This window comes from Mustela putorius, unplaced genomic scaffold, assembly GCF_011764305.1.
Source record: "Mustela putorius furo isolate JIRA1106 unplaced genomic scaffold, ASM1176430v1.1 tig00003853_pilon_pilon_pilon, whole genome shotgun sequence".
NCBI classification, from domain to species: Eukaryota; Metazoa; Chordata; class Mammalia; order Carnivora; family Mustelidae; genus Mustela; species Mustela putorius.
The window spans coordinates 36390037-36505520 of record NW_025422005.1 but is presented as its reverse complement, the minus strand read 5'-3'; the positions used below and the strand labels follow the sequence as shown (position 1 = coordinate 36505520).

Sequence of the window (115484 nt, the reverse complement as noted above, 5' to 3'; positions counted from 1 at the left end):
AAATTTCAATCAGTCCAAAAGAAAGCAAGAGAAACAAATACAGAAAAGGTAGGAACACCATCTTTTATAGAACTAGAAAATGGAAAGCACAAAATAAAATGGAAAGAAGATGCTAGAACCCATGAGGGAGGGCAGGGGAAGGGGCAATGCTTCACCTGGCTCAGAGAGGGAGCCTGGGGAAATCTGCAGATGCATACTGAGAGCATTTTTCTGACTTTGACTCCCTGACTCTCCAGGAACCCAGGTGCCCTTCAGAAATACAAATAAAGGGGCACCTGGGTGGCTCAGTGGGTTAAGCCTCTGCCTTGGGCTCGGGTCATGATCTCAGGGTCCTGGGATCAAGTCCTGCATCGGGCTTTCTGCTTGGCAGGGAGCCTGCTTCCTCCTCTCTCTCTCTCTGCCTGCCTCTCTGCCTACTTGTGATCTATCAGATAAATAAATAAAATGTTTAAAAAAAAAAAAGAAATACAATTTAAGTAAAAGCAAACACTTGTTATGTAAATGCAGAAAACCAATGCTCTTGGTATTTCCTACTCCTCCCCCAAAACATACCACTCATTCCAACAGAGGGGGTTGGGGCAGATTAGATGCTAAGGTTTAATTTGCACATTCAAAGAAAGAAGGTGCTCTAGTCAATTTAGTGGGCCTTTCTGGGGTTTCTCCAAAGCCACAGGACAGGGCTGACCCAACTTTAGGGGCTCATAAAAAATATAAGAGGCGGGGCATCTGGGTGGTTCAGTTGGTTAAGCCTCTGCCTTCTGTTCAGGTCATGATCCCAGAGTCCTGTGATGGAGCCCCACATTGGGCTCTCTGCTCAGCAGGGAGCCTGCTTCCTCCCCTCTCTCTCTGCCTGCTTGTGAGCTCTCTCTCTGTGTCAAATAAATAAATAAAATATTAAAAAGAAATACATATATATATATATATAAAATATATATATATATATGAGGCTTGGGGCGCCTGGCTGGCTCAGGCGGTGGAGCATAAGACTCTTGATCTCAGGGTTGTGAGTTCGAGCCCAACATTGGGAGTAAAGATTACTTAAAATAAATTCTTGAAAAATATCTGTAAGAGGCTTGGTATCAGACTCAATGGGGGAAAGCCTTTGGACATTCAATGCAGCCTGGAGATAGGACAAGAGAACTAGAGCTCATAGTTAACTGAACTCTTACCATTCCAGGCCCATTATACAACCAGTCTGCTAGGCAGGTACCTTTGAGCTTTGAGGTGTAAGCTCCCCATCATTGGGAGTGAGCAAGTAGGGCAGGGGTCACAGAAACTCCTTGTTCTCATGCTGGGAGAACAGGGCTCCACTTGAGCAAAGCAGGCCTGTTGGCGGCCCATTCTCGGGCAGGGACAACGCCCCTGACAGGGGCAGGAGCAGGTCCAGGCAAGTAATCAAGTTACCTGGCTCAGTTTGCAGTTCTGCCATCCTGTGGGTCCTGTGCCTGCCCTGTGGCCACTCAGGTAGGTAGGCAGTACTTAGCATTAAGGCGGCTTTCAAAAACTCAGACAAGCTCACTAAGGACCTTTGTCCTACCCTGTGAATGACACCCTTTTCTGCGGTCAGCAAACACTGCCTGGCCCTCAGGTCTGCTGAGGGGACGCTAAGCAGGTTTAGAAAAAGGGCTGGGCTCCAAGAAAGGTCCTGTGGTTGAGTAGGAATGAGGGTCGGGGTGTGACTTGGTGACCTGGGCCAGAGCCACGTCTGAGGAACAACACTGCTGCCAGAATCAGAACACAGTGGATGGAGGAGTGAGTGCGGAGTGAAGAACGCGGACAGTGAGAGTCAAAGACCAACTGAGCAGGGCTGGGAAGAGGCAAAAGAGCACCTAAGCGTGCTTTCCTTTGAAGGTGGAGACACCTGAGCATTTTTTTAATGCTGAAGAGAGGATGCTGGGAGAGAGGGAGAGAACAAGGTTGAGGATGCAGCACAGGGGGCTAAGAGATGGACCCACAGCCCAAGCAGGCTGGAGGACATGGATACTACACTACAGAATTGGCCACACCAAATTGGAGAAGGTGGGGTGAAGGTGGGGTTCTCAGGGGACCAAAAAGGATGCTCCATCTTTTTCAGGGCAGAAGCCAGATTTCAGGCAGAGGAGAGACTAGCCTGAGTAGAAGTGAATAGGAAATGGTGGCCACCACAGAAGCTTGGGAACAGTCACAGAGAAAGGACACAGGGCAGAGCATTAGCTTGGGCCCAGCATCCTGAGGGCAGCTAAAGGAGAACAGAACCTGCTTGGAGTGGGGGGCGCAGAGTCTGTGGGGTCTACAGCTCCCCGCATAGAAAGCTGAGCCCTGCGGTGAGCACTGATGGGTTCTGAGGACCAGCCCACACTACCCACACTGGCTGGTCCTCGTAGGCTGCTTTTCATCTTTCAAGACTCTGCCTGGGAGGCCTTCCCCCAGATCTACCAGATCCACCATCACCCAGGCAGAGGGAACACCTCTCTCCTGAGCGCCCCCTGCAGGCCTCTCCCGAGATTGCAACCCCTGCAACAACCCCTGGAGCACCCAGTTCTTTAAGATATGTTGATTTTATTATTCATCTAACGAGGGTTTTCATTTAAGGAGGGTTCATTTAACGCACTGTCCATCCTCATTTTGCCAAAGGTAGAACTGAGGCTAAGAGATATGGAGACAAAAAATAGACTCAAAATGGATGAAAGCCCTAAATGTGAGACAGGAATCCATCAAAATCCTTGAGGAGAACCCACGCAGCAACCTCTTCCACCTCAGCTGCAGCAACTTTCTCCTAAACACACCACCAAAGGCAAGGGAAACAAGGACAAAAATGAATTACAGGGACTTCATCAAGACCAAAAGCGCTTTTTAAAAAAATATTTTATTTATTTATTTGACAGAGATCACAAGTAGGCAGAGAGGCAGAGAGATAGGAGGAAGAAGGCTCTCTGCGGAGCAGAGAGCCCGATGTGGGGCTCGATCCCAGGACCCTGGGATCACGACCCGAGCCGAAGGCAGAGGCTTTAACCCACTGAGCCACCTAGGTGCCCCAAGATCAAAAGCTTTTGCACAGCAAAGGAAACAGTCAACAAAACCAAAAGACAACAGACAGAATGGGAGAGGATACTTGCAAATATCTTATCAGATAAAGGGCTAGTAGCCAAATCTATAAAGAACTTATCAAACTCAACATCCAAAGAACAAATAATCCAATCAAGAAATGGTCAGAAGACAAGAACAGTCATTTCTGCAAAGAAGACATCCAGATGGCCAACAGACACATGAAAAAGTGCTCAACACCACTCGGCATCAGGGAAATACAAATCAAAACCACAGTGAGATAACACCTCATACCAGTTAGAATGGCTAAAATTAACAGGTCAGGAAACAACGGGTGTTGACAAAGATTTGGAGAAAGAGGAACCCTCCTACACTTTTGGTGGGGATGCAAGCTGGTGCAGCCACTCTGGAAAACAGTGTGGAGGTTCCTCAAAAAGTTAAAAATAGAGCTACCCTATGAACCAGCAATTGCGCTACTGGGTATTTACCCCAAAAATACAAATATAGTGATCCAAAGGGGCACATGCACCCAAATGTTTATAGTAGCAATGTCCACAATAGCCAAACTATGGAAAGAGCCCAGATGTCCATCAACAGATGAATGGAAAAAGAAGAGTGGTGTGTGTGTGTGTGTATTCATATATATATATATATATATATATATATATATATATATATGAATGAATATTATGCAGCCATCAAAAAGCAAAACACGAAATCTTGCCATTGCAACAACATTGATGGAACTAGAGGGTATTATGCTAAGCGAACTAAATCAATCAGAGGGGGACAATTATCATATGATCTCACTGAGATGAGGAATTGGAGAAACAAGACAGAGGATCATAGAGAAAGGGAGAAATGCAACAAATGAAACCAGAGAGGGAGACAAACCTTAAGACATTCCTGGCCTCAGGAAACAAACTGAGGGTTGCTGGATGGGAAGGGAGTCACAGGGATGGGGTGGCTGGGTTATGGACGTTGTGGAAGGTATGTGCTATGGTGAGCATTGTGAATTGTGTAAGACTGATGAATCACAAACCTGTACCCCTGAAAAAACAATACATTATATAATAACATTTTAAAAAGAGAGAGAGAGAGATGGAGACATTGCCCACAATGACTCAGCCAGGGCTCACCCAGGTCACTCTGACCACAAAGTCCATCCCTTCTACTTTGCCATGACTCTGATATCATGACCTGTGGGCTCCATGAGGGCAGGAATGGGGACAGAAGACCAAGCCCAGTGCTCAGGAATATTTCTTGAGAAAACTCCAGAAACAGATCACCCACTGTGACCCTTTCAGACTGATAAGGAAACTGAGGCTCAGGAGAGGGAGAGGGACTCACCTTGGTCACTTGGCAAGGCACCACTGGTGCTGGATCAGGACACAGATCTTCTGACCCTGAGGCCAATGCTAGGCCCACAGAACCCAAAATAAGATTTGGTTCCTTTCCCTGTGGCCACACCCTCACTTGTAGCTAATTATTTGCCCAGAAATCCTATTGTATACTAGCTCAGAAACAGACTCTGGAACTGGGAAGTCTGCCCACCACACCTACCTGCTCCTTCTACTAAGGGAAACCATTCCAGGAAGCCATGCAACCACCCTGTCCCGGAAATCTGAGCTGGGAGCTGAGCCCACAGGCCAAAGGTTAGGCTGGAGCCCCCTTGGGGACAATAGAGCAGTCAGAGATCAGAAACATCTGAAGGAAGGAGCCCAGCTATGATTTAGAGAAGTAGCTACAGGGCCAAGACCTGAAGGATGTTTAAGAGATAGCCAGATACCAAGGGGTGTGGGAAGGGCATTTCAGGTGGCAGGCACAGCAAGAATAAAGGCAGTAGAAAAGTGAGAATATCACAAGTTCAGGGTGGCTGAGTGGAGGTGTGGAGTCAGCATGGAGGAGATCGCATACAGGATTGAGGGAGGCCAGAAATCCTTCCCATGCAAGGAAGAGAATGGCGTTGGGCACTTGAGGTAGGGAGAGTGGAATGAGCAAGAGAAAACTGTTTCAATCACATCACTGCTCAGTCTAGAAGCTACCCATGAGATCATACCTCTCACTCTCTGAATGGAAGCCAAATCCTCTCTCCCCCAGGACTGGCACAAGCAGATTCCTGCAGGCCACCTTGGCGTCCCCTCCTTACATCCTCCGCCTCACGCCTAGGACGAACTCTGCAGCTCTGCTCATGCTGTTGCCTCTGCCTGGAATGCTCTCACCAGTGCAAATGTCACTTCCTCCAGGAAGCCTTCCATAGCCTACCCTTGCAACCTGACTCTCCTTGCTGTCTGCCACAAGGTCCCCAGTGCTGACCACCATAGCTCTATTTACACAGTTTTATAATTATATAACAGGAAGGGGGAAAGTGTTATCTTTAAAAGTCATCTGCAATCTGGGCCAACTGGCTAAGGAAAAATGTAGAGCTGTTCTCAGGGGGAAAATGTTCTGGTTGGAGAAAGGACCTGAAGAGATCACTTTTGATGAAATGTCCCAGCCATATGTTAGATGTGAGCTGAATGGACAGGGTTTAAGTTGCTTTGTGCGAAGTTTCCTTCCCAGTGCTCTGCTGTCTCTGTGGGCCACTCTCCCCTCCCTTTCCAGTCCCCACCCAGCCAGTGAGGCCTGGGATCTTTACAATCAGAGCTAAGTTCTTGATTTGGGGATTCAAACGCTGAGACTTGAATTGCAAAAACCTAGGTTTTGAACTTCCAAAGCCTAAGGCCTGGAAGATTTTGGAGCATCAGGTCTATAACGTAAATAGTAGATCTGGAGAAATATGTGATCAACCGCAGCCCCTGCCTTGCAGGTAAGACCACAAACGAAGGTGGGCAGCTGTGGGGTGAGGGGAGAAAATGCTGGGTGAAGAAGAAATGAGACTCTGATAAGTCCCCAAGGAAGTTCCTTGTGTTGTCGATGTGGGAAATCAGGAGAGTAAATAAAGGACACCCGCCCCACCTGGGACAAACCCAGGAAAGCAGCAACGCTGAGCATGGCTTTGGAAAAGTGGCATAGAAGGGGGTAGCAGGGGGCTTCTGGGCTCATGGCTCTTAGCCCCACTGCCTGGAAGCAAACTGAGTGGATTCTGTGCACCCAGGTGGGGCGCAGGGACGACTGGAAGAGGGGTGGACCTAGAGAAGCTTGCAGTAGGAAATGAGGGGAGACCTGGCAGCCACCCTCTAGAGCTGACAATGAAGATGAGACAGAAGCACGTACAGCTCAGGGTGTGCCCCCACGATCAGGCACCCCAAACCCCAAACGCCCCATTACTGTGGTGATTCCTAGAACTCGACACACACTGAAGCAGCTCAACACGCCTCTGCTGCCTAGAGGGAGGACGTCGGAAGAAGAAGAGGAGTTTAAATGCTGAGAAATAACATTTCATGTCTTGCAGCCCTACTGTGGCGTGTAGGGACTAAGAATAGCCATTGGGTGGCTCTGCATATGAAAACAAGAATTGCTGCAGCTAAAGAGGGACAGGAGGACTGAGGGTGGGGGGAGAAAGAGAGGCCAAGATGACAGCACAGAGCTTTGGCCCAAAGGTGGACAGGACCAGCAGAAATCCCCTTTGGTGCTAGGTGCCTGCGAACTTGCACTGGGGTCAGTCTAACTCTCAGTTAAGTTCCTGTTTGTTCTGGTCTTTTCCACAGCTCCCCTCTCCGAGCCCCTGCAGACAGTAGCCTTGCATTAAGGATGCTTTGTGAGGATGAAGGGGGAGGGACAACGGTGTGTGTGGAACCATGCACTGCACGGACATAGAGTGGGTGAGGCCAGCCTGGGGTTGGGGCTGGGGTCTTCTCAAAGGCTCCCTCCCTTGCATGCCACTCGCACGTCCCCTGGGATATCAGCTGAGGCTATTGGCCAGAACATACACGTGGCCTATCTGTGTGGCCTGGGCTCCCTCAGAACATGGCAGCTGATTTCCGAAAGCTAGTGGCTGAAGAGAGGACTTGTCAGAAGCTCTATGATCTGGACTCCAGGATGGGGCAGCATCACTTCCGCCTCATTCTGTTCTTTTAAAGCAGATCACTGAGGTCATCCCATCTTTTGAGGGGAGGGCATTAGACTCAAACTCAATAAGAAGAGAACCAAAGATTGGCCGCCATGCTGAAAACCACCACAGAGACCAAAAGGTCACCAAGAGAAACACAAGTCCCTAAGAATCCCTGAAATAGTAATTGTGAAGGTCAAGCTAGTTTCCCCACCATGGTGGAAATGGGTCTCAGCAGATTCTATTTGAGTAGCAAAGAGCAGGATGACCTGAGGGGCTAGAGGACTTTGAGGAACCCAGCTCAGGGACACCAGTTTGCCTGACTGACACCCTCAACAGACAGCACATTCCCTGCCCCCTCCCCTGAAAGTTGGACTACGTGGGTGAATGAGTAACCCAGGGCACCTGGAACTGGTCAGGGTTTCAGTTTCCATGGTGGGCACTGGCTTGCTTAAAATCTGATAAATATGTAAAATATATGATGTTTGAAGGAGCATTGCTACCAGCGAGGGTACAACACTTCTCAGACATGGGAATTAGCATCTGGAATTGACTTTGGGACTGACTGGGTCTCTTTGGGACACACCCGGGGTGGTTCCTCCAGTGATCCAAACTCCCCAGTTAAACCAAGCAGCTAAAATCAGTAGGGCTAGATGGAAAATTTGTTCCCTCCACAACATGATTAGTGTCTAATCATAAAACAATCAGACCATATGTATTGCAAACATGTCTGTGAGTGGGAGAGGACAGGACAACGACAGAAAATGTGAATCAGGTTCTGCCAAAAGAAAACAAAAAAAGAAATAAAAAGAAGAAGAAAACGAAAGCCTAGGACTTGCCTGCTTCTTTTGCCTCTGAGGACCCCCCCTTGGGGAGATGCTGAGGCTCCCACAGTAAATTGCTCATCTCCTTCCCTGCAGCAAGTGCGGAAGAGGAGGAATTACTTTCACTTCATCAGTGCATGCCCCTTCACCCAGAAGACGGAAGCCCTAGAACATGCACATATTACTCCACCTCTCCACCTTCGCCCTCTCCAGTCTCCAGCCTCATCTTCTCCCTTGCCTTCTCTCCTGATAAACGACAGGAAATGAGTAATGTGGAGGCCAGGATCTGCACAGAGATTTTATAAAGACTGTGGCAAACTTCTAGAGGGGATGTAGCTGGAGAGAAGGGAGAAGGGAATGTGCCTCAAAGCTTACACCAAGGCAGAACTCAAAGCTAGGTTCTCTCTCTGGTCATAGCAGGGTATGGTAGGGGGTGTGCCCTAATCATGGTAGGGGTGCCTGAAGGAATGGGGAGCCTTACCAGCAGGGACACTGGATTTAGCTCTTTCTTTATATCACTTGGTACAGTTTTCCCAAAACCTCAGAGGAGATTGGAGCAGTGGGAACCTAAAGCCATGGGCCTGAGCAGCGAAAACATCTGAGGTCAAGTTCATATAACAGACACCCGCCAAGGTACTACTGTGTGCCAGATGCAGGGCTGAAGGAAGGCTGGGGACAAAGCTATCGCAGACATGGTTCCTGGGATGAGTGGGGAGAGAAAGACACAGAACAAATTAAGCAGTCAAGTATTTTTGGTGCTGGAACCACAAAAGGGGAGGAGGAATCTGTTCTAGCTGGGGTGAAAGGAGAGGTCATGGAAGCCTTCCCAGGGAGTGGTCACTAGAACAGAGTCTGGAGAGATAAAAAAGCATGCCCTAGAAGAAGAAGTAATGTGGATGACCAAGACCACAGAGGTGGGGGACACCTGTCCAGTTGTTGGATAAAGCTGGGGCACTAGGTTGAGACTGGGGCAGACTGAAAGAAGAGCATAGAAGGGCAACTCAGGCCCACATCATGCCCAGCTTTGTAGAAGATGGAGGAATTGGAGCTTTACCCTAAAGGTCATGGGGAGCACTGGAAGGATTGAAGGGAATTGAGGCATTGCCAGCGAGGCCCACTCTGGCTATGATGTGAGGATCCATGTGAGGAGGTGGAAAGGTCTGGAGGGTGGGAGATCAGTGGAGAGGACTGACAAGAGATGGTGGACAGGGCTATTGAGGGGCACCTGAAAGCAGGACTAACTGCAGCAAGACCAGGACAACTGACAATGGCAGAGGCCAGATGCCAGGAGTCAAGATCCAGCCTTGTCCAGTGTCCCAGATTCTAGCCCCAAGTACCTGGTTCCGATCCCATCTTTGGATAGAAAGAAGATGTGATATTGTGATTTATAATAAGAAATATATATATGATTCTGCCCTTGGTTCCTGGCACAGAGCTCCTTAACACTTCTGTAAAATCTAAGTGATAGGAACATCTTTTGTTCTAATATTTGCTCTTTGACCCCAGTTTCTGACACAGGGCTCCTGGAACCCTTATAATTTCCTGGGTGATAGAAGTGTTTTTTGCTCTAACAAGATGACTGTGGGTGGATCCTGGGTGGCTCCTGGATGGGAGTTAATCACCAGAAAAACAAAGCCTAACTAGAAGCTCAGAATTTTCAGCCCTGCCTCCTATTCTCTTGAGAAGCATAAAGGGCTACATATGGAGTTAATGATCCATGATGTCTAGGAGATGACTCTTCCCTAAAATCCCAATAGTGCAGGGTTCAGAGTTGGGTGAACACAACCACAGCAGGAAGACAAAAACTCTTAAGCTCAGAACCCTCTCAGACCTCGCCCTATGGACCTCCTCACCTAGACGTTTGGCTGTATCCTTTACCATATTCTTTTATAATAAACCTATAAACATAATTCAGCTGTTTTCCTGAGTTTGGGAGCCACTCCAGCAAACTAATCGAACTCAAGGAGAGGATCACTAGAATTGTCAATCTACATACAGCCAATTGGTCAGGAGCACAGATGACAAGCTGGACTTGTGACTGGTGTCTGGAGACAAGGGGTACTTGTAAGACTGAGCCCTTAACCTGCGGGCTATTTCCAGGCAGATCGTGTTAGAATTGACTGATATTGTAGGGCACCCCACTGGTGTCCAGAGAATTGCTTGGGGGTGGAGAGAAACCTCCACACATTTGGTGACCAGAAGTGACATGCTCTGTGTGGGTAGTAAAGGAGACTCACGGGAAGGAAATGCACAGTAGGAAAGAACCCAGCTTTTCCGGCACAGATAAAAAGTTGAAGGTTTGTCCATTTTAGAAGGATTGGGGCCAGCTTCAGAAAGAAAAGAGAGAGGAAGGCATCATGGGAGACACTAGGCAGTGACAGAACCCAGAAGGGGAGTCAGGGAGCAGGATGACTTCTTCCTTGAGCTGGGGATATGCACTCAGCCCTGTGTGGTGTTGACTTGGAACAGTAGGATGGCAGGAAGCGGGGAGGATCCTTCCTTGACTTCATTCAGCAAGTTCCTTCAACAGATATTTGTCGTGAGCCTGCAAATGGAGATGCACCAATCCTTTGGAGACAGCAGACCTGATTCACATCCCAAATATGCCACTTACCAATTCCATGGCCTCAAGCAAGTGACTAAATCTCTGAGCCAGTTTCCCCATCTGGAAAATAGAACCGGTCATCCCTTCCACACATAGTTGTTATTAGCATTAGAAATAATATTAATATTACTAATATTATGGCACATAGTAGGTATTCCATAAGTAGCAGTCCTTACTATTTGCCTAGAACTCAGCAGAGATTCTGATTCCATAAAGGGAGTGTGAACACAGACCAGGCCTGCGTTTTAGAAAATTCCGTATTTCTGTGCTTCCCTCTACCGGCCAAAAGGGGCAGACTCCACTGCGGAGAAAATGGCAGGATGCTAAGACAATACAGAACTTCCTGTCCCCCATCCCGAGTAGGAATCCCCCTGCAAGGAGCATCCCCAGTGGGGGGACACTAGCCTGAGTGTGGGTCCCTCCAGAGGTAGCAGTTACATTGCGATGCATAGACGGTCAGCCACTTCCCAGGACTGGTAAGCTAGATGCATCTCTTCACCTCTCTTGAGTCCGTTTCCTTGGCTATAAAATGAAGTGATATTCCCTGCCACGTTTCACAGATTTTCTGTAAATCACAAACAAGATATCCGTGGAAGTTTTAGGAAACATGAGCTACGCCACAAACATTAATGGCCAACACTTTCTGATGCCCCTTGCCCACCATGCAGGGTGCTGGGTGTCCCAGGAAGATATAGGAAGCTCTGGGAGGAGCGCCAGTGTGCTGGGAGAGACAGCCAGGCTTCAGGCAGGTATTGATGGGGGTAGGCTGGAGGCTTTGAGTGTCTGGACAAGTCAGGGAAAGATCCGTTGTTAGGGCAGTTAGTTAGTTCAGCCCTGAAAAGTGCAGAGCTTAAAGCCAAATCCAAGATGACCTGAAGGTTTTTAATCGCTGCATCTCTTGGCATAATCCTTCTTCCAGATCCTCAAGCCCCTCTCCCCCAAAGTAGTGAAGAGGGAAATGTGGAAAGGGGTCACCAGAGTCACCTGGCAAAAGCCACAGCTGCCTCTGAGTATAAACCCAGCTCCTATTTGGGTAAGGTTCTCAAGACCTTACCCCCTCACTAGAATTGCTGGACCAACTCCCAAGGAAGATATCCTCACATCCAAAGCTTTGTTTTGACTCCACCTCAATGATCTTGTTAGATCACCAAGAGGTGGATTATCACCCAGGAAATGTATCCCAGACCCCAAACCTATAGACATTTTTGAGGGCATGGAAATTGACAAAGAATCACAGGGACCAAGCTTCAAACAAACAAAGACAACTTGGCAGGAAAACAGAGATATGCTTGGCCTTACCTTATTATTATTTTTTTTTTTTTTAGATTTTATGTATGTATATATGTATTTATTTATTTATTTATTTGAGAGAGAGTGTGCGTGTGAGAAGGGGGAGGACGGGGAGAGGAAAAGGAGGGGTAAAGACTCTCAGGCAGAGATCTCAGGCAGAGATCTTCAGCATGAAGCCCAGTGCGGGGCTTGATCTCATGACCCTGAGATCATGACCTGAGCTGAAACCAAGAGTCAGATCAGATGCTAACCAACTGAGGCACACAGGTGCCCACATTCCCTTTTTTTTTTTTTTTAAGTAGGCTCTACCTTAGAATTTAGCATCAAGAAAAATTTTTTTTGCCTGGCAAGGAAAACTGTATAAATGAGTATTTTTCTAAGTGAACAACTCAAAATGCTGATTCCTTATAAGATACTAATAAATTTTCCGTGAAAAGGGGACTCTGTAATCAATTACATTTGAGAAACTCCGAATAAAAGGGGTTCAGTTTTGCTGCAAGAAATCTCAGAGCCTTCAATGTTTAATGCCATCAAGAATTTTTAAGCAGGATGTGGGCTGTAGTATATGCAATATTTGGGGGGGTTATTTGACTAAGGATCTGTTTATTAAAGGCACACTTATTAACATGTGATGAGACATGTGGATTTTGTGAAATGAAATGCTGGTATCTACTGTGGTTCCCTTTATGCCTTGGCTTCCAAAGAACTCAATGCTAACCATAATGCTCATGGGTAATTGCAAGTAGCTTAGATTTGAGACAATTATCTCTCCCAATAATATTTCAGGACTCCTGGATAAGACAGATGTTTTTCATAGCAATATAGCACAGATGCTACTGAAGATAGGAAAATAAATCCTCTCATCCCTGGTTACCCTTAGGGTCTAGACCATGTTCACTAATGTAAGTCCCTGAATCCTAGGTCTAACTATTCCCAGTCCTACAAAAGCTGCATGGCAAGAGGCAGATTCAACTGGACTTTCCAGCACGAAGGCTAAAAGCCAAGAATGGGCCCTTAAGGGACTCCCTCCAGGAAATTCCTAGGCTGAAGGCTTACAGGCCATCTGCTGCCAAAGTTGTGGACAGCCAGGATAGATGGTGACCCATTATCCATGAGGAATCAGAGCTATCTGACCATCCTTTGGGCCAGTGGAAAAGCCTTAACCCATCTCTTGAATGGCCTGAATTGGTAAGGGTTTTCCCCGGATAGCAGCCCCTATAATGTCCCTGCTAGATCCTAAACCCCTGGCACATTTCTGCTCCCAAGGACAGCTGGAGGGACCCCAGAATGCAAGGTTGATTTCACTATGTTGGTGGAGAGACCACTAGGACTTCTTCCCAAGACGATCTACAATCGGTAGCCTTGGTCCTCAAACCTTTCCAAAGAAAGAGGGACCCCAAGAGATCTTCCTAAGTCCTGGGCATGGAAGGAGGCACCCCATCCTTCTTCCTACTCAATTGCTCATTAATTCATGGCAGAAGCTGTAAAAAATAGCGATTAAGAGAAAAGTATCAGGAGTTAGATCTGAGCTCATATCTAAGCTCACCTCTTTCTGGCTCTGTGGCCTTTGCTTTCCAAGTCTCAATTTCCTCATTTAAAAATGTAGATAATAATCTTACCCATCTTGTAAGGTTATTGGGAGTATTAAATAAAATTGTTTATGGGGCATCTGGGTGGCTCAGTCTGTTAAGCATCTATCTTCTGCTCAGGTCATGATCTCCGGGTCCTGGGATCAAGCCCCGAGTCAAACCCCATGGTGCCCTCTGTTGGCGTCCCTGCTCAGAGGGGAGCCTGCTTCTCTCTCTCTCCCTCTACTCCCCCTCCACTTGCGCACTCATGCTCTCTCTCTCTCTCTCTCTCAAAAGAATAAAATCTTTTAAAATAATTAAGTAAGTAAGTAGAATTGTTTATGTAAAATACATAGCACAGTGTTCAATAGATGGTTATTATTCTCAAACATTCACTCTAGGACAAGACTTGTGTGAGAACCATGGATTCAGAGACAAATCAATCTACGTGCTTAAAGAATTCTGAGGCTAGTAAAGGAGACAGATGCTTGATCAGGCAATAACAATACAACTCTACCAGTGCCAAAGAGTGAGGGAAGTACAGGGCTGAGAGCACAAAGGCGAAAGAAACTGTAACCCTGATAAGTAAAAAGACATTTAGGCATAAACAATTGAAAAGGGAGAAATAAAGCTGTCATTATGTACAGGTAATAAAGTATCTCCATAAAATGAAACAAAACAGAAAAATCTGGAAATTATTAGGAAAATAATGACAAGGCAACCAGATGTAACGTCAATACACAAAGATCATTGCATTTCTATACACCAGCAACAAACAATTGCCATAAAAACAGTATTTAAGAAAGAGCAACAAAATTATTAAAGACTTAAGCATAATTGTAACTAGAAGTTCTATAGGATCTATATACAAAAAAATCACAATACATTATTGAGAGATACTTCCGGCACTGAGTGATTAAATCTAGTGTTACCAATAATTAGACAAACGTGTGCCCTCGGAGATATGAAACTCAGTGGTACAGTATTTCTGCCAAAAATAGTTAACTTGAGTCTAAACATGAGGAAACAATCAAACAACAATTGGTAAAAGTGTACATCAGCACAATTGTTTTAATCTAAACTGAAGGACATTTTTGTAAAACAACTAGGCTATACTTTCAAATATCATGAAAGAAAAAATTCACATAAGTCAATGACAGGCTGAAAACTGTCATTTAAAAAAAACAGCCACAAAAGACAGTAAGAGAACAATTGGAGAATTTTTAAGGTGGACTGTATGTTAAAGAATAATAATATATTAGTGTTAAGTTACCTGTGATAATTATGTTGTACTCATACAGAATAATGTCCTTATACTTGAGAGTCATAAACAGAAATACTTGGGAGTAACAGTTCATAAACTGAATATAAGTTACTTTCAAATGGTTCAGAGTAAGAGAACATATTAATACTTATATAAATATAGAGAGCTAAGGCAAATGTTCCAAGGTTATGCAGCTACTGATTTACTACTCTTGTCGATATTCTATATAGCCCTGACATTGTTCTAGAATAAAAAGTTGAGGGGAGGGGCGCCTGGGTGGCTCAGTGGGTTAAGCCGCTGCCTTCGGCTCAGGTCATGATCTCAGAGTCCTGGGATCAAGCCCCACATCGGGCTCTCTGCTCAGCAGGGAGCCTGCTTCCTCCTCTCTCTTTGCCTGCCTCTCTGCCTGCTTGTGATCTCTGTCTGTCAAATAAATAAATAAAATCTTTAAAAAAAAAAAAGTTGAGGGGAAAAAAAACCTTATGAGAGCTATTTTAAAATAATTAGGTAAATGGAAACAGTATCTACCCATGCTTCTAAATAGAAATACTTCAATAAGGTTAATTTTAAATTCAATGGAACCCCAATCAAAAATGCCACAGAGCTCTTTAAAAATTAAACTTAACAAGCTGATTGTAAATTAATATGGAAAAGAAAAGGGCCAAGAATATCCTAGTTATTTCTGAAGAAGAAGAATAGGGGGGAAGGATATGACCTACCAATTATCAGAACGTATTATGTAACAAAGGTAATTAAGACAGTATGATGGTACATATTGGCCAATATAGATTATAATAGATAATCCCAAAACATACCTATAATATAATATGACAAAAATGAAAAATATGGAATTAGATCCCTATTTTCCCCCATACACACAAAAAGTCCACTCAAAATTGACGAAGAACCAAAATGGAAAATATTAAACTTTAAAACATATAATACAAAATGTAGGTTAAAATTTTTATAACTTTTATCTAGGGAATAATTTCTTAAGCAATTTACAAAAAGAGATAATCATAAAAGAAAAAAGAATAATAAACTAAATTATACTAAAATAATTACTTCTGGTCATTAAAAGACATTTTAAAGAAAGGAATGCAATAATTTACTAACTGGGGGAAAACAATTATAACAGATAACCAACTAAGGATTTATATCAAGAATGTGTAAATGCCTCAAATCATTCAGAGAAGGAAAAACAATAAATAATAACAAAAATAACAAAAGTCATGATTGCACATTTCACAGAAAGGAAACCAAATCTTCAATAAACATATGTTCATTTTCATTAGTAATTGAGTAAATGAAAAGAAAGACTACAACGATATCCCAATTATTCCCACTCAGTTTACAAAGATAAAGAAGTCTGACAGTAACAAATGTTAGAGAGAATGTGGGTCAACCATTCTACTGTACATTGACTATATAGTTGGGTGAGAGGGTCAATTGGTACAAACGTTTTGAAAAACAATATAGTATTATCTTTAAAAACTCAATTGTCATATACTCTACAACCCAGAAATTCATCTTCAAGACATGTGTGTGGAAATGTGAGCGTGTACAAGGAGACATACACCAAGAGACATGCATAATAATATTTTTTTAGCAGTATTGTTTGTAATAGCAAAATAATTGAAACAAGTCCAATGTCCATTGACAGAAAATGGAAAATAAATAAATAAATTGTGATATAGTATTTGCACAAAAGAATATATGTAGCAGCAAACTTGAATGAACTATTGTCCATATTAAAATTTGGGTGAATCTTGGTAACATTTGTATTGAAAGTAAAAAGCAAGTCTCAGTCGATTGCATACAGCATGATACTCTTTTTAAAAATTTCCAAAGAACTAAAATTATTTTAAAATACTGTACATGGGGCGCCTGGGTGGCTCAGTGGGTTAAGCCGCTGCCTTCGGCTCAGGTCATGATCTTAGGGTCCTGGGATCAGCAGGGAGCCTGCTTCCCTCTCTCTCTCTCTCTCTGCCTGCCTCTCCATCTACTTGTGATTTCTCTCTGTCAAATAAATAAGTAAAATCTTTAAAAAAATAATAAAATAAAATACTGTACATGTATGTGTGCATGTGTGCATACATGTAAAGAAAAAGAAAGATGAGAAGGAGAAAGAGAGAAAAGAAGGAAAGAGGGAGGGAGGAAAGGGGGGGTTTGTGCAAGGATGAATGATAGCAGTGCAATGAGTCAAGATTATAGATAAGTCAGTTTTGTGTAACTGATGTCAACTAAGAAAAAAGAAAAGAGGGGGCACCTGGGTGGTTCAGTCAGGTAAGCAACCGACTCAATTTCGGTTCAGGTCATGATCTCAGGATTGTGAGACTGAGCCCAGAGTTGGGGGTCCGTGCTTAGTGGGAAGTCTGCTTGAGATTCTCTCACTCTCCCTCTGCCTTCCCCCCACTTGTGCTCACTCTTTCTCTCTCACAAATAAATAAATAAATAAATCTTAAAAAGAAGAGGAGGAGGAAGCAACCTGGGAGGCTTTCCAGATTTGGGTATACCTAAGGTAAGCACTGAAGAGCACCTAAGATTTACCCAGGTGAAGGAGGGATAAAAGGACTTTTTAGGAAAAATTAACATACAAAGACAAGAGGCCAGAAAAGTTTGTGTCTACTGGTTGCTAAAAACACCTGCTGAGCAGAGTGGGAACAGGCCACTATAAGAAACAAGACTAAGGAACTATGAAGGTTTAAGTCACCTCCAACAACTTCAACCACAGGGGTGGAGTGGGGTTGAGGAAAGTGACTGGGTCAGGACCCTCCATTCCCTAGGTATGAAGTTTTTCTCGATCTGACCAGCAAGATTTCATCAAAGTGTAAGGGCCTACTTAGCCAGAGCAACTCCATCTTGGTTAAATAGCCATTTTGTTGTTTATGCAGTAAACTTATATTTACCCTGCCCCACAGAGGACCAGTAAAATATGGTCGGCCAGTTCCTAATAACAGAGCCCAGAATACAAGGACGAGTCAGGCCAGGTGGAGACATGCAATCAGTAGAAAGCACACATGCTATCTCCCTAACCACCAAAGAATGTAAACCCCAACTTTTGGGCACCAAACTTGGACGCCAATTCTGACCAGAGTGATAGGCTAGTTCAAGCAGCATCTATAGGGTAAATTGTAATTCAATTGGCCACCTGTGTGTGGACTAACATGACTATGCAACTTTCTGTATGTGTTACAATCTCATTGGCCACCTGTGTGTGGCCAGGCTTAACCACATGGCCTTTGCTCTATAAAAGTTAGTCTGTGAGACTGGGAGGGGTCACTCTCTTTAAAGGTAGTCCTGACAGGTCAGTCGATTCTTGATGCTTGGCATGAATAAAGTTTTGCTTGACCTTCGCTTTATAACGACCTCGTTCCTTTGATAATGGACCCCAACAAAAGCAACTATGACCTGAGGAATCTGAGCAGAGGTAAAGCCAGGCACACAATCCCAAACCATCTTTTATCAAAATCCAAGACCTCCGAGCCTCTGACCATATGTAGGATGATTCTGGTAATGTTGATTCTGTGCTAGTCCTCAAGAGCTGTGATGGAATGCCAGTGTGCCTTTAAGAAGAAGGGGAGGTAGAAAACTAACAAGTCAGTACCATGGACAGACACCTCACCAATGTGTTTCTGGTCAGGGTGCAAGCTGAAATCTTTGGCAGACAAATCCCTGGACACTTTAACACTTCAGGCTGGAGGAGCCCATGAACTGGAAAATTGAAAACCAAGAAACCTTACCTATTCTGATATAATGACCTCATGATTGCTCTTGCCTCCCCCCGGGTCTTCCTGCCTCCAGGCTCCTCTGTTTCATCCCCTCGGTGCTACCAGAACAATCTTTCTACATCTTGAATCTGATTAATGGCAAAGCTTTTCCTCCTATTTCTCCCCCTCTATCCTCCAAGCCCTACATGTTGGAAGATCTCCAGGACTCATCCTTGGAAGCTTTCTCCTTCTATTTCCACTCATTCCATTAGTCATCTCATCCAGTCCCTTGACTTTAAATATATCTAACCCAGACCTCTACCCTGGACTTCAGATTTGTATCTCCAACTAACTACTTGACAGCTCCACTTGGGTGTCCAACATACATCTCAAATTTACAACACCTCTACAAAAACACTTCACATCATTCTCAGAAAATGACTCCTACCACCATCTTTCTCATGGCAGTAATTAGCAACTTTGTCTTCTAATTGCTCAGGCCTTAACTTCTCCCTTTCTTTCATCCATTTCCCATATCCAATCCATCAACAAATTTAGTCAGCTCTACCTGCAAAAGTGTCCGTAAACCAAAAATTTCTCACCACCACCCCTTGACCTGAATCACCATCCCCTCTCTATTATCGTAGCAGCCTCTAAACGGATTCCCTGTTTCTTCCCCTATTTCCTTCCATTCTATTCTGATCATACCAACCAGAGTGATCTAGTTAAAACATTAAGTGGGAACATATAGTTTCTTTAATCAAAATCATCTAATGGCTCCCTAATTCACTTAAAGTAAAATCTATAATCTTTGCAATAGCCTACACAGCCCTAAGTTATCTGGCCTCCTGTTAGCTGTCTGACCTCATCTCCTGCTACTTTTGCATGGATAATTCTGCTGCAGCTGTAGCAGCATCTTTCGCTGTTCCTCAAATGTGCCAAACATGCATCCACCTTGGGGCTTTTGCATGTTCTCATCTCCCTCCTTGAAATACTTTATCCCTGGATTTTCATATGGCTTATTCTCTCGCTTCCCCCAGATTTCCATAACCGTTGCCTTCTACTGTCTTAGAATCAAATAGTGTAAATCTTCTAACATTGTTCTTCAAAAAGTTTTTGGCTATTCTAGGTTCTTTGCATTTCTACATATATTTTAGAACCAACTCATCAATTTCTCCACTCCTGCTGGCATTTTGCTGAAGTCTACTCTGAGTCTATAATCAATTTGAGAATAATTGACATAGTAATTATATTGTCTTCCAATCACTGAACATGGTATATGTCTTCCTTTATTTAGGTCTTATTTTGGTTTCAGCAATAATTTGTAGTTTCAGTGTACAGATTTTATACATAATTCGTTAAATTGATACATAAATATTCCATATTTTTGTTATTATAAATATTCTTGATTTTTTTAGTTTTATTTTCTAATTGTTCATTCCTAGTATATAAAAATACAATTATGGGGTCACCTGGGTGGCTTAGGCAGTGGAGCCTCTGCCTTTGGCTTAGGTCATGATATCAGGGTCCTGGGATCAAGCCCCACATTGGGCTCCCTGCCCAGTGGAAAGTCTGCTTGTCCCTCTCCCTCTGCAGCTCCCCCTGCTTGTGTTCTCTTGCTCACTCACTCTTTCTCTCCCTCTCTCTCTGAAATAAATAAAATCTTTTTTAAAAATACAATTGTGGCCTATTATCTTGTGACTTGGCTAAATTAATATGTTAGTTCTAATAGTTCTTTTGTAGATCCCCTATGATTTCTTATTTATAGGATATGATCATATCACCTGTAATTTTTAAAGTTTTACTTTTTTATATCTAACTATGTGCCTTTTTTTTTCATATAGCACTGACTAGGACCTTAGTATAATGTTGAGTAGAAGCAGTGAGAGCAGGCATGCTTGATTTGCCCCTAATCTAATAGTATAAGTATTTCATCTTTCATCATTAACTGTACTAGCTGTAGGTTTTTCATACTTGTCCCTTATCACATTAAGGAACTTCTCTTATACTCCTAATTTTGTCTTAGAGTTTTTCCTAAGAATAGATAGTGAATGTTGTTAATGGGTTTTTTGGTTTTTTTTTTTTTTGCATGTATTGTGATAACGGTATGGTTTTTCTCCCCTCACTCTATAATATGGTGAATTACACTAGTTTTCTAACATTAAACCAACTTTAATTTCTAAGATGAATCCCTATTTGGTCATGATATATCCTTTCATATGTAGCTGGCTACAATTTGCTAATACTTCTTAAAGATTTTTGCATCTATTTTCATAGAAAAAGTGAGTGATTTTCTTACTTTGTAATGTCTTTGTCTTTTTTTTAATATCAGGATAATATTGATCCCCAAAGATAAGTTGGAGGACGTTCCCTTCCTCCCTTATTTTTTTAATGAATTTGTGTGGATTAAAATTATTTCTTCCTTTAATGTTTAATAAAATTCACCAGTGAAGCTATTTAGGCCCAGATTTTCTTCTCCTTTATTATTTTTTGGAGAGAGAGGAAAGAGATTTTAATTATAAATTTAATTTATTTTATGGTAGAGGACTATTCAGGACATTCCTCCCCCTTTTTTTTTGTAAGCTGTGTAGCTTTTACCTTTCAAGAAATTTGTCCATTTCATCTAAATTTTCAAACTTATTGGCATGAATTCTTTCAAAATATCACCTTGTTATTACCTTATTATTCTTTTCACATCTAAAAGATATGTAGTGATATTCTCTCTTTTCTCTTGATCAGTCTAACTACAGATATATCTCATTTTATTGGTATTTTCAGAGAACCAGACTTTAGCCTAATTTTTTCAATTGTTTGTTTTCTATTAAGTGATTCCCACTCTTATCTTTATTATTTCTTTCCTTCTGTTTATTTTATTTTTTTTTAAAGATTTTTATTTATTTATCGGGGGCGGGGGGAGAGGGAGCACAGGCAGACAGAATGGCAGGCAGAGGCAGAGGGAGAAGCAGGCTCCCTGCCGAGCAAGGAGCCCGATGTGGGACTCGATCCCAGGACGCTGGGATCATGACCTGAGCCGAAGGCAGCTGCTGAACCAACTGAGCCACCCAGGCGTCCCCCTTCTGTTTATTTTAAATTTAATTTGCCCTTCTTCTCCTAGTGTATCAAGGTAAACTTTTATATAATTAATTTTTAACCTTTCTTCTTTTCTAACATAAGAATTTAAATTATGAATTTTCTTCAATGTAGTATTAGCCACAACCTTCAAATTTTTATATCCTTTGTTCCCTTTTCCTGCCTTCCTTTGGGTAGAGTTCTTGTTCATTATTATTTTATCTTATTTCCATCATTAGCCTATTAGTCATGCATCTCTTAATTTTAGTGGTTTCCCTACGCCTTACAATATTCATCTGTAACTTATCACAGTCATCTTCAAGCAGTATGATACTGCTCCATACATATTGAAACATAATAATATGCCTCTGTATTCTTCTTATCCTTTATTGTCATATATTTTACTTCTATGTGTGATAAACACCACAATACATAGTTGTTGTTTTTTTCATTAAAGTTAATTAAAAATTTTTTAACTAAGAAAAAATTCTATATTTAACACTCCTGGTGCTCCTCACTCCTTTGTATAGGTCCAAACTTTCAACTGGTATTAATTTACTTCCACTCAAATAATTTCCTTTAGCCTTTTTTATAGTGAAAAACTGTAAATTCTCTCAGCTATTGTTTGTCTGAAAATGTCTTTACTTGCCTTCATTTTTTTTTTTTAAGATTTTATGTATTTGTCAGAGAGATAAACAGAGAGTGAGCACAGGCAGGGGGAGCCGCATGCAGAGGGAGAATCAGTCTCGCTGCTGAGCAAGAAGCCCAATGGAGAACTTGATCCCAGGACCCCTGGGATCATGACCTGAGCCAAAGGCAGGCACTTAACCCACTGCACCACGTAGGTGTCCCATACTTTTTTCATTTTTGAAGAGTATTTTCACCAATGTAAAATGCTAAATTGACATCTTGCCCCCCCACCCCCGCGTGCCTTTCTACTTTTAAAAGAGATGGTTTTCCCCTGGTCTTTTAGCTTGCGTTGTTCCAAGTGAGGAATCAATGACAATTCTTAACTCTATTCCCTTGTAAATATAGCTTCTTTACCACCTGCTTCAAACATTTTCTCTTTAACTAGGTTTTTAATAAATTTGCTATGAGGTACCTTGGTATGGTTATTCTGCTAGAGTTTGTTGAGTTTCTTGGGTCTATTGTTAATAGCTTTCATGTTTTAAAAAACTTGGCTGCTGGGGCGCCTGGGTGGCTCAGTGGATTAAAGCCCCTGCCTTCAGCTGAGGTCATGATCCCAGGGTCCTGGGATTGAGCCCCGCATTGGGCTCTCTGCTCAGCAGGGAGCCTGCTTCCTCCTCTCTCTCTGCCTCCTTCTCTGTGATCTCTGTCAAATAAATAAATAAAATCTTTAAAAATAAATAAATAAATAAATATTTTTTTAATATAAGCTTGGTTATTATTTCTTCAAATACTTTTCTGCCACTACATTTTCTGAGACCCTGATTACACATATATAGTATTGTCCAATGTCTGAACAATTATTTCATAATATTTGCTCAGTCTTCTAGTTATTTATGCAGGAAAGAAAGTCCAGGACAACTTACTCAGTCATGTTAAGAAATGAAAATTCCTTTTCCTTAGGTCTTTATTCAGATGTTACTCCAACCAATCACTCCAATACTCCCTGTCCTCCTTTCCTGCTTCATTTTCCCCTTTAGTACTCATCATCCAACCCTATATATATTTACCTGTCTAATTTTTGCATTATTTCCCTTCATTAGAATAAATGTTCCATGCAAATATACAGGGATTTTTGTATATTTCATTACCCATTGTAGCTCAAGCACAAATATTAGTTTTTATAATACATTAAGTACTCAATAAATATATAATGGATGGATGGATGGATAGATAAAAAATCACCACTTTCCAAAAACTGTGCTTAATGCATCTCTACCCTTTCTGCTTCTTGTGTCATGGTGCTGATATAAATTTACTGTGTATGTGTCTGTTTCTCTCTCTCTTTCTCTCTCTCTTTTATTCTGTGTGTGTGTCTCTCTCACACACACACAAATGCATATACATCAGAAGTTCGTTTTTGTTTTTGGGTTTTTTTTTTTTTTTTTAAGATTTTATTTGCCGGAGAGAGTATAAGCAGGGGGAGCAGCAGGCAAAGGGAGAAGCAGACTCCCCGCTGAGCAGAGAGACCCATGCTGAACTCGATCCCAGGACCTGAGCCGAAGGCACACGCTTAACTGACTGAGCCACCCAGGCATTCCACATCAGGAGTTCTTGAATAGCAGGAATGTGATTTTTTCTATCTGTGAGTTTCCAGATCCCAGCACCAGGCACTGGGCTGGTCACAGGAAAATTACCATTTGTATGAACGGAAATTGTCGTCCCAAAAGTGCAGTTCTCACGACAACCAGCAGAGGACAGCACAAGGCCATGCATGTCTTTATTATCTCCCAGGGCATCTTTAAGTAGGGGTTGGTCTCATATAGAGCTGGACCTTCCGCCTTAGGTTTAGACGCGCGGAATTAGTGCTATCTCCCCCCCCCCCCCCATCACCACCACCACCCAAAAAAAAAGGACTCAGGAGAGCCCAGGAAGCCTGCCCTAAGTTGTCCTGTCACATGGCTTTGCTGACTTAGCATCTCCTGTTCATTTACTCCTTCATCCATAAACACCCAACCTTGATTGAGGAAGCTGAACACACACACACCCCAGAGTTCCACTTTATAGAAGAGCCCTCCTTTCATGCTCCCATCACCTTCTCTCCCAGCCTGTGCTATTTAAGTTTCATGGTTCAAGTGAGATTTCTCAGAGGTCTCTTTCCTGGCCTCCCCGTTCACTCAATGCACTCAGCAATTCCCTTGTAGCCTATTAATGCTCCCTATTTAAATGTAATACTTACCAGAGGCACTGTGAGGAGGTAAGTTTTGTTAGTTCCAATTCATAGATAAGGAAACAAGCTCAGAGAGGAGAAGGAACTTGCCTAAGGTCACACAACTGGTGGGTGGAAAGGGTGAGACCTGAACCCAGATGTGCTAGTCCAGGGCTCCCATGGCTATTTGTAGCCCTTCTCCACCTCAAGCCCCAGCGGAAGAAGGCAGGTGGGCTGGAGAACCCAGCCCTGGTTCTTCCTCTCAGGATTATTGTTCTCATCCTAAAATAAGCCCTGTCATTCCGGACTTGCTTTTTTTTTTTTTTTCTTCCATTATAAACCTCTCTTGTGGCATTTACCTCCTGGAGCCATGGCCTGCTTCCTGCGAAGGCCAGCAAGGCAGAGCATGGATGTTACTGGTGTGCTTCTGAGCTTCACGCAGCACATTGCAGGGGTCTCTCAGAGCAGGGTTGCTGGATGGATGGCAAGAGGGATAAGTAACCAAAAAGGACAATGCCCAGAAGCTCTTTAGGGTTTCATCTACTCCTCCAATAATGTAATTCAGCAAATAGTCCCTGAAGTCCTCCCAGCACTGGGTCCTGTTCTGGGGGCTAAAGGCACAGTCGGTAGTGGGGAAACTGAGGCTATTACACAGCCAAGACAGGAAAGCTTGCAGCAACTCAGGGGAAGCTGTGCCCAGAATAGAAGGAGAATCCCAGCGGGGGCCGCTTGCACCCCTGCCCACAATAATGCTGGGAACCAGTTGCTGTTTCCTGCTGCCTGGGACCCACCGGGAGAGAAACCATTGTTTAGCTTGGAGCTTGGCCCCTTTCCTACCATCCAATCCTTCCCCTTCCCATTGTCCTTAGGCCTCTCATCGGGGTACAGGATGCAGCTGCTGGCGAAGCAGCAAAAAGAATGGTGGAAAGGGTTGGGGGAAGCAGATGAGGCCATCCCAGGAGAGGAGAGACACTTGCTGGTGGTCCCTTTCCAGATGAGTGGTAGACAAAGGCTTTAGGCAGCAGGCTCCCTGGGCGCAGAACTCAGGCTTCGAGAGGCAAACAGGTCCAGATTCAGGCCTCAGCATCTGCCCCTGATGTGCTGTGTGTCTCTGGACAAGACTCTCATTCTGAACATCGATTTCCTTCTTAGTTAGAGCAAGGTAAGAGTCTTGCCTACTGAGGACTGGCTTCTTGTGGTGATGATTAACACAAAAATGCCTGATACCTAAGTATTTCTTTAATTTATTTGAGAGAGAGAGAGAGAGAGAGAGAGTGAGAGGAGGGGCAGAGGGAGAGAGAGAGAGAAAATCTCGAGCAGGCTCCACACCCCACACGGGGCTCGATCTCACAACCCTGAGATCATGACCTGAACCAAAATCAAGAATCAGAAACTTAACTGACTGAGCCACCCGGACACTCTATCCGCTGCCCGGCAAGTATTTTTAAATGTTCATGTATATCCCTTCCCCCCAACTTTAACCATAGCAAACCACCAAGAAATATGATGATGGCAGAGAGGCTGCTTATAGCAGATGGAAGCAGCCACTTTCCATTAAGTAAATGAAGATGTATTACCCACTGAGTCATCATCAAAATCAAATTTTAATAATATGTAATAAATTACATTTAATAATTAATAATGACCTTAATGGAACAGCTGACATTTATTGAGACATTTATCGACACTTACTAGGGAACAGGTAGGTCATGCATCCTTGGCCTTGCCTCACTCCCCTGGGTTCCTCAGCCCCTGATTTCCTAGTTGATGTTGTGACATCTATGAGGCTGGAGGGCCAATGGAAGGGCTGTTCTAGGCTATCCTGGGCTAGTCACCTCTCTTGTCTGGGGTTTCACTTGCCCCCAGAATGAGTTTAAGTGGTCCTTGAGGTCAGGACCCTTCCTGCCCACTCACAGACCTTCCAGGAGGCACTAGAATGGAGTGTCCAATAAAATGTTCTGTAGTGATGGAAAAGTTCTGTGCTGCCTGAGAGCCGCCAGCCACATATGTCCACGGGGCACAACAGCAGTGAGACTAAGGAACTAATTAAAACTTTTTTTTCAATTTTAATCAAGTTAAATGTCAGTTTAAATTGCCATGCGTGGTTTGTGGCTACCATATTGGGCATCGTGTTTCTAGAAACAAAAGAAGACAACAAAAAACAGAATAACTACACCTAATTGGAGCTCCCAAAGCACTTTCACAAACATCTTCTCATTGTCTCTCCTGTGAAGCAGATGTTAATCCCATTTTGCAGAGGGAAAACTAAAAGCCAGAGAATGTGAATAGCTTTCATGCTCACAGAGCTAGTACAGGAAGCATGATTTCATTCCACATCTCTTGACTCCAAATCTCTGACAGTACCTCTACTTAATGCTGTCCACTTATGTACGCATTGTATATTTATTGGGATACCCAGACGAAGATAGATTTTATTGTGTGGGTATAAAATGTAGATATACAAATTATTTCAATAAATGTAGGTATAAAAATTACTTCAACTGACTTTTTTCCAAATAGTTCAAAGCACTTTGCTTTTTATTTTTTTTTTAAGATTTTATTTACTTGACAGAGAGACACAGCAAGAGAGGGAACATAAGCAGGGGAGCGGGAGAGGGAGAAGCAGGCTTCCCGATGTGCGGGAAGACTGGTGAGGGGCTTAATCCCAGGACCCCGGGATCATGACCTGAGCTGAAGGTGAAGCAAAGATGCTTAATACTGAGCCACCCAGGTGCCCCATTTTGCTTTATATTTTAAAAAGATTTTTATTTACTTATTTGAGAGAGAGAGAGTGCGTGTACTAGTTTGGGGGGGGGGGGCAGAGGAAGAGGGGGAAGCAGGCTCCCCACTGAGCAGGGAGCCCAACGAGGGACTCAATCCCAGGTCCCTGACATCCCAACCTGAGCCGAACTCAGACAGACTCTTAAACTACTGAGCCACCCCAGCACCCCAGCACTTTGCTTTAAATCACCTAGATTTGATAGCACTCAGATTTATACTTCAGGCCCCAGCTTCTACCCAGAACTCCAAATGGACACAGGCATATCCCATTTTATTGTGCTTCATTTTATTGCATTTCACGGGTAGTGCATTTTTTACAAACTGGGGTTTTGTGGCAACCCCAAGTTAAACAAGTCTACCAGCCCCATTTTCCCAACAACATGTGTTCACTTTGTGTCTCTCTATCACATTTTGGTAAGTCTCATGGTATTTCAAACTTTGTCATTATTGTATTTTTTATGGTGATCGTGATCAGTGATCGCAAACACTGAAAGCTCAGATGATGGTTAACATTTTTTTAGCAATAAAGTATTTTTATTTAAAGTATGTAGACACGCTATTGCACACTTAGGAGATGACAGTATAGTGTCAACATAACTTTTATATGCACTGGGAAACCAAAAAATTCATTTGAGTCACTTTATTAGAAATTCGCTTTATTGTGGTGGTCGGAAACCGAGCCCACAATATCTCCAGGGTATGCCTGTATACCACAGCTCATTTGAATGTTGAATTGGCTTCTCAAGTTAACCCCAAACTGCCCTTCACCATCTCAGTAAACAGCAATTTCCTTCTTCCATTTGTTCCACGCTAAGCCTCTGGAGCATCTAGTATTCCTTTCTTTTTCATACCTTTTATGTAATCCCTCAGCAAATATTGCTAGTTCTGTCTTCAAAAAGCCAGAATGCTCTTTTTCAAAATCTAAGCCAGAGCATGACTCCTCTTAGTTTTTGGAATCAAAAACAACTAGAGACCAGCCTTGAAAATTCCCTGAGCAGAAAAAATCAGTTTAATCATACAAACAAAGCTTCATTTAGCTTTTAGTTAGCAAGGTTAACTTGACCTGAACTATTTCTTGCTTGTGCCTCTGGAAATCATAAGCAAAACTAAAACTAAAAGCCAATTCCCTATCATTTAAGGAAACTCTAATATTATAACCAGTCACAGTGAAGAACAATCACTGCTTTCTTACTATATAAGCTGCCTTATGATCACATAACCCTGAGCCTCATTCCAGGTTTTGGTCTGAGTGCTCCCAGTTTGCAAACTGTCTTCTTGGTGTGTGCACCGTACAGTTTTACTAATTACTACTTCAGTGATCCATTGGTTTTACTTCTGTTATTCCTGAACTTCTGACATTTCAGGTCATCTGAAGTGAGTCCCAAAGAAGACCTCCAACACTTTCAAAGCTGGTGAAGCAACAGGTACCCACAGAGCCCCCAGAGCTCAGTGCTTTCTCACCTACCCTGGAGCTTGTGGGGGAGTCTGTCTTGGATCCAAGATCCACTGTCTGTTTTGAGCTCTCCAACTTTATTGTACATGCTGGCGTTTTGTTGAAGCTTCTTGGTAAGTCACCCTATTGTGTTCAAAAGTTGGAGGGGGCGGAATATGTGATTCCTTGTGTTTTAGAAGAACTGTTGGGAAAAATGGCACCTTGGAGTTAGGATGTCTTAGAGAATCTAAAACAAAGATGATTTCCACCTGATCTATGGACCATGATCTTGTGCCGTTTCAAAAAAATGGGCGAACTTTTGGAATCGTTGTGAAAACTTTCACTTAGATAAGTCCACCTTTCGGGGGTACCCTTAAAAGAGATGATTCCAAACCTCTCGGTGACAGTAGAATGCATTCTTTGATTGATAATGTAGAAGCTTCTAAAAGGCAAAGACTCCAAAAACAGCTCTTAAAAGATTCTTATAGCATGCAAATAAAAAATCTTAAATAAAAATTTTTTGGTCATCTGAGCAGATAGTCTTAATTTAGTCTATCTGCCAGAAACACAGTTTGGATCCACTGTTCTTTTGAGTTTTGTACCTGAAACATGGCTAAAATATTTAAAACAAAAGTGTTAAGGTCTCTGTGTCTGTCTGGGTATTCATGTATGTCCACATATGTATGTGATATTAATTTGTATTAACTTATAAAATTTATTTTGTGAAAAAAATTTGTATTGCACAAAATGCATTTGTATTATACATAATAAATTTTGTAAAAAAAATTTGTATTAATCTGTAAAAATTAATTTGTAGAGAGCTCTATTTAATTGGCTTAAAGAAGATTAAGCATTTAGGGGTGCCTCTGTGGTTCAGTCAGTTAAGCGTCTGACCTTCAGCTCTGGTCATGATCCCAGGGTCCAGGGATTAAGCACCGCATTGGGCTCTCTGCTCCTCAGGGAGCCTGCTTCTCCCTTTCCCTCAGCAGGGAGTCTGTTCTCCCTCTCTCTCTGTAGCTCCCCCCGCTTGTGCTCTTTTGCTAGCTCTCTCTCTGTCAAATAAATAAATAAAACCTTTAAAAAGATAAAATAAAATGAAAGACTGAAGGACACATACTGAGCAAGATTTTTTAAAAAGAAAACTAAGCATTTAGACAAATCAAATATGCTCTCAGAAATTTAGAAACAAATCCAAATGTTTTTCAAGTTCATGTGATTTAAGATAATCTTCGATAAATAAAAGCTAGTTTAAATCTGTTGGTTTAATAAAAGCAGGCCTGTCCTCAAAATTTGTCAACAAGAAAAATAACAAGATCATCAGTTGTTAATGTCTAATCCAAGCATAATTGTTAAAAGCAAGTAATTCAACTAAATATAACTAAAAGGTTATACAAAATTAAGCTAAATAATGGATATTCAATTGAATTATAGATCATCTCCAAATAAACAATAAATGCTAAACATAAGTTTATCTACTTCTGACTTTTTAATTTTTCACAGAGACAAAAGATATTTATTAACCATGGTTTGTGCCATATTTAAAAATTTATCATGAGGAAAAATATACTTCTAGAAATTTATGAAATGTGCTTATAAATTCGCTAGTCCAACAATGATTGACTTTTTAGTTTTCACTAGGAATTAAGGATTCTAAGAGTTAAGAATTTTAACTAATATATGTAATGAAAACTGCTAGAAATATTAAGGGTTAAAAAAACACAACTGGCTATGAAAAGCAGGTAAGGGAAGTAGAAGGGTAGGGGAAGGAAAGAAGAACATGGGGAGTTTTTTTTTTGGTTTGGATTTTGGTTGTTTTCTTAAGAGAAAAAAAGTAATTTTGTCCTAAAGTAAAACCATTATCCCTGATTAAGAAAGGAAAAAGTAAGACAAAACCTGAATGGATACAGAAAGTTGTATAAGGTTTTGGAAAAGCAATCTTGAGAATTTCGGTCAAGCTGATTAAGATTGAAATAGATTTATTTATGTTCCCCAAAAAGGAGAGGTTTAATACCAAAAGTACACTAATACAAAATTAGAATTTAGTTTTCTCTCTGTTTAAAGGACAAAGTTTTGGGGATGCCTGTGTGGCTCAGCCAGGTAAGCATCTGTCTTTGGTTTGGGTCATGATTCCAAGGTCCTGGGATCAAGATCCACGTCTGGCTCCCTGCTAAGCAGAGAGCCTCCTTCTCCCTCTCCTTCTGACTACTGTTCTACTTGTGCTCTTTCTCTAGCTTTGTTATATAAATAAATAAAATCTTTCTAAAAATAAATAAAAGGACAAAGTTTTCTTAAATTATTAATCTGCTCTTAATAAAAAAATTATTAACAAAGGTTTTTCTTTACCTTTAATGTAATCTGCCTAGAAAAGATTCTGTGCTTTGTCTTTATCAACTCTTTGATTATTAAAAAACAAAAAACCAAAAACCTAAGTCTTCTTTATTAAAAGAGCTAAGGTTTTTATTTATTTATTTTTTACAACCGTGTAACTTTCTGTATTTGCTTTTTTAATCTTTTAACTGTCATGGATAACTAAGTATTGTCTCACAGGGATCTATGATTGTATTTTATCAAATGCTTTAAGTCTTTTGACATTTTTAACAAACTTCCCCAAATGAAATTCTTAAGAAGGTAATAAGAGAAAGGTTAATTTATTTAGTGTCATTTCAGGTGTTAAATTACATGGGAAGCATTGTCAAATAAGAAGTAATGTTAAACTTTCTTTAGCTTCTACTTATATATGTTAACACAAGTATTCCAGAGATGGTATAAAATCTAGAGTGTTCTGGTATAATGCTATCAGTCATGATTTTTAAAATGTGTGTAATAAAAATAACCAAATTTAGTTGTCAATTTCATCACTCTCTTTGTATGTGTATGTGAACTCTCACCAGTTCTTCTAAGGTCTTTTTTCACTTACAGATAGGTGGCTACTACTTTACTCCGATGATTTTGCAAAAGTATTCCTGCAAACATGCTTGATCTTCAAAGAGATTTATGGAAAAGACCTTGACAAGTATTCTAAAATCAGGTTTCTGACATCTTTAAGATCATAACACAACGTAAGGTAAGAATTTCTAAAGCTCCAGTAGAAAACTGGTTGGTTCATAAAGAATCAATCTGCCAACTCAAGATGAAGCAAAATCAAGATTATTTACACAATACTGAATGACCTGATGAGATGATTATAATTTTTATAATATCATTTAAAACATTGCTAGTTCTATAGTGTTTTATTTTCCAGATTAAAGGACCCCCTTTTCTCCTTCTTTTAATGCTATCTATCACTTACAGCAATTTGGTAAAATGTTTTTGTGAAAAAGGTTAAAACATTTTTCTTCCTACCTGATCCCTCCAGGATTCAGAAACTCTTATTATATATTCTTATTTTTATGAAAAATATATATTTGCATAAGTTCAACAAGATTCTATCCTCCTTGTAACAGGACACAACTGGACACTTCCTTGACTTGGCTTCCTAGCTTCCAGAGGCTTTAGAAAGTCCACTCTGATAGTCCTTGTGGCAATTTCTAGCAAAGCAAATTTATTTATTTTATCTTTTTTAAAGATTTTATTTATTTGTTTGACAGAAAGAGGGGGGAAACAAGCAGGGGGAAGGGGAGAGGGAGAAGCAGGCTTCCCACTGAGCAGGGAGCCCTAAGAGGGGCTAGATCCCAGGACCCTGGGATCATGACCTGAGCCAGGGGAAGCCGCTTAATGACTGGGCCACCCAGGTACCTCTAGCAAAACAGATTTAAAAGAGCCTATATGGTCAATCACTATTCTTGTTGAACTTGTTTTGTTTTGTTTTTTAAGATGTTATTTATTTATCTGAGAGAGAGAACAGGAGCTGAGGGGAGGGGCAGAAGGAGAGGGAGAGGAAGAAGCAGACTTCCCACTGAGTAGGGAGGTTGGATGCAGGGCTCCATCAATGGACCCTGAGCTGAAGGCAGACGCATAAGTTTGATTATGCGTCTAGATCCTGAATTCTTCCGCTTTCCTTCAATATTTGGCCAGAACTCTCCAAACTAACATTTTCAATCTTCTCCTACTCTTTTTGATTCTTTTTGAATCACTATGAAACAAAAGCTGTTCTTTTCCCAAAGCCCTGCCAACTAAAGCAGGACGACTTGATATAAACTTCAGGCAAATCACCCCAACAGCTCATGAGTGGACAGACTTTGTGCCTGTTTCTATGTAGCCACTCAGAAAAATCGCAGAGGCATTCATACTGCAAACCACGAAAATCTATCTGATCGCCATGCTTGTCCTCATTCCTCCTGAAGATGTTCCAAACCTGACATCTAGAAATTTTCTCAACTGGCTGCTCTCCAAACTCAGAAACAGTACTTATAATTTGCTTGAGCTATTAACCTTTGTTTTCCTTTTGTTTCCATAGAAATCTCTCTCATTAAATTACTCACCTGCAACATCACCTTCTGAAATACATCCTCAAGTTCAACTTCCTAACTAATCATGAGGGTATGTGTTTATTAATATGTTGCATGGTGCCTATGTAAATAAATAACTCAGAAAAAATCGAAACCCAATTGCACATTATTCAAAAAAATGTAGATTGGCTTAAGTAAAACATGGATCAGATTATAACCCATTTGAGTTATTTAATTGGTTAAATCTTCGGTCCTGGGAATTTCTGCTCTGGGAAATTTCTCAGTCCTTGGTTATTGTTTTCCTTACAGTCATCATATTAACCTCCCTAGTGTGTTGTAAACTCTAGAGGGTTTTAAATGCCTGTCATCAGCCATGCATATGCCAAATGGTAACCATCAGGATCAGACAAATGGATGAAATCAGCAATAAGCACATAAATGATGAAGATGGGAACTACATGGCCCTCTAGCCTGATGACTCAACTAGAGGAAACATAGAATGTGTGATTCTTCAGCCTGACTATATCAGAGGTGGTAATTGAGAATAATGCTGTACTGGTTGGTCATACTCTCAGGGTGCTGAGACAATGACCAAGGGAGACATATTATTCAAATTAAAAAAACAAATGGGGACGCCTGGGTGGCTCAGTTGGTTAAGCAGCTGCCTTCGGCTCAGGTCATGATCCCAGCGTCCTGGGATCGAGTCCCACATCGGACTCCTTGCTCTGCAGGGAGCCTGCTTCTCTGTCTGACTCTGCCTTCCACTCTGTCTGCCTGTGCTCGCTCTCGCTCGCTCTCTCTGACAAATAAATAAAATCTTTAAAAAAAAAACAAATGGAGACCAGCCTTGAAAATTTCCTGGGCAGATAAAACCAGCCTAATCATGCAAACAAAGCTTCATTTAGCTTAAGTTTGCAAGGCTAACTTGATCTTGATTATTTCTTGCTTGTGCCTCTGAAAATCATAAGCAAAACTAAAACTGTTTCCCAAGGTTGGTAGAGGTAACCACTGGCCAATTCCCTATCACTTAAGAAAATTCTAATATTTATAATTAACCACTGTGAAGAATAAACAGCCACTATTTTATCACTATATAAGCTTCTCTGTAGTGATACACTGCTGAGCCTAATTCTAAGTTGTGGTTTGAGTGCTTCTAGTTTGCAAACTGGCTTTTTGGTGTGTGCACAATACACTTTTACTGATTACTACTTCTATTATCCATTGGTTTTACTTCTGTTATTTCTGAAATTTTAGCATAGCTTTAAGCACCAATGGTTTCCCAAAGTCTTGGCCTATGATCTATGGTCCATAAAGTCCTACAAGATCTGGCCCTTGATGCTTTTCTCATTTCCTACCTCTCTCCTCTTTGTTCTTCGGGTCCGGCCACACCAGATCTTCCAGGTCCCTTCTTCCTCAAGGCCATCACACAACTGCCTCCTTTTTTTCCTCCTGGTATCTGACCAAATGTTGCCTTATCATGAGCCACTCCCTATCCCCTTATCATATTTCAATTTTCCTCATAGCATTCATCACCTCCTGACATTTAATGTATTTGCCTATTGTTGCTCTCCTCCCACTAAAGTATAAGCTGCAGAAATGGGGTTGACATAAAATATGGGACACCCAGTTAAATTTGAATTTTAGTTTTAAAAAAGAATTAGAGGGACACCTGGGTGGCTCAGCTGGTTAAGCAGCTGCCTTCGGCTCAGGTCATGGTCCCAGCGTCCTGGGATAGAGTCCCACATCGGGCTCCTTGCTCAGCGGGAAGCCTGCTTCTCCCTCTGCCTCTGCCTGCCATTCTGTCTGCCTGTGCTCGCTTGCTCTCCCTCTCTCTCTCTGACAAATAAATAAAATCTTAAAAAAAAAAAAAGAATTAGATTTTGGGGCGCCTGGGTGGCTCAGTTGTTAAGCATCTGCCTTCAGCTCAGGCCATTATCGCAGGGTCCTGGGATGGAGCCCCACACCAGGCTCCCAGCTCTTTGCAGGAAGCCTGCTTCTCCCTCTCCCAATCTCCCTTCTTGTGTTCCCCCTCTCACGGTGTCTCTCTGTCAAAGAAATTTAAACTTTTAGAAAAATTTAAAATATGAAAAAAGAATGAAGATGTCCCAGATGTTGCATAGAATATACTTATACTTTGAAAAAAAAAATCGTTGTTGATCTGAAATTCAAGTTTTCCTGGTGTCTGTGTGTGTGTGTGTGTGTGTGTGTGTGTGTTTTTAAACCTGGCAATCCTACACAGGAAGGCATGTGGTTATTTAGTTCATTGCTGTGTCCCCAGTGTCAGAGCTGCCCCTGACAAGTAGTAAGCTCTCAATAAATATTTATGGAATGAATGAGTGTGTTCAACTGGGTTATTAATCTGTAACACGCCTAAATTTTTCACAAACGGCAAGTGAGTCAGAAAGGCGGAGCCTCTGGACTGTGTCAGCCCAGATCACAACTGGGGGTCTGGCGGCTTCTGAACTTTCCAAGCAGGTCAAGCAGTATTTTGTCAGGAGCAGGAATACCTGCTCCTGGTGAAAGATTCCGCCCCCGGACAGGTGAGCGGCAGGGCCCAGGCAGCCTTCCTGGGGGCGGGGCCTCCTCAACCGGTAGGCGGGACCCAGCTCTCGCCGGAGCCACGGCCCCTTTAACGCCCCGCCTCCCACCAACTCTAGCGCCCCCTGGTGTGACGTCACCGGCGGAGGGCCAATGGAGGCACGGCTTACTGGCAGGCGGTGCCGGCGGCTGCTGCCAAAGGGGAAGTGAGCTAGGGCTGGAGCGATGGCCCGGGTTTGGAGCCCGCGGCCGCCGCCGCCACCACCACCACCAGCAAGTTTGGAGCAGCTGCGGCTGCAGCCGGAGTGGGGGCCGGAGTCGCGGCTGGAGTGGAGGCGGCGCGTGTGAGTTGCCCAGAGTCGCCAGAACACCTCAAACTCGGCGGGAGCGCTTCAGGTGGGCTGAGCCGCCGTCGCCCCTCCGCACCGCACTACCCTCCCGGCCCAGACAGCAGGGCTGGGGTCTCCCAGGTGCGGGACTGGCCGTTGGCAAGCTGAGCCCTCTGAGCCGTGTTCTAGGACTTCCTCAGTCTCGGGCCCCTTCAAACTCAAGGCGGAGGCCGGAGAACGGTGATCACCCCAAGACCCGGTCCTTTTCTTTGGCGCCCAAGCTGTGTCGGGTTGTAGCGGCTTCGAGCCCTCTTCTGCTGCCACCTCTCCAGCTAGGGAACGACTAGCGCGTTCTCACTGTTCAGCTCTACACCTCCCCTTCTTCTCCCATCAAGAACAAGTTTCTTTTCGCTCTCTGCTGGAAGTCCTGCCCCGGAAGGCCAAAACACCCATCTGCGTGTCCTTCCCCAGCTCCCGGAAAACACTTAGAAATATAACCTACCTATTGGGAGATAAAGATTGCTTCCCTTGCCACCCGCTTATCTGAGACTCCATGCCCAGAGCCTTACCCATTTTTATCACCAGCTCCTTGGCCATCTCTATGTGACCTCCCCCACCCATCTGAGTACCACTTTCCTCTGGACTCCAGGCTCTAGCCCCCAGCGGATCTGGTCAGTCCCACCCCTGGGTGGGAGTGACCCAGGGCTTTAGCCCAGATTCCTCACCCTGGAAGGCAGCTCCAAGGCAGCGAGAGAATTGGGCGTCGGGTACGACCCTGGCAGCTCAGGAGTGGGTGCACCACTCACCCCACACAAAAAGATGAAGAAGCGCAAAGAGCTCAATGCATTGATCGGCCTGGCTGGGGACAGTCGGAGAAAGAAGCCCAAGAAAGGCTCAGGCCACCGCCTCCTTCGCACTGAACCTCCTGACTCAGACTCTGAATCCAGCTCCGAAGAGGAAGAAGAATTCGGCTTAGTTGGAAATCGCTCTCGCTTTGTCAAGTGAGTGATGCAGTGGTGAGGGGTGGGTGGGGAAAAGGCATTTCCTTATACTACCAATGGGGAAAATTGAAAGGAAGAAGGGTGTTCTTAGAAAAGAAAAAGGTTGTAGACCTTGGGCGGCAAACAGGAAGATGTTAAGGTGATGAGCTCAGGTTCTGAATGAAGGATAAGTTAGAGATCTGTCTTTAAGTGTATGAAGAACTCTGAATCCAGGGTAGAAATATTGACTTGGGGAATGTGCCAAGAGCCCAGAGAGAGCAAGCTGGGAGTGGTAGGCAAGCTAAGAATAGGTACCCGGGAGCAAAGAAGCTTTGGGGACTAGAACTTTTTTAAAACGTGTAGTAGAGACAGGAACTTTAAGACTTCAGATTATTCTTTGCACTCTTGATGACTCCAGATCTTGAAAGTGAGGTGAAATGGTGAGGAACTTATAAAGTATGAGCCTCGAGAGTATGTGGAGAGTAGGAAACAAAAAGAAGAGGCAACTTCCTCCCAAACCACTTTTAGATGGTGCAGCCCCCTAGGCAAATCCAGTAGTGAGTTTGAGGACATTGAGAATTGGGTCCCAGGGTGGGAAAAGGCTGAAGGGAACCTTGAAGGTGTCCTTGGACCCTCTCAGGGAGCACACTGAAAGGAAAGAACATTAGCCTGAGGATGAGGAAGCAAGGGTTAGGCAGAAGGTTGGGGTGCTGAAACAGATTAAATCCTTTGAGGTTTTTTTGTTTAGAATGTCTTTGTCCTTTTATTTTGTTAAAGGAAGAGTTTGGTTTCTAATGAGCTTCATCAGATTAAGTAGTTAAGATTTGGGATATGAAGGTCTGATGAAATGGAACAGTTCCACTGGAATAGTTGCCTTGTTAAGTTTGTTTACTCTTTATTGTTTACAGCCCTGTTGAGTTAGAGTGCTGTTTGAAGTTTGGTGTGAAATGTAACACCTTTCCGTGTTTCCTGCCTTCTAGGCCAATAAGCTAGAGTACACCAGGTGTCCACTTAAACCTGCAGTGCTGATTTCTTTCATGCATTTGCAGTAAAACTTGCTCAAAAGTTTATGAAGTTTCAGTAATTTGAAACAGGCTCCCCTGGAGAGGATACGTGTTAGAAATCAAGAAATAGAAAAAAAAAAAAAAGAAATCAAGAAATAATAGGTAAATTACGGTGCTGTGATTTATTGCAGAGACGCTCTGATCTTGACACTTCCCTAACCTGAACTTGTTGGGAACATAACACTTCCCTAACCTGAAATTCTTCCTGAACTTGGGGGAAATTCGTGATGATGGTTGTGGGCTGCAGTGCCCACAGGATCTCTTTCTGTGTCGTGTGAAGTTTGAAACCTTTGTGTCCAAAAGATGAACACTTCATAGGTCATCTTATTTAGTCACTTTCAACCTGCTGTTCAGATTTAAGAAGGTGGTACCCAGTGTTCCCTGGGTACACTGGTAAATAGCCATATGCTGAAACATGTATGCTATTTCTAATACAGCTGTACTCATAATCACTCTTGTACTCTTGAATTTTTTTTATGATCAGGGGAGACTATTTACGATGCTGCAAGATCTGTTATCCCCTCTGTGCTTTTGTCATCCTTGCCGCCTGTGTTGTGGCCTGCGTGGGCTTGGTGTGGATGCAAGTTGCCCTGAAGGAGGATCTGGATGCCCTCAAGGAAAAGTTTAGAACAAGTAAGTGGTTGCCCTTTTCAGAATGTTATCTTGCTTCCAGGTTAACACAAAGTGAACCTTGCCGACTTAAGAGTTTTGCCCATTCTGATGAAACAATTATATATTCTTTCCAGCCTTCTGATACTCTTTCTTAGCGATCAGCTTGAATGTGGGAATAGTTGTTTGTTTGCTTCTTTTTAAACCCACAAACAAAAATGGTGCTTATGCACCATCAGGACAGATAGCATCTGCAATACTGGCATTGCAGTCAACACCTAAAGTGCAGAAAGGAAGTGCTAAGGTCCAGGAATCTAGAACCTTGGTCAGCCTCCACCTGTTGCCACTTTACACTTCCCCAAGTATACTTCCTCAAGTATGAAGTGGCAATACCAACATCAGGCTATTTCCTTCCTCCTCGTAGGGCCATGTGGGAGTATTTGTCAGACATTTTCCTTCTTAAGAAAAACTGTATGGAACGGACAATAATAATAGCTAGCATTTATGGAGTGCTTAGTGTGTACCAGATCACAAATAAATATTTTTCTCATGACTTTTAAAGCTTAAGAGACTTTATGTTGAAGAGTTTCATATATTCTAAATTAGAAAGTTGTTTTTTGCCACATATAAGGTCCTTTATCCGAAAGGTGTGTTTGCATAGTAGCTTCAACCACATTTGATCTATCTTCCTTTAGCAACACAGATCTTTGGTTTGAGGTTTCAGGGTTTTAGCTTTTCTAAGCTAAAGAGCCAGTTTCAAGTTAATCACAGATGCCTTAAGGTTAGCAGCATTAGCACATGGGGAAACTGACCACTAGGCTTTCTCAATGTCATAGCAAAATCTGGCCCCAGAACTGGAATCAGAGTTGTGTCCTCATTTCCCATCATAAGTCTTAGGAGATCACAACTTCCAGGCTATCCTTCACCCCAGCGTCGTCTTGCTGCCTGTAGTTATTTAAGTTCCGAAACTGACCTAGGGACAGCTCACCTTTAGTTACTGTGTTAATGATGTTCTTACTGATGTTGCTTGAAAAAAAATGTTGAAATACTAATTTTGGTTTTCTTATGATTCAAGAAAAGGAATTTGGTAAACCACAATTCTCTGCCAGAATCATCTTGGCCTATATATTTAATCAACTGGTGGAATCAGAGTACAGTATAAGAAAGAATGAGATTTTGTATCCTAGTTAATTTCCTTCTTTAATGATTGTCCACACCAGAATTGCAAAAATTTTTTAAAGTCAGTGTTTTCTTTGTAAGTGGTAATCGTAACTTGGAAGTGAGGTTCTCAGAAAGAGTGTTTAACTATGAATAATCGCTAAAGACCCCTGTCTGTGCCCTCATCTCTCTGTAATTAATTGAGCCTACTAGGTTTGTACTAGAGCTTGTTTTGATCACATATAGCAATCATTTTTTTATACATTTCAATACATTGCTCACTTCTACCCTCCAGGGACTCCTTTCCCTGACTGCTCTATGGCTGTGTTTATAGGACACCCATGTAACTTATACCTTAGCTGAGCTTTTCAGGGAATTTCTTTTTTTAGAAATGTATATTTAAAGTGCACACAGGTCATAGACCTGGCAGTCAGTCAACAAATATTTGTCGATCATTTGCTAATACCAATCCCTGGAAACACTATATTCAGGAGATGCCAGGATGTGTACCCTGAACTGTGAGACCTGCATTCTGCCACTGAGCCACAGTCCCCTGGGACCCTGACTACATTTTTAGCCAGCTGAATGAAGCAGATTTGGAATTATCAGTCCAGCTGCTTTGTTGTCTTTCGTTTGCTGCAGTAGAAGTGCCAGCCTTGTAATTTCTGGGGGTGGAGCCTGGGGCATAGTCAATCCATTGGCTGAACCATTGTGGACCACTTGCCCAAGAGTTTTTTGTGAAAACCATCATCTTGAGTAAATGAGGCCAGTCTGGTTAAGCTTAAATAGTCTTTCTTTGAATTATATTTCTACTTTAGATATATTTCAGTAAGTTTATTTTTATTTCTTGTTTTTCAAGAGGACAGTGGAAGTCACAGATTCAAAGAAGACCACCTACTGGTCTGGCTTTCATACCTTTTTGAGAAATTCAGAGCCCTTGTTCTTTATTTCAATAAATTTTCAAAGACATTTGTCAGGAAGGGAGGCAGGATTGCTGAAATGTCTGAAATAGAAAGCAAAGCAGATAGAGTTGGTATTTTTCCTTGTGGTCAAGGAGCAACTTGATCCTTAAGCTGAAGGTACTCATTGGTCTTGAAACTTAGTTCATTATTCTTTCCAGAACCAAGTACTTCAGAAAAAATCCACAATTATTCTAAGGAAGATTCTTTTCTCAACCATCTCTCCCTGTCACTCAACAATGGAACACTAGAGTGGAGGAAAAGAATTCAGAAGAGAAGGAAAGAATAAATCAGGCCATTTCCTTTTCAATCACACAGCCAGGGCAGTTTGGTCATGTAGTACAGAACTTAAAAATGGTCTTGTAGTAAGGAGGGCATTGGGGTGTAAGTGTCTGACAGCTGGAGTACACTAGAGAGAGTGCCAGACCTAAGAGCAGAAGGTTTGACTGTCGAATCCTGGGTTGCTCGTTACTAGCTATAAAGTATAAATAAGTCCCTTATTCTTTCTGAGCCTACTTTTTCCCATCCATAAAACCCAAAGACATTTATGCCACCAGAACACTTTGGGCATCTCTCTGTCATACCGTCCATCCCACTGTGTAATTATTCTGTAACGACTCCTTGCCTCACTCCCACCCCCCAGACTGAGAGCTTCAGGGTCTTTGACATGCACTAGTGCTGAGTGCAGGGCTGGGCACATGATAGGGACTCAGTAACAAGTTGAATGATTACATAAAAGTTTATTGCAAACTGAAGGCGTTTAAGTATAAAATATTGCTGTTAGCATTGTATGTCTTCTGTCTAAAGAGTGTGTGCAAAAATCTCTACTTCCTAATCTTAGAGATCAGGAAAAGAGGTGGTAAGTTCTTTTGAGTATTAATGTACTGGATTTTAAATGAGTTGCTTTCCATGGTGGAAGAACATAAATTATAATCATAAGTTGTTTGTTACACTTCCTCCCATTTATGTAGCCAAAGTGCCTTGACTCGGCTTCGGTCTCCTTAAAAGCCCCAAGTCATATAATGAAAATGATCCTCTCTTGGCTCATAGAATTCTAAGTTATCCAGAGAGTTTTCAGGTCTTGTCAGCTTCATATATTTGTTAGTTAATAACTGTAACCCTAAATGTTTTGTCTTATTTCTTTCCTCTAACACATCCACATTCTACTTCTATTTCTACTCCCACCCTCACCCCAGCTCTTGGGACATTTGACCCCCTGAAAATGGCAGACATGAATGGTTTTACTTGTGGCAGACAAAGTTTTACTTTACAACCTCACTGAAAATGTAGAAGAAAATCATTGAAATGCTGTATTAATTTGGACTAACAGAATGTTGTCACTCTGTAAGATGCATGTACTCCTACAAACTGATGTAAATCAAATGTTAAAGTAAAAGCACTGAGGGAAATCTTTTACTTATACAGAAATCCTTTCATGCATGTTTTTGAAAAATAAAAATATCTAATTTTCTTTTTAAATAATTCTGAATTTGGAGAGAGTGGGCTTGAGTGCTAGAGTGCTTCTGTGTACCTGGCACTGTGCTGGGCCCTGGAAATACATCACAAATAAGTCCTGGTCCCTGTCCTTTAGCAACTCTCTGTCTCTCTTAGTCTGGTAAAGCAGACACGCGAGTAGATAGTTACAGCACAGTGTGTTAAGTGCTTGATAGTTCACAGTGGTGAAGTGATGGTGGGCATCCAAGATGGGAACCCAGCTATTTGTGGTGAATCTTAAAAGGAAATAAATAGGCTAAGGTGACAGAAATGAAGGGGGAGAAGCCAAGGGCATCTAGGCAGAAAGAATAATGTGTACAGAGTCACTGAGACTTAAAGAGGTTGGTATGTCTGGAAAATCCACTTTACCAGAAAATAGATTGAAGAGGAAGGTAAAGCTATGCAAAAAGTGGTTGGGAGGTAAGCAAAGGCCAGATTTATGCAGTTAGTGATGCTTAACAAGTGCCTAAAATGTGCCAGGTGTATTCCAAATGCTGACCCTACAGAGAGGAACAAAAAAAAAAAAAAAAAAAAAAAAAAAAATCATGGCACTTAAATTTTAGTAAATTGTTTTATATCTTTCCTGTATGCCAGGTTTTTTTGGTTTTAAAGAAAGTATGTAACAACTAATTGGGCAATCTGTGGCTTTAAAAAAAAAGTGATGTGGGTTTTATTCTGGGGGATCAGCCATGATCAGTATTTTATTTTTCATGAAAAGGAAAAATATCTTTAAAGACAGAAGAGAAAGCACTCTTTCAGGCTTCTGCCTTTAGGCTGGCAAATCTCTAAACCAATCAGGAGATACTTTTTCCCAAAGGAAAAGCCAAATATCACCCTACACTTCACCTAACATGTTCATTTATCTTCTGTTTCACTTTGGGCTTTTGGGTTGATTTAAGATTTAAGAAAACACTATTGGCTGTTTATGAAAAAATTTAAAATCATAATCCTCATAACAGCACTTGAAAGGTGGTTAAGAACCCATCTTGCATTTGACCAGTTTGAGAGAGGGAAAAAAAAGTTAGATTTAAGCATTTAGAGATATAATTTTTGACATCACCTTAAGAATTAATGGAGTGAGGTTTATAAATCTCTACTTGACTAATCACAAAGCTCCTTAATTGTTCTGGTTAATACTTAGTATTTATTTATGACCTGTTGTATGCCTGCTCAGCCCTGTTTAGTACTTCACAACCATTCTTTCACTTAATTCTAAAAATCCTATAAAGTATATTTTATCTCTGTATTACAGATGAGGAAACTGAGCTCAAAGAATTTGAGTAATTTACTCAGGATCACAGTAAGTTACAGAGTCCAGCTGTTTCTGCTGATACTTTGTTATCATTTTTAGCCATCTGACTTTTAATTAAAAATTGTACCCCAGTAGTGAAATAGCCCCAGTTAAAATGGTGCTTTCATATTAAAAATATACATTTACATAAATTTAAAAAAACAGTGTAGCTGGTAGATAGGAATTCAGTCGTCCCACCAGGATTGACTTATTAATCTGTCTTCCTTCCCACTGTGAGATCATCTTTTCATCTTGGAGTCAAGAGAGTAAGTACTCTGTGGTTATTTATTATTATTCTTATTTTTGCTTTTAGTGGAATCTAATCAGAAAAGCTCATTCCAAGAAATTCCCAAACTTAATGAAGAACTACTCAGCGAACAAAAGCAACTCGAGAAGATTGAATCTGGGGAGCTGGGCTTGAACAAAGTCTGGATAAACATCACAGAAATGAATAAGCAGGTAGCAAATATGTGATTTTATTTCTGTGTAAGCTGTGAATGTTTAGTTTTGTTTAGTATGAATTTGTAGATAAAGAGCAGCACTCACTTCTGATTGTTTTACTTTTTGAGATGACGTTTTACATACTGTGATCCCAGCACATTAAGGTTAGGTAAAATGGATAATAGTATGCATTACCAAATATATAAAATGTTAACCCTTTCTGCAAAGGAATGGTTTTATCAAGTAGAGTAGTTTGGAGGGAGTTGGAAATTCTTGAGTCATTTTTTCCTAAGGAGCAGTGTAGGTATCAAATAGAATGTCATTCTGACCTCAAAGAAAAATGGGTAGTCTGTTTGTATTAGGTAATAAGAGCTTACTTGGTTTAATAGAGTTCACAAACTCACAGATGCAGCTTGGGCGTAGTGGTGTACACTGTAGTAAAACAAGCCTGGAAACCATCTGCACCTAATGATAGTTATTCAAGACTCACATAGGAGGAGGTAGCAGAGTTGGTTAAATACCTTGGCCGGGCAAGCAAGCCTAGAGCAAAAACGTTTCAGTCCCTAAATTGACCAGATCTCAGTAGGCATTGATTCCAAAAGAGGGATTCTGACAGAGGGAAGGGGCTAATGCAGAGGATATTAATTGAGCAGCTCCTGTGTATCAGGCGCTAGAGTTGTCGCTAGGTCTTGTAGCCTCTGTCCTCAGTTTTTACAGTTTAGTTAGAAAAGATGTACATTGGCAAGAAGAGTCAAGCACCAGAGGAATGTTACACCTGTGGAGTGCTTAGAAACAGATGCATTGCTGGGCTCAGTCAGTTAAGTGTCTGCCTTCAGCTCAGGTCGTGAGCCCAGGGTCCTGGGACTGAGCCCCACAAAAGCACTGGGCTCCCTGCTCAGCAGGGGGCCTTCTTCTCCTTCTTCTTCTGTTGTTTGTCCTCCTTGTGCTCTCTCGCTATCTCTCTCTGGCAAATCAATCAGTCAGTCTTTTAAAAAATAAATAAATATACCATCTTCATTGGGGCTAAGCAGAACTCCCTTCTGTTCTTCAGAAGGGAGTCCCAAAGTTCAGAATCAGCCACTGGCAGGGAGCGCCGTGCTGGAATTAAGCACTTACACAGATTTCCGAAGCTACAGCCAGCTCTCAGCAGCAGTGGGGGAGTGTGGCAAGTCAGCACTTAAGGCCAGGGGTCAGTGACCTGCAGCAGTGGCTTTCAGAATTCTCCTGGAACTCACAAAAAGAAATGTTTTATGTCATTATCCAATAAACACATACCTACATACATATATGTGTAACTAAAATAAAAGTTTCTGAAAACGATAATTTACCCTTAGTATGCCTTGCAATATTTTATTTCCTATTCAGTTCTGTTTCACTTTTTAAAATTACTGATGAAATAACTGATGGGTTGTAGCACCCACTATTTGCTTGTTATCATTTATCTTTGGTTTCTCAGTAATTAGGAAGAAGCCAGTATTCACTCCCTTTTGTAAAAAGAATAGGATAAATTGTGGCCTTACTTTTATTGACAGAGCAAATTAGCAGTTTGGTCAGAGATGATATCAAGGGAAAATAGACCACAGAGAAGCACTGAGAAGTAGTTCATTAGCATCTCTCACTGGGGCAAACCGTGGATTCCATTGAGAGAATCCATCACGGAGATCACTCTTCTGAGGCAGGGATGAAATCTTTCAATAGGAAAAGTCTGGGTCAACTCTTTCTCATCTCATTCATGTAAATCAGCATTGTGGGAAGAATTGAAAGGGGAAATTGGTACTCGGTGTGAGAGGACATACAGGTTATCAAACCTTTGCTACATATTTTGGGTTTTTTTTTTTTCCCTCCATATTTTGGCTTTGAATTCTCTTTAACCAGGGATCTAGCAACAAAAGAATCATTTCGTTCTTGGATTGGCTCTTAGTTTTAATGCAAGAAGTACCTGGGAAGGCAGCTATGCAGGAAAAGTTTATTCCAGTCCCAGGGCTTCATATATAAAACAGGGAGAGACTGAACTGAAACCCTTTCCATTTTAGACCTTCAGAGCTGAGGGTGGTGACTGCTGAGACCAGCCAGAGCTAGCATGGGTGCTGGAGGCTGGTGGTAGTACAGTGAGCTTCATGTTGGTCCAAGGGGAGCTCTTCACTCTCTGAGTGATTTTCTAAAATTACTGTTACACATATCTGATGGTCTGTTCAAGTAAAAGGCATTTGTCCTAAATCAGAATAGGTATTAAAATAAAATCTGTATTTAATTTCTATGTTTCTGTGTCTAAGGGTAACTGTCAGTTAAGATGCTTTTATTGGCAAATTATTTTTTAAAAAGCAATTCAAAATGGCTTAATAAGAAAATGGAGTACATCGGTTAAAAAGAACTGCCCTTAGCCCAGTGTGAGCTGAAGTTAATGCCAACTGGGGAAAAAAAAAAAAGCCTTAGTTTGAAATAAGTTAAAATCAAATTTTATATTGAAAACTTTTAAACTAATAGTTAAAAATCTTGCTTACTTTTCTGTTTTATTCATGAAACCTCTGATTTCATACCCATTGCCTTTCGTAGCCGGTACAGGGAGTGTCCTCCTCCTTCTTTGAAGACTGTTAATTCAGCCAGTGCTTAATGAGCTGCTTTTTATAGAGTTTTTATAGAGTTGGGTAGCCTTGGATTCAAAACCAAAAATGATGATTCCTGTCCCCAAGGCTCTTATAGCCAAATGGAGGAGACAGAAAAGTAAACAATTGTAAAACAGCCTTATGGGCAATGAGAAGTAGGTCCAGATGAGTGCTAGAGGGACACTTTAAAGGATGTGTCTATCCAGAATGGCTGGGGCCAGGCAGGGTTCTCTCACATCATGAGCTGAGTCCTGAAGGGCACATAAGAGTTGGCCAGGGGAATTCTGCAGAAAGAGAGAAGGGTGTCATAGAGTAGGGTGAGTAGAGTTGATCCTCATTTGCAGATTCCATATTTGTGAATTTGCCTACTTGCTAAAATTTGTAACCCCAAAATCTATACTTGTGCTACTTTTGTAGTCCTTCACTGACAGGTGTGAAAAATATTTGAGTCATCGAGCACAGACATCTTCAGTTGATGTCAAGCAAGGTGACACTCTGCTTTGTTTCAGCTGTCATACTGTAAACAGATTTCCTTTTCAAACTATATTTACTGCCATGTTTTCACACTTCATGGGGGTTTTTTTGGTGACTACACTGCTTGACATGTCCCCCTAGCATAGTGCTCAAGTACTGTCTAGTATTCCTAAGTGCAAGAAGCCTGTGATGTGTTTTTTTTTCCCCCTTTGGTCAGAGAGAGAGCACAGGAACATATAGGCAGCGGGAAGCAGGCTCTCTGCTGAGCAAGGAGCCTGACGCAGGGCTCCATCCCAGGACCCTGGGATGAAGGCAGAGGCTTAACCAACGAGCCACCCAGGCATCCCAAGGCTGTGATGTGTCTCACAGAGAAAATTCATGTGTTAGATGAGCTTCAGTCATGAGTTCAGCAATGTATATTTAATAAGATGTCTTTAAATAGAAACAGCTATAAAACAAGGTTATATATCATATTGACCAGCTGACAAAAATGTGACCAGACAGCTCTCAAGAACCTAACCCTATACTTCCCTTAGGAGCAGTGGTTCAGTATTCACTAATTCAGTGTTTGCTGCAACTTTCTAGAGCATAACTATTGTGAATAACGAGAATTTATTGCATGTCCAGAAGAAAAGACAAATGAAAAACAGCACATTCGGGAAATTTTAATAGTTCATCATAGCTAAGTTTGGTGCAAAGAGGCCAGAAGTAAGGATATGTCAGGAAGAGCCATATCAAGGACCTTGAGTGCCCTTCTGTATGGTCTCTTTCTCTTGGCACTCAGTCCTGATACCTTATATGATAGTTATTTGTGTATGCCTCTAATTATACTAGAACTTGTGAGTTTTAAGCATGATGATGGCAATGATGAGAACAATTAAGATGGTAACTGCCATTCGTTAAATGTTTTCCTTGTGCAGGCCACAGTTAGATGCACTACATGTGAGATCTCCTTTTTTGCTTCAATAGCCCTGTGAAGTAGGAGGTGGTGTCTCCATTTTACAGATAAGAAAACTAGGCTCAAAGAGGTTAAATGGTTGGCTCAAGGTTGCACAGCTTTGTAGCAATACTAATATTAAAATATTTAAGGCCTAGGAGCCTGTTTTCTTTCCAGTTTTTCATTCTGCCTTACATCTTTATATTAAGGATGCAGTAGGTGCTCGGTAGATCAAGTTGAAGGGCTGTGATATCAGGTCCCTATTAGGGCTCATAATCATTCATCATTGATGATTATCTGTTTTAGTAACTGTTTTACTTACTATATCAAGAATCCTTAATTTTAATCCCAAAGTTAAAAAAAAACAAAAAGCAGCGTTTCAGGCTCTATAGTATAAAATGGTCTAATAAGCAAATGGTCTACAGTAGTTATTTTTAATTCTGCTAATGAAAAGTCATGTAATATTCATAAAAGTCATGATTCACCTTTTGGCAGGAATGTGGGTTTTTTTCTTAATGGTTTCTACTTAATTCAACTTTTTAGACTCTTTGAACTGTATTTTGTGACTTTTAGAGATAGATTCTGTAGTGCTTGAATCTGATCTGACATTCTAGAATATCTATCAGAGACTAGAGCAGTAAAAGGAGAGTTCCCCTTGTCTCTCCATTCTAGTTAAACATGTAGCTTTGCTGTACTTTTCCACAGATACTGACTTTTCTTTGCTCTCAGAAGAGGAATGCTGAAAGATGGAATCCAGCTTTGCAGTTTGAGAATGTAGCTGAGTCTTAGTGACCAATGTGGGGTTCAGGTCTTGTAAATGAGTAAGAAGTCCTAAGTGATGTTTGGTATTTAGAGAGTTAATGGTCAGCTCTCCAGGGCATACTCTTTCAGGGAAGCAGCTGATAACCCTAGGCCTGAGGTGTTCAGGGGATGGGGAGAAGTGGAACAATACTTTACCTGTCCTACTTGCATTGACTTGCACCTGTTCCTCTGCTTTTGGGTGAAGTGGTAGCTGCCTCCAGCCACACTGGCCATTTGGGAGGCCATTACCATTCTTGAGATGCTTCTGATTAGCTTCAGGATCTATTCCTCAGAGAATAGTTTCTACCTAGATCACTCCACCCAAAACACAGCTTGTGTCTTTTAGGATCTGGCCAGTTTTCAGTGGAAGCAGTATGTTCCCTTAGGTCTCCAAAAGATAACCACACAATTGATAGGGCATTTGGAATTACTGTATTCTTGCCCATCAAGTTGGTATTGAGTCAATTGTTTACATACTTTGGGGCACTGAGTAAAATGTACCTGGGGAAGGCCTCCTTCCTCGCACTTTATGACTAAGCACATTAAGATAGTCTTGGAAGACCCAGTGAAGAGCATGGAAGAAAGGGCCAGCCTAGGAAATCTGCTAAATGCTTCCAGAGTCATGCTGTCTTTTTTCTATGTGTGTATTTCTCTTCCATCTTTTGTCTTTAAAATTTTATGAGTAATATATGCGTGTATTCTTACATAAGGCTTAAACAATAAAATACATAAGGAACTCCTTAAGAAAATTTCCCTTTAATGCACATCTCTGTGTGTTCCCCCATCACACACATTTCCAGGCCCCACAGGTGTCCACTGCCATTAGTCTGGGCTGCATTCTTGTAGCCTCCTTTCTGTGAAAATCTTTTTTTTTTTTTTTAAAGATTTTATTTATTTATTTGTCAGAGACAGAGGGAGAGAGAGCAAGTGAGCACAGGCAGACAGAGAGGCAGGCAGAGGCAGAGGGAGAAGCAGGCTCCCTGCCGAGCAAGGATCCTAATGCGGGACTTGATCCCAGGATCCTGGGATCATGACCTGAGCCGAAGGCAGCTGCTTAACCAACTGAGCCACCCAGGCGTCCCTCCTTTCTGTGAAAATCTTAATAGACTTTAATGAGAATTAGCTTATGCATTAGTGTGTGTGTATGTGTGTGTAAGAGACCAGATAGATGAATGTTGTTCCCTGGATGTTGTTCCACAACTTCCTTTGTTCGCTGAATATATCTCCTCATCCTTAGTAGACATTTGGGTGGTTTCTAGGGTTTACTATTACAAATAAGGAAGCAGTAGATTCTGTTGTGCATACATCTATGTGTACATGAGCAAGTAATTTGTAGATAGAGTTCTAGAAATGAAATTGCTTAATTAAAGGATATAAACACTCAAATTTTTATTTATTTCTTTTTATTTGCCAGAGAGAGAGAAAGAGAGCAAGTAAGCAGAAGTTGGGGGGTAGAGGGAGCAGCAGACTCTCTGCTGAGCAAGGAGCCCAGTGTGGGACTCGATCCCAGGACTCTGGGATCATGATCGGAGTCAAAGGCAGACACTTAATCGACTGAGCCACCCAGGCTCCCTAACCACTCAAATTTTGACATTTACTCCTCGGTAACCTTCTTATAGATCTTCTCCAGTTTACTTTCCCATTAACAATACATAAGAATGCCTATTTCCTTTAAGTCCTTTTCAAACCTCAGTATTATGCATATCTTTTTAAAGGTGTGGATGAAAACAATCTCTGTGATGTAATCACTACCCTTAAGAGGTTTATTGTTTGCTAAGAGTATCTCTCTGTGGGCTGAGGTTTCTCACCCATCTTGTTTTTAAATGGCTAGAGTTGGAATGTTGAAGATTAGTCTGAATATTTTAGCTCATTTATGGAGAATGATATGTTTTAAGTGCTTATTAAATTTCACTGTTAAAGAACTAATACTAATTTGGTATTTTGTTTGTACTATGTACTGTGCTAAGAGCTTTGTTATATATCTCATTTCATCCTCATGGCCTGTATTAGTCATCTGTCTCTGTGTTACCTTCGTCCCAAAACTTAATGACTTAACAGAAGAAGCATTTATTGCCTCACAGTTTCTGTGGGTCAGGAATTTGGGAGCTGCTTAGTTGAGTTCTGGCTAAGATTTCTCTAAGGTTGCTTTTAAGGTCTAGGCCAAGGCTGCATCATCTGAAGGCTTCCCTACACCTGGATGATCTTAACCCACATGGCTATTGGCCACAGTTCTTATTTCCTCTCAATGTGGGCTTCTCCACTGGGCTGCTTGTGTGTTCTCACAACACAGCAGCTGGCTTCCATGAGTGAATGATCCAAAAGGCAGCAAAGAGGAAGCCCTGGTGCTTTTAACAAACTAGTTTCCAAAGTTGCCCATTTTCTCTTACACTTTATTGGCTAAAAGTGAGTCAGTGGGGATGGGCCATGTTCAGGGGAAGGGGATTACATTCCACCTGTTGAAGAGAAGACTATCAAAGAATTTGTAGACATATTTTAAAACATTCATACATCCCTATGAGATGATTGTTAAACAGTTTTTATTGTTCCAGCCATTTTACTGGTGAGAAAATTGAGTCGACTTCTTATTTAGACTTATCTCCTCCTTCCTGGCCTCTATCCTCTACTCTGCTTAGACTAGTCTTCTCACTGTCCTCCTAGACAGAGTGTTCTTTCTCAGCCATACATTCATTCAGTGAATACTTACTGATGCTTGTTTGTATGCCGGGCATATTATGGAAAATGCTGAAATAGACATGGTCCGTACATCATGGAGCTTACAGTCTAGTGGAAGACAGAGTCCTTAATCAAGTCATCACACAAATAAGTCATTGTCACTTTGAGAAAGACCATGAAGAAAAGGTATTCTTGGGCCTATTCATGCTGTCATTCCCTTCCGATACCTAATGCCACACTCACCTATTTAACCTAGAAAGGAAATCTGCTTTATTTTTATATATAAAAGTCTTACTTCTCCATCAGAGTATAATTTGAATCCCACTTCAGTGAAGCCTGTCCCTTTTGGCCTACAAAAATATCTTTTTCTTTGAACTTTATTCGGTATCACATCTAGTACTTAATTATTTCTTTAATGTTACCTAACAGGGCACCTGGGTGGCTCAGTGGGTTAAAGCCTCTGCCTTGGGCTCAGGTCATGATCTCAGGGTCCTGGGATGGAGCCCTGAATCGGGCTCTCTGCTCAGCAGGGAGCCTGCTTCCTCCTCTCTCTCTCTCTCTCTCTCTCTCTCTCTGCCTACTTGTGACACCTCTCTCTGTGTCAAATAAATAAAATCTCTAAAATAAAAAATGTTACCTACCTACCTCTACTCTTCTACCTCCCCCTCTTTGTGTCTCCCTTCTCCTCTCCCTTTCTTACTCACATTATGTGTTCCTCCCACCAAGCCTCCTTTCTGTTCTTCAAATATGCCAAGCTCTTCCCTGCACTGGGGCATTTGCCCTAGCAGTTCCCTCTGCAGTGAAATGCACTCATTCAGTCTTTGACTAAGTCTTTTTTGTTATTAAAATCTCAATTCAAATTTCATCTCATCTGACAATCTAATCTAAAGTCACCTTATTTAAATTTTCTTCTAATGCACCCTACCATCCTGTGTTTTTCTTATATAAAATTGTCTTTCTCTTTGCACTAAAATGTAAATACTGCAAGATCACTGTATTTTCACCACTGGTATGGAATAGGGCTCATTTGTTGTAGTCATGAATAAATGAAAAATGGCCTGAAGCTCCTGAATGTATCCCTCTTAAAAAGCAAGAGGGAAAGAAGCCTGAGATCCTGGGCTTCTTACAGTGGACTTCCTGGTTCAGAACATGCTGCCGCTTGCTCCAGGAATCCTATTGAAATTCCTTGCTCATCTGATACCTTTTCCTCTTTATTTTTCTTTCACCTTCTACTAGGATGTAAGCTCCTTGAGAGTAAAACCTCACGGTCTTGTTGTCACTGTCTGCTGAGTGCCTGTGGCAGTGCCTAACACAGAGACACCCAGGACTGGTTGAAGGAAAGAAGAAGGGATCAGGTTCACTTTGTCTGCTGTCCATCTGCTACTGCCTACCACAGTGTTAGGTACATAACAGGTGCCCAGAAACTTCAGTGGTTACTCTGTGAGGCCATTCGGAATATAATTGCTATCAGTAGATCTGTGTCCTCATGCCAGACTTTGGGTCAGGAAAGCAGTTTGGAACTAAGACTCTTTGAAGAATGTTTTGAGCCACACTACAAAGGTGTTAGGATGTGATCTCTGCTGCCTGAAATTATGTATTATTCAGGTTCCCCCAGTCCTCCTTCAAGAGAGAAGTCTAGCCATTTAGAATTCTACCCCTACATAGCAGAAGGGAAGACACATTTTCTTTTTATTCAATTCCTATTTTAATACAAGTACTGCATCAGTCAGCATGTCAGTGGGTATTTATGGAGCGCCTTTAGGTACAGAGTAGTACTTTGGTTGAGCTATTGAGTTTGAAATATTAATCACATTGTTAAACCAAAACTGAATCTCCAAGTAGTTTAAAGTGTTGCACAAGTTCCTGTAGACTGTATTTTGTGATGATGGGCTTTTACTTTATAATATATGTTCCCACTTGGTCAGGAACAAAAGTTCAGTAAATAACCAAGGTGTTATTTTTTACCAAAATGAAATCTTTCAGGAGTTCTTGATCATTAGCTTTCTCCCTGTCCAATTGTTGAGGGATCGTGTTGTAATCACTGCAACTTTTCAGTAATAAGAGTTGGATCTTGTAGCTGCCAGGAGTAGGGTAAAGAATACTTGCCTTTCCCTCTTTGGCACTGGTGTTTAAATTGGGCAGGGAAAGTGTGCTTGGGTAACACATTGTTTAAGCGTCCAACTCTGGGTTTCCACTCAGGTTGTCATCTCAGGGTCCTGAGATTGAGCCCTGAGTTGGGCTCCACACTCAGCATGGAATCTGGTTGGGTTTTTCTCTCTCCCCATCTCTCTCTCTTCCTCTCTCTCGAATAAATAAATAAATATTTTTTTTTTAAAATGGGGGCAGGGAAGGAAGAGGTATTACTGCTGCCTTCCAGATCTCAGTTCTATCCAAGATATTACAGTTCCTCCACTCTTGTGAGGTGACAAGGTATAATGTCTGGATCACAGAAATGCTTAAAAGCCGAGGGCACCTTGAGTTTGTGCAGGAAATATTCATTCTCCAAATTCTCTTTTCATTGTTACTCTCTACCTTTCAGATTTCCCTGCTGACTTCTGCAGTAAACCACCTCAAAGCCAATGTTAAGTCAGCTGCAGACTTAATTAGTCTGCCGACCACTGTAGAGGGACTTCAGAAGGTAAGTGCTACATGTGGGCACTGAGATTAACTTATTGCTACAGCTTCTAACAAATCTTCTTTGAAAGCATGGCATTTGAAATCAGCTATTTCCAGAGGGCAGTAATCGAGTATATCACTGTGTTCTAAGTAGTTCAGAACTTCTCTGTTGTGGTTTGGTTAGTTGGGCATTTAATTTGCAACAGGTGACTTTAGTTGTTTTTTGTTTTGTTTTGTTTTTTAATGGATTTACACATTTTTATTTGGCTCTCTGAATCCCGAGATTGCTGTTCTGAGGCTCTTAGAGGTTGACATACATGGGTTTGCTTCTTATCACTTGCATTCTCAATTCATCATCCACAGTGTCTTCATGAAAGCAGACCAGCTATAGAAGAGAGTTGCTCTAGATGGCTATTTTTTTTTTTATGGTTGACAAAGAAGTTTTTTAAAAACATAAGAATGATAATTGGGGAAAATGCATAATTTCAAAGTTTAGGATATAGTAAGTGTTGGCAAGGTTATGGAGCAAAGTTAACTTTAGAACAGTCCTGCTGGGAGTATAAATTAGTACAAAGCAAACATTAGATATTATTTTATAAAGGTAGAAGTGCACACCCTCTAAGTAATTCACTCTGGTGTATCCTAAACTCTAGGGCCTAGGAAAAAATGATTTGGAATATCCATTTACTTGATCTCTAGGATTCAGGCACAGAGCAAGAGGCAGCAACCAACCAGACAAATAGTATACAGCAGTCAGGAGAGCTGGATGGGGAGAGTGGATAGGGGTAGGAAGGAAAGAAGGGTACCTAATTGGGTACCAACATCAACCCCTGCAGCAGGAAATGGAAGAAGGGATTCTGGAGTTAAGGGGACCTTAAAAAATGGGTGTCAGGGGTGCCTGGGTGGCTCAGAGGGTTAAGCCTCTGCCTTCAGCTCAGGTCATGATCTCAGGGTCCTGGGATTGGAGCCCCATATCGGGCTCTCTGCTCAGCAGGGAGCCTGCTTCCCCACCCCCTCTCTCTGTCTGCCTCTCTGCCTACTTGTGATCTCTGTCTGTCAAATAAATAAATAAAATCTTTTTTAAAAAGGGGGTGTCAAATCTAAGATCTTTGACTTTTCAAAGTTAGTGTATAGAAGTTTGATTTGACTATATGCCAGGCTCTATAACTTATCAATTGTTTCCACATGCAGAAACAGAACTTGCTACTTTGTAGTCATTCCACCTGAGTGGAATGTGTGTGCTCAGTCTTCATAATTTACTATTTATCCAAGATGGTCATCTGCTTACAAGTTAAAAGTGGGGTGGGGGGGTGGGAGGGGATGATGGTAGTAGGGGAAGGCAGGGAAAGAACTGTGATGAGGCAAGTTCTTGCCATTATTCCCCGGGGTCAAATGGAAAAAAGGTAGGCTTCTGTGGTCTTTAATACAGAAGCAACTACAGCAGTCTTGCATTAGAAAATGATACAGGTTTATTGCATTAATTAATTCAGTAAACATTTGTGGAGCTTCCTCCAGTTTGTGCCAGGCACTTTGCTGTTGGTGAGAATACTATTCCAGGGTTTTGCTCTAGAGTTCACATGGCTCTGTCAGCTGCTTCCTTAAAAAAAAAAGAAGAAAAGAAAATCTTAAACAAGAGCTTACTATCCTGCATCCTAATGGGCTCATACATCCAGCAAGGCGGGATTGTCTAACAGTAGATATCTTTGAATGCCCATAGCTTCTGTAACAACAGAGCGCTCATACATAACACCCCAGCTTAGAGACTTCTACCCAGTGTGTTTTCTCTTTGGGAATCTGTACACTTATAATGTCAGATACTACTTTTAATACAAGTGGCTCCATTTTGAAGTGGAAGATCTACTCAAACACCTGACTTCAATGTATCTCATGATTTTTTTTAATTTTGAAAATGTCATCTCTTGGTCTTTTGGGTTCTTGGCTGTCAGTATACTAAAAACAACCTTGGTTAAAAATACTAATGTATTTACCATAAAACTATAAAACTGGAACACCTGGGAGGCTCAGTCAGTTAAGCATCTGCTTTTGGCTCAGGTCATGATCCCAGGGTCCTGGATCAAGCCCTGCATCAGGCTCGCTCTTCTCCTTCTGCCCCTCCCTCTGCTTTTGTGTGCATGCTCTCTCTCTCTCAAATAAAAAAACAAAAACTTAAAAAAAAAAATAAAACTGTGAAACTGTCAGTGTATCTTAATAATAGGCCAACACCCACCAAATAGTAATTCTTGTAAATATTCTCTTAGGACAGGTCTTTTTAAAATGATGGTTTCTGAATCATATTTTCCAAGTACCAGTCCACTTGGGCTCCTTAAGCCTAATGAAGACCTGCATCTCATTCCACTCAGCAGTTGCTGTTGGGATTCCAAAGCAAAAGAGGAACAAATGCTGCCAAATGGAATTTTTCCTTCATCTCTGCAACACTGTGTTTCCCAAAGCTAAAAATGGTTCTACCCATTGTCATTCAAAAGTCATCATTTGCTTCTGACACAGTAGCAGTATATAGTTAGCTGTGGCCTTCTGCTACCTACCACACGGCTTGGTAAGGGCAGTTTGTGGGAGACCCTTATCAGTGGGTCCCAGATTTATGAACTAGTGTTTGTTTTTTAAGAAAAAGATAATGGTTTTTCTCTAGGAAAAGTCCTTTAAATTGGGAAAACTATTTGTTATATATATATATATAGATAGATAGATATAGATATGTATTTTACATATACATATGTATTACATATACATAGTGACCCTGGAACTATGCAGTCCACTTCTCTGGATTTTTTATTTTTTTTTTTGGTAGATAGAGTACAATATCATAAATGTATTTTCTCTTCTGATTTTCTTAACCTTTTCTTTAGCTTTATGGTTAGAATATAATGTATAATACATATAATATATACAATATGTGTTAGCAATTTATGCTATTGGTAGGCATCTGGTCAACAAGCTATTAGTAGTTAAGTTTTGGGGGAGTTAGAAGTTACATGTAAAAAAAAGTTACATGTAGATTCTCAATTGCAAAATTGAACAACTGCGTTGTTGAAGGGTCAACTGTATATAAATAAATGTGCAGTTTCCTGTTAATTGTGTCTGCATAAGCTACATGAAATTCAGTTTGAAGAGGCTTGAAATAATTAGAAACACTGAGCTTCTTTAGGTCAGTGTTTGATGTAAAATAAAATAACAGTGATAGACCACTGCATTCCTAAAAGAATGGCTTAAATGAAAAAAGACTGAGAGTACCAGTATTGATGCATATATGAAGAACTGGAATTCTCCTACACTGGGAGGCATGTAAAATGGTATAACCATTTTAGAGCACATCTTGGCAGTTTTTTAAAAAGTTAAGCATATATCTACCATATGATTGGCCATTCACCTTCTAGGCATTATGATGATGAAAAAGCATACAACAGAGAGAAATGAAAACACATACCCACATAAAGACTTGCACATGAATATTGATAGCAGCTTTATTTGTACTAGTCATATACTGAATGCAACCTAAATGTCCATCAACAGGTGAGTAGATAAACTCTGTTGTATCCATATGATGGAATGCTTCTCAGCAACAAGCTAAATGGCTACAACATGGATAAATCTTAAAATGTGAAGCTGAGTGAAAGAAAAAACAAAACCAAAACCCACATACTCACTCACTGGCCCTATTTATACAAAATTCTAGAACATGCAAACTGATATGTGGTGGATCAGTGGCTGCCTGGAGGTGGGGGAGGGAAAAATCACAAAGGGGTCTAAGGAAACTTGGGCGATGGATGTTCGTTATCTTGATCATGCTAATGGTTTCCTAGGTGTATATGTCAAAACTTGCCAACCTTTTTGAATATGTGCCGGTCATTGTGTACCAGTTAAATCTTAGTAACACTTAGAAATTTCAAAAAGAAAAAGACACTGGCCTTACAACATATTTCTGTTCAGAGTGTAGCTACCATTGGCAACACTTTAAACAGCGTCCATCTTGCTGTGGAGGCAATACAGAAGACTGTGGATGAACACAAGAAAACCATGGAGTCACTGCAGAGTGACATGGTAAGGAAATCTACAAATGCTACAGAAGTCAGCATTCTGCCTGCCCTCTTCTGTGTAACAGGAGTGATGCCATCTTCCCATTCATCTCAACAGACCTTACTATGTACCTTTTTAAAAGATATAATCTGTAAATTATGCAGTCAAGGAGGATAAAATTAAAAACTGAGTCTTCTGTGAACATAGTGGAGAAAGTAACAGCAGTAAGATACAGTTCGAGATGGAATGTATAGGAAGGAGAATGGAGTAGAAGGAAAGGGAAGTGTCACAAGTATTGATTGCTACATAACAAATCATCCTAAACTTAGTGGCTTAAAACAACACATTATCATTTCTCACTGTTTTGTAGGTCGGGAATTTGGACAGAACTCAGACTATGAAATGATGAGAGACCAAGTGAAAAGGACTCTATAAAAGAAAGGCTATTTGGAATGTTCTGGCACTAGCCAGACACTCAGTTGAATGCAGCCATGTGTGTGTGTGAGAGAGAGAGACTTGAGCCTGCACCATGTGAAACAGAAGAATACCCCCACCCCCTGAGCCCAGTCAACCCATGGATCATGGCAAATAATAAATTGTTTTAAGCCACAAAGTTTGGGGATGATTTGTTACGCAGCAGCAGATAAGTGAGACAGAAGCAAACCCCTGCAGTGCTCAGGAATTGTTTTCAAATGTCTCTTCATGTTGTGTGGGTCTAAGTGGTCTATAGTCATTCAGAGGCCTTATCAATCATGGGGCAGGGTACTCTGCCCCATGAAAGATTTACAAAGGGAGAAAAGGATGGCATAGCCTTCTCCTTGCTAGGGAGATGAGTTATATGTACATGAAACCAGGACTGTTGAAGGCACACAAAAGTTCCCCAGCTTTTCCACTAATTTCTAGGTCTAGCCCACATACTCTTTTCCAGCTTTGGAGTTTCGAATTTAAACTGGGCAATTTGTACCACGGAGATCTGGGCTATATTAGAGCTCCAGAAGGTCTAGAAGGTGTTTTTCATTTCTTCAAAACAGGTACTCCTCACTGATATTTAATGGGGCTGACCCAGAGGAACAGACACTGAGCTAGTGTTCAGACACTGGATTCCAGTTCCACCTCTGCTGCTGAGTAACAGTGGGATACATAATAATCTCAATAATTTCTTCATTACTCTTATGTTAATATCTTGAGCATTTTCTCAAAGCAATAAATATTTTCCGAAATACATGTTTCCTAAGTCAAAAATTTATGCTCCAGACCATTGGGTTTTTTCTCCCACCTCTCCTTTTTCTTTATTGTTGCCTTTTTTTGCTTATAAAAGCAGGGTTGATAAATGTCTAGGATTTCAAATTTCAGGGAAAACTGTTTATTTTCCCTAATTGCATTCTGGTATAATTAAATCTGCCTCTTTTAAACTTCCATGGTTGCCAATGGTAATCCTCGCCACTGGCACATTTTATACTGAGTAAGTCATAGATACGAGCTCTGAAAGATTAAGCCATCCAAAGTTTTTCCACTAGAGGGAAAAAGTGTATATCAATGTGTTATACTTCAGTCTCTGCCAAGAGAGACTTTAGCAGTGGGAAGGGGATGGGAAGGGAAGGGTAACACTCAGACATAAATCTCGGCATGTGCTGTAAAAGCTGAAAAATGAATAATGTGTATGATTGGTTGTTGTCCTTAGAGCCCAAGGCTAGTGGTTACATGGCTGGCTATTGCTTGAGTGCACAAACCTCTTTAGTCCTGGGGAAGTGATGACACTAGCCAGGTCCAGACTGAGTTGGCCCCTGGGAGGTTCTAGTGATTCTGTAGTTTCTCTGGGAGTATAGATAATAGAGGAAAAAAGGACTGGTTCTGGGGAGCTCATTCCCCATTCAGAGACAAGAAACAGACTGGGCAGATCTCAGTTCCCTGATGTGTCTGGGTGCTGCTGGTCCAGTCCATGCTTCAGGCTGGCATTCCCAAAAGAATCTGCTGCCCTTGCGGCCTCGCACAAGACTGGTCGCACTGTAGACTCCTGGGAAATAATTGTTGATTAATCTGTGAATGCTCTCTCTGAGAAACTAGAATGTCCTAGGACCATCCCAGATAGTTAAGTAGGCTTGGTAATTAGCTGTTGCCTATACTAACCTCCATTTCTGTTAACAGAATCGGCACTTCTTAAAAGAGACCAGTGGAAGCAACCAGCTCATTCCATCACCTTCAGCTTCATCAGAATTTGACAATAAAACCTACAGTGAGAATTTGAAACAGGTACTTTCTGTTTCTGGCTTAACTCCCTGTGCCCACAATGGACTCTGGGGGCTGCCTGAATAGTTGGGCTCAGTGTTGTCACACCTCATCCCACGCATATATTTGCCTGCCTGAGAGCTGAGCAGACAGCAATGTGTTTTGCTATCTTAGGAATCCAAGATGCCATCCTGGCTCTTCTTTGGCACTCTGCTTTTTTCCCCTGCATGTCAATCAGTGGAGTAAATTCCTTTTCACATCTTGGAAGACATAGGATAGCCAAATTCTCCTGAAACTGTTTATGAAAGTAACAATCTGGGCAAGTTAACATTTCTAAAATGTTGGAAAGCATATCCCTGGAAGTCAAGATTTTCTAAAGATAAGAGGAGGGAAAACGCTATTGAATTCAGAATCACATTAAAGAGAATAAAGGAAATCTTCACTAAGAAGAATTCCTGTCCTGAGTTTAATGCCCTCTAAAACCTATAGTCATCATTCCTTTTTAAGTGGCAATCAGTACTAGAGGATGTCAATAAAAATAATTGAATCTTGTACTAAATAATGCACTACTTGTTATGGTTTTGCTACATGAGCCAATTCCGTAATTGGTATTGTTCCTAAGGTAGTTTTGTTCTGACAAATTGGGTTAATAGGCATTTCAGTTAATAACCCAGCAAGCTTTCCTGCCAGCAGGTGAGGTAAACATTGGGAAATCAATTTCCAAGCTCTCAGCTTTCTGGGACCAGAGAGTGAATCATGTAGGTAGTCCCCTTTCCCCTCTTGTCTAGCTGAGGTCAAACAATTCCAGAGGGAGTGACTTAGAGCAATTTAGAGTGGAGGAACAGAGCCAAGACAGACAATCAATGGTCTAAACCAGGAAAAGGAGTTTACTTCAGTAACGTGACATAGTAATGGTTGTTTAGCGCTCCTGGCCTGCTTGTCGAGTGTATGTCTTTAGCTGGATTCCACAATTTGATTTATTTCCACTCCAGGACATCCTGTACCTTCACAACTCTTTAGAGGAGGTAAACAGTGCCCTAGTTGGGTACCAGAGGCAGAATGATCTTAAACTCGAGGGGATGAATGAGACAGTCAGTAACCTTACCCAGAGAATCAACTTGATAGAAACAGATCTTGTTGCTGTGAGCAAGGTAGAAAAGCAAGCGAACCTGTCCCTCAGCATGGTAAGCGTTTTTGGATCCTTTGCGGTATGTTCTGTGTTGCAGTGTGTTTTGTCTGTACGTGGATGACACTCCACAGACTTTTCAGATCCAGTCCCCTGGCATGTTTGAGAGGCTACATGTTCGTACCATGCTTCACACTAGCTTTGTGATAAAGAGTGACACGGGCAGAGTTAGCCCTGATCTGGAAGGGGAGGTGTGAAGGAGGAGTTGCATGGCTTGCCAGGGCCACACCACAAGTCATTGGCAGGAATGACAAGCCTCCTGTCATGTTACCAGTGACCAGTCTGGTGGGGAAGCTCTGGCACATACTTCCAAGGGAGGTCTTCTTGCTCTTTTTTAAGTTGGTAAGGGTGGGAGCATTGACAGTGACAATGACTAAAGAATCTTTTGCCGTTGCTTTAAGCCTGAACTTGACTTTCAGATTTATCCTGCTTGGTCTGCATGTTAGGGTGAAACTTTTGCATGTAACGCAGGAAAGTCATTTAAAACAGACCAGGCCAGACCAGCTCCTCCACTTAAGAGATCATTGAGTCCATCCTCTCATTTTACACAAGCATACTAAGTGACCTAAGCCACTGATACTGGCAGACCGTGTGTTTTACTGGTTTTCATGTTATTGTCAATAAAATGTGTGCTTTTTAATCCCCTTCATATGGACTTTGTGCTGGGATCCACGGGGATTATTTTTTAAATAGCTGCAAGCCCCACCCTTAAAGATGTCCTGCAGCAAAGACACAGGCATATGTAAAGAAATGCAAACCTAAAACAAGAAATTGTACCATAAATGGGAGGAAAGTAGCAGAGCTAGAAGCAAGCCCACGAGGAAAATTGAAGCCCAGCACCCAGACATCAGGTTGTGAGCTGGCTTAGCCACAGTGGAGCCATGGGAGCTTGCTGGACGTGGCTTGGAGGATGGAATCAGAAGACCTGTTCCCCCTCCTGCTTTACAAAGGCGTGTCATATCCTGCAAAGCTGAGAAGATTAAAGGAGCCTTATTTTATTTTATTTATTTTTTTTTTTTTTAAGATTTTCTTTATTTGACAGAGAGAGACCACAGGAGAGGGAACACAAGCAGGGGCAGAGGGAGGTGGAGAAGCAGGCTTCTTGCTGAGCAGGGAGCCTGACTCAGGACTCCATCCCAGGACCCTGGGATCATGACCTTAGCAGAAGGCAGGCGCTTAACGACTGAGCCATCCAGGCGCCCCAGGGGGCCTTATTTTAAAAAGCACTTTTGAACTCAGCTAAGTCCGGGCTAGGAATTTGGGGTGATTTTATGAGTTAGTAGGCCTTGAAGGTTTTCAGGGCTCACAGTAAGGATTTTCTGCCCCAAACTGCCCATCCTGTCCCTCTCCTCTCCACTTTTTTTTCCTCCAGAGAGGAAATTGTTGGTAGTATCATTTGTCCTGCTGTGTCTTCCAGCAGCATCCTACCTAGCATGCTTCTGGGTATAAGTCCTCTCGCTGTTTATGGTTCAGAAGTTTTAAGGTTTGTGAAGCACCAGTTTCAGCTTTGTATCTCAGCAACATTTCTCCCTCCCCTCTAGTTCGCCTACTGGTATTTCTGTTGAAAGTGCTCTGAGAACCTTTAAAGAAGCTTGACCAGTTTGTTTTAAAAGTGTTAGATGTTGTTTAAGTTTTAATGTTTGCCTTTAATCTTGTTGTTTTTACCCTTTAAGATGGATGAAAGAGCCACCACTCTGAAAAGAGAATCCTTGCATCAAGTGACCCACAAACCAGATACATTAAAAACCCAAAGCATCAAGGTATATAAGGGGGGCTTATTTTGAGGTAAAAATGATGTAGTAGTATCTCCATGCTTTTGAAGGGTGCCTGGCCGCCTCAGTTGGTAGAGCGGGCAGCTCTCAATCTCAGGATTAAGAGTCCAAGCCCCACATGGAGGATGCACTTAAAAACAAACCACACCAGCATCTTTGTGCTTTTGAGCTACTGTTTCTTTATCAAAATGAGCACTTTGACCTCCCATTGGCAGCAACTTCAAGACAAAGTGATAAGTAAATTAATAGATTAGTGAACAAGGGAGTATTTTATCAGGCATCTGCCCTGTGCCTGGCCATTGCAAGGAATTAGGGTGACCACAGTGAACAGGACAGACATGAGACCTTTATTTTGGTAGAACTTAAAGTCAGAAAATCAATTAATACCTAATTGAACAGATAATTAGTTAAGCAAGAATATGATATTGCTACAAAGGAAAAATACAGGGTATGGTGAAGATGTTAGTAGGGACCAGGAAAGCTTCCCTAAGGAAATGAATTTTTTTTTAAGATTTTTTTATTCTTTATTTGTCTGAGAGAGAGAGAGGGAGTGCACAAGCAGGAGAGGGGTAAGCTCCTCAGCAAGGAGCCCGATGTGGGACTCCATCCCAGGACCCTGGGATCATGACCTGAGCAGAAGGCAGACACTTAACCAACTGAGACACCCAGGCATCCCAGGAAATGACTTTTAATCTAAGAGAGTAAATTAACTGTACTCATGACAAAGAATAGAGGTGCAGATCATCAAAAACTGGTGTCTAATCAGCATTTATTTTTAGTTTGCCGACTCAGTACATACATAGTCCATTTAAGCCCCAGCCTGTTGCTTTCACCTTGTCCCTTCCCCTTTTTTTTTTTTTAAGTTCTTCCCTGATATATTGTCAAGGTAAGGCAATCTGTGATATGCTTTGATATCCCAGGAAAGAAAGTTTATTTGCAACATTCTCTGTGATTAGAGTGTTAATATTATAAGATATGGACTAGGATAAAGTGAAAGCCAGGAAGATTGTGGCTGAGTGACTAAAATACCAACTGAGATGCCCGTTGTATGTGAGGAGCTCAAGGATATGCACTTGGAAATGAACCATAGTACAGGCAGTTTTCAATGTAATACTTTCCATCTATATTTGTTCTTCCTTAACTATTTCATATAGTCTAGATATATTAAGTTTTTTTGTTTGTTTGTTTGTTTTAAGATTTCACCCATTCATTTGACAGACAGAGATCACAGGTAGGCAGAGAGGCAGGCAGAGAGAGAGGAGGAAGCAGGTTCCCCACTGAGCAGAGAGCCGGATGCGGGGCTCGATCCCAGGAACCTGAGATCATGACCTGAGCCAAAGGCAGAGGCTTTAATGCACCGAGCCACCCAGGCACCCCAAGATATATTAAGATTTTAATGCTTTGTGAGCTAGGCTTTTGTTGAATTTTCTAACTGCTTCTGCACAAAAATAAAAATAATCCACCTGGGGAATGACAAGAAAAACCAAAGATCATATGTAAATGTTGAGCACAAAAAGTAACAGGTGGTTATTGCTGGAGATTCATAATGATATCAGCAACAGTCCAGATTTTAATAGTAAACCTCAGAATCATATTATACATTTTTTACCTAAATTTCCTGGTTTTGTTTTCAGACCCTTTGTGTTTTAAACTGTCATCCCAGTGTGTTGGTCCCTTTGTCCTAAGCATCCCGCATCTAGGCATCCTAACTGGATGTAATTCCTCTCTAATTTCTTTGTAATTCAAGTATTTAGTACCTAGCTTTAGTCACCTGTGTCCATATATTAGCTCCTTAATAAACCAAGAATGGTATTCTATATAGTAATTATGAGAGTAGAAATAAAGATCAGAGAGAAATAATTAAATAAAAGAAACATGTAATAAGTCTAATTGAATATAATATCAGGATGTTTCACACTAGACTGAGCAGTTTAAAAAGCCTAAGCCTCATAAAACCAGACTTCTCTTTTTTTTTTTTTTTAAACAAATGTATTTTTTATATGCCACTTGGTTGATCATCCTGGGAATGTGAAAGGGCATAGAGAAGAAACTTTTTAAAAAGATATAAGTAAGTCAATGAATTAGAAATTTTGCAGTTCCTGCCACCAGTTGAATCCTCACCGTGGGGGGAGAGAAGGAAAAGCCAGGATTGGTTGTTTTATTTTTTTCTTAAGGTGATAAGAGTGTAATGCTGTCCCTAAATTTGTCTAGTCACAAGGTGAAGTAAGATATCAGGAAAATTATTTAGTGTGAAATAGTTCCTAGAAAATAATATCTACTCATTTAGGAAATGGGTGTTGCATGACCACCTGAGCAAGGGTACATTTCCTTTACTGCTGACACATGCATGCCTTCCCCCATCAGCCAAATGTTCACAGTGAATCAGGTCATCTGTCGCATAATGTTCCCCTTAATGGTCTAGCCTCAAATCCTGCTAGGCCCTTATCAGTTCTGAGTACCAAAGGTATCTCTAATATTTGTTGATTCATTCTTTCGTTACTTTTAGTAGGGAACATACTGGAAGTCAAGCACTACATGCTAAATAGGCTCTGAGAATATAATGAAGAATCAGATAAGGTCTTATTTCCACCTTAAGCCTTTTGTGATCTTTGTTTTGGGCAGAAAGAAGATAGTTCAGATTCTCAAGTATCCAAGCTAAGAGAGAAACTGCAGCTGATCAGTGCTCTCACAAACAAACCTGAGAGCAACAGGCCTTCAGACACTGCTGACAAAGGTGAGATACTCGGGGCTGGCTCCTGAATATTTCACGCAGGCTTGGGCAGCTTGCCTCCCACACAGGGAGTGGGGAAAGGTGTTCTAGCAGGACCGATCAAACTGAGGGAATGATGCCTGAGTGCATCGACATGAAGCTGATACACTTTGGTTTCATTTAGAAAAAGCCCATTTTGTACATGATTTGTATTCCAGTCTATTAAGGAAAAAATGGGTAATGTTTAGCTTGAAATAGACTTCTCCATGCTGCCTGCATCCAATTATAGGCAAAAATGTAACTGTCATAGCGTATATTAAACCAGGCCTAAATGTTGTTTACGGAGTCTTTTCATTACTCTAAGTGCATAAAATTTACTTAAAAATGAATATTAGTCCTTCTGAAAAACCATTAACAAATAATGATAGGATCATAGTTGGAAAGGCCCTTGACTCTAGGTAGGGACATACCTAATCAATATTAGCCCCAAGGATATAACTGGACTGGGTTGGCCTTGACCCCCACTCCCCGCAAATACTTTTTCATTTGGGGGAAAGCATTCAACCTCTCTTACTCTCTTTTGGATGTGGGACACTACAATGGGAGCCCTTGTCCTAATATCACACTGCATAATCATATGAAAGCCCTCTTTCCACACCAGCTGATCTGGTGGCACATACCCCAGATCAGGCTTATGGTGTGGCTCCTGGGATATTAAATATCCAATGCTGTTCTCACTTGCAGCTTGAACTCTTAGCATGTAAACCTATAAATGCTAACTTGTACTGTAAGAGTTTCCCATGGGCTTCCTACAGCTTAAACCTAATGTTATATGATACTGATTGATCTTCACTTGTCCACACAACATATCTCAGTCCATGCCTTGAGCTTCATGTAGTCACTGTGCTACTTAATTCTCAACTATTTCTTTTAAATTAAGTACATACGCAGTTGCCCTAAAAAGTAACCTTCAGAACTCATTTAATATAGTGTCAGATTTGATGATATTAGAGTGGTATGTGTTTGTTACAGAGCAAGTACAGAGTTTCACATCAAAGCCGTCAGCATCGCCAAAATTTCCACAGTCTCTTGGAGGTCAAACTGGGAAAGCTGCGCAGCTAAGACCTATTGCCCTACCAGGAATTTCTAGCATTGAAGGTAAATTTTTATACCATGGAGTAATAGGGATAATGTTCAAAACTAAAACTTTGTAATTTTTTTTATCTTATAAGAAAAAGAATCCTATCTGACCTTGACTGAGTACTTCCTGTGAACCAGATATTTGATATACTGTGCATCACATCATACAATCCCATTAACAGCCCTGGGAACATAAGTATTCATGTGTTATACCCACTTTTCTCGATAGGAAGACTGCCTAAGTCCACAGAGCACACAGTGGACTGAGGCAGAATTTACACGGAGACAGTCTGACACCGAAGTTTGCACTCTTAACCAGTGCATTAAAGAGCGTTCATTTTTTCAGTGAGTGCCTAATTAGACCCAGTGATAAGCACTGAGGATACAGTTTAAGATACGATCTCACTTTCCTCAAGGATGTGAGTTTAGTGGAGAAGGCAAACAAGCAACCACAACACTGTGAGATTAGTGAAGTGGAAGTTGACCCTATTTGCTAAGGCCTTCCAAAAATGAGGGTCCTTTGGCTGAAAATCAGAAAGATAAATATTAGTAGGAAGGAGATGATTCTCAGTAAACGAGTCTACCTTGCCTCCAGCAGCATATATGCTGTCATTCATTGTGCTGCTGAGTCTCCTGATCTTGCATTCACCAACTGCCTATAAAATCACCCATTCCCACCCTCCTACTTTTGCCGGGCTCTCCACCTTAACTTAGGTGTTGTTCCACCAGGAAACATTATCTTACCTCCTAGGAGTGGATTAGGTGCTTCCTGTGTATGACCTCTTAGAATATTTTATATTTACCCCTGTTTAGCACATGTCACTCTGTTGTAATTTCTTGGGAAGATAGAAAATTAATTTTACTCCCAGCCTCTAGCATAGTGCCTGGTACACGTATTTGTTAAGTGAATGAATTATCTACAGTCTATAATTAATGCTCAAAGCATAGAAGACTTTAATTTATATTGCCATATAAATGCAATTACTTTTTCCCCTTACCCCCAGTTTTTTTTTTTTCTCTATATTTTCTGGGGAGACAGGAGAGTGTTAAATTGTTTATTTTTCAATACAAGTATCTTCTCCCACTTGCTGTTTATTACATCAAGAATTGATGAGAATGAATGGAAGAGAGACTGTTAGAGCAGATTAAGAAATAGCCATTTTAACACTTGTACTTCAATCTCTGACATAGGCATTATGTACTTTGGGTGACTATACTTTTGAAATGACCCAAAGCAGCAATAAGATTTTTATTTGACTACTACTACCAATTTTATAAGCTCATGCCCCGTATACACAAAAAACATTTTCCAGCTAGCCACTTGGTGGCAGGCAGTCCCACCTGCTGCTTCTGGCTTTGGGAGCTTTTGAGATTTTCCTGCCGTTTCTCTGATCTGTCTCAGGACTGAAAGCTGGACCTTCTTCAAAAGCTCACAACCTCATCCCCCCAGGCCATTTCCATTCTTCCTAAGTACCAAACAGTAGGAGGCCTATAGAATCTAGGTGTGGGGTTAACTAAATGAAAAGAGGGAGAAGGGTTTAGGGAAGAATTCTAAAGAAACAGAAGCCTCTTGACTATCTTCTAGTATTAGAGACTAAATCTATTAAGTCATTCTGTGGGGACATAATCAAGTCCTTTTAAAATATTATGTAAGTAATCAGCCTTCCTGAGTGTTTATTATGAGGCCTTGGAGAAAATACCAGAAGAGACTATTGATAGAAACTGTCCAGTCTTGTTTGTTGGCTCAAATAATCTTCGAAATCTGAAAGAAGCTACAGATCAACGGGTGCTACTACTCTCTCTCATCTGGGAGAGAGAGAAAGAGCACACAGGTGCCTGATGCTGTATATATACTGTATGTATCACTTTGAAGAGATCTGTAGTCCTCTGCCTTTTCTTTTTAATTGAGATAGAATTCACATACCATAGTAATCACCCTTTTAAATAATTCACAGTTTTTGTATATTCACATGTTGTACAACCATCACCACCATCTAATTCCAGAACATTTTTTATCATCCTAGAAAGAAATCCTATACACATTAAACATTAAATCGTCACTCCCTACTCTTCCACCCACTAGCCCCTGGCAACCACTAATCCTTCAGCCAAAATTTGGGTTTGCCTGTTCTGGGTATTTCATATAATTAGTATCATATGATCCTTAGCCTCATATCCATGCTTCTTTCAACATGCTTCTTTCCCTTAGCATAATGTTTTCAAGTTCCACCCATGTTGTGGCCTGTAGCAGTGTTTCATTCCATTATATGACCAAATAATATTCCATCGTATGGATATACTACATTTTATCCATTCATTGGTTGATGGACATGTGGATTGTTTCTACTTTTTCGGTAGTAGGAATAATGCAGCTATGAACATTCATGTACAAGTGTTGATATGGGATATGTTTTCATTTCTTTTGTGTATATACCTAGGAATGGAATTGCTGGGTCATATGATAACCCTGTTTTGACTAACAGTATGCCATAGTTTGTTTTATAGGCTCAGCTCCTATCATTAGCTTTTAAGGCTTCTCTAGTCCTTTTTACCCATTCAACAGAAGAATAGAATCTGGCAAATCTAAAAGGAAAGCTGTGGACAGAGAGAATGCCAGCCCATTCATTTCTCTCTGTGATTATCTATCACTGCTTCTATTTTGGAAGGATAGTTCCAGTGTTCCTCTTGTTCTTTTTTAAAGGGTTTTATTTACTTATTTGTCAGAGAGAGTGCTGAAGCATGGAGAGCAGCAGGCAGAACAGGCAGAGGAAGAAGCAGGCTCCCCACTGAGCAAGGAGCCTGATGTGGGGCTCCATCCCAGGGACCTGAGTCGAAGGCAGACGCTTAACTGACTAAGCCACCCAGGTGTCCCTGTTCGTCTCATTCTTAAAGGGTCAAGAATTCATCTGATTCAGTGAGATAGTAAGCCTTATCTTTTGGAAACAAAGTCCGCAAAATAGCTTTTAGTGCTTTGCATTCAACTGAGACTACTTTTAAAACTATTGAGTAAATTCAGCTATATGTATAGACATAAACATTTTTTTGTAATTCCTTTTTAACAGATCTTCAGGATTTATTCCACAAGACTGGCCAGGACATGGATGGGAAGCTGACCTACCAGGAAATCAGGAACTCCTTAGGTTCTGCTGTACCAGAACTTGAGACTTTGAGAGCATTTGATTCTGATGACGATGGAAGATACTCTTTCCTGGAGCTAAGGGTAGCTTTAGGTGTCTAGCCTCATCGGGCATATTTTAGAAATGGGTATATATACCCAGGACTACCTAACATCTACTCACCTAACGCAAACAACCCTTTTATTTACCTGTCGATCCTCCAGACTACTGTAGCAGACACATTGCCACCTTTTAACTTGTTTAAAAAGCTATAAAGAAAAGTTATTTTTTTAAAAAAGACCATTTTACCTATATGATATTCAGAAATCTATGATTTCCTAAAGCCAATAAGATCTTAATTTCAAAATTGCCAGGAAAAAAAAAGTCAGGCCCTCTTCTTTTCTCTTTCCTTTTTAAATTTTTTTTTTTTAGGGGAAGGAGACCTTCTCTTTTAAAACTGGAAAATGTGTATATAGAGAGACTAAGCCACCTTTTATATTTCACATAAATTTGCCTTAAATTAGCTGCACTTTATACAGACTCAGAAAATGTCTTTCTTTTAAAAGCTAGACCTTTTAATATTTAAAATGAAAGAAAGAATTGTGCATATTTTGTGGGACGTCAGAAGAATGGCTTGAAACAGGCTGTGAACAAATGACTTGTTATTAAAAATCACTAATGTGGTAACAGTAAAACTATGTCCATGTCTCCTTAAGGTACCTCCTTCAGGTGCTGCTGTGGGGTTTGGCCTGGAAGCTGGAGGACCAGATTTGGGGAGGTGACCCTGTCAGGACTATGCTGCCTCTAGGCTCAGGAAAGTAAGAGTCTGGCTCTTTGTTGCTGTATCCTCAGCTGATCCCAACCTGTGAACCAGACAAGACTTGTTGGGGGTTTTTCTCACTTTTAATCCTTTTTCAGAGTTTTTCTCACTTTTAATCCTTTTTCAGAGTTTATGAGCATAAACAGTTCTGCAGTGGGGAGCTGCATTTTCCCCACTGGGTGAGCTACATTGTCTTCCCCCACCCACCCACTCAACCCTCTCTCAGCTGTAGCTGGCTGCCACCTCTGGCCTAGCCTCCATTCTGAACAGCAGGTCTGTGCTCCTCTGCTCACTGTCTCCACCTGGCTACCCAGGAGGGGCTTTAGGGGATAGCTTTGCCCCTCATTGTAACCCAGGAAACCCCTTGACATTTCACCTGGAGGCTTACCAAGAAGAACTTCGTATGTTCTTCTGTGAAATGCTCACAGAACATAGAACATAGAAGTGTTCTTCTATGCTCTGCTGTGAAATGCAGCACATGAAATCAGGTCAGGTTCCCTTACAGTTGTCAGCTCAAGGAGCTAGAGGCATTCTGTCCAGAGGATGCCGAACAGTATCAAGCAGGGGGCATCACATGATGGTAGCAAGTTTTTTTCAAATCTCATAACAAGCATGTGCAATACTCTTCCCTTTAAATACTTCCATGGGTCTGGTACAAAAGGTCCCCAGACTGGAAGGAACCACATCTCCATGTCACCTGTGTGTGTGTGTGTGTATGTGTGTGCTGTGCTGTTCTTAGAAACAGGCCTTGGGCAACACAAAAGGAAGAACTTTGTGGAACTTAACTGTTCTGTAGACCAAGTCAGGGAGAAACTAGAGTTTTCATGGCACAGACTTCTTTAGTAGAGCTCGTTTCCATTTTAACTTCATCCACGTTGCCCTGTTACCCAGGGATGCCATTGAGCACCTTTAAACATTTAAGGGCTGGTTTTTTCTTTATGTGGTGTTCAGTTTAGTGTTGACTAACTTTGATTTTTTTTTTTTCCTGAAAGGATGAACATTTAGTTAAAGCAAGATGAAGTATTTTCCCATGAATGTGTCTGCTTACCTCACTATGGCTTGTGTTTCTATTAAAAAAAAAAAACCTTTTTTTTTTTTTTTTTTTTTTTTGCCTAGTGAGCTCTCTCTCTTTCTTAGAAAGGTTAAAATAAAATTAGCCTGGCACTTTAGGTAACTTGAAGACAACTCTTTTTCTTCTGGCTGCCTTCCATGAACACCCCCTCCCCTTTTAAATATATATACCCTTACAGATTTTGTAACAACCAAATAAAATTCTAGCAATAAATTGAATTATACTCCTATATTTGTATATACTGTACCATAAATAGTATGTCTGTACCTGGAAGATATTTTTTTTGAGAACTGATTTATATGAAATATACTTGAGGGTAATGTAGCTTGTCCATTTTAGTTTCAAATTCTTATTCATAGGCAGATACTCTGAGGACCCCTTAACTCTTTGTGGTCTGTACTTTTCTTTTGTATCAGATAGCTCCACCTGGAGAATTCAGTTTTGTTTTTCAGTTTCTCAGCTGTTCGCCCCACCTCGAGATCATCTGGCTCGCATGGTCCTGAAGCCCGCTGGACTTCCTGTCGCTTTTGGCAGAGGTGTTCCGGCCACACTCTCAAGACTGTGAATATCCTTGCCGTGCCACTGCCCTAGCTTCCAGGCAGAACAAGGGCATCTGGAACTCTTGTTCCAGGTTGAGGAGACTCATTGGCTTAAAGAGTTTGACAAACCTATTCTTCAGTGACAATTTGGGAGTTTTCTTTGGAAGTTGTCTTAACTTCCCTAACCTGTAACTTTTGAACTGTACTCAAGCCTCTTTGCCTCATGTCTCAGCTCTGAGAGGAAGATTGGGTTTTGGTGTTTGTTTTAAATACTTTTACCTTTTCATCCTGGCAGCTCCTCCTACTGCTTTCCTAAGTGACCCAAAGCATGGCTTCTCGGTCCTTCTTTTTTTTTTTTTTTTTTTTTTTTTGCCTGTACTCTCTGGGATAATGTTCACTTCGAGAGCCTCCTTAGAAATCAGAGGACCAAAAAGGTCTTCTAGGAAGAGAAGAGTCAAATGAGTAGAGAACCTGACTTAGGGGGAAAGGTAGCATCCTCTTAAGGGCAGAGAGGGACCTGGCACTGAGGACAGGACACCCTACACCTGCGGCCATTTCCTCATTTTAAGTTGCTTTGCTGGATGGAACTCCAATGCTCCCACCTGCCACTGCTGGTCTTGCTGGTCACAGTTGAAGACTTTGACTGTGATGGGCTCATACTCATAATGGGCTGCTGTTGAGTTGTTTTTAGTGACAGCTTTTGTTTGCTCCACACCTCATTGGCTTACTTACCAACACCAGCTAGATGTGGTCCCTTCTTTCATATCCAAACCAGAACACATTTGGGTATTCCTGAGACTTTATAGAGTGTGTATTGTTTGTTATATGAACCTAACCTACCTTGTTGTTTTCTCATATTAAGAAATGTAAATCTACTTTGCTTTAGCGGAGCTATTTTGGTAATGTCTGAGCAATTTTGGTTCTTTGTGGAGAGTGAATTCAAGGTGTCTGTGACTTGAGCTTTGCTTATTTCATATCAGTAATACAGCTAATTTATCTAAATAAAACATTTCCTTTTTCTCCCACTGTGTCTTTGACTAATGGTTCCCCCCTCCCCCGCCATACCTTCAATTACTAAGAAAACAAGAATCTACTTTGATCCCTATTTTTATAGACTCTCCTTTTTAAAGCAAGCACTAACAGATGGTGAATAATCTGCCTTAAAAACTGCAGCATCTTGGGGCGCCTGGGTGGCTGAGTTGGTTAAGCCTCTGCCTTCAAGTCAGATCATGATTCCAGGGTCCTGGGATCAAGTCCCACATCAGGCTTCTTGCTCAGCAGCAAGCCTGCTTCCCCTATGCTGCTTCCTCCCTCTTTCTCTGGCAAATAAAATCTTTAAAAAAAAAAAAAAAAAAACAGCATCTAGCCTGAAGAAGAGAAGGCTGCTGGTTGGGCATCTTCAGGGTTGGAGGGTGTGGATTAAGTGGGGAGGGAGTCCCTTCCTCTGTCTCTATCAGTCAAGCTCCACTTGGGTCTTCACTGGTGTTTTGTGTTTGGGGGATTTTTTTTGGTTTGGTTGGCTGGTTGGGGGGTTGTTGGTTTTTTGTTTTGTTTTGTTTTGTTTGCTTCTTGGAGGTGTTTTTGTTTTTTAAGATTCAGTAGAAGGGCGCGTTGACAAGGAATGTTCTGTTGCCTTTTTATACAGGGTGGGGGCGGGTCTGTGAAACCCATTCCGAGAGAATGGTCATATAGGGGCTGGGACTTTTTCACACAGAGAAAAAAGAATAAGAAAAATTAACTCTACAAGTTTGCTGGTGTTCTAGGATCATACAAATATAAGCAAACATACCCGGTCAGGGTGGCCTTTCCCTTCAAGGAAGACAACATAAAGTTTAACTCATTTACAAATATGGTCAGATGACTTCCTCATTCCCAAAGTGAAGGGGAAAATTTATCTCCTGGGGATGGAGTTTGGCTTTTTTTTTTTTTTTAAGGTTTTATTTAATATTTGAGAGAGAGAGAGCACAAGTAGGGGGAGCAGCAGAGGGAGAGGAAGGAGGCAGCTTCCCACTGAGCAGGGAGCCTGATGAGGGGTCTTGAGCCCAGGACCCTGGGATAATGACCTGAGCTGAAAGGAAACAACGAATTGAGCCACCCAGGTGCCCATGGGCTTGCTTATCTTTAAAGTGGGATCAAATAACCAGTATTCTGTCTCTCCTTTTAGGATTGTTTCCAAAATGCACAAAAATATCTCCATATAGTGTGGATGTTAACTTTCGGAAAGTCCATGGATCCCTTTGAGAAAGATTTTTAAAAATACATTTTGTGTGTAATTTTAAAGGGTTCAATAACCAGCCCTCCCCCTAAGCCAATCCATGGACCAAGTTAATTATGCCCTGCAGATGTGCATGTGCACACACACAAACACAATCATTTGCCACGTGTTTTCTAACAGGACTTTTCATCAGGGAAGGGACACTACAGTGTATGCTGAGAAGACCAAGAACTTGTTGCCAGGCAGATGTGAATTTGAGACCTAACTCTGCAACATGAAAACAGGATGCCCTTGGAAACTGTCTTTTTTATAAGTGGAGGATTGTGAGGTCCATTTGGCAGTTTTCTTGTATTAGACAGAATGTGGAGACAACCGTAAAAGAACTCAGTGCATCATCAATATTAAAGAATGTGATTCAGGGCGCCTGGGTGGCTCAGTTGGTTGAGCGACTGCCTTTGGCTCAGGTCATGATCCCGGAGTTCCAGGATCAAGTCCCACATCGGGCTCCCAGCTCCTTGGGGAGTCTGCTTCTCCCTCTGACCTTCTCCTCTCTCATGCTCTCTCTCACTTATTCTCTTTCAAATAAATAAAATCCTTAAAAAAAAAAAATGTGATTCAGCCAGCAATGCAGCATAGCTCCTGGATGTCACAGTGACTTGTTTTACATGTGACACGGCCACTGTGAATTGCTATCGCTCATGCACCCCCAGCAGCTCTCACTCTTGTGGCAGCTGTGCTTAATGTCCCACAGAGCAGCAGTACCACTGGATACCTGGCCCACAGTCTGGCATACGTTTTTGGTCTTAAATACTGAACAGAGGAATGGTGAACTCATGAGTACTGATTTGGTGTCTCTCCCCACAGCCAACCCTCCAGTTTCCATTTACGACCTTCAGCTGTTTTGCAAAGTGCCCCCATCAAACAGGGAAAGGACATTGCCTTCCTAACGACAAATGAGACACAAGGGAGCCTTGGGCTTTTTTCAGTCTTTCATAATGTGACATCCAGATGGGCTCTGGCCTGTGTCAATACCACCTCCCTGGGATTAGCTGTATTTTCCTGCCCCGCCCCCGGTCCCTCCAGCTCCCACCCTGGAGAGGTGGCTATAATTCTGAAGCCAGAGGCTTGGTACTGAAGCAGTGGTCTCCATGGGCCATAGTGGGGAGGGAATGGAAGTGGACATTCCTCTCAGGACAGGTGTCCAAAGGGTAGGAGACTGAGTGGTTCAGCATTGGGGGCAGGTTGCACAGGGAAGGAGCAAAGGGTACCTCCTGAAAGACGGGAATCGGAACGGGGTCACTGGTGTGGGACGGCAGCATGGGGGAAGGTAGGGGCTGCAGCGGAGGTTGTAGCAGGGTGGGGACCTCCACCTTGGGGCTGCTGTCTTGGGCAGCAGAGCTCCTGCTCTCAGGGATGTCCAGCTCCCACAGAGGATCTGCATTTTGGACCTCAGTCTCAGTCTTGGTGACAGTAGGGGGAGGGCCTGTGTTAATGGCTGTGTTCATGCCATAATGTCGACGCTTGTTGATCCAGTACAACAGTGGGCTGTAGGTGAATGTGGCAGCTCTCATCACCTCCACCCACTCCTGGGCGCGCTCTTCCCGCCGCAAGTTCTTCCTCCAGTGCAGAAAGAGAATGCAGCCACCGGTTACGACAGAACACAGCCCCAGGAAGCCGAAGTACAGTGAGACCCACACTAAGGCAAGAAAGAAAAAGGCAAGTGGGCTGATAACTCTAACTTGGAGCCTGAGCTATTTCTTATTCCTCTCCCTAACCCAGTCATCAGTTATCCCATCCACTCAACCACTCTCTCCATTCCTCCCTTCCCTCCTCATTGGCTTGTCTCATCATTCTCTTATTCAGTCAATGCTATGATTTCAGGCCACTGTTAGCCCTTTACAGATCAAGAAAGCTAGGTCTAGAGGGGGCATGACCGGCCCAGACTTGGTCAAGCCTCCTGTTCCCAACCCTGGACCCATCCAATCCATCTGATGTAGAAGACTTACTAAAGGCAAAGCCCATCAAGGAAGTAAGTCTAGAGGTGATGGGAAACACCAATGTCCCATCCCATTCCACCATACCCCTTACCCATTCAACTGTGATGGCTCTAGGGTATTCATTGTACCCCACACCCCTCCCCACCCCCAGTTCAGTAGAGAGACAATCTCTGCTCTCAATCCCTAGTTTTCTAGAGGAAAGTATATCTTATCTGCTTAGCTCTCCTCCATACGGGTTACCCCCACCCCATCCATGTAAAAGCTCTTCCCTGAGTGTCTGTCCCTTGCTAAGGGCACAAGGCAAGAGGCAGGGACTAGAAGGGCATTTACCACCAGGGAGGCTCAGGTCCTCCTGCTGGGAATCCATAAGGTCAAGCCTTGGTACCCAGCTGATAGCTCTGGGGAGAGGGAGCTCACCTACCCATCTGCCCTGCCAATAGAAGGCCCTGGAATACTTAGTCCCATTGTTCCCTAAAGGTGAGGTCACTGGATTCTGAGCAGTAAACATTCTAGGGGCAGGGCTTGTGAAGTCTTGGGCTAATGAAAGCAAGGGACTCTATCCAATGATGTCTCATAGGCCTAGTGTGTCTCTACTGCTGGGGAATGACCCACCCACTGAACGGTCTGCCCTCCACCTCTTATGATGAGTCCACAGAGAAGCCCCCAGGAAAGAGCCCCCAGGTGTTTCAGGGGTCTATTCATGTTTCTGGGCTTCAAGAAACAGTTGATGGTTACCTGTCGCCAGTGGAAGAATGGGGCAGGGAGCACACACAACTTTGGGTAGCCTTGCCTTCGGGACTTTTTTTTTTTTTTTAAGATTTTATTTGAGAGCACAAACAGGGAGTGGCAGGTAGAGGGAGAAACAGCCTCCCCATTGAGCAAGGAGCCTGATGTGGGGCTCTATCCAAGGCCCCTGAGATCATGACCTGAGCCAAAGGCAGATGCTTAACCAACTGAGCCACCCAGGCGCCCTGCCTTCAAGACTTCTATAACCAAGTTGCAGGAGAAAACCTGCTCCAGGATACTAAGTGATCAGTGCCTCCATCCTTGGCTCTTACAATCTCTCTTTTATTTAGTTATCTTCCTTCAGCAAGTATTTCCTGGGCATCAGGCCCTGTAGGAACGCCCCACCATCCAGCCCTACACCTCTTTCCAGCCTCATCATCCTCCCTATCCTTAACATACCTTGCCTTCTGACCAGGCCAGACTCTTGGCCTCTTCACATCTCTGGAGTTCTGCTCGCACTGCTCCTCCACCCAGGAGTCCCTCCCCTCTTCCCCTGGACTGAATACCTACTTATCCTTCAAGGCCCAGCTCAGTCCCCCAACTCTGTCACAGTCTTTTCTGTTGGCTTCCCCAAATCCCATCATCTCCAGTTCAAAGGGCAGTTCCTGTCAGATGCTTGAGCCCTGGAGGTAGATGTCCCCTACCCAGCAGTCAGCATCGCACGGACTCACCCAAGTTGGAGACTTGCCACGCCTCCTGGGGCAGCTCAGTTAGAAAGCCTCACCTTAATGAAGCCCAAGTCCCCCTCCCTGAAGTTGCACCCCTGGGCCTAGCCCAGCTTGTGGGACCACTTAATCACTTCCCCTTTTCTAGTCCCCCAGCATGGGACTCAGGGCACTATTCAGCTCTGATTTCCCTCCAGGTTCCGCTTAAGCTCTTCTCTCTTAGCTCACTGGCTCCTGCTTTTCAGTCTCTTTGCTGATCTCTCTTTTCCCTGATTTCTAATTACCAGCATGCCCCAGGACTGGATCCTCCACCCTCTGTCTACACTCATTCTGTCAGTGATCACCTCCAGACTCATGGCTTTAAATATTACACAAGCACTGACAACTCACACTTTCTATCTCCAGCCCAAACTGCTCCTCCAGACTTTGGACTCCTTCACCTAACAGCCTGGCTGACAGGCCTACCATTAAAGGGGATTAAGTCTATTAAGTTATCTCAAAGGAACACACCCCAAACCAAACTCCCGATCAGCCATCCTCCAAAACCTATCTCAGCCTTCTCCTGTCTGTAAATGGCAACTCTGTCCTTCCAGTTGTTCAGGACAAAAGCCTGTAAGTCAACCTTGACTCCTTTCAGTTCCTCATAGCCACATTCACTCCTTTCCACAATCGTTAGGTCTTACCTTCAACACGCATCCAGAACATGACCCCTTTCCCATCACTATCACTGCATTCTACCCACCACCCTCCACCACTTGGAGTACTGGTCTCCCCATAGGGTGACCAGCCATCCCACTTTGCCTGGAACTGAGGAGGTTTCCAGGACATAGGATTTTTTTTTTTTAAAGATTTTATTTATTTACCTGACAGAGAAATCACAAGTAGATGGAGAGGCAGGCAGAGAGAGAGAGAGAGGGAAGCAGGCTCCCTGCTGAGCAGAGAGCCCGATGCGGGACTCGATCCCAGGACCCTGAGATCATGACCTGAGCTGAAGGCAGCGGCTTAACCCACTGAGCCACCCAGGCGCCCGAGGACATAGGATTTTTGACGCTAAAACCAGGGAAGTCAGGTAAACTAGGACAAATTGGTCACCTTTGGGAGAGCTTCCATCCTTGCCCCTGCCTCCCTCCATGTTCTGTATTTTGCCAGAAGCCAGAATGATCCTTTAAAAAAGTAAATTAAAAAAATAAAAGTAGAGCATGTTACTTCTCTGCTCAAAGCCTACGGTGACTTTCCAACTTAATTAGAATAAAAACCAAAGTCCTTAGCCAAGGTCTACAGGGCCCAGAGTGCTCTAACTGCCCCTCCCCATACCTCTTCATGTAAGAACTTCCTTGCTATCCCACAAGCATGACAAGCATGCTCCTGCATCTCAAGGCCTATGCGCTTGCTGTGTCCTCAGTCTGGAAGGCCCTTCTCCCAGATAGCCAGACAGATGATTCCCTCATTTCCATCCGCATTCTGCTCAAGCATCCCCTTATCTCTCTCTCTCTATCTCTCTCTCTTAACCTGCTTTGTTTTCCTGCATAGCTTATATCATCACCTAACCTTACAATTGACCCTGGAACCAGCGGATTAGGGACTATGATCCCCACACAGTTGAAAATCCATGTGCAACTTTTGACTCTCCCAAACTTAACTAATAGCCTACTTTTGACCAGAAACCTTACCAATAACACAAGCTGTTGATTAACACCTATTTTGTATGTGTATTATATAATATACTGTACTCTTTTTTAAAAATTTATTTTGAGAGAGCCCATGCACACAAGCGGGGGGAGGGGCAGAGGGCAAGAGACTCAGACTGCATGCTGAGCATGGGGTAGGGGGTGAACCTGAGATCATGGCCTGAGCCAAAATCAAGAGTTGGAGCTCAACCAACAGGGCCACCCAGTTGCCCCCATATGTCATATTCTTACAATAAAATAAGTATTCTTACAAATGAAGTAAGCTAGAGAAAAGAAAAATGTTAAGGAAATCACAAGAGAAAACACATTTACAGTGTTGTAAAAAATCCATTGACTGAGCCGCTGGCTCAGTCAATAAAGGATCCGGGCCCAACACGTACTTTCACAGTAGTTCCCAGGGCAGCAGAAAGTACTGATATCCCACCTTATGTGATGAAGTGTCCAAGTAATGGTTTGTGTAGCAAACTTCCTGCAGACTGTGTAGAATGCAAGACAAATTTCTCCTGTGTCTATGGGAAACCTGTCACCTTTGACTGCACAGTCAAACCTTCTGTTACCTGTGTTGATCAAGACTTCAAATCCCAAAAGAACTTCATCATCAACATGACTTGCAGGTTTTGCTGGCAGCTTCCAGAAATGGATTATGAGTGTTCCATTTCCACCAGCTGCATGACGGTGTCCTATCCCCGGCAGCGTTACATGGCCAACTGCACCGTGCGGGACCACATTTATTGCCTGGGTAACTGTACTTTTCCAAAGATGCTGTACTGCAACTGGACTGGAGGTAATAAGTGGTCTACTGCTCTGGCATCACCCTCGGTGGGTTTGGAGCCGACCGTTTCTACCTGGGCCAGTGGCGGGAAGGCCTTGGCGAGCTCTTCAGCTTTGGCGGCCTGGGCATATGGACGCTGATTGGCGTTGGCTACGTGGGACCAGCAGATGGCTCTTTGTACATTTAGCCATGGTTATGTGCTTCAGAGAGGAGCAGTGCTTTGAAGTCTCTTTGCCGGTAGGAGTTGATGTGCTGTGACTAATGTATTTGTATGTTTTTAATGTACAGCATCTGTACTTTGCCTGCTTTGATGAAGGTAAAATAAAATAAAACAAAACAAAAAACCAAAAAAAGTGGACCCCTGCGACTCAAACTGGTACTGTTCAAGGGTCAGCTGTTTCGTTTTTTGTCTTTCATCCTTCTAGAATGTAAGATCCATGAATTAGTAGTAATCAAGGAAATAAATACCTAATCATAACTACTATGTCATAACGACTATGAAGAAAAGAAAATGAGGTAATGGGATAAAGAATATAAAGGGACAGCATGGATCAAGAAAAGTTCCTTTGAGGTGCCAACCTATGAACTGAGCCATCAATGATGAGGCCACCACATGCAGATCCCAGCAGAGGGATCATCAGCCAGTGCAAGGGTCCTGAGGCAGGTCTAGGTCAGCACACTCGAAGGACTTACTAATCTCGAGTCCACCACACTACTACTAGCACAGGCCAGGGCCTAGGGCCAATCTCTATGAGTGCAGGCTGGACTGAGAAAAGTCGAAGGCGCTCTGTTCCTGCCCCGGAGGAGTCCACCATTCATGAGGGGTTTCTACCAGGTAAGACCCAGACAGGAAGGACTTCTGAAAAGGCAAACTGATCATGCCATTGTAGTGGGCTTGCTCCAGGCCTGGCCCTGTCCTGGGAGAAAGTGAAATACAGAGATGTTGATGTCACTGTGTCTGACCCCAGGAACTCCCACTTGGTTCAAGGGGATGAAGAAGATGGTGGTATTGGGTCAACAGAGAGGGAAAAAAAGAGCATTACAAGAATCAAAAACAGCCCAAATCAATACTTGTTAGAGACAGACACAGGTGTCTCTTTGAAGAGGTTTGGCTCAAGTTCAAGGTGGGTGTCAAGAGGCAGAGGGAGACAAGGTTTTGGAGGCAGCTGGCATCTTGCAAAGAGTTCAGTCCTTGGGTAGAACTTTGGCAAGTCTCTTAATGACTCTCAGCCTCAGTTTCTGCATCTGTAAAAAACAGAAAAGGCCTGTCTCACAGGATATGAAGCAGATGGTGTCCTGCACAAAGAAACACCCAGGAAAGAGAAGCTGCTACTGTGATTATAGTTGAGGAAAGGAGCTTGGATGCTGAAGAACAGCAACTACTGCCGGCGAGCGCCAAGAGAATCTGCAAGGCAGCAAATCCGAGCGGCTTTCTGGAGGAGAGGGAGCGCGGAGGCTGCTGGATCCGAGCGGGAGGGCGTGGAGCCGGGCAAACTTGGGGCGGGGGAGGGGAGGAGACAAGCGGCGGCACCCCGAGCCGCCCGCCGAGCGGGTGGCGGAGTCGCGAGTCCCCGCCCCGGGGGGCCCGGAACCTTGAGCGCGCGGAACCTCGGTGCCGGAGCAGGGGCGCGGCGGACCGGCAGCGCGATGGAGCAGACGTGCTGGCCGCGGGCTGAGGCCGACGCGCCGGGGGAGGAGGAGGCGGGGGCGGCCATGGCTGCCGTGGCGGCGGCAGGTGGTACGGGCCCGGCCGTGTTGCAGGTGGCTGGTCTGTACCGGGGGCTGTGCGCCGTGCGCACCCGCGCCCTAGGCCTGGGGCTCGTGTCCCCCGCGCAGTTGCGCGTGTTCCCGGTGCGCCGCGGCTCGGGCGGCCCCGCGGGGGGCGCCGACGGCAGCGGGGTTGGAGCCGAGCTCGAAGCCAACCCCTTCTACGACCGCTACCGAGACAAGATCCAGCAGCTGCGCAGGTGCGGACCCCGGCCGGCCGGCCGGCGGCGGGCGGGTAGGGGCGGCGTGTTTCTGGTGGACCCCACGCCTTCAGTGCTTAGAACAGCCTTGCGAAGCAGGCTCGGTTACTGTCTGCACTCTGTGGGTGATGTGTCTGTCTGTGGGCTCAGAGAAGCAGGATGACTTCCTAACATCACACAGCTAGTCCCAGAAACGAGCGTCTCCGCAAAGTCCTGGCTCTTCCGCGAGTTGTCTGTGCTCTAGTTCTCAAAACGCTGAGGTGGATTCCTGTGTCAGCCTTAATGAGGTAGACGGTTCCAAGAGACCTGCCCTGATTATAGAAATGGGAACATAGAGCCTTCTAGAGAAGGGACTTGACTTGCTCAAGGTCACATATTGAGTCACTGAGGCCTGGCCTGGAGCTCGGGTTCCTAAGCTTCTAGCTACAGCCCTGAATACAAGGAAAGGAGGTTGGGGGAGAGAGCAAGGCATCAAAAACTAATGGAGTCGCAGATCATCCATTGAACCCTCTCATTGAGAGGGAGAAACAGAATCCGCAGCAAAGACCTGCCAGAGGTGACACAGAGCTCCTTGGGATTCATCTGATCTGGAATCCAGGGTTTCTAACACTACCCCTCAGCTTCCAGATGAAAGGACTTGGAGATCAAGAGGTTTGAGGTGCGTGCAAGGGGACCAAGAGAGGGTCTTAAGAGTTAAAGTGGAAAGAGGTGAAGAAAATGAAAGGTGAAAATTAGAGTGGCTTTGAAGAGAATCTGGCAGGGTAGGCAAGCATTTGTCTTAGAAAGAAAACCAAAAGCTGCATACTGTAACTTCCTTGAGCTCTGTCTCATCTTTACTTCCATGGCCTGAATGTACTTCTCCATCATCTTCTGGACTCTTGCAGTCATCCTCTAGCTAGTCTTCCCCTCTTCCACCCCAGTCCGTCTCACTGCTGCTGTGGTGACCTTCCTCCCTTTTTGAAAAAACTGACAGAATAAAGGAATGAATATTTTTGCCCTCTTTCCAGCAGCATTCAAATATACTCAAGGATTTCTCTTTCTTTTCTTTTTTTTTTTTTTTTAAAGATTTTACTTATTTGACAGAGATATAGAGATCACAAGTAGGCAGAGGGAGATGGGGAAGCAGGCTCCCCTATGAGCAAAGAGTCTGTTGTGGGGCTCGAGCCCAGGACACTGAGATCATAACCTGAGCCGAAGGCAGAGGCTCAACCCACTGAGCCACCCAGGCGCTCCAAGGATTTCTCTTCTTTAAAACCTTTCGTTGACCTACATTCCCCTCCAGCCTTTTCTCATTGATCCCTTTCACAGGCTACATCTTAGGAGAGTTGTCTACTTATACTCTGGATACTTCACAGTTCCCACTCATTCCTACTCATGAAACAATGAATGGCTGGTTTTATACTCCTTCCCCACAAGGTCATTCCCATCAATATTTACACATGCTGCTGTCTCAAAGAGTGAGAATCCCAAAGCACCCTCAGTGACTCTAGATAATGTCCATATTCCTTAGTGTTCTACACAAGGTTTTCATGCTGTAGCATCTGTCAGTCTCTCTATATTCACTAAAACCTGGGCCCTTGGAGCACCAGCCACAAGTTTGGTGTGAGCCAGTAGCAGGACAAGGCTGTATGCCCTCTTCACCCCTTCAGCCCAGTATCTGGATTTTTGCATCACACTGCATTGGTGAATTGGGAATATTTGATCTAGCTGCAGGCCCACTATGTCTAGAGTGTGGACAAATTGGAGGGTGTCCAAAGAGCAGGTTTATAGTGAGGAAATACTCACAAATCACATGTATGAAGAAGGGCCAAAAGAACTAAGGAAATTTAACTTAAAGAAAACTTTCAGGGCTGTCATAATAGCAATTTCCAAGTACTCAGATAAAAGGGATTAGACATTTTTTCTTGTTCTTGAGTGTGAAAGATATAGATGAATAGATTTAAGCTCAGAACATTTTAATAATAAAAGATGTCCAAGGTGGGAATGCAGAGTCCAGTGCCTAGGCCACCCCTCACTCCCTATCCACTCACCATGGCAGCCCAGGTTTGACTGTGGATATTTGCAGCACTAACCCTGGTCCTGGCATTTACAGCCCCAGCAGGTGCCACACCCCACAGGACAGGACCCCTGGAGTGACTCTGCACTGAGTTGCTGGCCTGCTGTGGAGGGAAGGAAGAAGATCTGCCCATGTAATGGCATGAAGGGCATAATGTTTAATGTCACTTCTGGAACTCATTTTTATGAAAGAGGGGCCCCATACAATGCCTTGACCAGGAATCACTCCACCAGAGAAGTGATCAGGATGTCCTTGGATCCTGCAGACTACACCTATGACACTACAGGTCTCATGGCCCAGGAGCTGTAATCCCTGTATGATGTCTTCACCAAAGTGTACAGTGCCAAATATCACATCGTTGGCTACACAGCCTGAAGAATTCTTAACAAGGATGGCAGCCTCAACCTGGACTTCGGACCGGAAGACCAGCTTCGTTTTGACACAAAGGACCAGTTCTGATGTTTCATTTGCAGGAGCCAGTGCTTTGGAGAGAGAGTCAGGGAGAAACTCAGGTGCTAAATCTTTTCCTACAAAATGCCTCTAAATTACCTGCATCTGAATAAACAGATGTTTAACCTTTGCATGGGCAGAAGAAGATGTCCAGAGCTAGATGTGTTCATGTAAAAGCTTGACACCGGCTAGGCTACTGGATTTCTGCCTGAGTAGAATGACCAAGCGAGATGATTTCAGAGTGCCCTCTTGAGGATTTGAATTCCAAGCACCCAGAGTATTAGTACCTGAGGGACCAAGGTTTACATCTTCTAAGAAGTAACCTGCAGGACAAGAATGTTACACAGGCCCCTTGAAGGTTAACAATAATTAAATAACTGGATTTATTTTTCCACTTTCTTGATTTATAGGCAAATCCTTCAGCCTTTGAATGCTTGTGTCCTCTCTCTCTGGAAGTGCAGCATGATCCTTTGTTATTTCTAAATTCAAAAAGTCCCTGGGGCGCCTGGGTGGCTCAGTGGGTTAAGCCGCTGCCTTCGGCTCAGGTCATGATCTCAGGGTCCTGGGATCGAGTCCCGCATCGGGCTCTCTGCTCGGCGGGGAGCCTGCTTCCTCCTCTCTCTCTCTCTCTGCCTGCCTCTCCATCTACTTGTGATTTCTCTCTGTCAAATAAATAAATAAATAAATAAATAAAAAAAATAATAAATAAATAAATAAATTCAAAAAGTCCCAGATGTTTTCACTTTTGGTTTACCTTTGATCAGGTCTGACCCAGCTGCTTTTGAATCCCGACTGGAAAAGCGCATTGAGTTTCGGAAGCAGCCAGTGGGGCACTTCAGGCAAGGTGACTTTATCAAATGTGTAGAACAGAAGGTAAGACCTGCTCCTCTTTGTGGTATTGGCTCCCCAGTGTGCTACACCCCCATTCCCAACCCTATCTTGGGAGTGGGCTCACTGATGGGTCAGCTGGATGAACTGAATGTAGCCTCTCTCTACACAGCTCAGTCTCCAACCATAAATGGTATCCTCCTCTTTCTGGCAAAGTACTGTGGTCATGGTAGAGGTACAGAGGGATGAAAATGACAGTCCATGCTCCTGGCGGGTGTGGTAGAATGGTTAAGGCAAAGCACACATGGCAGGGGGGCTCTGGAGCTCCAGAGAGAAAAGTGCGTAATAGCTACTCACCCTAAACAAGAATCAAAGCTGGGGGGAGGCATGTTGAAATCTAATAACAGTGCTTTTCAAACAGTGATCTGCAGTAGGAAATCTATTTTACACTGCAGTTCGGTATATACATGTGTGTGATTGTAACTGAAGCAGAGCTTTTACAAAGCAATGCTTATTTTTACTACATCCAGTGCACTTCTTTTTTCTTTTAAAAAAACTTTCGCCACAATCCCGGCCAAATCCAGGTTGATTTCACAGCCTGTGATTTGAAAAGTACTAACCTAGGGTGGTATATAGAACAAATTGGAGTGGGAAAGGCTGAAACCAGGAAGGATATACAATAATCCAGGTGTGGACTGTTTGGGCCTGAAATAACATACAGTGGAAAATTGGGATTCTGCATTGTGTTTTAGAATGAAAGATGTTTATTTAATTTGGACAGTAACTTTTTTGCCTTGAGTATTCTAAATTTTAAGAGAATCCACTCAGTCTTTTAATTACTGGTTGAGTTCATGAGAACAAAAGCAAGTCACTGGGTTAATCATTATAAGGTTGGGGAGCAAATTCAACCTCCTATCACAAACATAGTTTACAACCTTATGTGAGCAAACAAGTCTCTATTACAAATATTTTAAGAAACGTAATTTCCTATGGTAAACACTTACAGTGCCAAGGTTACAAATCAGTAGCTCTTGGAATATTACTGTATTATAGACTTGGAATATGACATGGAAAAGCTCTTTGCCCTCTTTTGTAAACAGGCATAGAAATTCACTTTCATGATGATAAGATGCAAAGTCAAGATTTACCTTAAATTATGGCAACTCTTGGGTAAATAATGACTTACTGTCTTTCATATTTAGCTAGATAAAGGGGCTAATGACTCCACTCACAAAGCCTTTTCTTTGCTCTGAGTCATTGGCTCCCTACCACATGAGACCCAGCATTCCCCCCCAACCTGACACAGGGCTTGATGCCAGGACCACAAGATAATGACCTGAGCCAAAGTTAGATACTTAACAACCTGAGCCATCCAGGCACCTCAAAAACTTTTTTTTAAAGATTTATTTATTTGAGAGAGAGTGTGCCTGAGTGTGCATGATTGAGCACAGGTGAAAATGGAGGGAAGGGCAGAGAGAGAGAATCTTTAAGCAGACTCCCTGCTGAGCATGGAGCCCTGATGTAGGACTCATGCATGGCTTGATCTCACAACCCAGAGGTCATGACCTGAGCTGAAACCAAGAGTCAGATGCTTAACCCACTGAGCCACCCAGAGGTCACAAGGAAGGAACTTTTATTTTTTTTTTTTATTTTTTTTTTTAAAAGATTATTTATTTATTTATTTGTCAGAGAGAGAGAGCGAGCACAGGCAGACAGAGTGGAAGGCAGAGTCAGAGGGAGAAGCAGGCTCCCTGCGGAGCAAGGAGCCCGATGTGGGACTCGATCCCAGGACGCTGGGATCATGACCTGAGCTGAAGGCAGCTGCTTAACCAACTGAGCCACCCAGGCGTCCCGGAACTTTTAAATAAAATATTTATTTGGTAGATGATACGAAATTTCTACAATGATTGAGTAATATAAATGAAATTTTTATGAGTGAACTTTAGTATATAAATTCTTGAACACAATTATGCTGTGAAACCTAATTCAGTCATCAGAGGCTCTTACCTGTGTATGAAATCACCATGAATACGTAAGCAGCAAGTGCTGACTGGTTTAGGGGTATTGTGTCACTACTTTTCAAAACTCCCAAACTGTGAGCGGTGTTATCAGTGATCCTCATGAGATTTCACAATATGCAACCTTTTAGGTTATATAGTAGTTGTGTTTCTAAAAAACTAGGGTGTTTATTAAAGCCATGTTAAAAAAGAAAAAGGAAAAGCAAAACAGAGGTTAGAGTCTAGACCCAGGTAATTATGAAAAGGTTTTTCACTTATGAGGACATCTGGCTAGACACTGAAAAGTGCAGAGTGAGGGAAAATTCTTCACAATGTGCAATTCCTTTATAAGATTGCAGCTCCTGGCACTGCTTACCCGCTCACAAATACAAATGTCCTCATCCAGTGAACTATTGTGATAACAGAAGAGTTGTCCACACGGATTTCTAGAGCACCTACATGGAAATAGTAAAGTACCCATTTAAATGTTTTATTAAGGGACTCTGGGTAGCTAGTTGGTTAAAGCGTCTGAGACACTTTTGGCTCAGGTCATGATCCCAGAGTCCCAGGATTGAGCCCCAAGTCAGGCTTCCTGCTCAGTGGGGAGTCTGCTTCTCCCTCTCCCTTTGGCACTCCCCCTGTTTATGCGCTCTCTAATAAGTAAATAAAATTTTTAAAAAAGATAAATGCTTTATTAAGTGTTCTTAAGGCTTTTGGCACATACCTTCAACTATAATTTTAATTACCATATTTCATTGGTTCTAAAACCCACTTTTTTTTTTTTTTTTTTGCATTTCAACATCTCCAGAACTCTTAAAATTGAGGTGATATGAAAGTATTGTGCTATTATTTGGTTGGCATCATTTTCTGATACATAAAATAATGGTTTCTCTTAAGTAATGTCTTAATTTAAAATAAAATGCAATAAGCTTATACTTGGACTTAAATTTGTTATTTCTGAAAGTACAAATGGAAATAAAGAATGGATTGGAGGGACACTGTGGGAAAAGAATATACAGGGCTTGTTGATTAAAAGGTGAAGGCAGCTGTGCAAATGGAGGGTTTCATTTGTTTTGTTTTTACAGTGCAACTGAAGGTGAGTGGTATGAAAAGGAAATCAGTTCTCTTTTTCTGGAAAGTTTATGAGTGAAGGACAGACTACATTAGGATGCTGCCACTATATAGGGTATGACCAAAAAGACAATGGTATATCCAACAGATTTTTCTACACCAGACTTTTGCCTAATTTGTTGGTACTGATTCTGTGGGCATCATTTATTAAAGGTTTGGATTCTTTGAGGCACAGAGTAACAAAAGACAAGACTTTATGCAGACAGTGTTTCTCAGCCTCGGAATACCAGGTGTAGATTGTACTCCTCCTGAAAGGCATGGACTTGAACTGAAAAATTGAGCGAAAGACTTAGAACAACACATCCCTGTTATCAGCAATCTCATAATAGGATTTCCTGGCCATGGCCTTTATCAGTGGTAGTGGACTAGAGAAATAATCACTAATTTAATAGAGGGATATTAAGAGTGAGTGCTGGAAAGACTAGTCTGGTAAGGATGCCTGCCATCAGAAGTGTGTCACATGAGAAACAGCCTTCGAAAATACAAGTTTCCATTGCTCACCTCCTTGTGGCTCGCTGTGGAGCAGATCAGAGAGCAGAGCACAGGAAACCTCAAGCAGGCCTCATTCTGGGAAGGAATCCCTCATTATCAGTAGTGGCAGGTACAGAATGGACTCTACGTACTGGAAGATGGTAGTTACTAACAAGTCTTTTCTCATCTCTCTATCTCAAAAGCTTAGTCATGGAAAAGCTGTCTCCAAACAATGACTCATAGAACAGTGTGTACAGTTACTATATAGAATGGAGAAAAGTGAGTTAAGTGTCAGATTACTAAATGAGATATTGTGCACCTAACCCAGCATGATGGTATTTTTCTTATGAGTAAGGTGTACAGATAAATATCCTGTCTCATCATGTATTTCAGACAGATGCCCTGGGGAAACATCCTGTGAGCAGAGGATTCACTAAGGGCAAGGTAGGTTTCTAAAGATCTAAGTCTGAAGTCATATGGAATATCTATAACTGCAGATTTGAACATACTTACTGTGGTTCAGTGATTTTGTGATTTTTTTCCAACTGTAGAGATGAAAAATATTTCTATGACTTTTTATGTCCTTGATAAATCTCTGGCATAGTGTGGGTCCTGAGGGTGCTAGAGGAAATATGAAGGAAATCCTAGTCATATGCTTTCTTTCTATAGGAAGTAGTTTTTAAAAATCAAAGTATGTTTACTCATTTAATTTGCAAATAAGGAGCCACCCCAGTAGAATAGCAGTTAAAGGTGACAACCAGATTTTCTCTTTTTACCAGCTGCAAAATGCTGCAGTGCTCCTCAGTGAGGGTAAAGCATTTGGAAAATACTTATAGATACTCCTGAGGAATAGGACTATGAAAACCTGCTGGGGCTTAGGGGTTCACTTCTCTGAGCATTCAGGTTTTGTTATACACACTCTGTACTTATTGAAGATCGGCTCCACTGTCCCGATCTGTCGCTTCCCACAAGGCTTACAGGTAGCTAAACTGTTTTATTTTTTTAATTGTGGATGTTAATTGCCTTTTGTTTTCTCATTCAGACTCTCAGTTCAATCTTTAACATTGAGATGGTGAAAGACAAAACTGCAGAAGAAGTAAGACAGGTAATGAATGAAAATGGGCTTGCATACTTTATGAAAATGTGTGCTCTCTAAGCCAAATCTGAAAGGAGAAAGGAGCATATATTTCTTGACCCCTCTTTCCAGCCAAAATGAAAGGTGGTCATAGAAAGCAAAAGTGGTCAATTATGTGAAACAAAATGGCAGAAGAAACTTAACCTTTCTTGATTTTACTCCTATATGTCTAATCAACTCATATTACGCCCTTCTCTTTCATTTCTGTTTGCCCACATCTTTTTTTTTTTTTTTTTAGGATTTTATTTATTATTTGACAGAGAGAAACACAGTGAGAGAGGGAACATAAGCAGGGGGAGTGGGAGAAGGAGAAGTGGGCTTCCTGCTGAGCAGGGAGCCTGATGCGGAGCTTGATCCCAGGACCCTGGGATCATGACCTGAGCTGAAGGTAGACGCTTAATGAGTGAGCCACCAAGGCGCCCCCAACCCCATTGCCCACATTTTATTTAAAATCGTCAGTACTGTGTTCTTGGCATACTGTACTACCTAATTAGGTTTCCCTGTTCTTATTCCTCCCTGCTTCTCCACCTCTGATAGCCTTGCCAGTTGAATACTCTTAAAGTTCTGCTTTCATTATGAAAAAGCATAGTGTATTTGTTAAGAACACAGACTCTAGGGGGCCTGGGTGGCTCAGTCAGTTGAGCACCTGCTGGTTCTCCCTCTCCCACCCCCCATGTTTGTGTCCTCTCTCTGTGTGTGAAATACATTAATTAAATCTTTAACAACAACAACAAAAAAAACTAAGAAACCAAGACTCAGAGACTCAAGAGCCAAGCCACGAGTTTTAAGTCCTAGCTCTACCACTTACTACGTTAATGACTTTGATATGTTCTAACCCTAACCCTAACCTGTCTGAGCCTTAGTTTCTCTCTGTAAAGTGGAGATAATAATACTAATAGTAGTACTAATAGTACTTATCTCAGGGCACCTGGGTGGCTTAGTGGGTTAAGCCTCTGCCTTCGGCTCAGGTCATGATCTCAGGGTCCTGGGATCAAGCCCCACATCAGGCACTTTGCTCAGCAGAATAGCTCTCTACCTACCTCTCTGCCTACTTGTGATCTCTCTCTCTGTGTCAAATAAATAAATAAAATCTTTTAAAAAAATAGTACTTATTTCATAATAGTAATAATAGTACTTACATGTAGAGCTCCTTGGGGAATTAAATGAGTTCATATTTGTAAAGCACATAGAACAGTGCATAGCACAGAGTAAGTGCTACATTTGTGTTTTTAAGTAAATGAATAAAAATAAATATTATGTCAGTGACCTGCTTGCAAATGTTCAGTGACTTCCTATATTCCTTTGCTTGCCATTCAGAGTCCTTTGTTATTATAGGACCTTCTTCAGGGAGCTTTCTGGACACCTTCCTTCAGAGCACTTATGATCTGTCCTACCTGTTTGATTATTCCATACACCTTGATTTGCATTGCTGTTTACATTTTCATATTGTGATCCTTTTCTCTCTAATTAGACTATTATAAGCTATTTATTGGCTTTTCTTGTAATTCCATGAATTATTTTAGGTATATTGAGAAAATCAAAATAATAAAGCAGTAGACTGTGTGCCAGGTACTATACTTAGTGCTTCATATGCACTATTTCATTAAAGTCTCATAACTATCTTGAAGTGCAGGTGCTATTATTTACAGTTTACAACCAAGAAAACTATAATTTAAAGAGATTAAATAGCTTAGGGTAGAGCTGGGACTCAAACCCATGTCTGTTTGACTCTGCATCCTATTCCCCTTCGGAAAGTTGTGCCCATTGCCATGAGTTTCCTTTGGGTGCTGTGTCATTTATATCAGCAGAAGCATTTATTGAATATCTACTAAATATCAGGTTGTATGCCAGACATGGAAATAAATGAGAGAATCCCCTCCTCTCAAAGAGTTTTAGCCCAGTAGAAGGACAGAGACGGAAACAGACAAGAACAGCATAGGGTTCTAACGTGTGTTAATAGAGGCTTATGCAAAGTCTCGAACTGTGTCTTTGGGAAGAGATGCCAATAGAAAGCGGACACCAACCATGTTTTTTAGGGGAGAGAGAGAGAAGCCAGGTCCAGAAGGCTTGATCGTGTGATGAGTATCATGCAGACCTATAATTTTAAACACAAGTTTGTGTTTGTTAAAATAATTTTGAGTAACCAAAGTCAGTTATGTTAGGAAACATCTATCTGCCTATAAATTTCATTTGATTCATGAACTATCTACTAAAATAGATTAAATAAAAATAGAAGGTTATGCTGTCATTAAAATGAAAAGATTGTCTGACATGTAAAAAAAATAAAAATGGGAAAGCAACCTTTGGCTGCACTGATAGTGGTTTGCCCAGGTCCTGGGAGGTAATAGTCCTTCTGTACCCTGTGTTAGTTAGATTATACTTAGCCCCCCCCCCAATTCTTATTGAAAATGTTGACAAAGCAGAGCATCTCTGAAGGAGGATGGCCCTGTTCTTCAAAAGCTCACTCGGGTGTCACCTTGGCTGTGATGCCTTCCCTGACTTCTGTGCCTTTGCTAATGCTATCATTCTTTACTTAAGATGTGTGTCTTCTATCCTACCTGTTTATCTTCCTAGCCGCCTTGTTCACTGCGCTAACTCCTGATCATTCTTGAGGATACAGTTCAAGTGTCCCCTCCTCTGCCATTCATTTCCTAACTTGCGTTAAGTGCGTCTTTGTTGCCCTCAGAGCACCTTGGCTGTGGTTTGCACTGTAATGCTCTCGTGCTAAGCACAAATATACTAGTCCTCACAATAATCCTGTTAGATTGATAATATTGCTATTTTACTGATGATTTTTGTTTAGTGATTTTCAGTAATTGGCCCTAAGTAGCATGGCCAGCAAATGATTGCAGCTGGGATTTGCATCTAGGTCTGCCTGACTCCAGACACTGGGTTCTGAATGACTGATGTCCTGGCTGGCTGAGAAGCCCACAGTGGGCTGGGGAATATGGGTTTTGGGGAGAAAAAGAGAAGATATGAGAAAAGAACGTGTCTGTTGCATACAGGCACATCTTGAGAGAAATGATTAACAAGGTCATGGAATCCATTTGTCTGACAGGAATTTATTTTTAAGAGTTACAGTTTAATCATCTAGAACAGTAAATGGTATTAAATCTTTTTTGTAATCATGTACTAGTAATAAAAGCATTACATTGGGGTTTTTTCCTTGTTATCAAATAGTGTGTTAATTCTGAGCAATGAAAAGCTGTTCACTGTTTCTTGACACAGGTTGAAAAGATTACCCACATGTCACAGACACCCTCTCTTTTTTGTACAGATTTGGCAGCAGTATTTTGCAGCAAAAGATACGGTCTATGCAGTTATTCCTGTAAGTAGTTTGGAGGGGAAAATGAAAGTGTTATAGCATGAAGGTCAGGGCTCTAACCTTAGCAGGCAGTTGTCTTTACTTTTTCTATGTTTATTGCCTCTTGAGAACTTACATTTATAGCTCCAAGGGTTTTTATTATGCCCTAAGCACCAAAGATTGGAAGCTCCATATGGTATATTTATGGCTCTTGTTTTCCCTCTTTCTGGTTTAGAAATGTCTCTTTGACTCAAGTCTCTGACAAGGGAGCATGGTGTAAGTTCATGTTGCTAAGCAATTTCCAAATGTGTTTTACTTCTTTTTGGTGTTTTCCAGCCACTGTTGGAATTTCAGACAGGGCCTTGAACATAGCTTTCTTCCCCTTTTGTCTATAAGTGACCTATTACTGAGCTGACTATAAAGCCTCTTCCTAGGCTTTTTCTGGCATTTTCCCTTAGCAAGTGGCATTTTCTTTATATTTTTCCCTTCTTGAAATTGCTGTCTTGGAGATAGTCAGTGGCCACTCTTGACCACTGAGGTTTGTCAGGTGCTGTTAGTTTCTTCTAGTTAACGTCCTCACACTAACTTCTGCATAAGAAAGCATTTGCCATTCTGGGTTATTGGCTAGTTTTTTAATTGTTCTTCCCTGAAGTCGTTTAGGTTAAGTTTACATCAAGCATTGAGTTTACATGTATGAGTTTAAGATTAAGGAGGAGAACTTAGAGACAGAAAAGTAAAGCCGGGCCGTGTGGTTGCTCTGAGAGTACTGCTACCCCAGCTCTTATACACACAGACGCTTGCTCTTGAAATGTTCCACGGCCAAAAGGATCTGCACTTTTTGTGATATTTTAGATCTGCAATGCTGACTCATTGCTTGAACAGGCCTTCTTGGCTCTCCCTTAGCCTCAGTGGCCAGAAGTCTCTGGCAGAGTCTGGAGGCTTTGGAGTATCCACTTCTCACGGATAATTCTGATATTGAGCAGCCACACACCCACCCGGTTTTTCTCTCTATCATAAGAGGGACTTATAAATGGTAGAATGTAAGAGATATTTTTAGTTGTATTTTCATCCTAGAGTTAAGTCTTGGTGAATTTAAATGTGATTGCAGCCTTACATTTTATTGGTTTTGAATTTTATTCTTTTCTAACCTACAGAAAGAGAAGTTTGACTTGATCTGGTCCCGGGCTCAGTCCTGTCCAACAGTAAGTTTCCAGTGACCAGATGAGGATTGCTTATCAGTGCTGCCAAACAAGGATGTTTTCTGACCTACCCCTTCATAATCCATCCTGTCTCATGTGGTATAGCACTCTGTTTATTTAACAAAGATGCTCACGTGTTGACTGAACTCCATAAGTGAGATTTTAAGCTGTAAGGGATCGTGTGGGTTTGTCCCAGTAGGTGGCTCAGGCTTTTTAGCTCTCTGACACAGCACAGCCCTTTCTGATTTGGATCTCTGTCAGTAAAAGTGAACATGGGAGGCAACACCTGAGCTCTTCGCATTTTCACCCTTCTTTAAGTTCTGTTTTACTGCCAATGCCTTTTCCTTTTTGGCCATGCTATTCTGCCTGTGTGTGTCTAAGGAATTATGATATTGTTGGAGTCATGAGCTGCCAGAAGACCCAAGGGAAAAGGAATTGGTGAGGCGGACCATCTGATTTGGTGTCAGTAATAATTTCTAGGATTTTCAGAAAGATTTTCCTAACATTGCTGAGAGAAATTAAAAAGCATCTAAGTAAATGGAGAGATGGACTGTGATGGTGGATTGGATGATTCAGTATTATCATCGTTGATCTCTAGAGTAAATATCCCAGTCAAAATCCCAGTAGGCTTTTTTTTTTTTTTTTTTTTTAAGAAATTGATAGGGGTGCTTCAATAGCTCAGTTGGTTAAGCAGCTGCCTTTGGCTCTGGTCATGATCCTAGAGTCTCGGGATCAAGTCCTGCATCAGGCTTCCTGCTCAGCAGAGAGTCTGCTTCTCCCTCTGCCCCTCTCCCCTCTCATGCTCTCTCTTTCTCTCTCTCTCTCAAATTAAGAAAAAAAAAAAACTTTAAAGAAATTGACAAGCCATTTTAAAAATATATACATTTGGATATCCAAAGGACCTAGATTAACGAAACAGGTTTGTTTTTGTTTTTAGTGGGCAAGAAACCAAGGTTTATTGAGTGATAGTGAAGCAAAGTTTATTGAGTGATAGTACAAAGCTCCCAAAGAGGTAGGGGACCCAAGGGAGTTGCCCCAAAATAATTTTGAAAAAAAAACCAAAAACATAAATTAGAGGACTTACATTTCATGATTTCAAGGCTTATTATAAAGCTACAGGGGTGCCTGGGTGACTCAGTCAGTTGAGTGTCTACCTTTGGCTCAGGTCATGGTCCTGGGTCCTGGGATTGAGCCTAGCATCCGGCTCTCTGGTCAGTGGGGAGTCTGATTCTCTTACTCCCTCCCCTCTGTGCTCTCTCTCTCAAATAAAGAAATAAAATCTTTAAAAAAAATAAAGCTGCAATAATGAAGACAGTGTGATCTTGGCATAAAGATCACACTGTCTTCACCTGGACGGCTCAGTGGGTTAAGCCTCCGCCTTCGACTCAGGTCATGATCTCGGGGTCCTGGGATCAAGCCCCTCATCAGGCTTTCTGCTCAGCAGGGAGCCTGCTTCCCCCTCTCTCCCTGCCTGCCTCTCTGCGTATTTGTGATCTCTGTCTGTCAAATAAATAAATGAAGTCTTGAGAAATAAAAAATTAAAAAAAGGGACGCCTGGGTGGCTCAGTTGGTTAAGCAGCTGCCTTCGGCTCAAGTCATGATCCCAGCATCCTGGGATCAAGTCCCACATTGGGCTCCTTGCTCAGCAGGGAGCCTGCTTCTCCCTCTGCCTCTGCCTGCCACTCTGTCTGCCTGTGTTCACTCTCTCTGACAAATAAATAAATAAAATCTTTAAAAAAATAAATTAAAATTAAAAATAAATAAATAAATTTTTTAAAAAAATGATGACCTATATAGATCAATAGAACAGAACAAAAAATCCAGAAATAGACCAACATGTGTGGTCATTTATTTGTTAATAAAGGTGCCAAGGTAATTAAATGGGGAAAGGATAATCTCTCCAGTTTGGATATCCATATGTAAAAAATGAACCTCTTGGGGCACCTGGGTGGCTCAGTGGGTTAAGCCTCTGCCTTCGGCTTGGGTCATGATCTCAGGGTCCTGGGATCGAGCCCCGCGTCGGGCTCTCTGCTCGGTGGGGAGCCTGCTTCCCCCTCTCTCTCTCTACTTGTGATCTCTGTCAAATAAATAAATAAAATCTTTAAAAAAAAAATGAACCTCTAAACTTACCTCATATTGTATCCAAAAATTAACTCAAAATAGATCATAGATATAAATGGACCTTCTACAAAATACTATCTTATGTTAGTGATCTCAGGCAAAGATTTTTTAAATATATCACAGAAAACTCAAACTATAAAAGAATTCAAAATTAGTAAATTAGATTTCATCAAAATTTAAATATTTGTATTCTTATGGTTTTTTTTTTAATTAATTTATTTATTTGACAGAGAGAGCGATCACAAGTAGGCAGAGAGGCAGTCAGAGAGAGAGGAGGAAATAGGCTCCCTGCTGAGCAGAGAGCCCAATGTAGGCCTCGATCCCAGGACCCTGGGATCATGACCTGAGCTGAAGGCAGAGGCTTTAACCCACTGAGCCACCCAGGCGCCCTGTATTCTTATGTTTATAGCAGCATTAGTCACAATTGTCAAAAGATGGAAGAAACCCGAGTATCCACTGATAGATGAAATAACAAAATGTGGTATATACACCCAAAAGAATGTTCAGCCTTAAAAAGGAAGGAAATTCTGACACATGCTATAGCATAGATGAACCTTGAAGACATTATACTAAGTAAAATAAGCCAGACGCAAAAGGACAAATACTGTATGATTCCACTTACGTATCTAGAATAGGTGTAGGTACCTAGAATAGTCAAACTAATGGACAGAAAGTAGAACGATAAAAAAAAAAAAAAAAAAAGAAAGAAAGATGGAGGGCTGCCAGGGAATGGGGGAAATGGGAATGAGAAGTCATTGTTTAATGGGTTGGAATTTCAGTTTGGGAAGATTAAAAGTTTTGGAGATGGACGATGGTGATGTTTGCATAGCAACATGAATATACTTAATGCCACTGAATTGTACATTTAAGAATAGTTAAAATGATGGGGTGCCTGGGTGGCTCAGTCATTGGGTGGCTGTCTTCGGCTCGGATCATGATCCCAGGGTCCTGGGATCGAGCCCTACATCGGGCTCCCTGCTTGGTGGAAAACCTGCTTCTCCCTCTGCCCACTCCCCCTGCTTGTGTTCCCTTTCTCACTGTCTCTTTGTCAAATAAAAAAAAAAAATCTTTTAAAAAAATAGTTAAAATGATAACTTTTAATGTTATTTTATTTATTTTTATATATTTTATAAATTTTATATATTATTTATTTCATTTACCACAATAAATAAAAAATAAAATTTTCTACTTTGCAAAATATACTGTTAAGAAGACGAAAAGACAACCCACAGACTGGGAGAAGATATTTACAAGACACATATTGGCAAGTGACATGTATCTAGAATATATTAAAAACTCTTAAAACTTAAGGGACGCCTGGGTGGCTCAGTTGGTTAAGCAGCTGCCTTCAGGCTCAGGTCATGATCCCGGAGTCCTGGGATCGAGTCCCACATCGGGCTCCTTGCTCCGCGGGGAGCCTGCTTCTCCCTCTGACTCTGCCTTCCACTCTGTCTGCCTGTCCTCGCTCTCACTCTCTCTCTCTCTTACAAATAAATAAATAAAATCTTAAAAAAAAAAAAAAAACTCTTAAAACTTAAGATAGGCAACCCAATTAAAAAAATGAGCAAAAGACTGAGACAATTTGCCAGTCAAGTGGAATGGCAGATGCTCAGTATTATTAGTCACAATGCAAATTACAAATTAAAACCACAGTGAGATACCACTAAAATGACTAGAACTAAAAAGACTGACTGTACTAAGTGTTGGTGAGGGTATGAAAGAACTGGAACTCTCATATACTGCTGATAGAATAATGTAAAATAGTATAAGCACCTTAGAAAACAGAATGACAGTTTCTTTAAAAGTTAAGCATATACCTGCCATACTACCTAGTTATTCTTCTCCCTAGATATTTCCCAAGAATTGAAAGCATATGTTCAAATAACGCAAATGTTCATAGCAGCTTTATTTTTAATAACCAAATACTAAAAGATATCTATCACAGGTATATAAAGATATTGTAGGGGGAGAGGGATTGTGTGTACATAGACCTATAAAGTGGGATAATATTCAGCTATAAGAAGAATGAACTAATGATACATGAAATACCATGGAAAGATCATGAAAAATTAAACTAAATGAAAGATACCATACCCAAAAGAAGTTTAGATTCTTTGGTTCCATTTATAGAAACTTCTAGAAAATGCACTGTGACCAGGAGCAACAGAAATCAAATCAGTTATATGTTAGCTAGGCACTGAGGTTATATCATCTAAGAAAAATAAAATAGATAAAATATCTAATATCATCTAAGAAAAATAAAATAGATAAAATAAAATCTGGCCTGAGTGGTTGGCCATAAGGAGACAGCTCCATGACTAAGGCGTACTAGAGTGATTATACTTTGTTTTGTCCTGACACCATTCTCTTTGCCACTCATTCTCAGTTCTAAACATTATAGCATAAAGTTAATCATTCTTTGTGTTTATAGCCATGCTCCAGTATCAGCCTCAGATGATAGAATAGGGAATGATTGGGCGCCTGGGTGGCTCAGTGGGTTAAGCCTCTGCCTTCAGCTCAGGTCATGATCTCAGGGTTCTGGGATCAAGTCCCACATCAGGCTCTCTGCTCAGCGGGGAGCCTGCTTCCTCCTCTCTCTCCGCCTGCCTCTCTGCCTATTTGTGATCTCTGTCTGTCAAATAAATAAAATTAAAAAAAAAAAAGAATAGGAAATGATTATAATTGGAACAAAGTTAACTCGGCAACATTAGAAAGATTAGAAATTCAAAAACTCAAGTGTTCATCTATAGAATAGATAAGTTGTGGTAAATTTCTGTAGAATTCCATACAGCAATGAAAATTAATGAATTTGAGTTGTATTCATCAACATAGATAAATCTCTAAAGTGTAATGTGGAGTGAAAAAAATCAAGTTGCAAAATGGACATATAGTTTGATAAGATTTAAGTTTTTAAACATGTAGTAGTTCTTGTATATAAATATGCATGTGTGTGTGTACATTTAAAGTATAAAAACCTGAAAGGGAATGACAGACACCAAATGCAGGATAAATGTTACTCTAGAATGGGATTAGAGTGGGTTACAGAGAAAGCTTCAGTTAGATCTCTAATGCTTTCATAGGTAGGTTGGGAAGTTTATGAGTATTTGTTAAATTGTCACATAAATTTCATAATTTTAAAAAATGTTTAAAAACCAATAGTGGAAAAATGGAATAAATGATACAGGCAGTTGGATATGGAGCAAATGATTGTGTTCATTCATCTCTCTTTCCCACAGTTTCTCTGTGCACTACCAAGAAGGGAAGGTTATGAGTTCTTTGTAGGACAATGGACAGGTACTGAACTCCACTTCACTGCACTTATAAATATTCAGGTAGGTGTCTTGTGCTCATCCCTAGAAGAAAGAAGGTTACTCCTTTGTGGGACTGTGAGCCCTTACTGAGGCTTGAGGACACGGAGTATCTACTAACTGCCAGCAGTATTTGCTTTGGTGTTAATGAATTGTTATACTTTGTATATTGGGCTAGCTTTCTAGGCTCTACCTAGAAATTGGAAAAGACCCCGAAACATATTCTCTGACCACATTCGGTGTCTCCTGTTTCTTCCCTCTACCTGTATAACGTTTACTGCTTGTGCCTCACTTAACAAACATGGGTGAGTTGCGATGTTTATCTTTTAACCCTAAGTTAGGCTCCATGTTTTACTTGTATTTTATTAAGGGTCAGCACTTTTTGAGATGCTAGATGCATCATTTCCATTCCAGAGATGTTTTGTTTGCTTCCTTCCTTTCTTTTTTTTCTTTGTTTTATTCTCAAATATTGGATTAAGTTCAGTCCAAAGCATTTGCAGCTTTTAAAAATGAAATCATTATTTTAAATCAGATCTTAACTAGGATTGACATTCTATATTTGGAGGCCACATTACCAAAAAAAAAAAAAGTATATGTTTCAATGGCTTTGAAGGTTGGAGTTAAAGAAATGCAAAATAGAATGAGTGTTTGCTCATGATTGTATCCCATGTGATTGTATCCTAAAATTGTATTACATTTGTTTAAAAAAGGCGGGGGAGGAAAAAAAGGAAAAGGCAGAATGAGGGAGCAGTTTTTACTTGATTATTGGGTGAATTATAAAATAACATTTATTGGGCACATCCTATAATAACCAACATTTGATGTACTTACTGTGTGCCAGGTGTTTTGTATACATTATGTCATTTAATTCTCACAGATGTCCCACGAAGATAGTCACTGTTATTATTGCTATTTATAGAGAAGAGTATGGACTCAGAGAAGTTAGCCCCTAGTGTGGTAATAGGTGGCAGAGCTGGATTTGATTGATTCCATTCTGTGAGCTGAACCCTTATGCCACTTGTTAGAGACAATGCTAGGACTTAGAGACCTGTGAGACCTCCTGAAGCTCATATAGATGACTATGGGAAGAAGATTCAGAAATGTAATTATGATCAAAGTAATCAGTATAGGGGCGCCTGGGTGGCTCAGTGGCTTAAAGCCTCTACCCTTCGGCTCAGGTCATGATCTCGGTCCTGGGATCGAGCTCCATGTCAGGCTCTCTGCTCATCAGGGAGCCTAGTCCCCCCCCCCCCACCCCCGCGTCTGCCTCACTGCCTACTTGTGCGCGCTCTCTCTCTCTCTGTCAAATAAATAAATATTTTTTTTAAAAATGATCAGTATATTTAAAGCCTATAGGGGAGAACTGAAGGATGAGCTGAACCCAAGCAATAATTAGCTAATAATTAGAAGGACTTCCGCTGAAATTTAAAGATGAAACCCAGAGATCTTTTTTTAACATACAGTTGTTTCCTCTACACTATATGAGGGCTTTAACTTTGAACCCCACCTCTCTTCCTAGTCTGGACTGAGGTCTGATAACCAGTGCCCTGTCCATTCTTCATGAAATTATGATGTTCCCATTCTTCTTTTCCCCCCATCTCCCATCTATATTATATTTTAAAACTGCACATTATAAATCTGGCCCATGTGCAAACTCTCCAGCTGTTCGCTACAGCTTAAAAGAGCTCAGTCTTCAGAGCCAGCCAAGGGGAGTAGATTTCAACTGTGAAATGCACTAGTCCATAAAAGTGGCAATTACACAGGCATATTGCTTTCTTTAGAACTTGATTTGGTAGCTGCTTGTGCCATTTTGTTTTTAAATATATGGCCATGATGAAGGATTCACTGCCTACTGTAAACATTCTCTGGGAAAAAAGCCAAACCTTTTTCAATTGAAGACACAAATAACACTGTGCGAACTGTCAGTTTCACTGTGCCTTGGCAAGCCTGACCATCCCCCCACCTACTAGTCCTCTGACTCACTAGCCACCCAAGGGGCTGTTAAGAGCCCGAATTTCCTCTAGACTCTCTATTGCTCTGAAATTGCAGTTTTGTGTGGTGGTACCTTATTGAGCCTTGATAAGTGTTTCTCTTACAGACCCGAGGGGATGCTGCAACCAGCCAGCTGGTTTTATATCACTACCCTGAACTTAAGGAAGAAAAGGGCATAGTGCTGATGACAGCAGAAATGGATCCCACATTTCTGGTAAGAATTAATTTTTACCTCTTTGGATTTACCTGGTAGCCCTGAAGGTACTATTCTTCTGTCAAAGATCATGAGAGGTAAAATTCCAGAGACCTACATGTACTTATTTCTTAACACTGACAATAATTTTGTCTTGCATGAGCTCTTCCAAGTTGAAGTTAGTACAATCACTGACTCAATCACTTACAATTTTGAAGCTTAAAAGCTCTGAAAACAAAGTTCTCATAATTCATTTGGTTACAAGACGTTATCTGAGTTGAACTTACTTGGTAGCTAAATCTTCATTTAAACTGATAGAAGGCCACTTGTAGTCCTTATTAATCCCACTTGGTGTGGAATAGTCACGCATTTTACTAAGAAAATTTTAATGTGTTTGACCATAGGGCGTTACATAATGCACCTCTTGCCTTTCTAGAATACAGTAATTCTGACTCCAAACACATCTGGCCTTAGGGGTTTCAAGTAAGAGACTGTGGACACGCAAATGGTTTCTGAGTGTCAGGATGAGTTCAAAGTCTGGAATGGTTCTCAATCTTTTCTCTTCCTCCACACTGTTCACATGTACTATATTTAGCATACATAATGATTCCCCTTCCCCCTTTTCCCATTCCCTGGGATAGAGCATTGACCATATGTCCGTAGAGGGTGATGCCCATTGTGTTTGTTTTCTCTGTATATTCAGGGCCAGGAGTAGTTTTATGGTTGCTATACAACTGGTTTATCTAGTCCTTGCTCATTTCCATCTCATTTATCTGGCAGGACTTAAGTTCAGGATGTCGAAATAGTGAACACTGTAGTGCCTCTTCTCCCTAAGATTCTTCAGTACAATACCCACTTATTTGTCCTCTCTCTCACCAGCTACTTACAGAGAAGGAAAAATTGATGACACTCAGCTAGTATTTCACCGTAGCAATAAGCCCCAAGCCTGGGACAGAATTGGAACTCTTCTTTCCCTCATCACACTCAGCTGGAAGTCACACAAAATCCTATCCAAAAGAACGGAGGTGCCATTTTTTAAAAACATTTTATTTATTTGTTTGAGAGAGAGAGAGCACAGCAAGGTAGAGACAGAGGAAGAAACGGACCACACCCCGTCCTGCTGAGCAGGAATCCCATTGTGGTGCTTGATCTCAGGACCCAGAGATCCTGACCTGAGGCAAAGGTAGATGCTCCAACAACTGAGCCACCCAGGTGCCCCTAGAGTTGCCGTTGATTGAGGTAGACAAGAATGAAGTAGGAACAGATTTGGGAGAGAGATCAGGAGCTCAGTTTTGGACATGTTAAATCTAAGATAGCTATTAGATGCCCAAGTAGTAAGTACTTAGACTTATGAGCGTAGAGGTCAGGGGACAGGTCCAGACTGGAGATAGAAATAATGAGAGTTGTCGGCATACAGATTGTTATTTAAAACCATGAGACTAAATGAAATCACTGGGGAAGTAAATGAAGATGAAAAGAAAAGAGGTTTAAGAACTGAGTCTGGAGACATGAGGAAGCATTGGCAAAGAAGATTAAAAAGGAATAGTGAGATAGAAGGAAAGCTAAGATGGTAAAATGCCCTGAAAGCTAAGATAAAATGTTTCAAGGAATTAGGAGGACTCGACTGGCCAAGTCTCACTTGCTGGTCGGGCCAATGAAATGAAGACTGAAAACTGACTAGATGTCACAATGTGGAAGTCATACCGAGCTTTTTAAGAACAGTTTCAGAGGAGTGGTAGGCCAGAAGCATCATTGGAGTACATTTAAAAGAGGTTGGGAAGAAAAATTGTAGAGTAAACATAAGTCTTCCAAGGATGTTTCTCTGAAGAGGAGAGAGTAGGAGCACTAGCTGGCAAGGGAGAAGTGGGAACAAGAATGTGTTTTGTTTTAAATATGAGAGAAAGAACATTATATTTGTATGCAGATGGAAAGATTCAGTAGAGAGGGAAATACTGATAATGCAGGAGAAAGACGAGAGAATTTTCGAAGTATTTTTAAGGGATTGATCTTTGCCAGAAATACAATAAGAGAGAAGCCAAAATAAGAGGACACAAATACAGTTAAATGGAGAGAGGTGGTGGTATCTTGTAGAAGTTCTCTCCAGATCGCTTAGTGAAAAGACAGACTTATCAGCAGAGAGTGAAGATGGAAGAATAGGTGTTGGATAATTGAGTGGAAAAGAAAGAGAAAGTGTGAAATTATTTTCTAGGACAGAATCAGCAAACCACAGCCTGTGGGCCAAATCCAAACCATTATCTGTTTTTAGAAGGCCCATGAGTTAAAAATGTGTTCTACATCCTTAAATGGTTGGAGGGGGAGGGGCAGAACTAAAGAAGAATAATATTTCATGGCCTGTGAAAAGTGTTTGAAATTCAAATTTCAGTGTCTATAAATAAAGTTTTATTGGAACACAATTATGCTTATTATTTACATATTATCTATGGTTGCTTTACGTCCACACCATAGTTAAGTAGTTGCAACAAAGACTGTAGGGCCAGCAGAACCTAAAATATTAACTGGCTATCCCTTTACAGAAATTGTCGACATGTGGTCTAGAAAAATGGAAGAGAGAATGGCTGTGTGGGTACAGGCGTAGAGAGAGGAGTGGGCTGAGATTTGTGTTTACCTGGGGTTATGGTTCAGCCAAGTGGTCTAATGAAGTAAGTAGGGAACAGAAAGTTAAAGGTGAGTGCAAAAGAATGATGATAATTATTGACCATGGAATGCAGGCTGAATAAAGAGGAAAGTGAAACATAAAGAAAGTTAGAGACCGTAAGAATTGTGAGTCCTGGTGGAGTTAAAGGATTTTTGAAGTTGGGAGTGAGTTTAAAAGATAGGAAATAGCTGGGGTGCCTGGGTGGCTCAGTCAGTTAAGTGTCTTGATCTCAAGGTCATGATCTCAGGGTCTTGAATTCAAGTTCCTATAATTAATTTATTAGGAAATAGTAGTAGACTGAGTGTGGCTGTTTCAAATTGAGATTGGAGGGAATATAGTTACCAATAAAGACAAGGTTTAAGATTTTCCCACAAGAAGGATGGAGTGACACAGAGGCTTTGGTTTCTGTTCTTCAGCAAAGCCCACCATCTAACCATAATGAAAGTGGACCCTGGAGGTGACAGGAGGTCCTTCTATTATGGCATTTTTACCACCTTACTCTGGTGGTCTTACACTGCTGCACAGGCCTCATCAACATGAAAATTTTCTTCTTGCCCTTATAATACTGGGCAACATATCAAACAACATACATTTGCCTCATAGAAATCAATTTAACTGTGACTTTCTTATGCAGTACAGAACTAGACATGTTAGAATTTATTGTAGGGGTATGCAATTCAGAGATGGGAAACTTAGAAATGTAACATATGATCCTTTGCTACTCGTGCATGAATTTGCACTTTGGCATAGTACTTCCAAACACAGTAAAGCAAATGAATAGAAATATACAGAAACTAGAGGTAACTTCTGCACTAATAACTTTAATGCTGAAATTTAGGAGAATATTTGAAAACCTTATTTGATTCCACCTCTGTGTTAATAGATGATTTCACTGGAGTGCGGCCAGTGCTCGGATAGAGTGCTAGGATGCTTGTGCAGGGGCTCTTCCTGGCCCAGAAGGAGGAAAAAGAGAAGTCCTAGAGATGACACCTGGACTGAATCTCAAACATGAGCAGGAGTCTAACCAGATAAAGAAAGTGGGGAGGGGAAGAGGAATGTTCCAGATAGAGGGAATCACATAAGTACATGTTAGGACACATAAAATGACTTGAGGTATTACAAACAGTTTGCTCTCGTTAATATATTAAAAAGAAGATATGGTGGGTTGTGTTTAGAGGTTTGGCTCTATCCTGAGGACATGAAAGTGTCATGAAAGGGTTTTGAACAGGGAGTGACTGGTAAAGAGTAGGACTTCAAAGCTATTAATCTTAATTATTTACTTCCTAAATATTTTTTAGTTCTAACCTGATCATTGTGATCATTTAGGAGACAGTTGCAGTAGTATGAGCAAGAGATAGTGAAGACCTGAAGTAGAATAGTAAAGATGATGGAGAGAGAATGACCGCAGAAATACTAGGGGGGTGCCTGGGTGGCTCAGTGGGTTAAAGCCACTACCTTCAGCTCAGGTCATGATCCTGGGGTCCTGGGATCGAGCTCTGAATCAGGCTCTCTGCTCAGCAGGAAGCCTGCTTCCTCTCCTCTCTCTGCCTGCCTCTCTGCCTACTTGTGTTCTCTGTCTGTCAAATAAATAAATAAAATATTTTTAAAAATATATTAGGGAATAAAATGGGCAGGACTTGGTAAGGTGATGGTATCTCTGAAGATTGAAAGAAAGGGAGGAATCAAGTTTTTTCGTATATCTCCTTTTTGACCAATATAGGAATTAAATGTTTGTCTTCTCAGGTCCTAGAAAGGGAGAAGACTACTGCTTCATGTTGAGAACTAAGGCAGTGGGGAGGGGGCATTCCATAACCCCCCTTGAGAGACAAATACACGTCTCCTTACCCACCATACTAGTGGTCTTTAAACTAGTCGTCAGAACCCTTTATCCTAACAAAATCTTTTTTTTTTTTTTAAGATTTTATTTATTTATTTATTTGATAGAGACATACAGTGAGAGAAGGAACACAAGCAGGGGGAGTGCGGGAGGGAGAAGCAGGCCTCCCACTGAGCAGGGAGCCCGATGCGGCGCTCGATCCAGGACCCCGGGATAATGACCTGAGCCAAAGGCAGACACTTAAGAACTGAGCCAGGTGCCCCCCAAATCTTATTTTTTTAAGAATTTATTTATTTGAGAGAGAGAAAGACCACAAGAGCAACAGAGGTGGAGCAGAAGGAGGCGGGGGAGGGAAAGACTCTCAGCAGAGGGAAAGAGTCTGCTGATGTGGGGCTCGATCTCGTGACCCTGAGATCATGACCTGAGCCAAAATCAAGAGTCAGATGTTTAACCAGCTCAGCCACCGGTATCTCCAAACAAGATCTTATTATGTGAAATCTCTGATACAACATCTAAAACAGGGGCGCCTGGGTGGCTCAGTAGGTTAAGTGTCTGCCTTTGGTTCAGGTCATGATCCCAGAGTCCTGGAATCAAGCTCCATGTCAGGCTCTCTGCTCAGTGGAAGAAGCTACTTCTGTCTCTCTGTCTGCCCCTCCCCTGCTGGTGCTGTCTCTCTCTCTCTCTCTCTCTTTCTCAATTGCTCTCATTCTATATCAGATAAATTAAAAAAAAAAAAAACTGCTATAACAGAGGTGAAGGGACCTGAGACACCTCCACAGAGCCCCTACAACTCTGCAGTTTGAACAGCACTGTTCTAGAATGAATACAGCTGAAACGACCCCTACCTCCACTGGCCTGAGCTTCAAATTAAATCAGTTATTTAACTGTAGGGACCCCTACAGTTCATGGGCCCAGAAAGTAGTGGTATCTGCCTCCAACTATAGCAATGCACTTGCTTTAGAAATGGTTTCCTCTTGGGGCGCCTGGGTGGCCCAGTGGGTTAAAGCCTCTGCCTTCAGCTCAGGTCATGATCCCAGGGTCCTGGGATTGAGCCCCACATCAGGCTTTCTGCTCAGCAGGGAGCCTGTTTCCTCCTCTCTTGCTCTGCCTGCCTCTCTGCCTACTTGTGAATTCTGTCTGTCAAATAAATAAAGTCTTTAAGAAAAAGAAAAAGAAATGGTTTCCTCTTGAGGCATGTTTGAGTATAGGAAAGGTAAAATTGATCAAGTGGAGTTACCAACCTTGATCAGTCTTAATTATCTTGCCACACCATGATCAGGATGAAGGAGAGGGAGTACCAGTCTAGTAGTCCTGTGGTTTGCCACTTGCTAGCCGTATGCAGTTTGCCACTCACTAGCCGTATGACCTTGGACCCATCCCTGAACCACTTCTCCTTTGGATTGCTGGCCTATTAAATGAAGACTGGGTGATCTCTGAGGCCCCTTCTAGTTCTAAAATTCTATTAATTTGAAATAGCCAGCGTTTTGGAAAAAGGCTTTTGATTAAAAATCCAGTCTCAGAGATTAGTCCCTGCCAGTAAGAAATGACCTGAAAGCCCTGTGGGAGGGAGTGGAGGTAAAGGAGCCTTTGGTATTTATAAATCCATTTTCATCATTCTGTAGCTAGACATAGCACACTTTTGATAGTTAGTTTTAGTGGGAATTTTCCAGTATTTGGGGGGGGTTGGGCTTTAGCCATACAAACACAGTGATAATGAGTAAGTGCCTCTGACCAGCTGGGACCAGGGAAATGTATGGGAAGCAAAAGTAATAATAGTTTGATGACATTGTTTTGTAAGGTGTTGAGAGTAGACCCCACCTCTGTTACACAGAGTGCACCATTTCTCTGCCACTGAGCTTTAGAGAAGGCAGACTCTTCTCTTCCCTGGAGCTTTGCTGATACAGTAGTAAGAAGTAGCTGCAGAACAGATTACTGCTCAACTTAGTGGCTTAAAAAAAAACAAAACAGAAAAATTTATTACCTCCCAGTTTCTGTGGGTCAGGAATTCAGGAGCAGCAGAGATGGGTGTCTCTGGTGTGGAGTCTCTCATGAAGTTGCTGCCAAGATGTTGGCTCAGGCCGTAATCCTCTGAAGAAGGTTGACTGGGCTCAAGGATCCACTTCCAAGCCCACTCACGAGGCTGTTGGCAAGAAGTCTCATTTCCTTGTCACATCGGCTTCTTCGCAGGGCTGCTTGAATATCCTCATGACTTTGATAGCTGACTTTCCCCAGAGCAAGTAATTTAAGAGAGGTGGCAAAACACAAGCTACAGTGTCTTCTGTGACTTAGTAGCAGAAGTCATTCTCCCACCATTTGGAAGAAGGAAGACAGTAAGTACAGCCTACACTCAAGGAAAGGGAAACTAGGCTCCCTCAAAGAGAAGTGTCAGAATTTGTGGACAAATTGTAGAAGTGCACAGCTGGCTTTGGCACTAGTTTTCCAGCTGAGGTGGTATCAGGAACAGGCTTTACTCAAAAGTTTGCCTGGTTAGTTAACAACTTAGTACTGACTCATAAACTGGTTCTGAAGCTAAGTAACTATTGCTCTTCCCTGTCCTCCCCCGCGAAAATACACAACAGTTTTTAAGGAACTGAATGAAGAGGGAAATTTCAGACGTGTGAGTTAGTGTATTCAGCAAACATTGACTAGCTATGACCATGTGCAGGGATGGAAAGCAAGCATATACTTTGAGGGACTCATACTACGAAAGATGGACAAAAAAGCGAAAGAGAAAAGGACAGTTACAATATTGTATGATACATATGGTGGCATAGACAAGGGGCACCTTACCAAGACTTGGATGTCAGGGAGTCAGAGAAGCTTTCTGGAAACAGTGACTCTCAGGTAAGGCCCTCTACTTGCCACAGGACTCAGACACAGAAGTTTATGGCCCTTTGTAGGGAACGACCTCACTGTTCTTTTACCTTACAGAATGTTGCTGAGGCACAGTGCATTGCCAACCAAGTTCAGCTCTTCTATGCCACCGACCGGAAGGAGACCTACGGGTTAGTGGAGACCTTTAACTTCAGACCAAATGAGTTCAAGTACATGTCTGTCATTGCTGAATTGGAGCAGAGTGGACTTGGAGCAGAACTGAAATGTGCCCAGAACCAGAATAAGACTTAGAGCTATGAGGGCTGGCTTACAGAGTCTGCTTAGCCCTGATAGTTTTCTGCAGCCTACCTGGCCCCTTGAACTTTTGGGAGCTTAGCAGCTATAAGGAGCAATCTCTGATGGGTTGCCTTGTATGCTTATCACAAGAAGTAATCGTGGAGGTGAGCCCTATTACTTGATATTCTGGAATAAATGTACCCAAACATTCTGATAATTATATCCCAGGATACTTAAGCCTTCCTTTTTAAGTGTTTGAGGTCATAACCAGAGAGAGCTAAGGATCCACAGGATGGTGACTTTACACAGTATAATTGTGCTGTGTATCCCTTTGACCTCATAGCTCCCAAATGATTAGTTCTTCATATTTATAAATTTGTGGCAGGATAGTAAGCTTGAAGACCTGCTATAATTTGATGTGGGCTTTGCATACTCTTCCTGTGTGCCCCTTGGCTGGCCAAAGGTATAGCCCAATTATCCTGTTTAGACTCTAGAATGACCAGATATTGCCATCAGGATTCAGACTTCATCTAGATGTCTCCAGAGTTGCCTTTCATGGAGCTGGTTTGGAGGGTCAGTAGATTTCAGGTATAGTGAAACATACAAGTACAGTGCCTGCGCATTTCTAAACCATAGTTTGTTATACCTGCTCCTCTAACTTTGCCTATTAGAAGCTGTGTATCTGGAGAGGGTGAATCAGCGCAGTGTAAATAAATCAACACTTTTGAAAGGAGAGGAACCATCTCGATTTGCATGTTGTGTTTTATTTAATGTGTTTTAAACAACTCTAAGCCATGCCAGTACTATATGAAAAAGTAAGTGGAAGCAAATGTCCCCATATTGGGTATGGGGAAAATGTAGCAATAAAATAAAGTCTGGCTTACAGTCTTTTTACACCAAACAGTGAGATCTAACCTATGTGCTATCCTTGGTGTCAGTGTAAATCTCATCTTTGGACTCAGCAGTTGCTTGAAATGCAAAAAATAAGAAAGGTATTCTCCAGCACTGGAAACTCACATTTGGTTTGTAGTGTCACTGCTGTGGCTCCAGGCTCAGCACTAGAAGAAGGCAGCCTTCTGAATCTGAGGTCCCGGGGCTCCCAGTATTGTTGTCAACGCCCTTTACTATGTGTCTCCTTTTCTTGACCTGGCGTGCCCCACTTTGCTGCTCCTGCCCGAGGTCTGCTTGTGTGACCCCGAATTGGTAAGTGGGAAGGTAACCAGTACTTGCAGCCTGTGTGTTTGTGTATTTTCTTTATTACAGAAGTTTGCTTATAGGTTGGACCTGTCCCCAAGCTCTTTAGATGGGCTTGGACTTTGCATTATTTTCTGAGCTGTGTTTATTTTGTCATACTTCTGAGTCTGCATAGAAAGAGATATTGTTTGTTTAACCTGGAATTGCTGCTACCCTTTCACAGTTTCTCTAAAGGCTGAACTGTTCCTAATGCAAATTCTGCCTGCCTCTATCTAAAGGCTGAAGTGTTCCTAATGCAAATTCTGGACCTGCCTCTAGTTCTGACAGTTCATTTTTTGAGTCTGGATGTTTTGATCTTTGACATTGGGTGGAGTTGCCTTTGTGGGTATGTGGTTATGTTTGCCTTTCCCTTCAGATAGACCCAGTTCTTGGCCATAGTACATTTTATAACATCTCCACCAGAGGTGGAAAAGAGATAAGAATTGGCTGCTCATTCCTCCCAGCTTTGCCCTATATCCCTACTTGCCAGAAAGGGATATATACATGGACAGTTACATTGGACATGATCAAAATGCCATCTGGCTATTCTCTATATTTACGTAGTGCAATCTAACAAAGAACAAAAGAAAATTGTTAACAGTCAGTAAATTGTACCCAGGTGCAACATGATATAGAAAGTGGACAAGCTTGAGTTAAATGAATCTGGGTTCAGATGTCAGTGTTGGGTTTCATTGGCTGTATGCTGTTGAACAAATTACTTAAACCCTCTGATTCTGTTTCTCTATCTATAAAATGTATAATATCTACCTCATAGGATTATTGTGAGAATTAAATAGGCTTATACATATACTAAGGTAGAGCTTAATAAATGTAAACACCCTTCTTTTTTTCTAATCCCCCTCCTCTCTTTAAAGACCAACACAAATTAGCATTTCAAACATGCAGATCATTCTTCATTGCCATGGCAAGAGCAAACCTTATCTCACAAGTTCTCAAACTTTAAATTGCAGTAGAATTACCTAGAGCACTTTAAAATGCATATTCTGCTGTCCCTCAACCTACTGGATCATAATCTTTGCCAGAGGTGCTGGGAATCTGCATTTAATATGTGCTCCAGATGATTCAAGTGTGGGTCATTCACCAGTCACAGGTTGAGAACCATTGCCTTGTCTGTTCGTCACGAAAAATCTCTCATTAGCCAGATCTTTCTTTCCTGTGGACATTAGACTTACGATTGGTTCCTTTGCTCTTGCCCCCCATAGTGTTCTCCCTTTGCATACTTTCCAGTATAAGTATGTATGTATGTATCTTTTTCCCCCACTAGACTGTGAGCTCCTTGAGGGCCAGGGTTTATCTCCATTCCCAGTGCCAAGGACATGGCCTGGAACATAGAAGATACTCAGTTGTTTGTTGAGTAAATAAATGACATGGATTTTAGCCAAAACATTATCTTGTTATGTATATGTATATGTGCCTATATTTAAATACTCTGAATTTAAGAGAATCCCTCAAGACGCGTAGATTGGAACTTACTAAGTAGTAATGTTTGCAAGCCAAGATGCCAGCTTATACACTGTCTGTGTATTTTCACCAATTCCCTGGCATGACCTTGGCAGGCTGTGGGCTCAGGGCAGTTCAGCAGTCCCTTACAGAGCACTTGCTCCAGCCGCTGTGTTAGGTGCTGACACGGGGAGATGGAGAAGATGATCCCTGCTCTCCAGGTCTGTTCCGGCCACTGCCTATGTCTCTCTTCCCTCAGGCCTCAGGTCTGGCACTTGGCCATAGTTTGCCTGGTCCCGTTCTCAGGATGTTTATGCTGCTGCTTCTTTCCTCAAACAGTTTGGAAGCAGGAACTACGTGTTCTGGGTTTTTTTGCAGTCTCCACAATGCTGATCTCTTATTCGGTCTCAGAGAAGAGGTATAAATGCCCACCCCCGGCCATTTGATTTAGCATTGATTCAGCAGTTATTAATATTTATTGAGCACCTATTCTGTGCCACGCATGGTTATAGGAAACTGGTGACTGCAGCAACAAATAGGACAAATAAGGCCCCTATTTTCACGGAACTTGTATCCCTTGTGGAGAAGACAAATGAATAAACCAATAAGATTATTTCAAATACTGGCAGTGCTATGAAAATAAAAAAATAGTGTGCTAGAATGTGGAGTGGAAGCAATAACTTAGTGGTCAGGAGAGTGGTGTCTGCAGAGGTGAGAGAAAGTGCCAGGTAGAAAGAACGGCAAGTGCTGAGGCTTTTGCAGCAGGGCCTGGCTAAGCATGAGTGTTTCTGGGCTCAGATTTCAAGGTTCCTTCCTTTCCCTGGAGGAGCTCACAGTTCAACGGGCAAGACACTGACATGAATAATTACAGTATAAGGCAGTGGACCAGTGCCGTCTCAGAAGAGGGGCAAAGAGGACTCAAGAACGCTACTGGGTGCTATGGGAAGATGCATGTCTTCCCAGACCATAGCACCCACCATGAAGTGCTTATGGTTCTGAAAGAGAGTAACAGGTAGATGATATCAAAGTTTCAAAGACTATATGCTCCATGCAAAGAGGTCCAGTGAGTTCAGAGCTGGCCTTGTAGTCTAAACCCATTAACAGTAATCACTAGCACTGTTTATCGGAAACTCACCAAGTGCCAGGCACTGTGTAAGCCCTTTGCATGAGTTAGATCTGCCCTTCTCACAAGCCTGTGAGATCAGTAGAACCTGCTGGTTGGTGAGATGCATGGCTGCTCTCTGTGCACCAGCCCTGCCCTCCTCTACTTCCAGCTCAGAGAAGACGGTAGTTAGTTATCCCTAAGCCTAGCCCCAGCAGCCAGCTCAGGCCCTGAGAAGTCATGGGGGTTCTTGAATCAGCCCTTGCTCTGAAACACAGGTTTGCCGGTTTTTCCTGCTGTCGACTAAAGAACAAAATGCATGTGTTAGACATTCCTGATTTCTCCAAACCTTATTTCCAAAGGCATCGTGTCCTAACCAAGGAGAACTTGTTTTGGGTTGTTTTGTGCTGCCATTAGCACTTTGGTCTTGGCAGTTCTCCTAATGTGGCAGGTTGGTGGCAGCATTTTTATCCCTGTTCTGCTGAAGGAGAGACTTGGTACACAAAAAGGGAAGCGATGACTGAAAGGTCACTGCTTGCATCAGGAGCCAAGCCAGGAATAGAAGGCGACTGTCCATGCTCCAGGCTTAATGGTGTCATTTGTAATATCCAGTGAGCCGACTCATCTCTCAATTGCGCAGGACCATCTCTGAGTTCTGTGGACCTCAGGAGCTGGAAGCTGTGAGAAAAATTGGTTCAAAACATTATGAATCTTCCCAGGCTCCCCCAAGCTCTCAGAACCAAGTCCCTTTCCATCAGCTCCCAGGACACAGGAACTTCAAGATCTGGTCAGCTTCTCTAGGCCCCTCTCGGGCTGGGCCCCCACGTACTCCCTTAGCTCCAGTCATTCTGGATGAGCGGCAGTTCCCAAAATACCCTGTGCTCTTCTCACCTCTGTGCTGGTCTTTTAGGATGTGTCTGCCTGCCTCAAATGCCATTCCCTCTTCATCAGGTTAATTCTTACATGCCTTTCAAAGCTCCCTGGAAGCATCCAGAGCCGACCTGACACCTGCCTTCCTCCCTGCTGCCCTCTGTGCCTCCTCCGTGCTTCCCAGCACATCACATGGTCTTTGTGCCTCCCCAGCATTTCATGCTTGGTGTTTACAAGGCTGTTGCTCCCATAGATTGGACACTTTTTGGAGACAGGGATCATATCTTACTGGACATTATCTTCCTGGGGTCCAGTGTGAAGCTTACACATAGAGGTAAGATACCCAGTGAATGTGGATTAAATTTGTCTTAGATGACTACTCACCTCAGGCCATCTGCATCCATAAACATCCCCCACACCATGAGATCCAGCCTTAGCAAAACATACTGTGATTATGTCCCAGCCCAGGTAGTGGGCATTTTGCTTGCTCTTATTACGGAGGCTGCACGTAGAAAACAACCATGGGGCCATCAGAGAAGGCAACCAGGTTCAGGGTCTATAAGCAGGAGAAACTGAG

The 115484-nt window shown here is 42.1% G+C and overlaps 3 protein-coding genes and 1 pseudogene across 6 annotated transcripts; 3 read left to right on the top strand and 1 right to left on the bottom strand.

Annotated features, from left to right (window-relative positions):
- Positions 1–35491: 35491 nt before the first annotated feature.
- On the top strand, positions 35492–73387 carry EFCAB14 (EF-hand calcium binding domain 14). 2 transcript variants are annotated; one of them, XM_004740382.3, is made up of 11 exons: positions 35492–36650; positions 38178–38326; positions 43518–43663; positions 53673–53771; positions 57695–57805; positions 59927–60031; positions 61000–61191; positions 62867–62953; positions 65588–65699; positions 66708–66833; positions 69878–73387. In XM_004740382.3, exons 1-11 carry the CDS (start codon positions 36469–36471, stop codon positions 70051–70053), a joined length of 1485 nt encoding a protein of 494 aa, XP_004740439.1. In that variant the 5' UTR covers positions 35492–36468; the 3' UTR covers positions 70054–73387. The 2 variants fall into 2 exon arrangements, with proteins under 2 accessions (XP_004740439.1, XP_004740440.1); XM_004740383.3 differs by lacking the exon at positions 61000–61191 and having other exon boundaries at positions 35493–36650.
- A 2165-nt stretch (positions 73388–75552) lies between these two features.
- On the bottom strand, positions 75553–77017 carry TEX38 (testis expressed 38). 2 transcript variants are annotated; one of them, XM_004740385.3, is made up of 2 exons: positions 76996–77017; positions 75553–76273 (listed from the first exon to the last, which is right to left on the bottom strand). In XM_004740385.3, the coding sequence occupies exons 1-2, from the start codon at positions 76997–76999 to the stop codon at positions 75681–75683; spliced, it is 597 nt and encodes a 198-aa protein (XP_004740442.1). In that variant the 5' UTR covers positions 77000–77017; the 3' UTR covers positions 75553–75680. The 2 variants fall into 2 exon arrangements, with proteins under 2 accessions (XP_004740442.1, XP_004740441.1); XM_004740384.3 differs by having other exon boundaries at positions 76905–76998.
- Positions 77018–80033: 3016 nt separating this feature from the next.
- LOC101685444 lies at positions 80034–80838 on the top strand (annotated as a pseudogene).
- Positions 80839–82091: 1253 nt separating this feature from the next.
- Positions 82092–112879, top strand: ATPAF1 (ATP synthase mitochondrial F1 complex assembly factor 1). Of its 2 annotated transcripts, XM_004741532.2 has the most exons (9): positions 82094–82452; positions 85723–85831; positions 89779–89829; positions 90428–90490; positions 93798–93848; positions 94979–95026; positions 100381–100476; positions 102551–102658; positions 110062–112879. In XM_004741532.2, the coding sequence occupies exons 1-9, from the start codon at positions 82133–82135 to the stop codon at positions 110254–110256; spliced, it is 1041 nt and encodes a 346-aa protein (XP_004741589.2). In that variant the 5' UTR covers positions 82094–82132; the 3' UTR covers positions 110257–112879. The 2 variants fall into 2 exon arrangements, with proteins under 2 accessions (XP_044920409.1, XP_004741589.2); XM_045064474.1 differs by lacking the exon at positions 100381–100476 and having other exon boundaries at positions 82092–82452.
- Positions 112880–115484: the final 2605 nt, after the last annotated feature.

What these genes read in the sequence shown, in the direction of transcription:
- EFCAB14 (XM_004740382.3), top strand. Translation starts at nt 36,469, where the DNA reads ATGAAGAAGCGCAAAGAGCTCAATGCATTGATCGGCCTGGCTGGGGAC. An exon ending in CAAGGAAAAGTTTAGAACAA is followed by an intron (nt 38,327 to 43,517) that starts GTAAGTGGTTGC and finishes TTTTGCTTTTAG; the next exon opens with TGGAATCTAATCAGAAAAGC. An exon ending in TTCAGACACTGCTGACAAAG is followed by an intron (nt 65,700 to 66,707) that starts GTGAGATACTCG and finishes TGTTTGTTACAG; the next exon opens with AGCAAGTACAGAGTTTCACA.
- TEX38 (XM_004740384.3), bottom strand. Translation starts at nt 76,941, where the DNA reads ATGGATTCCCAGCAGGAGGACCTGAGCCTCCCTGGTG. An exon ending in GGACCTGAGCCTCCCTGGTG is followed by an intron (nt 76,274 to 76,904) that starts GTAAATGCCCTT and finishes TTCTTGCCTTAG; the next exon opens with TGTGGGTCTCACTGTACTTC.
- ATPAF1 (XM_004741532.2), top strand. Translation starts at nt 82,133, where the DNA reads ATGGAGCAGACGTGCTGGCCGCGGGCTGAGGCCGACGCGCCGGGGGAG. An exon ending in CTGCAGAAGAAGTAAGACAG is followed by an intron (nt 90,491 to 93,797) that starts GTAATGAATGAA and finishes TTTTTTGTACAG; the next exon opens with ATTTGGCAGCAGTATTTTGC. An exon ending in CGGTCTATGCAGTTATTCCT is followed by an intron (nt 93,849 to 94,978) that starts GTAAGTAGTTTG and finishes TCTAACCTACAG; the next exon opens with AAAGAGAAGTTTGACTTGAT.